We start from the raw sequence: 144,179 nt of genomic DNA, 5'->3' as shown, positions 1-144,179 counted from the left end.
AATTTTGCTGTTTTGTATTGCGACAGTAAGAAGGTATCGTGGAAACAGATCATTGCCAATTTTGTACTTGTTCTTATAATTCTTTCGGTTCCAGTGGTCGCGCTATATGATGGACGATGTATGACCTGCTCATAACCAGCATCAAATGGAAACCTATGGCAGTGGGCTTATTTCTTGCTGCTGTTGTATTTTCCACCAAGAGTACTACAGAAAAGAAATCCAAAGCAAACAATCACACCCAAGCGGCCTAGGATACATCGCGAATTGATCAAGTTCACCCCAAGCCCTCTTAATGTCTCAGTCTGTAATAGTGGATCAAAATGTCAGCGTGCGCGCTCTGCTGGGAGTTTGTCACGTCAGAGAATGCAGTCTCTCCTTCATGCAACGGAGTTAAAAGCACCTAGCATGCTTCTCCAGAGCAGCGTGGAGCTACGCTCGCAAGTACGCACACAGGCAGAAGTAGTGGTCGCAGAGTAGTGTATCCATCGCGCAATGAAGTTGACTTTGGCGGGCAGCAAAACAAAGGCATCGCCAACAAAGGAGTGAAAGAGACGACTGAACACAAAGGGTCTTGCGTCTTCCACTAATAAGATCAGCTTTAGAAAAAGTGTCCACCCTATTTTACTACGTTTTCAGGGGAACTCACCCTAAGTGGTTATACTTTACCTGCCAACGGAGGGTCGCTGGCAGGTAAAGTATTCGTGCATAGAGTTTTGGCTAGTTATTCGCGAATGAAGCTCCATGTTTCGTAGAGTAACTTCAAAACCTATGCATTTTCACCAACTCACTGAAATATTAATAAGAAATGCAGATTACCTTTTGATAAGGAAGTCGTCGAGTGCCCGACATGCGAAAATCTACGGCTCATCCGAGCATCGAAGATAAACCGCGAGAGTCCGGATGGTTGAGGGCGCGTACACCACCGATAACATCAGAGAAAGCGAGCCCCATAACTATCACCGTACGGGCAATTAAGCAGCCGTGTTTTCTAAAACTTGTCGTCATGACGCCAAATCACTGAGAGAATCGAGAGGCTGGTAGGATCAAGCGCAAGCGATGGCGCTCAGATTAGTTCGCTGCTGTGACAAGGGCCGTGCTCGCGGAAGCGTCTTCAATGTAACCATCCCGTATGCAGCGACTTGCCCATGGCGTGTTCCGTATATTTGGGTTTTATTTCCAGAAAATAGTTTAGGCTAGCTAAGTTTCTGCAATGATTGCTTAATCTGTTTGTAGCCCCAATAATTATTGAACAGCCTACAAGACGTGCGAAGAAAAAACGGCGGTCGCTTATTGTGTGTGGTTTCTGTTTCAAAAACTTCTTTTCACGGGTTAGAGCGTCAGTATGACGTATCGCTTTTCATTTTTAACATCGGCGCTGCAACTTCTGCTGATAAGCAACAGCAGTTCCAGCGCCAAAAAATCCCCATCACGCCAAAAAAAAAAAAAAACCCGAAGGGCGAAGGAAAGTGTCCTGGAGGCAAGGACCCCGCGAGCAGGTGTTGGGAGCGTGCACCTATAGAAAAAAAAAATGTGGTTAGGGAAGTCCGGGGAATCAAACCCGGGACCTTTAAGTCATGAAAGCAGCGATCCAACCACTGAGCCACCCTAAAGGCATCAGAAATACGGCATTAGCAGAAGCGCGGAACAATAACATGTCCAGCTAATTGTAAAGAAAAACAAAGTAGTTCCCGTGGTTGGAATTGAGCTTGGGTTCGTTGCATAATGAAACCGGCGTCTATCCGACCGGCCTATGATTGCACTCTAGGGAGCGCAGAATTTCCTTGGGGCCGTAGCGCGGGAGTTGGGATGCAAAAACCTGCGAACTAAACGATCCGGGACTGCCAGTCATGGAGAACTTTCAGTGGTATGTTCGGAAATAAATGCGATGTGCAACAGCTCGGTCTCTGACAAAGGGAGAAGGGCCGCCAGCTCGGCTGTTTCACCAGCCTTGCACCCGTAGTGCAAGCTGCACCAATTTTTTTTTTTGTATGGGGGCAAAAAAGGAAAACGCTTGTGTGTCCAGATTTTGGCGCGTGTTTTATAACACCCAGGGAACCGAAATCTGGAGTTCTACATACAGCGTGCTTGATGAACGATGTGTGGCTTTGGCGCATGAACACTGAAAATTGTATTTTGAAATTGTCTATGTGGCACGAGTTTAAAGCGATTAAGCTAGAACGGCATTTATAGGTCACTACGATAAAATAGGATACTATAGCATTGGAAGGAAATAGAAAAGGCAACTTGCGTAGCAATGATAAATGTACCTCAGTTGAATGCAAGTTAGAAGGCGGAGAGGCAAAAGTGGAAAGAAAAAAAATTAAAACCGTTCCACTCACTGTGAAAGCTGTCGAAAGTGCAGAGCAGTGATTCGCCATAACGGGACTTTGCGCCGTTATCCGCTCACTGCTACCGTCCAATGCATTTCGAATTTTCAGCCTTCGCAGTGCTCTGCGCCAGTGGGAGTTCTGTTCTTTTTGTGCTTGCTTTTCCTCCCGCACGTGACGGTGTTGCACTGCCACTTTTTTCGCTTATTACCGTAAAAACCAACCCAACGAGCGTTCCTAACTTAATGAAGGCGCCGGTTAATTACGTATATCTTGCCTCAAATGTACCTACAGTTTTCTTCGCTCTAAACAACTAGAAGATGCAGGACAAGCGCCAGCGGTTCACGAGTTTTGAACGCTTACGACTATATAAACCGCGCTTGGCTTTCGAAGCCTCCTGGTTACGCCACGACGACAGCGGCTACGACTGAACGCCGTGTGGTTCTACTTGGGTCCAGCGAGCGAGCTACGACGACAACACGAGCCCCTGAAGTGCTCCGCACTTAAAATTGATGGCGTATCTGCTCACGTAACTGCAAGTCTCGTAGAGAGACTATAGACATCTGCCACCTCTGCCACGTAAATGCATCTGTTCTCTGTCCACCCAGGTATCGTGCCCTTAACCTCTCTCTAGATTTTCCTACGATAAACAATGCGGAGGTTTGCTAAAGTCAATTAAATTTTCCCGCGTTCCACTGCTCGACCCATCTACTGTAACCTTTTTCTGTCGAATCTGAAACGCTGCCCCAATGTCCAAGCTCGGGGGAGCTTTTCTTATATTTTTGGCTCAAAATACTGTTTGCAATGGAACGCATATTTTTTTTTTACTATCGCAAATATCAAGCACAAATGCATTTTTAAATAAAAGATCAGCCCGTTTACCAGTTTACTCATTCATGGGTATTCCTCGTGGCTTTCGGAGAAATTATTTGACAGACGTCGCTTTATTCTAGCAGTACGGGATATTGTTAATGACCAAACATATACACTTTTGCAGAATCAAGCTATTTCTAAACAGAAATAATCCTAGAAAAAGCAACTGGCTTAAAGAAGTAAGGAGTACAAAGAGGTAAACAATAGTGGCAGATACCAGGGACCGACAAACATATCAGCGAACTGTACAGGCAGGTACGCGGGAAGTGAGAGGTAAAGAAAAATTGAAATATATTGTTTAAAAGTGCTGCCGGCGGACTCTTTCTTTGTGGCCTCTTCCTCCATGATTGTGGAATAAGCGGAATACACACTCTGTCGCTGACTGCAGCCTTGCCGATAATAATAACGCCTTTATTTTCCATCTAAAATGATTTCCGAAGGAAGAGAAAAAAATATAATTTGGTTAGCTTGACGGTCCTCCCTCCTCCCCGAATTATACAAAAAATGTACAAAAGGCACACAGCACAGCGCAAGGTGCGAGAAAAGTGAAGCAAAGATTATTTGCGCTGCGTTTACAGGCGTTCGTAACTAAAAAAAGGAAAACCGACCTTGACATTCAAAAACACCTTTTATAACAATGGAACACATAGCGGAGTAGTAGAACGGGGAAGAACAAATCAACAAAAAAATAAGACGCATTCAGTAAATACTTCTCAATTTTACACTGCAACGCATGGTTGACATTGGAACAGTACAAAGGCAAAAGAAGACAACGACAAAAACGCAACTCGACATTAACAAAAAGCTTCTTACGCGGCAACGCAATGTGGGCGCTAGACTAGCGCACACCTCAGAAAAATACACACGAAATTTGCGGCATTCGAAAAATAACGCAGTGAAAATCCAACGCGACGACGTCGGTTCGGTCCCAAGTACAAATAGCTACGCTTGACTTACATTTCCCTCCTTCGCTGTGTCTTTTGCGTGTCTGCTCTTTCTAATTTCTCACGACAAGTTCCTTCTTCTCTGCCTTTTAGCTTTCCGTTCTCTACTCTTGAATAAAGGTGCGAAAATAAATCTGTCTTACTTTCGCAGAATTCGCCTTTTATCTCCGAGTCTGTTTTGTCTCACAATCCTTATGTTCTATTTCTAGCAATCCAGTTCTTCCCCGCGCTTTTATTTCTTTCGATACACTTGTGTTTTTGCGTGTGTTTTTGGCTGCATGCCATCGGTACAGTTGTTTTGCCTATTCCATGGTTCGGCCTGTGTGCCCAGCATTCTTTTAAATTTTGTTAGCACAGCAAAACAATCAAAATGGAGAAAGGGGTAGAAGAGTAGAGAACTGCACATTCCTAACATACGTTTGTGCACGTGCCGTTTCAATTTAGATTTTTTACCCTGTTCCAAAAACCTCGATGCCAGCCCGTTCTTTAAAATCGGGAACCAAAGCGGGAGGCCGTACTCGTATCGGCCGCCGCTTTTATGGGAAAGCCGTCCCATCTTGCTCCTGCCTGAGACTGAGTTTTTTGGGTTTTTTAAATTCCAATTTCATGAATGCATACCATTATTGTATTCGTTTTCTTTTCTTTTGTCTGTGACATTTCGTCTTCATGGCTTGCATGATAACAAAAACGTGAATCGTCAGATCTTTAGCTTTAAATACAGCACAGAGCCCACCGCGCTCCTTTATCCGGTGTGTCTTTGTTGGCTTTTACTCGTCACTCAAAAAGAGGCGTTGGTTCTCTCCCGTCGTTTTATTTTATGTTGCTGCCACGCGCAACTGTGAGCGTTGTGCGTCATTGCAGTATTCTCGTTTTAGTTTTCCCTTAGTTTTCTCCGGCGTTCTTTTATAGTGACTTCTTTGTTTAGGAGTAGAAGGTCGAGTCACGAATGTAACGTGACGTTATCGATTTGAAATTCTTTGCTTCCGTTCACAGCTTCCTTCGTTTCTCCAGGAGACGAAGCGACGGCGTTTCTATTTTCCCGAAGGAATGTCTAATCACTCGCATCAACCTTTTTCGTTTATCTTTTTATTTTCGAGAAAGGGCAGAACGCAAGCGAACGTGTGTATCTCTTGTTTGCGACAGGGAAGCAGGCAAAGTACTCGATTGCGTGAGCACTTTTCTTAAATGATGAACAAAAAAAGCCCGTCCTTTCTTAACTTTCTTCATCTCTCTATGTAAGCATTCAATGTGCCCTTAATTTATAACATTAAGGATTTTCCTGGTACATTTACTGGCTTTCAAGGTTTGCCCTTTGTTGGTGGTAAAGCCTGTTCACCAGTTGGTAGCGTGCGAAAGGCATTGTAAGCTTGTACTTCGCAAGACTTTGTTACGTTTTTGCGTCCGACTTTTTTTCTTTTTTTTTTTTTTTTGAGGAGGGGTATGGTACGCATGCCGATGCTATACTCTAGATGGCTGTGTTATAAAACCTCACATACAAACCAGACGGTTAACAAGAAGCGCATATATTTCACGACACACCACTTGGGTTTTTGAAATGGTTTAATTCGCTTTGACGAACACTTGGCCACCTCCATTGGCACTTTTTTTTTCTGATAAGTGGCTGGCGCAGTTGTTTCGCTTTAGGGTTTATTTTTTGCTTGGTTCCGGAATTGTCGCCCGTTAGTTTAACAAGGGGCGAGGTCATTTAACTACGATAGCCTAGGGGAGCTTGTGGCCAATCGCCTGCATCTTACCCACCCTCGTTGAGTATCATGCAAGGCGGTTACGAATGGTAGATGGTGCGCAGTGTCCCCTGGAATGATGAGTGGATACAGAGAACCATCCGCATTTCTTGGAATCTTTATCGTCGAACTTCGCTCCACTTTTCCTGTACACTCAACCCCTTAAATTGGTCCGCTCATGAGAACTTAAATAGAGCGCAACCAACGAATACTGGCCCTCCCAAACGTAGCTATATGCTCGCCCCAGGATAAGCTCGCCTTGCAGAAGAGGTGCAGTTTAAAGCGCTCCTAACCTCTTTTCTCGTTTTATGTTTGACATTTACGTAAGGCTTTTCATGTGCACAAGCTTCCAGGTGATCTTCTGAAGGTGATTCAATTAATGAGACAACTTTAAAGCTCCTCGCATAGCTTATCGTAACTGGCGAAGTCCATCATCGCATGGTCCTACGTTAGCAGCTGTCGTTGCGATTTTCAGACATTTGCGGTGAGCTTCTGTGGCTTTCTCAGCATCGGCGCTTTTCTAAGACGCAAGGAACTCTAATTCTCTATTCTTTCTCAGTATAACACAAACGATGCGCACATCTTGTGGAGGAGCGATGTGAAGCGGATATATCCAGTTCTCCTCGAGACTCTTCGAAGCACCCATAGCCTAGCGTGCGAGTACCGATTTCCCAGGGGTCGCCTGACTTTGCCCTCACTGTGACGCAAATATTTCAGCAAGCCAGTATTGAGGAGTAGCGACAAGTGGCCGAACGACACGCCCGCGGCTGAAGCGCTTTCTAAGACGCACTATCAGAATAGTTTTTATTGCAGAATTTTTGCTTTATTAGCAAATGACGGTGTGAACAAACTGCTGCAGAAAGTTATTTTTATGTAAAATAGACTCGCCGTTCGTTTATTTAGGACTTAGTTTAGCATAGAACAGTTTGGGTACTTTTTAATATTGAATATGGAGAGGTAAAAGCCATGTGACCCTCTTACATTCAACACAGTGCCTCCTTTTGACTACGTCCCTTCTCTGCATTACTTTCCCCCATTTTTCGCCGTAAAATTGGCTTCTTGTGTCAATTGAATGTTGTTTTATGAACAACAGCACACACACATGTAATTAGTATATTACCACTCTTTTCCGAGAGTTTAGATTTTTAGTTTGTTAGAAAGGCGGAGTTCTTTGTAGACATGCCCTGGTTTTATCCGTGTCCTACACAATTCCCCTGGCAAAATACAAAAGTGAGACGACCTATTTAGATGTCGTTCGGGAGCAATAAGTGTCGCCTGCACTAAACGTCAAAGTGGCGACCCGTTTCTTGCCCTCCTTTCTTCTGCAGTGACAGAGTACCTAACCTAACCTAACCTAACCTAACCAAGCCAAACCCAACCTAACCTAACCTAACCTAACCTAACCAAGCCAAACCCAACCTAACCTAACCTAATCCAACTAACCTAACGTAACCTAACCTAAACTATCTAATGAAAGCAAAAAAGCTGCAAGCAGGTCTTCTTATTGAAAAAAATGGATAAGATCCAGTGCATGAAACAAACGTGTCAATCATGATATTTGTGGGTTCTTTTCCCATTTTTACCTTTTTGCACTTGAAGGATCACAAACTAGGCAATAGCCTGAATAATATTCCTACCTTTCTTTTACCTTTTTCTTCTTTCCTTCTTTCTTTGAGGTTGAGCGGAAGCGCCGTGTAATGCAATAGAACAGTTTTGCAAAATTGACCCTTCAGATACTCTCCCTATCAGGATTTTTATCTTCTAATTTTTTTATATCTTTGTGGCTTCGCTTTCGGTTTGGGTCGTGTATTCTAGTTACAATTTGCTCGCCGCCTCGTAAATCACCCCAGGCTACATGGTTTCCTTCGACCGCCTTGAAGTATGCTTCTTCTTTCGGTGGTGTGTAATGCAGGCAAAGCACGCTTTAAAGGCGAATTTTATTTTCATTTGAGGGAGGAGGAGGAGGAATGCCTTTAATGAATGAAGAGAAGTCAGCCTGGAAGCGAGCTTGGCTTGCTACTCCACATGAACATACGATGTGCGAAAGTGAATGGAAACGAAGACACAAAAACTCATACAGACACTACAAAAGCAAATAAGCACACAAACTGACAAATGCAGGATCACGCACACGGCGCACAAACAGAAGTGAAGTTAAGGCACACATTCACAGAGTTTCGTTCAGGCCGGAGTCACGGAGAAAATACACCAAAGCCCGTGTACTCCGTGTTGCCGCGGCAGTTGAGTGTCAAGGACCAATGGCGTCACAAAGCTTCAATGGTGCATCAGCACGCAGTCCGAAAGTTGTCTTCCAGGTTAGCCGCGGGGTGTCATAACGGGGACACACACACAGCACATGTTCTATGTCCTCACGGACACTGCATACTTGACAGTGAGGGGAGGCAACTCGGCGCGTCTTGTGCAAGTAGTGGCTGGTAAAAGCGACGTTGAGGCGAATGCGGTGAATGACTGCTTCGTCGCGCTTTCCCAGGCCACACGGCATTCGAAAAGTGCAGGCGGGATCGATTCTGTATAGTGGCTGATATTTTTTTGTCCCGTCCGTCCATATGGAGAGTTGTGACTGCCGCGCCACGGAGTACGCAAGTGTCGCGTCGTCACGTCTAGAGAAAGGAATTGGGATGATGACACTAGATTGGGTGTGGGCCGCGCAAGCTGTTTCGTCGGCCACCACATTCCATTGTTTACGCATCGCAAGAAGCCACAACCAATGTGGGAATATCTATCCGTCCAGCAACAGAGGCAATGCGGCTCGTTTACACGAATTTACACTCTACCAGTTCCCAGCATTGTAGCGGTTTCAAGGATAACAACTGCATGTCGCTCATGATTGCGTTAAGGTCTGTTGTTCCGGCTCTGCAGGGTCAGCTTAGGATTCTGCTAATTTGCACTGGATGTTTTTATTTTTATTTATTTATTGATACTGTAACCCTCACTTGAGGGTCATTACAGGGAGGAGTACAAACAAGAAAACAGTACACAATGGCAAACCATACATTAGGTTTCATGTTGCCGGTAGAACAATTCCAGCGCACACTCAAACGCTTTGACATTGGAACTAGCAACAGCATACTCTGAAAGTCTATTCCACACTTCCATGGTATAAGGGAAAAAAGAATTTTTAAACCCGTTGTGAGGAGGCGCTGCTCACCGGACAGATGTCGGCAGGTGGAAGCGAAGAAGACGAGGTGTGTGGAGGCGGAAGAAGGGGGCGAGGGAGAAGGTGGAGGAGGAGGAAGACGGTGGTGGCACGGAGAAGCAGGAAGAACGAGGTTCGGGGAGCGACCTGCCGGACGCTAACGTTCGGGGAACCTCCGCTCCGAGCCGCGTCTTTCTCCTGGAGACTCTCTGCTGGGTGTGAATGCCGAGGAGATCTCCGCGCCGAGCTACACCACGTCTCTTCGAGCCACCGAGTAGCAGCGTCAGAAACGCTCTGGAATCCTTCAAGCAAGCAGCTCTTTCATCGACCAGCAGCAGCGCTACCGACTAGGGCCTCGCGTCAGCACACCGCTCAAGCATACTGACCAGCGCACCGAGCCAAGTGCACCTACCCAGCTCACAGACGTCAACGACTTACACACGTGAGCGCGAACTATTTTGGGGCGCGAACGTTGTTGCACAGGACATTAACTCTCGTGACTTGATTATGTTAATGCTCATTTATCTATTTTTCCAGTTATTTGTCCCGTAAATACACGTTGTCCTTGTCCGCAGCCAACAGCCTCGTCCTTCTCCGCCTGATCAGATTAACACCTCCTTATCGTAAAAACAACCTGCATCACACCCGTCTAGACGAGCCCAAAAAGGCCTTATTGGGTTACTATGGTTCAACCGAGCTCCCCGTTTGGGTGCGAGTTGTATGTATGAGTCTTTATTTATTTTCACTTCGCCTTTTATAATTTGAAACAGGAGTTTCAACCTTTGCTTTTCGCGGCGCACTTGCAGGATTTAATAGCGAACAGAGACGTATACATCCATCTTCTGATTCATCCTTCTGGATCCCAACTGAGCGTTTTTAACTGGGTTATTTAGAGTCATTTTATAGTAGTACATGATAGTGGCATGGTACAGCTTGAACACGGGGGGTGCAGATGGCGAGAAGGCTGCTGGCCGGACATAAATGACCAATGAATCTAAATACAATATATTGACTAATACTTAGCTGTTTTCTATGCCGCCGACTAGTTATAAAACCGGCCGCTAAATCTTCTGTAGGGTGTCCAGAAATCGCAAAAGCAAGTGGCAGCGCCTGCATGGAGTGCGTCCAGGGTCCGCAGGTTGGTGCTAGTGGCACTAAACTGTCAGAGTTTCGTGGCTGTGAGCGAGGTGTCATTGTTAAAGTTTGCAATACACGGAGAAGAAGGCCGCAAATAGCCTTGCTGTGGGATGTAGTCTGCGCCATCAATGGTGGCATTAGCACCGACATTCATAAATGAGCCGTTAGGCGAAAAAAAAAATTTCCCTAGCGGCCACTCTGCATATTGCTAGATAAACCTCTATGTCGTTCTGCGCTTGCACTCTTAGGCTTGGTAACACTGAAACTGAACTTAGGCATAACGCCTACAGTCAGAATGTTCATATATTACTTCTACGCGTTACATGCGGTACTATTGAATACTAGACGAGCAATGCACATGCGAATTATCATCCAGCAAAAACAGACGAAATCTTACAGAACGAACATTCACAGTGTCAGAGAGGCCGCACTCAGTGACCGTCGTGTTGTACTATTACGGCTGTACATTTGCAGAGAACACTTCAGAAGGCCCAAATTTTCGCATTTGAAGATGAAAGGTACGCAGCGCTCAATGTGACTTGCATTTGTGGCCGAAAAAAAGAATCGTTGGTTCATAGAGGCTTAGTGTAACAAATATCGAACACAAGCCACACGTCACGGCGAATATAATTTTTTCTGCTCTGATTTTTTATTCGGAGTTGCGTTCGTTGGGCCAACGACTACCCACCAGATACATAAGGACTCATCCATTTACAGCTTCTCTTTTGTCGGAACATTTGTTGGAACATCGGAACAAAACCTAGGCAGGACCAAGCAGTTCTCACCCAAGACGCCAAGCGCATGGGCGAGGACCCAGAATTTGCCGCCAGAAAAGCCGACTGCGAGGGACAAGCCCGCGGAGACAACGAGAAACATATCATACCCTCTCGCATCAGCATCAGCATGTGTAGCGGTTTAAAACCGCTGCGCTGGACATCCCCTTTCGCCTGGCGGGATGGCGTGCATTTTTTTGCCGTTCATTCCTTTTTGAGTTCAAGCTACATTTTGTAGTCGAATTGTACAAATGTATGTCCACCACGATGCAATGATTGTTCAGAGTGTCGTTGCTGAGAAAGGTGTCACCCGAGTAATCACTTCAAGAGGCGCGGGGCCGGGGGTTTGGTGCATTGATCATGACGTACTTCCCGTCTACGTTCTTGTTGGGGTGGGTTACGACAGACTCTCGAACTCCCAGTGAATCCGTCCAGCAGTAAACACACCGACCAACCACCTAGCAGTGGTTGCTGTAACTTTCCTGGTTACAGGGCAAGACTGGGCAACCTCCAGGTATTCGTATTGGAAGACTCATTGGAAGAAGCAGCCCGTCGCAGGCATTCTTTCCGTGCCCTATTGCGGAGAATATCCATTGCGTTTCAGGCACGTCGCTCTTTCGCAACTCATGAAGCTGGTACCTGTTTTTAAAGTGACTGGCAGCTCCATCACTCACATAAGTCACCTTGGAGTACAGTGGGTCATTGTCGTCTACCCACAGCCTGATTTTTTCTAAAGCCAAGCAGGCATGCGCAGAGTCATGGCAGACGTCATCGCTTGCAACCACAAAACTATGACAAAAGAGACTGAGTAAAACGCTAAATATATACAAAAAGAATAATAAAATCAGAATACCCAAAAGGAATAATAAAAAGTGATGAAATGAAGATTAAAATGCGAGCGTAGTCAAATAGTGGGGAGGCAGCGCAAGGCACTCTCCCAGTGTGACAGAACTGAAAACTTGTAACCGTTCGAACGCATGCAGCCCCTTTCCTTCCAGGCCCTCTTTCGCTCTTTCTGTCAGCCAAGTCCCCGCCGCCGCATACGGTTGAAAAAGACCAAAATATACTCGACTCAAACAAAAAAATGAAGATCCCACATGTGTCGTCCCGGACCCCACCGGGCTCAAGGGCGTTTGCCTTCCTGTTTGGTCGCTAATTCGGTAATTGAACCAGTGTGTCCGGAGAAAGACCGAAGAGGGGCGCGCTACCTGGAGACGTTACCCGCGCCGGGGTCGTGTGTGGCCGATGTCCGTTTTTAATACTTGCCATGTGTGCTGCCGACCGGACGGGCTTCCGTTGAACCTTTGATTTCAGGCGAACGAAAGTTACGTCCACGCGAGTTAAAAAACAAGACTGCGTGCACCTTGTCAAATAGCTGATAAATGAACCAAATATAGCGCATCACGGCAGCAGTGCGCACAAAAAAAGAGCGTTGATAATGTAAGACAAAGAGTGACCGCGGTTGGGGAAATCTAGAGGAAGCTATAAAAATAGACCCGAAGACCTTCAAATTGCGCGTTTCACCACCATACATTGCAGCGGTTTCGCTACCGCACGACTGTATCCGCGCTGTGCTTAGAATGACGCACTATATTTCTAGGGCTCACACAAGTACGTTTAGAGGAAAATATCTGTGGAAAGCTTCATAAAACTCGAAGAAGCGTTTTTTTTTAAATGCGCGTGAATCTGGAGTTCCTCCATTTTTTCTCCGAAGAGTACTCGTTTAGCGGTGCGCAAATTGTTTATTTTCGTCCAAAATTCACATAAAAATTTCAGTTTTGCTTCTGAATTCTCTGTAATACTATCAATAAGTAATCGTTTGCCTTTCGTACAAAAAATTATCAAATGTCTGCACATTCACTGGAAGTTGCTCTCACTGTTTCGTGTCTCAGGATCTTGTGAAGACCTGGACGACCAGGCTTTTTTCTCACGCTGTAGGCGCGTCAGGAACAAAATGATGCAACATGTTTTTAATGATCATTGAAGTACATTCACAGGTTAACATCTCGGGAGAATTTCAGCAAAATCGAAGAAGTGTTTTTTTTAATAGGCCTCTGAACTCGGAGTGTTTTAGTTTTTTCTTCACACTTGTGCGCCATTTACTTTTTAACTGTAATGTGCACAGACACGATATTTACGGCCCGTATTTGTGCTTGCCAGGAGCAGCCCTCACTAACATTTGAACGCTCTAGCTCCATTACTTACGATAATACTGGCCCACAAAGTACACAACAAAATGCACTCTAAGCAAGATTTGGAAATTTATTACAAAAAATATATGTTTTTCTAGCCAACGATATTTTGGGCGCGAAATGTACACCAGGCGTAGATTAAGCATACAAATTACCATTCCCGCCTGATTAGTATATTTGTTGCTAGACGTCGCTAAATTTGGCCGCGACGCATGGGCAGGTAGCTGCCGGGGTCCACGCGGGTGGGTTCCAAATTATTTTTCAGTCGACCAAAATTTTTTCCGCCGAAAATATTTGTGAATCCGCACATTACATACATGCGGGAATGAGGTAAAAAAAATTTCAAGCGAATTGAAGAGGTCGACCAGCCATGCTTTGTTCGATCTTATCTGAAATGACCCAGGGAGTTCAATCAGGAGGATACCAGGCTAACAATACCAGGGTACGCTCCTGGAACGGCACGCAGTTTCCTCGGATCCTGGGCAGAGTCTTACGACGCCTGAGGCAGCAAGACACGAGTTCCAGGCTACGATCTTGGGGTGAGGCCCCGCGGCAAGGAACCGTTGACGGTTTCAGACTACGAAAAGAGAACCAGCTGGGCTTCCGGGCTGGGAAGCTCGGGCTTCGTATCGACAGCTGCGGAACTACTCGGCCGCATCGGTACTACTAGGACCACCATTAAACCATCTACGACTGAAAATGTGAGAAACCACTATTTATAACACCAATTTTCCGTAAAATTTAACTATAAGCACCGTTTAGCCCCGCATATTGTTGATTGTCCCGTATTTTCGTGTAAAATATCTTCCGTGATGAATAAAATAAACGTTTTTCTGTACGAATACAATCCGCTGGGTTGAATGACGTGACTCTTAGAAGTAAATTTGACCCCATTAAAAACTTTGAACTTCACGTCGTCGAAGCTACAAGCGAGCCGTTAAAACGTCTATTAGTTTACCACAATGGTAACCTGTTCGCACAGCAACTACTTGTCGGCCAGATAGGTTTTCGTGTGCTCATTTACTGCACGGTCGAAGCTATTTTTTCTAGATTTTGCGCTAGCCGTCAATGTAGAATTCGGCTTAATTATTTTACCGATTAATGGCATCGCTATCGTGCCTAGGTCACTAGTGAAAAATTACCCCGTGCATGTCTCGTAAAAAAATTGCCCGCGTATCCGTTCCTTTCGTTGCAAATATCGACGAAAGACGATAGTCGAATGGCGCCCTTGCCAAGTAAATGCCTCCGTTCTGTTTCCCGCTCACCTCTCATGTTGTTCCTCTCCCGTCTCGTTCCTCCCATGATAACACGCTAGAGGTTTTCTCAAGCCATTTTAAATTTACCGCGTTCCACTGCTCCAAGTCGGGTGCCTCCATGCAAGCGCTGCCGTACGGCAGAGACGTGCGTGAATCGAGGCACCCTACTACAACGTTTACAGAACTACATTGCCCTACTCCACGAGCGTTCCAACCAGAACGTGAAACCTATCCAGGGGAACCTTTCGTTGCTGTTGCCGTTTGATTTTGTTAAATGACGCTATGAAGGGTGGGCAACGGCACGCGACGGTTTTCTGCAGTTGATATAGCATTTTATTTGCTATCGCCAAAACTAAGCACGCGTGAATGTTTTAATAACGCAACATTGCAAATATCACTTATGTATTGATTTTCTGCATTATATTTGCATAATGTCTTGTTCTTGTCCAAGGATGTTGACAAGTATGAACATTCACACCGGACTCAGACGTTTAGATTTGGCAGTGAGTATTCTGTTTCACTTTGGCCGGGTGGCTGAATAGAGTTACAGACAGACAGACAGACAGACAGACAGACAGACCAAATTTTCTGCGTTTAAGTAGCCCAAGACAGACCATCGTCTTTAAATGTCGATCGCCTTCGCGAAGGCTGCAGTAGGTGCCAGTAGTTTCGTGTCAGCGCTCAGCCAGAAAGCTCAGAGCCGATGATTGCCACGATGCCGGAAAGGTCATTACTTGGTGCACCAACTGTGGTGAAGCAATATTACCAACTCAAAATATTCCTTGTTGAGCCAAGGATTCAGGGACTTCATAAGGAAAGCCTTGAAACACGCCCATATTTGTCACTATAGGTAAATTCACTTCATCAACCTGGTTACACCTTGACCTTCAATGAGTTAGTTCTCAGTTTAGGTGTGCTGCAGCTAACAAGGAACGAAGCCAACCGCAAAACGCTAAATGTCGCACGTCGTCACGATGGGAGTACCCCTTGCCAAGTGATGGAACTTGGTTCAGTCACCGCAAAAAAGCCGTCGTGACAAACCATTATAGAACGTGTGGCGGGAGTGCAGCATTCTTTACTTTTTTCTTTCTCTCAGGAGAAGGGGAAATTCATTCTGTCTTCGATTGCGTTTACGGTCTTCCGTGGCGTGTGCTGTCGGTGTTAGCGAAGACAAATGGATAAGCGGGAGGCGGAAACGATCAGAAACACGGCACTCGAGCCCGGCTAGAATTAATAAAGGCTCCAAGGCAGCCATTCAGCAGGGCATTTTGTAGCGTAAGCTACACTTGCCGCGGTTGAGCAGTTTCGCGTGTGCCGTGAAGGGCCGTTCTGCGGAAGCGCGAGGGACATTGGATTGGATTGAATTGAATTGGATTGGATTGGATTGGATTGGATTGGATTGGATTGGATTAGATTGGCTTGGCTTGGCTTGGCTTGGCTTGGCTTGGCTTGGCTTGGCTTGGCTTGGCTTGGATTAAAGTGAATTGTGTTGGATTGTGTTGCGTCATAGCCGCGGCAGACGCACTGGCGCCGGCGCGTGCCCAGGTGTGCGCCTCAATTGCGCAGTAGCCAAGTCTGACGCTGCACCGGAGCCGCTTGATAGCCGTTTCGCGTGGCTCGTGAAGAACCGTGCTGAGAATGCGCGAGGAGCAGTGACTGGACTGGATTAGACTGGACTGGATTAGACTGAATTGGACTGGACTGGAATAGACTGGATTGGACTGGATTGCTGAACCTTAGCTCACGCTACTTATATCCTGGCATAGCAGAGCTAAGCCACTACTAATTTTTTTTGTTAGTTCTTTATTTTTTCAGTCGAACGAGCGCATCAACTCTCTCGTAAATTGCTTCTCATGCCAAAACAGGCGGAGCGGAATTGAAACAGGAATCAGAGGGTTTCCCGCATGCAGAACAAACCGACAAACGCCAATAATTATTTAGCCTTAGCCAAGCAAAAAAAGTGCAGGTTTGGTAATTTTAGGGAAAAGTGGCTGTGGTGGTGTTTTAAAACCAATTTTAAGGACTTTTAGAAGTAAGTTTTCTAAATGTACTCAATTTCACTTTCAATTTCAGTTTAGTTGCATTTAACCTGCTACAGCAGTAGTCTCTCTCAAAACAAAACATTGTGAAAATCCGCAGCTGCTCTGGTGCTATGGATAACGCGGCTTTTTCGAAGCATCAGCTGTAAGCGCTGGTAAAAAAAGAGCCCATAAGGGTTCAAGAAGCACAATAAATAAGTCAGGTTTTTGATCGCAAAAGTTAGCAGAGTGTTTCAAGTAACGCGGTCGCATAGTGATTGTCGTCTGGCATTTCATTTGTGGCCTACCTTATTGAGAGATTAGAAAGAAACAAAGATAATAAAAAATGAAGCGAATATATTATTAGGGACACACAAATAGATATATATGAACTCAAAAAATACCTGAGCTTTCGCGGCTTGAAAAGGTTGTATACGGAAAGCCGGCAGAGGTAGGGAAATGAAAAAGGCAACGTGTCCCAAATAGACCACGTTATGATGACGGAGGCCCTGTTGACGTGCCGCGTAAAAGTGGCACGCTGAACAACAAAAAGGAGTTGGCCAACTCCGGAGGGGCCTAGCACGGAAGCGACAGCTGACATAGCCGCGTCGAGGAGGGAACAAATGAGCTGAGGAAAGGAGTAGTCACCGGCGAAGCCAAACAACAGGCAGCAAAGGCCAGATATATGACGACGGAAAAAAAAAACCCCGGGGGAAAAATCGCCAAATGGCAAAGCAAACCACGGGAACGTTTGCCGAGAAGTACGATAGGTGAACGTAAAACAAATGTTACTGCTAATACGGCCGCCTTCGCTGCTTCTTCGCTATTGCGAAAGAAACATGAACCCAGAGAGTGTAGAGTGGCAGGTGCCATCTGGATTGGCAGCGTTGTGAGAACAATGCGGCTTCGTCTCATTCTGCTCACGGCCGACGTTCTACTCTTTTCGCTCCTATTTCGTTTCGGCGCTTCCTCCATGGTAATAGCCCCCGTCTTTTTTTTTTTCTTTTCTTACGGATGTATTTTGCTGTCTTGGCGTCGGGGCGTCTTCGAAAATGAAGCAGCGGAATTGTTCGCTGGTTTTCCCGGTTGAGCGTTTTCTCCTTTACTACACGGTGAAGTCTGCTGTCCCAGTTAGGGAACAGATAATTTCCAGCGTGTAAAGCCTGCCCCAGATCTTCCGCCAGTGGCACCACCGTTGCCAGTTTCAGAGGTCATGTGGAGGGAATTGTTGATAAGTAAGAGACACCCTAGTTCCAGGTTCTGCGCGAGCTCAGAATGTCTCGATGGCGGCGGCCGCTGACATTTTTTTGCGACAGGGCGTGCGACTAGCCGAAGTGAAAGCTTTAAACAAGTTTTTGTTTGACGTAGCATCGCTTGTTTATTTTTGTTTCTTGTGACGCATATACGGCGAACCCTCGCAAGTTTTAGGCGTCGCACCTTTGAACCGGTTTACAGTTCTTCGGGGGTAGGGGAGGGGGGGGGGGGCTATACGGCTGCAAATAATTCACCGTAGCTTAAACAAGCCTGGTTCCAGACAGACAGACAGACAGACAGACAGACAGACAGACAGACAGACAGACAAAGAACGATAGAAAGACGGAAAGAGGAAAGAAAGGAAGAAAGAAAGAAAGAAGGAAAGAAAGAAAGAAAGAAAGAAAGAAAGGAAGAAAGAAAGAAAGAAAGAAAGAAAGAAAGAAAGAAAGAAAGAAAGAAAGAAAGAAAAGTAAAAACAACGCTGAGGTTTAGTTGTTCGGAAATGTCTTTGTGTATGCGTTTAAAATAGGGCTATGCTGTCAAGGCAACATAATCTCGGCTTGCAAGGGAATGTTATTTCAGCTTGAAGATTTGGTTCCCTTCCTTCAAATATACAAATAAAGATATTCAAATCGGTCATCGTTGTGAAAAGCCTCTGGGGACGCTGAGCAATCTTCAAAACCAAATAGTAGTAAACAAGCTAATCAGACGCAGTATCTCGAACTGTATGGCAGCAGGGGAACCAACGTCCTTGGAATGTATTTTTTTTAGGATATATAGACTTCCATCAGAAAGTAATCTATCTGCGTAGAATTCTTATCGCCCTGTATTTAGCGATGCTGCATACTTACCTTTGCTTCGGTGCCGGCCCAACAATAATGCGCTTTCTTAATTATTTTCTCAAACCTTGATTGCCCGAAATACAGAAAGAGCGAACTACAACCAAAGTTTAGGAAGCATTTACTATTGCGGACTTTTCGCCATCATTCAGTACTGAGCGGCCCGCCACAGTGCACTGCAGGCAAAAGAAAAAGAACACGGGACGGATTCATTTCGAGAACGTAGTGTTCTGTCTGGACGGTGTCTGCACCGTGGACTTTCTCCACCCGGTGTTATTTGATCATACCACTGCCTTTCTTCTCTGCGTGCAGCCATATTTGCATTCTGCGATGGCTCCGCAGCTCCCATTCTTTTCTAGAAGCTCGCCACCAAAACTATCCGGTTTCTTCAATACTAGGTATGGCGGTTTGCGTGCAGCGATGCTTCAAACAAAAACTGGCAACGCGATGCAAGCTTTTGGCGAAAAACGACGCGCGAAGGTTCACCAACCAAGAGCCGTGTAGTTGCTGCTGTTTCTTGGCTAAAGCTACGCTGAGGGATGTTTGGTTCCATGCACGCTTTCTGTGACACAGCGCGACAAGAATCAGTTCCGATAACCCTGAATCATCCCCTACCATATGACAACAACCACTCGTCAACCTGTCTAGCGGCAAAAGCGTATTAACATGTTTACGCAAAATGTAGTGGTCTTCGGTTGCTTGGTGAGAGTTGCGACCGAGACGTACACCAAAGTAAACCAACTGAGAATTTTTTTTCTTTTTTTACTTCCCTTTTTTATCTTGAAAGTGTTGTATGCCGTGATACAACAAGTTCGCGCCTCGACAGGGCAGCGTATAGCAGCGTAGCGGTGTTTATCCTTCCGCCGCTTTTGCTGCAGGTGTGATGGCCCCGCGTACGGTTCCTTCACCGTGACCCCATGTAAGAAGGCTTGCATTAAGGCAAAAAGGCAACCGCGCCGACTAGCAAATGTCGCACTCCATACTGCTTTGGTGCTAAGAGAGACACGCAAGCGGGAAGCGGAATGCGTTAGCGCGTTCACGGTCCAGGCTACGAACTCCGCCTCTCACGTTCCACAAGTTTACCTCGTCGCAATGCAATCGTCTGCCGTACACGTCCCGAATCAAGACCCAAGTGGTGGCGCCTTTGCCGAAGCAACCCGCCAGCATTACGTAGCTCGCCAAGTACACCCACAAGACAGCCGCCGACCAGCCAATCATGCTCCTGTCGCTGTAGATTTCGCTACACATTTAGCTTTCGTGTTTTACCAATTCCTATAACAAAGAAATAAACCACAATTGTTTTTTCTGCACTGCTTTATACAAATTTTCACAAAGCACCACCAGAGAGCAGTGCATCTGTTTGACTTGTCTCCTCACTGAATTAATTTGTCAGTAATAAGCAAAGACAGCTCTAACCAGTGCTGATCAGATGTGGATGGGCACTAATCCCAGCTGCTGGTATCGACCAGCAGCTGAATAGGGAATTTGCCGAACGCCCCCCCCCCCTCTCGCCCTGCAAAAATAACCATTCTTCAGTAACAATAACACACGAGAATTCGCCGAAGCTGGGGTTATTGGAATTGTTTTTTTTTCTATCTCGTTATTTGCTTGGTTTACGCTTCTTGAGGGGGCCCGAGCTTGCAGATTTGGCGGCGAGTAGTGCTCCCATCACTGCCACTGAGTATTATCGCATCGGTTGCGCCCAACGCACGTGATGCTCCGTTCTTCTATGTATTGAAACAAATTGGAACTCAGGGACATGCGCGTAGCGTTCCGTCCTGCACTGCAGAGTGCTCAAATATTTCTCCCTGTGACGTCCTTCAGCGACGCACCTGCACTCTTTCGATTCGGCGAAGCTCTGTCAACACCAAGAGGATGACAAATGTTTAGAAATTACGTCACGCTTAGCGTCAATGAATTAACAGCAAAACATTAGTTATTCCGTCTATGAGCTTTTACGTAATACCATCGAGAAGCAGTCATGTACTTTTTGAAAGTTGATTATATTCTTGCAGCCGCACGACGCGCGTTCTGGCAAAGCATACCGGGTAAAGTAAAATACCGCTCAAATTAACTTCTCATCCGTGTTCAGCAAACACAAGGCATGGCTGACACAAAAGGTCTGTTCCGTAGAGTCGCTCATCATCATCATCAGACTATCGATGTCCAGTGAATCCACGAAGAAATCGCCGCAGGTCGGCTTCGCCACAAGGCTCGACAACAACGATTAAGCGTTGGCGAAAGGTGTGCATATGCGTTGTTGTCGCAGCGCGGACTCTATTTTTTACTCTAATCGCGTCGTTAATCTCGTCATTAGTCAAATTTGTAGGTTCTGTCGCACTCATTTGTCCTTGTGGAGAGCGCTGGTGAAGCCCACCTGCGGCGATTTCAGTAAAGCACACCTGCGGCGAGTGCACGACCAGGGTGTCTCCCATTCCCTTCCTTTTATTCCTATCCTGCGTTGTGCGAATGAACGTTTTTGCCACCAAATTTTCTGATCTCATCCCTCCATCGAGTTTAATCTTCCTTTCCTACCTAAAGTCCCGTCTCTCGTACTGGCTATGTTACCACGGCGGACTGGCAATGTTAATTTCATCGGGAATCATTCCCAGCCAAGTCCTCTTCTTCCTCTAGTTTCAGCTATAACGTCTTTTACCAGAGTTTGATCACTTCGTATGTTAGTGGGCAAGCAATAGGAGGATCAGCGACTAGAAATCACCTCGCAGACTGTGAAACCTAGCGCTGTGTTGCATGTCCAGAGAGGAACATTGGCCCGCAGATGTTCAAGTTTTCGTATGCAGGACTAAAACCCGAATCTGATGTTTTTCTTGCTGAAGGGAACATGCAAAATCCATTTCTACACGGCTAACGAAGCTAATGAATAAAATAAGAATCACTTTGAGCTGTGCGAATAGTACCAACCGAGCCATGCTTGTGCGCGTAGAATAAATCTGCATCAGATCGTTCCAGGTATTTTCTTTTTGGTTTGCTGTACGTGATGTTTGTGTAATGTGCAAAAATAAACTCAATGCAATCGATCCAACAAAACGGTAATGCTTTCAGGGACACATTAGTCTTCGGGGCTAATCCGAACACTGCACAACTTCAGCTGCCAACACAAGGAGGCATGCTCGCTCGCGTAAATTTTATAGTCAGGTAAAACTAACCCAAGAGAAAAAGGTTGCACAGGAGTGAAATTCGACAAACAGCTTTCATATATCCGGGACTCGATTTAGAACTGGGTCAAGCGCTGATTTGTAGCCTAATCACTAAAAGCTCCGCCACGTGCCGCTTCCACCGTGGCATTCCCAGGGAACTTCTGCAAAGGGAGCTTAGTCACGCCTTACTTCGCCAGTTTAATTTGCCCCGTATTTGGGTACAGGTAGCCCATTTCTCTCTCTCCCATCTTTCCTCTTTGTGTGCACCTGTGTCCTCTCCTCCCGCCCTCGCCTCTAATCCCACCAGATCCTGGGCTCTAATCCCGGCTCAGACCTGTAGCGATTGCCAGCAGTTCCCGCTGCAAAACACTTCGAATGCTGGCAGATTCGCTTCGGTGTAGTCCCCTGGCTGCTGTATTTGTTTACTCAGGCGTACTGTCGCAGTGAACTAGAAAGTTCGCCTTATACTGGGCCGCCTTTTCCCCCCGATAGCAACGCAGGTAGCGCGTGGTCAGCAGTGAACGTGTAATTCTCGATCCCGTTGATCGCACCTTATAAAGGCGAGTACCCCCACATTCTTTGCCGAGTACCCCCACAACCAGGAGCGTGTAACGCCATACATTTCCACGAAAATGAAGAGTTCGCGAAAGTTCCAAATGTAATCGTTAGAATAACGTAAATGGAGGTAATTGGTTAAACGGTATTTTGAAAAATCTAAAAAATAACAAAACTATAAAAAATTACGAAAAATCTCAAAATGTATACCGCATGGCGTTTCCACAATAATGCAGATTTCGCGAATGTTCCACCTGTAATCGCTTTGTAGCGTAAATGAAGATAATTGGACGAAACGAAATTTTGAAAAACTAAAAAAATAAGAAAAAAATTACTCCCACCTCCCCTCGCGGGAACCCCTGTGTAGATGCGACGCATTGGGGGTTACGTTGTTGTTTCCGTTAGGTTGATTCTCCCATCGCGTGAAACGTGCTGTGAACCCCCTGCCGCGGCTATGACGCAACGTGGCGCGGCTATGACGCAACACAATCCAACACAATCCACTTTAATCCAATACAATTCAATCCAAATCCAATCCAATCCAATCCAATCCAATCCAAAACCAATCCAATCCAATCCGAGCCAAGCCAAGCCAAGCCAATCGAATCCAATCCAATGCCCCTCGCGAGACAGTGTTCGCTATCGGAGAGGAGAAGGGGTGAGCGGCGGAGGGCGCAGCATACGCGGCGAGGAGAATGGGGGAGGGGTGTGGACGGACAACGACAACGCCGTATGGAGGGACAAGGCGAGTGAATGCGATGCCGTCGCATCTAAAATATAAAATAATTAAGGGAAATGGCGAACCGTGTAACGCCCTGCATTTCCACAACAATGCAGATTTCGCAAAAAGTTCCACATGTAATCGTTGTAATAACGTAAATGGGGATAAGTGGTCGAACAAACTTTTGAAAAACTAAAAAATAAGAAAAATGTTTAAAAATGACGGAAAATGGCAAAACGTATTTCCACAATATTGAAGATTTTGCGAACGTTTCACCTGTTATCGTTATAATAGCGGAATTGGATATAATAGGTCGGATCGGATTTACAAAAAACTAAAATTTGGCTGGAAAAGACTCACACTCAGGGCAGGCGACATAAGAATGCTACGCATTAGTAGATAATTATCAGAATTTTTGTATAATATTTTTGGAAGCGAGCGTAAAGGGGTAACCCAACCACACCAATGCACTTAACTGCGTCAACCTACACATCACCTGCGCGCGGAATCCAAGTATGGGGAATGCTGGAGTTGCAATGCCTGCCGCAGCCAGATAACGTCGCGACACTAGGCGTTACACACCCCCAAGAGCTTGGAGACGTCGTGAGAGAGTACAGACAGCTCTCAATTAGCTGTAATACCACGTAGGCTTTTATTTCCTAGAAGCCATTATTTACCGTTATTTTGATTTGGCAGCACCACCATCCATTTATAGTTCATTTTGATGGGGTGCGGTTCTAACGCCTGGGGTATTACTCAGGCACTTACGTAAGCGCCTATTGCCGGCATCTGCGTTTACGTCATAATTCACCCACATTTCATTTAGCCATTAAGATTGCACAAATGAGGAGTCGCTTCATAAATTTTGTTTTATGTACACATTAAAACCTCTTCACCATAACTCACTACAGCCTTTGTGAGTAGCGGCTCCTGAGTCGAATGTCCGGGAGTCGTCTTTCAAATGCAGGTAATGTAAAAAGATGACGTCATTTTTTAGCAGTTTTTAGTATCATCATGTTAGATGTAAAAGGTTAACTTAGGTTTTTTTTATTTTTAGAGCATTCTCCAACCCTAACAAAAAAAAAATGTTGGAACGTTTACATGCGACGCAACACCTGGCCAGTGACGTATGCCACATTAGAGGGTTATGGATTAGTTTAAATACCCTTTGCATCTTCAGCGTTCAGTAAAATCTCAACACACAGGTGTTTTCCTTTCCTTGCCGCTATATTAATTACAGCCACACAGGAAACAAAGCTCATCTGCCACGTCGTGCTCAGTAGCGCCTTAGCCACTCAGCTACAAAGGTGGGTGCATTTATTCGCATTCCAGAAGAATGTTATCCCAGTAGCGATTTCCTGAAGTTGTCGTACATTTTCAACGAAAAAGTCGTTAATGAACTCGCGCCAGCAGAAATGCATGTTTGCACCACGCTGTTTAACAAATTTGTTAGGTTTTCGCCTCCTAATAAACACTTAATTTTAGTCCACAGGAACGCTGAGATGCATACCATGTTAGCCGCTAGTTTCACCTGCGCCGAATTCGATTAATTCCCCAGAAATCTGGCTCCATATTTCATAGTGATCAAGTTGATTCACTTAGAACACCACCCCAAGGTGGTAAAATTCTATTTTTGCTGGTGTGTTATAGTATTAACATTGTGTACTGCTGTCCCGCAGGTGGTCCAGATAGTATTGAAGTTACAGTTGTTTTGATGGTGTGCTTCATTCGTAATGTGCGTATGGTGATGGGCCTTGATCAGCAACCGCACGTGTTTTTGTAGCTGCTACTATATTTCCAATTGTGAAGAGTTAACGAGCGAATGAACAGACCACGAAAATTCAATACAGGAGCTTTCATTATACATACAAAAATAGTCGATGCTTTGTTATTATGATCCAAGCTTCCAAAACACAAGTACCTGGGTTAGATCCGCAACGTACAAGCTGACAAAAACGCTTGCTTTTGATATCTCGGTCTAGAACTTAAAGGTGGGCCGAAATAGAAGCCGCTAGCACGATGTATGGAAGACCATAACCTGCTGTACGAATGGCGTCGCTCCGTGTTTCATAGCTTCTTGATATACTCGGACATGTGGGTCACACTTCCTTCCTGGATACTGCTCCGTGAAACTGCAACGACGGGCAAACCGTCGTTCATTTACAAGCCAGGCAGTTGACGCTCGCAGCCCTCTGTCACAGCGGAACGACAAAAGAGGGCTGCAAACGGCGGAAATCCTTCCAGTTCGAATGGCATTTGAAATTTTGAAGGCCAAACGTCGTTTCAGACGTTCGTGTAGCACAGGCAGTATATTGCATCTTTTATATAGGTCTCCAGTACTACATGCTATGAGCATAAAGCAACCACATCGCTGTGAGCCAACTTGATCGCACACACCAAACACGCACGCACGTACGCAAGCATGTACGCACGCACACGCACAGACAAACAGGTACGCGCCTTCGCACGGACACACAATTACTTCGCGCACAAATTTATGATGCAGAATATAAACTCATCGACGTGGGTTTTCCCAATTTATTGGTCATTGATGTCTTTATGAAAATAGTGTCGACCAATTCCTCCCTTTTTAATAGTAGTGCATACAACACACTTCTAGCTTGGTCACAAAATACTTTCTGTTGACAGCGGACCCGCACCATGGAGAAATAAGCGAGACAGGAGGGGAACCTTCGCTTCCTGGGGCGGCCAGATAACGAAAAATAGATCGGCACAGGTTAAGCTGGCGGCCTCTGTTGCGCTAGAAAAAATAAATGCACGGTGAGCGCGATCGGAATTCAGCTGCGGTCGCCAAAACATTGCGTGTACAGCACTAGGTGCCATAATCACATATTTCGCTGTCGCTGCTGCGGAGATTCGTAGAATACATTTGTTTTCGTCATGACATTATCTGCGATAGCTTAGTTTTCTCTCTATTTCTTTCTCCTTCTGGTCCCTTCACTCTCTCTCATATATAACCTTTAACTCCCCCTGTCCCCCTTCCCTTGCCTGGGTTGTATACAGGTGAAATCCCAGATGTCTTCAATAATATCCCCAGTCCACCTTTTTTCCCCTTATTCACCTCGAATTACATACCTACGTGTGGAATGGTATGGTCGCTGATCAGCGTCATCTGCAGGGGGAGTTCCGCCTTCTGTTTAGACGTTAGCTCCGTGACCCGAACTGAAACCGAGCGGGATTTTTTGGCGGCTTTTTGTACCATCCAATGCGTTTGATGGAAACGATTTCATATACGTACCTTTATTTCTTTGGAACATCTCGATGGTAGCGCCCTTATACACGGACACTATGAAAGGAGACGAGATACCACACCGCTGTGGTTTTTCGTCTGCTTTCTTAGTGCCCGTGTTTAAGTGCGCTACCATCAGGATGTTCCGAACGCAATACCAACTAGCCCAGTTGTGCCTGCCTTTATTTCTTCTAGTTGACGGTTTTCCAACTTGTGGTTACGCCATAAAGGAGACAACATGTGGGCTGAAAACGTTTGGCCCATGAACTTGTGGGCTTCGTTTACATCTGATGTAATGGTCTAGTAATTAGAAGAAAAAAACTTGCAGCCCAATATCCAGTATAACGGCACTGCGCCACAGACGGCTGCAGGCCGCCTCCCTTCCACCACCGAGCACGCAGGACGTAGTCCCTAAGTTTCAGCAGGGCAACGACCGCATGTCCTCAAACGTTGCATCGTTCTTCAACTATAAGAATGTTATTCACCGCCGACCGAGATTACAGAAGGGCCGATTTACGCTGTGGTCAGGGAACCTGCGCATGTAATTATTACCTCTACTTTTTCTTGTTGAAGTGCATTCCAGTTAGGGCAGTCTGAGTCGTCTTCTACAAAACAGCCGGCCGTTTTCGTGCCCGCGTTTCAAAATAGCAATTAAGAGAAGTGGGTAGTTAGGACGAGCAGCGCAATTTTACCGTGTTTGTACAGGCGAATGTGTCCACTATAAAACTCCGCGTGTCGGAGAAAATTCTGGGGCTGGCACGCAACCAGCCAGAGAACGTACGTGCGCAGAGCGCGCTGTGCTTCAACATAATTCAGTATGAACACGCAATCCACTATTTGCACGATTCGGTATTCATGCGAGTATTCACACGCTAAACAAAGATTTGACTACGTGAACCTGCCTGAAAACTTTTCGCGTTCTTGTTCCATAATAATTGAGTGGATGAAATAGCCACGTCAATACACCACCGCAAAAATTTAAAAATTTAGTCGCACATGCATACCACACCCTAAGTTGCCAAAAAAAAATAGTAGAAGGAAAAATAATTGTGATAATGTCTGCGCTATATCAACTAGCCTTGAAATAAGTTGTCAATTTTTGGACCTGACAGAATTAGGACATGAGGACACAGAGGTGTGCTGAAAAATGGCTCCGTATCGGTAGACTTAACATTTGGAATTTCATAGCGAATGGCGCAGTTTCTTGTCATTAGCATGCCGCGAACACAGGTAACCTGTGCTGCAAAATGGGAACTTCCGGCCTGCCCGGGATATTAACTACAGACTACTCAGGCTGGGATAGGTTGGGGAGGTGGAGAGAAAAAGACGGAAGCTGAAAAAGTACCTAATACGAAAAAGTACCCGACCAGGTATTACGGCTTCAAATGTAGCCTATCAGAGTCGAAATCAATTCGTACATGCGCGAAAATATAATTTTCTGGACTTGGCTAGTTCTGTTAACACAACACAACACCTTCAGTTAATGCCCTATAACACCGGATAGCCATCCATGGTTAGTACGTGTAGCAAGATATGACTACGTATATCGGTACGAACGCACAAGTACCTGAACGTCAAATGAATAATTTAAGAGTTTCGAGCACCTAAAATTACTAGGTTGATTTCAGTAATTTTTTTAAGCCCCTGAAGACGTTAGGTTGACCTCGGTGTGCCAAAATGGCAGGACGTCTGTTCGCTTGTCAGCGTTTTTCAGCGACCTTGTTCCCAGCACACTGTAGGAATGTTGCAACAAAAAAGGACTGGACAGCTGTATTCAAGCACCTATTTTGGTAAATTATTTTTCAAACCTGGTCAAGTTGCAATCGCTCACTCTGCATCCAGAGTACCGCGCCAGGATTTTTTACAACAACTTCGAAAAACTGCAAGTACAACATAACAGCAGGGTTTATGAACACTGCAAAGAGACGAGGAGTCCTTCGCAGTTTTGAAGACGATAGTCTCTCTTGGACTACTTCAACCCAGAAATTTTGGCCTGTCTGTCTGTCTGTCGGTCTGTCTGTCTGTGTCTGTCTGTCTGTGACTCTATTCAGCCACCAGGCCAAAGAGAAACAACGCCTTCGCAATAGTCTTACATAGTCACAGCTAAATCTACCCGTCCAAGTCCTGTGTAATGTTCATACTTTTCAACATTGTTGAAGAAGAACAAGATATTACGCAAATATAAGACAACAAATTAATACAGAAGTAATATTTGCACTGTTCCTTCAGAAAAAATCATACACGCTTGATTTTTGCGAAATTAAATACTTCATCAACTGGAGAAAAAATATTCACTCCGTCGTCGCCTGCTGTCGCCCGCACCACTATAGCTTCTGGCGCCATTTTAAGAAATCAACCGGCAACAGTTACGAAAGGTTCCACTAGATAGGTTCCACGTTCTGCTTGGAACGCACGTGGAGTAGGGAAACGTGGTTCTATCAACGTTGAAGTAGGGCACTTCGATTCACGCCCGTCTCCGCCGTACGGCAGCGTTGGCATCGAGACACCCGGCTTGGAGCAGTAGAACGCGGTAAATTTAAAATGATTTAAGCAAACCTTCGGCGTCTTTATCTTGGTAGGAACTCGAAGCGAGAGGAACGACATGAGAGGTGAGCGGGAAAGCGAAGGGAGGCATTCACTTGGCAAAAGTCGATAAAGACTATCGTCTTTTGTCGTCATTTGCAACGAAAGGAGCAGATACGCGGCCAATTCTCACATCGTGGTGCTTCACCATCGACATTTTCGCTGCTTCTCTGGAGCCCACTTCTGAAGTCGACCGACGTGTCCTCTGCGTGCATATGCAACCCATTTGCCGCGAGCGATTGTACTGGTGACGTAGTAGGAGCATAGCGGGGCCCTATACTGCTGCCGTGCTTCTTGCGCCGTACGTGGGACTGACAGACAGAAGCGGAATTTCACACCCAGTTTTCTTTCCATGGTAGGCGCTTCCTTTCAACCATATGTCACAATGTTTCCCGTTTTGAGTAGTTCTCGCCATCTTCCGACTGCTAAACCCAAAGGACGGTAAATAGAAATAAACGAGAGGGATGGGCTAGTAAGAATAAAAAAAGGAAAGCAGAAATCAGGAGCATGCTGGCTGTTACAAACTACCTGTATATGGATTAAGTTGTTGCGTCATCTCCCTTCGTATGAAGTCACATCAAACAGCTACGATCTTTCGGCAGAGTTATATTTGTTCCTCGACGTCACGCGAGATGGGCATGCCGGAGGCGCCCGGGATTCTTTTTTGGTGACGACATTCCGGTATCTTTGAATGTATTCTTTTTACAGCGAGAATAAAACGAATCCTACAAGGGTGTGTTACAGGTGAAAAAAAGGGGAGCAGTTTCACACTGTGCATAATAATGACCGATAAAACAAACGAGGAGAAGTGGGGGAATGCATCTCCTTGTTTTCTTTTATTTATTTCTATTTTCAGATCTTACAAATCATAAATAGAACGCAAATGACGGTGCGCAGTATTTACTTGATATAACATCACAATGGCGTGACAAGAAAGCCAAATATATTGAATATTAAAGGGGTAAGTATCAGGAAAGAATGAAAAAAATAGTTTACACCAATAAAGTACGCTGTTGCGTATAAATGATGCATGTCAGCTTGCAGAAAAAAAAAACACTCGCTGTAATTGAGTCTGCTGACGTGCTTTGACTGTGAAAATAGTTTGGCAAAAGGACTTGGGGAATCGGCCGTGAATCTGTGACGTCATGTGCCATCTTACGTGGCCAACCCCGCGGAGGGGGTATGTGGGAATTGGCGGCGGAATTAAGGTGCATAAACCGTGAGCTTAAGACAGCAGCAGTCATCGTCAGTGGCCTGTCCTATCGAGGGGCACGTTGTTAATCCGAAGAAAACTTGGAACAGAACGAAGTGTTTGGAGCGTATGAAACCTTAAGACGTTAACAGAAATTTTCCGACGATCAAAGGCTTTTGTGGCAGGGTTTCTCAACTAACCGGAAAATCCGAAAATAAAATTGAGCCGTTTGTATCTCAGAAGGAAGAATTGTAACCCGGCGTGGCGTTTAAAAGCCATGGGCGTTTTTCAATGCGTAAGTGTTCTTCGGATGGGTAGGTTGGCAGGATTTTTTGTTTCTGCGAGCGAAAAGGGCCCCCTCGCACATAACCACGCATATAACTTACACTTGTGAAAGAATGACCTGGAAATATTAAGGGCTTCGCACACCATGCCAGGAATGCCGTCCTCCGCTGGTATTAGTATGGCCCCCGAAAAGCTGCAGGCAATGCACATTCTAGTTGTATTGTTGTTAAGCTATGGTAAGACCAAATGGTCAGGAATAATTGAGGGCTCCAGGCACCATGGTATCAATCGGTATATATGGGGAGGCAACGTTCAAATTGGATTTCTATAAAGCAACGCGCCTACGAGGAGCTACGAAGGGAACAGAGACGACAGTGCGTTCGGTGGAGACGGGCGGCAAACGCTGACGAGGGTCCTGGCCCAGAATGCGGAATTTGAACAAGACGACACATGATACATGTCGGAACTAAACTTTTCAATTAAGAGCGATGTGGGAACCAGACGGAATATTACTTCGGTCCCAACCGCTGCTTGGTAGAGTTGAGGAGGGTGAAGTTGGAGAGGGTGGTGACACCTGGGGGTGTTGTGTGTAACTTCCTCTGTAACAAGCGGAGACCAGTGCGGAATTCTTACTTTTGTCCATTTCATGTCCATTTCAAAGCGTTCGTTTAAAGCGAGCCCTGATTGGCTGAAAGCAGAGGATAGAATATAACGCAGCACATCCATTGATCCGTGGCCTCGCAAGGGAAACTACGTCACGACTGAAACGGCCGCGAAATGGACATTTTCAAAACGGACATAACTCAGAATTCCACCCCAGGAGTGGCAAAGGTGAATTGTGAGACTAACGACTCCGATCTGCGTCGGAAGGCGATGTACTCCTTTTTATACATCGCGTTCAACACTGCAAGCGAGTAATAAAGTGTACGAGGCATAAAGTGCATCACCTCGAATATAGAAAATATTATTGTTCTGGTATTAAACCAAATCAGACCCATCTACGTTTACCTTTTACTATACAAGGAAACAAGCAAGGCCAAATAAAAGCGCTCATGTTAACATTGGAGGTGGAACGAACGCACAGTGGCTGCCGAACTCCATTTTGATATTATCACAAACGAAATCTAAGGTTTGACGAAACTTTGTCTGGTCGGGTAAAAGACTCATAGTTGAAGAAACTCGTGATTGAAGAAACTCATAGTTGAAGAAACTTCCTAGCTAGCTCTGCATCGAATAACCTGCGAATCCATACAACACGTACCGGCATCGCTCATTAGTCACAAAAAAGCTGGCTCAGCCTCTAGGGGAGAGAGAGAGAGGCAGGATGGGAATTCTGGGCAGAAGTTCTTTTCTTGCGTGTTTTTTGCGCACGGATTCAATGCTAAGAATTTTGGACGAGTGTGCTGAAAAATTTCGTTTTTTTGAACGATGGGCGCTCTTTCCGCAATAATTTGCCTTCGTTCCCGATGCAAGCCAAAAAAATAGATCGAAAAGGAAGGTGGTGGTGTTCTTATTTTTTCATAATGATGATGCCCAGAGCGAGGTACCAATAAGCCGGCCAGGGGGTTCACGTAGTCTTTTTTTGTTTTGCTGTTCTTGTTCTCTTCCCATTTCTGCCATTTCACGAACATCGGCGCACTTACTTGTTTATATTTATTGCCTTCTAGGTAATTAGCCTTGCTGTTTTTTTTTGTATTCACTTAGGCTTATCGACATATTTTTTACTTTGACCATTTATGTACCAAATCTTTACCTGGACTGATTCCTAGTCAAAGAGGGTTGGAACTGCGAAAGTCGTCACATGGTGAAGGCTAAGGTTGCGCGTAAGCATTAAATTAGATGCCGTAGGGCGAAAACTTCCGGTGAAATAGCGAAAAACCTTATTAAAAATACTGCAGGATTACAACGGATGAACGAATGAAGAAAAATACTGTGAAAGCAGCTGACATTACCTTGTTGTCAGTTTAGATTTTTCGCTCATGCGAACAATTTTTAACCTTCAAAAAAAAAAAAAAAAGAAATCATGCACCCCTCCGTCAGTTACGAGGATGGTTGAACGCGAAGGTTTTTTGTGAGTGATTCCTTGGTTGTCGTCTCAACTGGGACTTTGACTCTTCGCCTTTTGATTTTGCACGAAGAAAGTTTCGTGTTCTACTATCGTGGTCGTTAGACGGAGCGGGTGCATAATTTTTCTGCCTAATTTTGCACATCTATCACAGCTCTCCAAATGTAAATTGCTTTAGCCTTGTCGGAATAGCGCTATCGAATGTACGTCGGCTTCATAACACGAGAAACCCAGGTTAGAATGCGTCCACTGCAAGCGTTTTTTTTTCTTCTTTCACTTAAGCCGCGATCATCATCGTCGTCAGGGAAAGTTGGCTTTTCTACGGCGCGTTTTTGACGCGACAGACGCCATATAGAAAGCTTCGCTTTAAAAAGAAAAGATTGCCCGAAAAGACAACTCGTGCACGTCTTCTTTTATAATCTGAACAAATATAAACAAAGACCTTTTTTCTTCTTATCTCACTAAACTGTTAAGGGTTTAACGCGCCGAGGCCACACTGGTCCACGAGAAGCTCTGTAGTGGAGGCTTCCGAATTGATTTCGACCACTCGGGGATCTTTGACATGCGCCGCAACATCAACGCAGCGGCGTTTTTGCTCTTCACCTTAATCTGTAAAACCACCGCCGCGGTCGGGAATAGATCCTGCATCCTTGGCTCAGCAGCACAATGTTCTTTGCTAGCTAGGGGGAACAATTTTAGGGCTGAAGCACCTTAGGGCCGAGGCTTGTCCGTCCGGCGTCCGGCGTCCGTGCTCACGGCACAACACAGTGTAAATCGAAACATCTGTGAACAAAAGGTTCACGAAAGGTTAACGAGAACAACATAAAAGGTTCGCAAAAGGTTATAGAGAGAGAGACAGAGAGGGAGAGGGAGAGAGAGACGCACAGCACCGTGTAAATCGAAACATCTGTGAACACAGGTTCACAAAAGGTTAACAAGAATAAGACAAAGGTTCACTAAAAATTAGAGAGAGGTAGAGTACTCCTGTAGAGCCGTGCTGCGCGTGCGCGAGGAGCATTGGATTGGATTGGATTTGATTTTAATAGATTGAATTGTATTGGATTAAAGTGAATTGTATTGGATTGGACTGGACTGGGAATCTTTTTAGCAGCAGTAAGCACTCTCAGTCTCTCACGGGTTATTTACGGTAAGAACGATCCCCAGTGCTCGCCCACTCGTCATGATTCTCTTCTTGGAGATGCGTGAATTTTTTTATACAATTCTGCAGACGGGTAGTATTTTATGTTGTGCCGACTTCCAAGCATTTCGCGTCAAATTGATTCATTGATTGATTGATTGATCGAGCGATTGATTGATTGATTGAAGTATTCTTCGTTTAAAAATGGAGACAGCAGATAATGCCTATCTAGTTACAGGGTTCCACTAGCCATCAACACCAGGGGGGTGTCTGTTAAACTGGCTGGTGGCTGGTGGCTATCACACCAGCCATTTATGGGAGGCAGGGTCATCACTGCCCATGGTGGGCTCCAGCAGCTCCATTGACGCGTTTGGGACTGGATCCATAGCTGTGTACAAGCATGTCCCACCCCGTTTCCCTCGTGGGTGGACGTCAAAACACTGTGGAAGCGCTATTTTGAACAGCCCACCACCGATGGTCATTCCGACATTCGTCCAGGTGACAGTTTCTACCGCAGACAGGCCAATAATTGGGGGCTCTTCGATTTACGGTCTCGGAGTCCCAGTGGACTCTCGGAGAAGCAGTCGGGCATTCGATTTTTCCATGTAACCCTATAGCTTCGGGGAATCCTCGGACTACCCATGGGCTATCCGCGGTGTGACCGAGGCTGTAAAGGGAAGAGCCCCGTTAGGTTCCGCCGGCTTGCCTTGACTTATGCGGCGAATAGAGAGCACAGCGCCAATGGAGGCTGTTTAAAACCCTTCGAAGCATCCAAAGTTTCCCTGGATTGGCTACGAAAGGATTTAGGCCCACAACCGCGGTGCATATTCCACGACCGCTTTCACTACACACGCAAGTTACAATTTCTGTTGTAATTCTCGCGCAGTTTGTCAGCTACTTTCTCGCACGTGGAACTTAGTCTTCGCTAAAAGTAGCATGCAGTTAATCGGTGACACCTGTAGATGCTGCTAGTTGCCTCAGTTGGGGATTGCTTCCGATGACATGTTGGCGCTTCCACAGCCACGCGGTCGAAGTGACGTCGTGAAGTCCTGCCATACGTCGAAGACGTTGAACCACGGCGCGATGTTTTTATGAATGCGGGGAGAAGTCCCGATAATGTCCACTTGCTGTGTGAGGATTCCTGAACTGTTACGCTGGCGTGATATATTAAAGAAAACGTATGCTGCAGGCCCGCCTACCGTTCATGCTTAGTCGTAATTGAACGAAGTGGAGTGTATAATAACCTCAACATCTAAAATTGCAGTCAGTATATCTTTAATAGTCTCACTTTAAGTAATACGGGCGTGGACTCAATTGTTTTGAATAAACTTTCGGGCGAGTTTCACCATGCTGTGAAAGCACTACCCCGAGTGAACTCTCAGGCAGCTAAGTTGGAAGTACGGCTCAAGATGTGACGAAAGATCAAGGCCATCGCAATCATCGTACGCATCGAATCACTCTCGGTGGTCGTTGCTAGCAAAGGCGCTCCATATAAACCCGTACTGAAAAAAAGAGAGCTATTCATGGTTGTAGCCATTCTGTTTCAGCGGACGAAGCGCAAGACGGGTAAGTGCCTGCAGCAGACTCGAGGCGTGCTATGGATCTTCTGCAGACTACTTTCCCGAGTAGCGGGCGAAATAGTAAGGCTCCTTTTGGTGCGCACCGTCATTGCAAGGCCCCCAAGGCAGATTTTGGGACGCTGTCTGGACAGGGTAGTATACGGCCTTCCCGCACAAGCCTTTCTCGGGATGAAAGTAATTGGAACCGCTGCCGTGCCAGGCTCAGTAAGGTCATTGTTCGCGTAAGGCCTATTTTGAAGAGCATGTCCTTTTGTTTCTTCCATCTTGGGAAGTAGCTGGTATTTCTGAACTCACTAAGCTTTGACTTTCGTGTTATGTTTAGCTACTTTTTCTAGGTTCATTTAAACTCTGAAGGTCCTGGCAAAACCGTGCGTGCCGCTTCTCTACGCTATCCTGATCGACGTTCTACCTAGGTTCCGCGGCGAACAAGAGCGACTAAAAAACACATAAGAAAGGGCTGCTTGCAAAATTCTCGGAGGTCAAAAACCGCGTGTCTTGATGGCTGCGCCGTAAACAAGACTCCGGGGCCTAGACGTTGCTTATAATCCCGTTTTTCTGTTCCCGTTCGGTGGGGCGAGCTTTGAAAGCTTTGTGTTCATATATTAGCCAGAAAATGTAACCCTAATGAAGCAGAAAACGTTCCTTTTTTTTGTCCATCTCACCATTAAAAAAATAAATCCTGGATTCTACATTTATATTCCTTGTAAACTGGGTTAGTTTTTTTTTTTGGGGGGGGGGGGGGGGGGTGGATATTTATTTTTTAAGGCGGAGACCTTAGGTGCCCCGTTTTGCGGAAAACCGTTGTTCTTTTCAGGTCAGGAAAATGGTTGCCTGTGTAAATAGTATAGAAAAACATTCAGGGGAGCTTGCACTGACGCGCAAGACTTGAATGGCGAAGGTGTTGTAGGTGACCATTCCCGGACACATAGTTAAGTTTCAGTATCATTGTTTATTTGCATAGTTGCGGTGCAAGTAATTGTCGTCCTATGCGTTGAATAGGCCATCGTCTTCGCCGCAGTGAGTGCTGGATGCTAAGTCACCCTCGGCATTGTATACTTCCACCAGCTCTTTGTCATCCACACGAGGCAGCGGTGGCGGAATCTGCCAATGCGGCGGCTAGCTTGACCTCTCCTAAGAGGGGTGTATTTTCCATTTGAGCATTCGGTATTGATCTTTCTTTTACACGAGCGGTAGTGTGACAGCTCTGGAGCTTTTCTTTTTTTTTTTCTAAGGGCACTGCGTGCGCCGTGGACTGGGCTTCCGCCGCGAGGCACGCGCTCAGAAGCGCTGGGTATTTGCTCACTTTTCGGGGTTTTGGGCAGTTTTTTTTTTGCTAGAGCCACTGCGCGCGGCGGAAACGCTCAGCGGCCGCCACGGGGCAGGCGCTCACGAGCGTTCGCATTTTCTTGGTATTTTTTCCTACAACGGCAAACTTACCGCTTGAACAAAGGTCCGCTGCTAAAAACCTCATGTGTATCCGATGTAATTTGAACCAGGGCGTCCACAGGAGCAGTCCCGTGCTCTACCACGGCGCTATGCGCACACTTCCGCTTTATCACGTAATAATCACACATATTTTCTGTTCTTACAAGGAGCACTCTAGAAACAGTCTATAATATCGCTCACAGTTAAAAAAATCGGACACCTCCAAAGTTTGACATAAAACTCTGGAACGCACACACACGCACCAAGAGGGTAGATCCACTGTTGGGACTCACTTTGGGCAGTATGCACGTTAAGTCCACATGCGCATTTTTTAGCGGAAAAGGGATTTAGTTGAACGAGCAGGGTCCACATGGCCATAACTCGCATGGCACTTCCAGGCAATGTCCACGTTTGCCAGCCGCGAACAATTGTAGTTCTTTACGTTGTTTTTGTTCTTTCCTTGTGGCATATGGGATACGGCCCGTTTGTCACATGGCGTTTCGTCATAGGCCGGTTGGTATAATAGGCCGGTTCGTAACAGGGGAACCTTCGTCATAGGCCCGTTCGACTAATGGGGAAGTTCGTCATATGTGCGAAAAAGTAAAAGTCGGCGTGTTTAGTTTTTTTTAAGCGCTTATGGGAATCAGCAAAGAGATAAGACCATTAACGACTCAAAAGGGAGAGGCGAGGCAGGCAAGTAGCCCAATAAAAAAAAACCTCTTGGAAGAGGAGTCAGGAAGAACTTGCGCCCCGCTCTTCATTGATGTGGCCGCTTTGGTTCTGCTTGAGCCCCACACGAGGACGGAAGATATAGTGCGAGACTTTTTACATTACATGCTACTGAGAAAGGATTGGGAGAATCACGTGGGTTCGGCCTACATGTTTCTTTTATTTCCCCTTTCTGGCGGCTGTACATTCGGGACATTTCAGCCGAGAATGCCAGTCAGAGTGGACAGGTTCTAACTGCTATATAGATACAAAGTTAACGTCCCTATGAGGCAGGGACGAAGCACAATAACGAAAACGCCCGCTACAATGAAAGGGGGCCAGGAAGAACCCGCGACCCCCTTTTCATTGTAGCGGACGACTTGTGCGCCCAAACTAGGCATAGGTTATCACGAACAACAGGGACCAAAACGCCTTGTTCCCGACCACGTACGGCGGAACGTACGGGTAGAACCCTTACCGAGGAACATGCACCCGGACTTCAACGAAGGCAGAAGACTCGCTAGGGCCAAAACACCAACGGACCTGCACGCGAAAGACCCCGGCGCGAGATACGTGGACGCAGCCGAATATGCCGGCAGCAATGGCTTCGCGATTGCCGTGGTCGACTTGCAACTTGCAACTTGCGGGGCAACTTGCGGGCGTCCGCCAGCACGTCAAGCAAGCAAGTCGAGGAAGCGGAAGAAATAGCCATCGCCCTGGCCATCGTAGACCAAGAATGCCACACGATCCTCAGCGATTCCAGACAGGCGGTGAGGAACTACGCGAAAGGAAGTATTGCCCCAACGGCGGCAGGCATTCTGATCCGACAGGCAGTCCGCGACAAGAGGATTTGAATCAAGTGGTTCCCGGCGCCCGCAGGCGCAGCGTTGGAGAAGAATGCCAACCACAACGAACCGGCACACGCCTGAGCGCGAGGACTAACCGACCGCACCCAGGGCAACGGCCGCCCGCGTAGGTTCAGCGGCAAAGACAGAATGACCAGCTACAACGAATTGACCAAGGCCTTTCGGCTGGCCCGCAGACGTTTCCCGCCGCCCTGCAAAGGGCTGAGCAGGTCACAGGCCGGGCTGTTCAGTCAGTTACAAACGAGGACGCTTCCGAGCCCGGCGCTACTGCACAGTGTGTACCCGGAATCACACGCCGACGACAAGTGCAGAGCGTACCGCAGGGAGACGACCACATTCGAGCACATGCTATGAGACTGCTCCAAACATCCGAGCAAAGCTAACTCAGGACGTATACCGTCGCAGCTTGAGGAAGCGGAGTGACCACCAAGAAATGCAACTCCCGGCCGTCCTGCAGGTCATCGCGGCGCTGGCTAGGCAGGGACCTAGCGAACCGGCAACGGCGAGCGAGGATCCTCGCAGAGCACCCGCCAAGACGACGACGTAGGCCACAACCGAAGCGCGCGTGCGTGCTTTACTGCAGGCCCAATAAACGTTTCTCCAATCCAATGCAACAATCCAAGGAAGAACTTGAAGAGTATGTTTACATTTCGGAAACCGAGGAGCGATCACGCAGATCGTCAGCGGAAGAGACAGGGCAGTTGTGAGACTTCCAAATGAGTATATTTCTCCGTGAATGGGTATTGTAATGAATGGTAATAATTAGTCAGAACCAGTAATGGCAACAAAGAGACGTGCTTTAATAAAGAACTCTGCATCCCTCCGCAACATCCGGAACTATGGAGCAACGAATAAGATAAATTAAGATAAGAATAGATTTATTAAGATAAGATAAGATAAGATAATTAAGATAAGACAAGATTTATTTCGCTCATAAATGTGCAGCAATATAGTCGCAGGAAAGCCTAAACCCTCAGTAGACTTGTGTGGCGACGCGGTGTAGCAGCGATAGTTTCACAGACTGATTCGTACATCGTCAGCATCATCATCATCGTCATCGACAACAACAACAGCAGCTACAGCCTACTCCGCCCAACTGCGCACAACGTACAACGATTGCGTGCAACGTGCAGTTATAGCACGTCAGAAAAAATACAAAACAAGAACACCGGAAGAAGGTTTACATTAAATACAAATACAAAACGCAGAAAAAACAACAAACCAAAAACGAATGCGCAACAAAATGAAATATTACTGAGCACTTCAGCTCAGCCGTCCTCAAAGGAAGTGTGGCCGCTCTCAGCTCACCTGGCTACGTGCTAATTTATCAAAAGCAGATCTAGATGCTCGTTGCAATATGCTCGGACATACAATGATCCTATGGCTCTCCCGTAATGCGCTTGGATTCCTGGCATCGCATAACGATACACATGTCGCGGAGATAAATAATACGTGTTACAAACCTGGTAACACGAAACCGACAGAGACATGAAATTTTTATCACTTGAAATATGTCGTACCTCTGCATAATGTCTCAAACCTAATTGTTGCACAAAAACGTGAAACAATACTTTGAGATATCACCCCTTGCTAGCTGTTGACACCACCAGCCAGAAAAAAAAACATTTCTAAGCGAGTGTCTACTCCAACCGCTTATGCCAACAAAGCTGTTAGTCGGAATGTTTTATTCATGAAGGTCTCAGTTGCTATCTACTTTGTATCAGTTATTAGACGGGAAGTGACAGCGCTAAGCCCCAGTACAGCTCTGGCAGTCTAAATGATTAATACTTGCGTAATTGAAAGGATATAGAGCAAGAGCCCTTTCGGACTAAATCAGTGTTTGGACAAGGCTTTACGCAACGGTTTCCGAGGGTATGTGGGTCGCCATCGGGGAAAATCATTTGAGCTGCGAGCCCGCAATTCTGCAGAGCAAACATTCTCTCGCTCTACGCGACGGGAAACGCGATAACTCCGGCGTTAGCGTCCCCGTGCCATCAGCCACCTCCGCTGTATTACGTGGCTTAGTCGCCAACGGGGCGACCCAAATGATTACATCCGTTGGTTCTAACAGCGAGCTAGAATACGGAAGCGTTCTCCCTTGCAGCCAACGTTCAGCCATATATTAGGAGTGTATGCGCAAATATTTGTACGTTGCCCTTGGCTCGCGAGGAAAGCTATTTAGATAACGGGGCTGCTGGTTCATTGCCGAACCTCTCGGGGAAATAAGATGGATTTCTTTCTTTCCGTATATGGCCCCTGGGGAGTGCAGCTACCTCTCATTTTGTTTACCGCTCGAGGTTGCTACGCGCAGACTTCTGCCTGCCATTCAGCTTATCACTCGTGCGACCTATGCTTGGCTTCCGCAGTGCATGTCGTCGGGTCCCGAACCCTGGCTTAGTATCCACCGCACATATCCGTGCCTTCGGGCTGCTCGATGGCTTCTCTATGTGGCCGAGAGGCTTCAAGACAGTATGTAGCATAGCTCTGACTATATTAATTCAACCGGCGCAGATCACTAGATATGGTCACGAATCCCACCTATCACTCTACGTATTCTGTCCCGGGGCGCTTACGCTGTTAGAGTAGTGCACTATACCAATTTAGCTATTTTTTTGCGACGCCTAATGTTGGCGCTTGTTCTCTACATCTGGTCTGTCTAGAAGACACAGGTAAGCTGAATTCATTTGAAAGAGCATAAACAAATAGGGTCGTTTTTATTGTTTTCTTCAAACTCTATCATTTCTTTCAATATTCTTTGTCTAATTTTTATACAGCCAGTACTCTTTGGCTCCAGAATTCCCATAAGGGACGATTGCTATGTAAGTCAAGCACAGAGGTTTTAATTAAATAGCACACGGTCTATCACTTTGCATGATGCTGAGCTGAACTGTCACGAATTTGTTGTAGATGGTTCATCAGCCTGCAGTGCGCTCTCCCCCTAGGCTCTTTCCTTATAACTAATTCGCTCAGTCGCCGACGGCTACTTACGACCATTTTCTTTTATTAAAAAAAGGTGAATACAAAAGTGCTTCTAGTGGTTGTTTTCTGTTATTATATACCTTTATATTTTGGTTCAAGGCGCACGTAATCGGTTTACTGAGATGACGCAGAAAGAATGGCAGATCTATAGCCCATTAACTGTGGCCGCTGTATCTTTTACTGAATTACTGGGGAGGTATTAAATGACCTAAATGCAAATAGCAGCATGTGCCAGTTTTCGTTGCTCTTATTATCTCACTCGACAACCTATCTGTTATGCGTCCGCAAATTGTCACTGCGGTTTACCAGAAAACAGGCTACCAACACCCCAACTGCAAGAATTCACATTTACGTAACTCGAACGATTAGTTCGGAGAAATAGCGGCCCCAGCGTTGACATATAAATGACGTTCGTCAAAGAAAACTTAAACGGTAGGCGGTAGTAAAGTCTCCAAAACAGTTTGCTGAATGCACAATTATGAAAAATCCGCTCGTTTTGTCGAATGCCGAGTTACCATATAATATATAACCCTAAAATACCTTGTAATAGTTACCTTATATTTTAATAGCCTTATAATAAATATTTAAATAAGGGTTTAAATTGTTGCAGCGATTTTCTGGTGTTTGTTTGTTTTGTTTGAATTGCAATTCGGTTGGTTTAATCAAATCAATTTTTGTTTTCATGTCGGCACCGCCCTAGCTTCCTAGACCCGTGGTGACTGCGGTGCCGCTGTGTAAGGCTGTGGTGGCGTGCAAGTGTTCGCACGGCGCTTGTTGAACTCACATGTCCTTTTTCAGCCGCCATCATCCTGTTAAAAGTAAGCGGAGGAGAAACAAAGAACTGACAACGTAGACAAGACACGACGCTAATAAAGTCTACTTTGTGAGCCCTTTGTTCGTCCTGCCTTTCTCCATGATTGACGAGGATTTAAATTTTCCAAAGGATTTAAACTTCCCCTTCATCCTTTCCCCTTCGCGTCTTTTTCTTCTTTTAACCTTTCTGTGTCTGGCGCCTTGGCCAATCGCTCCAGAAATAACGTGTTTTCTCACAATCATGAACTTCATTTACCCTTCGCGTCTTCGCCCTTCGCAAAGCTTCGTAAACGTCCCGGCTATCTTATGTTTGAGCCTCCATATAGGCGTAGCAAGGGTGGTTGGTCAAGGCGCTCAGTCCTCACGAGCGCCTCATACAGGCACGAATACTTTGTGGGATTGATGAAAGCACGCATATAGCCTGCCAGGGATCTGACAGAGGACAATAAATTTCGCCGTGCGAGATATATGGGCGAAAATAGAAGCAAGTGCTGGAGTTTTCCTGGTACGAACCTATCGATCAATGCCGGAGTGCTGCTCTGAAAAGGTGTTCGTAAAGATTTATGCAGGCAGTCCATTGCTTCGGCTCTACCGTTGGCAGTGTTCGATGGCTTGTGATGCAGGATCAAACTGTAAAAAAAAGCCCCGTTCAACACATGGAGAATATTATTGCCAGGCACGTATTCAGTCGGGTATCGGCCTTTTCGAGATAGATGGAGAAGAGTGAACAAAAAGAAGCGAAGATTATCAAGTGCACGAACATGTTCGCTCTGTGTGGGCATATAGGGTGTTGGAGATTTTAATTTAAAAAAATTGGTCTTAGGAGGAAAAATTGCTTTTCCTGCGCGAAGTGATCAGGGGCCGTGGAGGGCGTAATAAAGAGAGTTCTAATTGCTATTTTTGGCAACAACAAGTAGTACTTGTTAAATGCTTTTTATGTATAACAGGTAGGCTGTGATTGTAATGTGGAAATAGTAGTGAATCATCAGTCAACCCGACATCCACCGTAAGATTTGCTAAAAAAAAAAACGGCAAGAGGGCGTTTATTGCATACATAACCAGGGTTCAACATCGTAAGTTCAGACAGCACACATCCCGCATACGAACACAAACCACACAAACACAGAAAGGCGCAAACACATATACAAATAACCTACATACACAGCCTCTCAAGACAGTTCTATCACTTCAGCGTTTGTTTATATAGTCATCATGGTGGTGCGGCACTGAGAACCGCTGAACCCTACTGCTCTTTGCAAAATTGCGAAAATAGCGAACAAGTATATTCTAAACATTACATTGATTAGTTTTACTACTGTAACAGTGCACACTTATGTAAATTACGAACGGTGAAATATTGGCTGCTATAGCAGCTATGTAAAAAAAAAAGGGGGGGGGTTGTATTTAATGGCTGCCCAGCATTTTTTGTTGGTAATCACATAGTGCGTCTTCGGGTTGGAAACTTATCATCACTCTTCATTCTGGAAAGTGTTTGACAAATATTTTGTTTCGGATAGGTCGTGGTCCACACAAATCTAGTATAGGAAGAAAAAAATTGTTCCTGCGTTGTGTGCGAACTAAACTTTTAAAGAAGGGCGATGACCCCGCGCCGGCGCCGGTGCCCGCGGAGGCCGCAGACGCGGCCGCGGAGACGCCAGCGCCATCTCTCGCCCCCGCCGCGGATTCTCCCACGGCGAAGTGCGAGGAGGTGGCGCCGCTCGTCGGCACCCCAGCAAAGAAAGAACTGAAACTAAAGCGTTGCAAACTGTTCGTATGGCGACGCAGTGAAACATCCCCCTCGCGAGGGGCACGATCAAATGCAGAGCATTTCCGGGGGCGCACGACGTTAAGTAGTTTGCGTTACGTTAATGTTGTTGCACTTGTGGCAACTGCTGACGAGAGAGCGCTCGTCAGCAGTAATTTGAATGAGTCAACGATATAAGGCGCGTTCGTAGCGTCCCATTCTGTGTCGGCTTTGTGGCGCAGTGGGTAGAGCACCATGTACATTGCGTTCCGCCCGCAGGGTCGAGGGATCGAAACCAGGTGCCGGATAGTATTTTCTTTTATATAGTGTAGGGGGAGGGGTGCGGACAACGACGGTGCGGACTACGACGGGACAATGCGGGTGACATCGTGAGTTACTGAAATGCTCTGCATTTATTATAATTGCCCGCAGGCCTATGAGCTGAGAACTCTAGTCCTCCGGACGCGCGCACCCGGAGCTCGTAAGCTACAGAGCTCCGCAAAGCCATGCCCCCCTGTTGACTTCACCCGGAGCCGTACACGTCACAAGTACGCCGCGCTACAGTCTGTTCGAGGCAAGATAAAGCCACAATCGGACAAAGGCGGAGCCGCGCACGAACGCCGGCCTCAGCTATATTCTGGCTGCGATAAAGCGCGGCACACATGTGACGGGAAAGGCTCTCAGTGACGTCAACACGGGGGCATGGCTTTGCGGCGCTTTGCTATCGCCGAGCTCCAGATGCGCGTGTAAGGAGGACTGGAGTACTTAGCCAATACGTCTGCTGGCAATTACATTTTCGCAAATCGAACGCTCGATATCTGGTTGACTGATGATCCACTACAATTTACACATTACAGTCACGGCCTAATTTCTACAATTAAGAAAGGAACAAGTACTAGTTAATTTGAATTTTTAATCTCAATAACAAATGGAACTCATTTTATTGCGCCACCGCCGCCCCTGATCACTTCGCGAGAAAAAAAGCAATTTTACCTTCGAAAACCTAGTTTTCAAAATTACTTCGTCATTCCTGAGACACCCTGTACACCTTATAGGTGCAATAAACCACGTCTTCGCTGCCGCAGTGGTCCTGATGTTACAAGACATCATGAAAAAAAGCTGAAATATTCTCATTCGAGGAGCTTTGAGATATTTGGAGACTAATTTGTTATGTCAGAAGAGGTGGCGGAATATTCCCCGTGAACGAAGAAACTGCTGAGCTGCCGGAAGACAGCGATTATGTAGAAGGTTACTCAGCCACAATAAAAAACTAAAGGTTTGCAGTTCATAAATAACCCAGACACAGGCACCCGGTGGAGAAAAAAAAATGTGTGACAGGAACCATAATGCGAGTAGGCAGATGCATTTGATCGTGTCCCACACAACCAACTGTTGCATACTTATGTACCCTCGCTATTCTTTCTTACTTAGTACGCTGATTCTAACACTTCATAACTGACCGCATGCAACTGATTTCGGAAATAAAAAAATGCTCACCACTCTCAAGCGTCCATCCGGGGTCCCCCCAGGGTTCATGCCTCTTACCTCTGCTGTTTTTAATTTACATAAAATATTCATCTGCTAATATTAAAACAAAATTAGGATTATTTCCCAGTGACTGTGTCATATATCACCCTACTCAAAGCTCCACCTATGACAGCGCCATGCAGCATAACCTCAACACCATTTCTTCACGGTGCAATAAAGCGGAGATGCCTCTTAGCCTTGCTAAATATAAAGTCATGTCATATTCCCCCAAACGCAACGTAATCGAGCATTCTGTAGCATTACACCAATCACTGTTGCTAGGAGTAGCATGTACAAATACCTCAGTGTGTATCTCACGCCACCTCTAACATAACTTTTTGCATATCGATTCTCCAGTGCTGACGCTTCACGCACACTTGGTATCCTGAGCGTAAATCTTACGTCCTCATCTTCCGACTTTAAAAAGCTATCATACCTAGTATTTGTTCGTCTACAGCTGTAATACGCATCATCTATTTGGAACCTCTCGCAATAATATCTTTCGAACGATATGGAATCTATTCGACATTACGCAACCCGTTTTCTCATACCACAGTACACGAATGAAATAAGTGACGCTTCCCTACATCAATCCTTTAGACTTCTCAAGCTTGCATCTCGCCGCATTATCTCTCGCCTGTGCCTTCTTCACACTTTCTACTACCTTACTGAAACAAGACACGCTTTCTTGAAACTACCGCCACGAATGTCATCCCGCTTGAATCACAGTGAGCCGTTTGCCAGAATCAAATGCCGTACGCCGCCAATGAACACTTCCTTCTTTCCTCATGCAATAACCATTTCGAATGCACTGCCGGATGACATCGCCTCTTGTAATAATAGAAAAACATTTCGTGCAAATTTAAACCACCAAAGTACATCGCTACCAGTGTTTCTCTGATGCGATTCCCCATTTAAAAATGTGTAATGCTGTTTGATCCTACGAGTTGTTTTATCTGTGTAATCTTGTAGATTGTTTTCTCTCTCTACCTTATTCTTGTTTGTGTTTATACGCTGTCTACTTTGACCAAGAGCGCCCCCTCCCTTATGTAATGCCCTCGGGCATTTAAGCTGGCGATAAATAAAATGTAATATTGCTGGGAAATCTATAGCTTCACAGCAAAGCTCATTTTCTCATCGTTAACGCGCGGTGGTAATAAGGATTGGGTTTAAACCTTTAACATACTCTGAATATTATAATTCCGGCCCAGTGTAGATGTTGTAACTGGGAATCATGCAAACAAAAAGTGTGCTGTTTTTGTCTGCTAGCGAAAAGTACACACAAACAGCCCTCCGTAAAAAAATGAAACTACTTACATTGCAGGGTTTTTTCAATAAAAAAATGTGGTTGATCCCTCTTTCATAGAAATCGCCTAACACGAAAGTGAAAGGGACCTTCACAAGAGCAGTTGAATGTTAAAAGAATTGCCTTATTGTGTGAAGGGTTCGCGAGCCTGACCCCGCCAGACGAAGTGACACCGACATACAAGAAACAAAAATACAGGGGAGGGTGCCTCAATTCGCGCGCGTCCCCCTTACACGAAGGCGCCGGCATCGACGCGCCAACTGTCGGCGCTCATTAGCGTCATGATGCGCTACTTCGCTTCGCCTCTTCTAGACGTCGCTTACATCTGAATGCGTCATAGGGAAGGACATAAGGCGAGTTCGTAGCATGTGCTCACGTCACGGTTCGTAGCGCAGTGGGAAGAGCGCCACGTACCTCCCTGTGCGGCATGAGAGAGTCGTGAGATCGAAACCAGGCGCCAACGCGTCAATGACACTTTTTCTGGCGATGTCACTTCTGTGATGGATATCGAGATCACCAAAATCTTTGTGTAGCCGCACATGAAACACTTTCGTGTTAAAAAGACAAATATGTTGCATTATTACCTCACAATTAAGTACACTTATTCCGCCTTGCGCAATTTATAACACTAAAAATAGTTCCACGCCCGGGCATTCCCGTCCAAGGAACCGGCGAGCCGGACACCTCAGTTATCCCCACCTGACTTACTCCCACCCCTCGACACCAATGTCAATGCCCTTCAATCTCACTACACGCACACACGAAGAACATACCCTCCTCCTCATCAAACGCTCACCAACTACGAATCTTTCACATACCGCCGACTACAAACTGGCACATTATTCAAACACGCCATCCTACACCACATCGCCCCCACCATCTACCCGTCCCACTTCCAGCACTGCAATACCGCTCTCACCACTTACCATCTAGTATTCTCCTACCCACAATCACCTAACCCCCTCCTTTTCCTCTCCCTGGAGCAGTGGGAGACTGAGCTGACCAGCCCGGACCCAGCCCGCCAGCAGGCCCTGGTCTCCCGGGCTCTCCAGTAAGCGCAGTCACGAGGCCTTCTGGACTAAGGAGGCTTCCCAAACCCCTTCCCCTTCCCATGTTCCACCACAACCGCTTAAAATATAAAAAAGTATGCGAAAAGAAATAGGGGTGGACGAGAAAAAATACTTCATCGCAAGTTGAAGACGACGTCGGAGTGTTCTACGATAAAATGATTTTTTTTTGCTCATTTACATAAAAGTATTCAACCATACTTCAGCCGTTTTAAAAGACAGCTCTTTTTCATTCGGCGTTAGTTCAAGGGGGTACAGTTTATTTGTTTCATGACCTGCTTGTTGCACGAACAATGGAAAAGCCGAATGTTCGGGGCGAGTTATCTGCTCGTGCAAACCACGTTGTGCGCAATATGGTGGCAAGACATAGTAACAGCTGGTCAAGGTAAGATAAGACTGTTGTGTTCTTAGTTCAGAACCATTCTTTGTTAAGACGTCAAAGCGAACATTTTAAGGCCTTGTATTTGAACAAAATGCATAACTGGCGAAGTAAAAGCAATTCTGTTACAATTACAATTCTGTTGGTGTGCATCACTGCGAAAAAAAAAATGGTGCTCCTCTCACTAGCGGTGCAAGGCTTGAGAAATAGCAGGGCTGGCGGCCCTTATCCCTTCTTCGGTTAACTGGCTGTTGCGCCTCACGTGGATTTCCAAAGTTGCCTCTGAACGCTATGCGTGACTGGTAGGCCGGATCGTTTTGTCCGCAGCCTTTCACATCTTTCCCAAAATGCACCGCGCGCTAGCACGCGCTGGAACCCGCGGTAACCGGCTTCACGATATCGGCGTCTGTAGCGCGAGCTCGGTGTTTGTGCTCCTCACTTCAGGCACGGGTACATGTGAACTGGCGAGAAAAAGAGCGCACGAGAGACTACGCCACGAGCGCTTGACGCAGTGTTCTCGAAGTTCAAGCTGGCTGACTCCGGGTGCTCCTCCCGAGGCGCACGCTGACGTGCGACCAGTATTCTTTAGGTACTTTTTGCGAACTCCCCACGCGACGGCAAGCCTGGACAACGCCGGACACTCCTCACGATGCGTGCGCTCACATGCGCTCGGTTGGGATGGGTTTTCCGGTAACGCTCCACGGCATAACATCTTAACAGCTCCGGAGGTAAAACGAAGAGACGTAATGAAACGAAATGAAAATTGTGCCAATTTGACTACCGATAGTCAAATATGGCGAGTGTCTTCTTTTGCAAAAAACTAAAAACAAAATCAAATAAGCGAAACAAAAGAGCTACAGAACTTTCCATAAATTGTCTACTAATAGATGAACGTTCTTTCGCTGCTTCTCCTTTTCACGAAACCCCCATTTTTTTCCGTGACACTGATGTAGCACGTTAACCCACACAGCGCGTTTTACTGCGAAGCATTATACCTCTACCATCCAAGCAACTTTTTGTGGCGATGTCAGGAGAAAACTATCATCATTAAGAAGGAGACACATACCCAACCAGGGGGACTGGCTATACTGGTAAAGATTACGGTTCTGTAAGCTAGTCCGAGTGCAAAAGGATCCAACAGCATAAAAATCTCGTAGTGACGTAACCAAGCTTTCATATACAAAAAGGGAGACCAGTATATCATAGGCCTACCACCCAAACAAATTTTTCTGGCGACGTCAGCAGAAAACCAGCATCATTGAGAAGGTGTCAACATACTTCCTGACAGTAGGCACATACCTACCCAGGCAGACTGGCTATACCGGTAAAGATTACGGTTCTGTAAGCTACTCCGGGTGCAAAAGTACCCAACCCCACAGAACTCACGTAGTGACGTCACCACGCTTACTCACTGGCAAGAGGGACACACTTACTCAGAGGGACTGGTACACAGGTAAATATTACGGTTGCGTAAGTTACTCTGGGTGCATATGTAGCCAGCAGCAGAGAAATCACGTAGTGACGTCACCACGCTTTCATATATAAAAAGGGGGACCGGTATAGCACCTCCTCCCATTCATTCCAGGCTACCTTGGGTAGACAACGGGAAGAAAAGACGCGAGAAGAACACCCAGAAGGAGAAGAGGGCCATAAAGCAGTCGTGAATGTCGTTACGCAGTAATATAAAGTTTGGTTAAGTAGATGTCACATGTCTCTGTTTTCAACCTTTGTAGAGCCACGTGTGAGAAGTCAGGTGACGTCGCATGGGTAATCGTTGTGGGTGTCGTCTACAGCTTCGCAGTCCAACAATCTTCACAGCATAGATTGGAGCCACAATTTTTTCTTTGTTGCGGCAATGTTATTTGTTGTTTGCGTGAGGGGTATGAATTAGGTGAACGTTTATGATTTCGCGAGTTGAATTTCGGTTTACTTTCTTTTATCTTCTTCGATTAGTTTTTAGTTGATCGTATGAGGGGCCCAGATTATCTACACCGAATAAATACCACAACTCGAATGCGCTACAGCTGTGTAACATGCGATTGAGGCAACCATGAAAAGAACCTACTGAAGCCTTAAGCTCTATCGCTCCAACGCGCGATTTCTCACGGCATCTTCAACTAAAAAAGCTGTGCAGCTTCAAGCATTGAAACAACTGTCACCGAGTGCTGTCCATGGCACCCCTAGCGCAAAGGCCAGTAAGTTGATTGATTGATTGATTGTGGGGTTTAACGCGCCAACGCAACGCAGGCGATGAGGCGCGCCGTAGTGGAGGGCTCCGGATTAATTTTGACCACCTGGGGATCTTTATCGTGCGCCGAAATCTCGTACACACGGGCGTTTTTGCTTTTCGCCTCCATCAGAAAAGCGGCCGCCGCGGCCGGGAATCGAACCCGCGACCTCGTGCTCAGCAAAAGGCCAGTAAGTGATTTCTTCGCGAATGTGAGGGCATCGCACTGCCGCAAGATGCAAATAATGCAAGCATGGTAAGTTTGCCATGAGAGACCACTTTGAAGCAGATGGGGTCTGTAGAAATGCCGCCAGCATACTCGAAACTGTGCCATGCACTTTCTTACATCCATGGAAAATAAAATAAATGTACATGCTGCTGTACTATTTGTGAAGATGAAAGCCGAAACAACACAAGCCAAAAACAGAAGCATGAAGGGAACAGCAGACGGACGATAACTGTCAAAGGGAAGTAAGAGAACTGCAACAGTCCGCTTTTTTGTGGTGCCCATAGATTTGAGGAGGTGGAGGAAAGGCCTTTTGAAGGAAGGCGAGCGTGAAGCCCAATGATCCAGTCGCATTCCAACTGGTCGGCGCGCCCTAGCGCTACGAGCGACGGCAGCGCTTTGCCATTGCAGTAAACTCCATTTAGAAAAGACGGCGAAGTCGACAGCGACGTTTCATTGACTTGCTCGCTGTTGCATTCCAGGGATATCTAGAACGCCGTCACGCTGCGGAGATAAGTTTAGTTTGCATTCGTGAGCTCATCGTTGCACGTTCTCTGCTGCTTGCTGCAGTACGCAGTGTTTTTTGGTATCGCAGTCTTGAATCAGCTATAGGGCTAACTGATATACAGCGTGTTTCATCAATATGCCAGCTCACTGTTTGCTACGAGGAATTTTCGTAATGGTGCCACAGTTTCAGGCGTATGATGTAGACGGAGCGCCGACTTGCCCCACCTCCACATTTCATGGCCCTATTTCCGAAGGCGAGTAAAGAGAACCACAAATGGGGCACACAAGAAACGGAGCTGCACACCAAAAATTTTGAAAATCCACACCAACACACGCACACAAATTTGTTTCCCCGACCGTCAGTAAGACGAATGACTTGCTTTACGTAGCGTATTACTCACAGTGGCATGACTGCATTATTTTATTCTAAGCTTGAAAATAGGCATTTTCACTTTATTCCCCCGAATTCGAAAACGTGAATATTCAGAGTAGTGTTTTCTTGTTAAAATATCAGGCGCAGTCACTATATAAAATAGGCGTTGTTTGGTAGCACTTCCTTCAACAAAAAACGGAGAGTAAGCGGACTGTAATCGTTGCGGTACAAAACAGCATATGCAATGCACATAACGTGTCTTCACTGCACGTTGCCCATCTTGGGCATCGAACGTAGATCAAGGTCTTCGCATGCGTTGGGATGGTAAGGCAACTCTCTTTATCGTTCCTTTGCAAATTCCCTCACCCACTCACTCGCTCGCTTACTCACTCACTCACTTGCTCGCTCACTCACTCACTCACTCACTCACTCACTCACTCACTCACTCACTCACTCACTCACTCACTCACTCACTCACTCACTCACTCACTCACTCACTCACTCACTCACTCACTCACTCACTCACTCACTCACTCACTCACTCACTCACTCACTCACTCACTCACTCACTCACTCACTCACTCACTCACTCACTCACTCACTCACTCGCTCACTCGCTCACACTTAACACTCTGCAGAGCTTAGTCATTCTGTTATATATAAATTTTTAGCTATCCTTTTCCACCCGGCGCACCTTATTGCCTTCATTTTTTATCTCCTTCCTGTGTCTACCGCGGTCACACACATCAATGTAAACTGCTACGAAGGCGGAGTAAACGAAGGATCTACGTCGATCAGTCCGCCCTAGGCGCGCTTCGTGTCTTTCGCTGTTGGGCCAGGACGTAAAAACGCACCTAAAAGCTGTCCAACGTTTTTTTCCTTACGCAGACATATGGGATACGTTTGTCTGTGTTACCTATATCTCTCTGCGGATGTTGTCAGCTTTATGCTCGTAAATAGCTGCAAAGAACCGGGTTTGACTGCCAATTGCACATTTTTTTTCTGACAGGTGGTATTTTAGCGTCCCCAGAAGCGTGGCGCACATCGATGCGCACATTTTCCAGCCTTGAATTACCGGTCTTCTTGTCATTTCCTCTGCTTCATGACAGTAAAAATTTTTCTAAGCCATGAGAGAGAAGCTCTTCCCAAAATGGACGTCCGTTTGAGTTAGTATATGTTTCATGTATAAAGGCACGTGCCGCAAATAGCCGGAACCATTTGTGAGAGGAGATGGCGTTCGGCAAGTCAGCTTCAAAATTGCACCCCAACCGGAGATGAAGTATTGAGCTTCGCTAGAATTGGTGCGAGATGTGCGTGCGAGATAGCTTATTACAACTCGCGCAGTTCATCACTTTTATTTGTTGTTGTGCCTTTGCTGATATAGGAGAAAGAAGTTGAAGGTTATGTTTTCTTTTTTTCGCTGACGTGAAGTGATAAAGCACAATCACTGCCCTACGTTATGTATGTTGACGCTCAACCTCATCGGGGTGGCTTCCTATATAGCTAAAGCTGATACATGCCTTTCGCAAAAGCGGTGATGGTTATCGGGCCATCTGTAGCGCCGATGGCGAAACGTGGCCGTGCCAGCGCTTCGGCGTGCAAAAGCCTCGTGGCTTCCTCTCCTGCCCCCATCCTGCTTTGGCGGGAGTTTGCGGCGTAGGTAAAACTGACCGCTGCCGTGTTAGTGGATTTGAATGCAGACAAAGTTTTCGCTGGCAAGGTGTAAACTTGTCAGTGTAAACAAGGTGTAAGCAGTGACAAATTTGGAGATTTGTTTAGTTGCGTATAAAAGGAAACGCCCCGGACATAGGACGAAAAAAGAAAACTCCGTGTTTAGCGCTTGTACTGTAAAAAAAGCGCTTTATAAATAGCTTGCACAAGAGAATGTCGTTGGGCCTTAAAATGGTTCCATTGAAAATCACAATGCCGAAAGCTAATTTCGGGATGGGGATTTTCGACAGGAAATATTCGCGCAGTACCTGCCGTAACATTTTGTAACAAAAGTTTGGATTTACAGTAGTGCAGTGTCCCATAATAAGCAATTCAGGACCCACCGTTTTTGTAGTAACGATGGTTTAATTGTAATTTGGCTGCTTAGCAAGCATTCGTGGCTAGCCTTTCCTGCATGCTCATGCCTTGCATAGGGGGACGAGGTTTGGGCCTGTTGGTGACACATAATGAGATAAAACGCGCTACCAAGACGAGGACGAAGAGAGAATACACAAGCACAAGCGCGAACTTTCAACAGAATGTATTTCGGAAAGAACCCCTTTTATACACTTGCTCTCTCCACAAGGAAGTATCGCGCATGCGCACGTTTACACATCTCGTAAAAAACAAATTTCTTTTTCGGACAATGATACAAAAGGCGGGCTTACGCAGTTTGCTTTTAAGCGATCTATCATATCTGCTTCTATGATTTCACGAGTTATTTTTTCTCTGTTTTTCCTGATTACAACACATTTTTGAAAATCCGCTTCACACCCCCCTTCCCACTCGCATGTGCTGCAGTGGTGCGCCAGCCATCCGCTACTCCCATTCCTCACATTAGCGCAGTGTTCACGAAGCCTATCGTTCAAGCAGCGCCCCGTCTGCCATATGTACCGTTTTCCACATGAAAGGGGTATTTCATAGACAACATTTCCCACGCATTTGACATATTTTGTATCGTGCTTTTTGGCACATTGGAGGGGGGGGGGGGGTTCTAAAAGGATTGCTGGCTTTACACAGTTTGGTCAATTTGTCCGGCGCTAAAAACACAACTTTGATATTGGCTCACCCGCCAATTTTCTTTAGATTGTGGGAGACACCGTGCAAATACGGTATAACGGCAAATTTTGGGCGGCTGTTTGTTGCTGTGATTGGTTCCTCCCGCGTTGCTTTCTTGTGGTGAGAGCAAGTGTATAAAAGGGGTTCTTTCCGAAATACATTCTGTTGAAAGTTCGCGCTTGTGCTTGTGTATTCTCTCTTCGTCCTCGTCTTGGTAGCGCGTTTTATCTCATCACCTTGCATAGGGATCAAGGTAATAATCTACGCCTTTATTTCACTTCTGACAGAAGTGGTCGATGGTATCCAATATTGCTGAAAATTTTGATAGCCGTAGCCCGTATTTTTGTCTCCATTCTGTGTCAAGGGGACAATCATCGTCACGTTGTTTATGCCTTTGTACGTACGCTATCACGGCAAGCTTATAATCGCTACGGACGTCGTCCTGAACCTCACTGATACAGTAGTATCTTTCACGCACACACCAAAAAATAAATTGTGTACAGAAGACTGTGTACTGTTTCTAGAACCCCAACCATATTAGTGTATAAGCGGCTATGCAATAAGTTAGGTTTGTTTATGCTCAAAGTACGAATTAATGAATTTTTTTAAAGTTTCCGCTGAGAGATACGCAGCGAGTGATGTGTCGGGGTCAAAGGAGTGCTGAAAGCACTTAGATTACTGACAGTTACCGGAATGATACATAATAATTTTTAAAGACGATAGCTTTTCTTGGGCTACTTCAACCCAGATATTTTGGTCTGTCGGTTTGTCTGTCTGTCTGTCTGATTGTCTGTGACTCGATTCAGCCACTCGGCCAAAGCAAAGTCTAAGCCCGGTTTATATGTTCATACTTGTCAACTTTGTGGAACAAGAACAAAACATAGCACGAATATGAGACAGGAAATTAGTACACAAATGATATTTACAGTGTTCCTTTACTATAAAATTCATGGATGCTTCGTTTTTCGACAGCAAATGATATTCTACATCTACTGGAGAACACCGCCGCCTGCTGTTGCCCGCGCCATTTCCAGGCGGCATAGAAAAATTCGCTCCGTATACCTGCTCCTTTCGTTGCATATGTCGTCAAAAGACGATAGTCTTTGTAGACATTTGCCAAGGAAATGCCCCCTTTGGCTTTCCCGCTCACCTCTCATGCTGTTCCTGTACCGTCGCGCTCATCCCAAGGTAAACACACTAAAAGTTTGCTCAAGGCGGTTTGAATTTACCGCGTTCCACTGCTACAGGCCGGTTTCCTCGATGCCAGCGCTGCAGTACGGCGGTGACGCGTGTGAATCGAGGCGGCCGACTTCAAGGTTTATAGAACCGCGTGGCCGTGCTCCACGTGCGTTCCAAGGAGAACGTGGAACCGACCTAGTGGAACAACCGATTTAGCCCTGGCCATTATCCCCTTGTGGGTGCGTGCTAAAATCTTTGAGAACATCATCATCATCATCTTTCGTTGCTGTTTTCGCGTGATTTTTCATAAGCCGCCTGGAAGTGGCGCGGGATATTTACAGTGTTCCTTTATTAGAAAATTTCATCCATGGTTGGTTATTCGATAGCAAATGATATTCTACATCTACTGCAGAAAACCGCCGCCTGCTGTTGCCCGCGCCATTTCCAGGCGGCATATGAAAAATTGGCCGCGTATCGTGCTCCTTTCGTTGCAAATGTCGTCAAAAGACGCGCGTCACCACCGTACTGCAGCGCTGGCATCGAGGAACCCGGCCTGTAGCAGAGGAACGCGGTAAATTCAAATCGCCTTGAGCAAACCTTTAGTGTGTTTACATTGGGATGAGCGCGACGGTACAGGAACAGCATGAGATATGAGCGGGAAAGCCAAAGGGGGCATTTCCTTGGCAAATGTTTACAGACTCTCGTCTTTTGACGACATTTGCAACGAATGGAGCAGATACGCGGCCAACTTTTTAATGAAATGAGCACTCATTTTAATGAATATTTTGTTGTTTACAAATATTTAAATGGTCACAGAACTATCGAATAACAAGATAATCACTATAAATACTACTTAACGGTTCCCCCTTCTGCCCCCACCCCCACCCCAAATGATGAGAAAGTCCTTACACACGCTTTCACATTGAACACAGGCAAGAATGCTCACCTATAAAATACTACTACCAGAAAATGACAACTTTTCGGTCAGCGAAGGGCGGGCAAAGCGAAGAAAAAAGGAGGGTTAGCAGGGAAAAAGGAGAAAAAAGGAGGGAAAAAAAGGAGGGTTAGCAGGAACTTTCGCTCTACACAGAGCAGTTTGCAACCTGACGACTGAAAGACAACTAGTTGCGAGTTAGTTCTTACTTAAATATTGGTTCTAAATGAAGGACATTCAAGCGAAATATCCTCCTTGTGGTTTATTACGACTGCAGCCGAAGTAACGTGTGCACGCAGAGAGTATGTTTTCAGAATTCAGAGCCGCAGATTTTATTTTTTACTATGCAAATCTTAGGTCCGTTGATAGTGACTAGAAAAGCAGCAATAAAGAGCGAATGTAAAACGTGCCGTAAAAAATTAGCAATGGCTTAGATCGGCTATGCCAGGATATACGTGGCGTGAGCTAAGGTTCAGCTGGTTATTCTTAGGTTTCCTGGTTGTCTAGGATTCGCTGATTATCATGCTTACTGCTGCTAAAACCATTTTCAGTCCAATCCAACCCCAATCGAATCCAGTCCAATCAAATCCAGTCCAGTCCAATCCAGTCCAATCCAGTCCAGTCCAGTCCAGCCCAGTCCAGTCCAGTCCAGTCCAGTCCAGTCCAGTCCAGTCCTGTCCAGTCCAGTCCGGTCCAGTGCAGTCCAGTCCAGTCCAGTCCAGTCCAGTCCAGTCCAGTCCAGTCCAGTCCAGTCAATGCTCCTCGTGGATGCACAGCGCGGCTGTCCAGGAGCCACCCGAAACGGCTATCAAGCGGCTCCGGCGCAGCGTCAGACTTGGCTACTGCTCAATGGAGGCGCACAGCTGGGCACGTGCCGGGGCCAGTGCGTCTGCCGCGGCAATGATGTAACTCCTCTGGAATGCGCAGACCGGCGAATGTGCAGACCTAATTCTCTACACACCCGTACTCCAATTAGATTGTATTTGTCCAATGCTATTTATTTCAATCCAATTAAATGCAACGCTATGCAATGCAGCGCAATGAAGGGCTGTGCTCGGATCACGGCCCTTTAAGGTCCACGCGAAACTGCTCAACCTCGGCCAGTGTAGCTTACACTACAAAATCGGTACCATTACACTCGGTGCTGGTGGAGCAGAGCAGCGGAGCTGCATAGAATCGCAACTGGCATAACCTGGTTGATGCAGTGCGTAGCGTCACTAGCCAAAAAGGCAGACATTGACTATTTCCAGTCTTATATGTAGTTAATTGCTTTGTTTGCACTTAAACCCGGCTGTGGCGCCATCTACAGACGGTACACAGGTTATAAGCGAAGAGAGTGCGGCGCAGCTGTGCAGCAGAAACAGCGCCTTACCTCCGTCCGTCTGTGGGTGGCTCGTAATGTACACCTGTAAAAGTAGGCGGACATGAAGAAGGAGAACGACCTCCAGCAGTGCGCCAGAAGAGTATCAGACTTGGGGCCTCGATGAGGAAGGGAAAATAGAATGAGGAATAGCCTTCTGGTTAGGCACCGAATATACGCATTGTCAGTTGCCCGAAGCTGGGATGCCCTGGTCATATCATTATTCCGTTCCTGGCTTAGTCGGGCCACTGCAGTTCTGGCTTTCGAGTGTTCCTGTCTTGACGCGTTAATGGTGGAATGAGCATGACCGCGGCCATGATGGATGGATGTTCCCCTGGCGCCACTGCAAAAGGATATGCACCCTTTTTGCCTATTACTAGCGTTCTTACACCATTTGAGAAAACGAAAAAAGAGACCCTTTGCAAGGGTGTAATTAATAATAAAAACCTTTCAGAAGGGTGTGTTCTCGTGTGTTTGCAGGGGGGTAAGGTTGTAATAAACAAAAAAGCACCCGAAAGGCTGTTTTTTTTCTATGTTTGCTAGGGTGTAATGGTGTTAGTTATTTACAGTGATTTACAGTGGCCGACCGTTTTTTCAAACTCAGAAAATTCGGACTTGTTGGATATTTCGAACTTTCGTGAGGTACTGCCAGTTGTCCCATAGGAGTAATGGCTCACGGATTTTTCGGACTATTTTTCGTTCCTTTGTTGGTAAGAAAAATCGGTCGGCTACTTTACATCCTTAAGGATGTAAATCATTCCACAGAGTGGAATAACCAATGGGTATTCCACTCTGTGGAATACCACTCGACACATCTGTCGAGGAACTGCAGGACGTGAAAAGCACCAGAAGAAATAAAGCGTATTAGCTGTTCTGCCGCCAGGCGTTGCGCTAAGACGTCCGGTGTGCCCCACGAGACATGAAGGGCCGGTATGTGACCTTTGCGGCTGTCGTCTGCGCCGACTTCGTTTTTGCAGGACTCGCCAAGACGACCTCACATCGGTCCACCTCGGAGGGTGGGGCGCTAAAAGGTAGAGAGGGGTTGTATAATTGATAAATGTAAGTAAAAGTAAGCTGGATATGAGAGACACGGATGGTATTCGAAGACGTGAAGCCATCAATGAAGAAATCTATCCTGATTTAAAAAAGCAAATAAGCATTGGGCTGTGGTTACCCAATCCAAGTGAAAGTTGCAGGATGATAATGGTCTTATGGCGCATTTTGTTCGTTACCTATTAAGTCGTGTTCTGTCGCAACATAAGTTACGATGGACGGCTGAGTGTGGTTGGATAGTGATTTAGAAGCAGCATCGCAAAAGAGTCATGAAGAGAACATACCGCTTTCTAGACAACATCCAAGCTCGCTCAATACCTTGAAATAAAGCAAATGTGTTTAGGTCTTCTGGTATGATTCGCAACACTAAAGCAATAAGAATTCATGATAACAGTTACACTATAACTTAGATTAGTGACCAGAACTTTGCCAATTGTTCATGGTACAACTCAATACAAATTGTACATGATGAATTTGACAACCGCTTGTTACAACTCAATAAAAATTGCACATTATGAACCCCAAATTAGTTAAATCGATCACAGAGAGCATGGGCCGTATCACCGATGTTACTCTTTGTAGACTGCGGTAAGCCATGCCAATTGTACATATTTGTACTTTTTGAAAGGTACAGAACATCCACGTTGCCTGAAATGTGGAGGGTTGTTATCTGTTGTTCATGCACTAGTTCAATGCAATGTACTTGAACCACTAAGAAAACACCACCTTCCAGAATCGAAACACGCATGATACCTCGACATTAATTGCTATTTTTATATGACGAGCCAATTATTTCTGTTTACCATGTTTTGTCGTGCCTGTGAGAAGTAGATTTTTAAAGATATGTCTCATATTGCCCAATAGCCCAGTCAACATCTCACGCTTGAGCTCTGAAGGGTCTGGCCTTGCTACCGCAAGGGCGGGGGCGTGGGGAACTTGTAGAAAATTTGTCACTGTTGCATTTGTTTGTACATGGCTCCCTGCAGCAATTTTAAAACGTTGTTCTTTTTATAGACAAAATTACTTATCTACTACTTTATTTTCTGTAATTTACATTTCCACTAAAACATTCCTCGCCATGGTACTGGCGCTCGTTTGTCTTGATGAATTTCGGCCAAAAAAACCTATCATCATGGTACAACTCAAATACTTTACGTTAGTGGTTTTAACAAAAATTCTTCAAGCTGTGCTTATTTTTTGTTTGCACACCATTATTTAAAACACCAGAATGTTTGCAACGTAAATAACTTGGGAAGCAAATATTTGCCCCTGATCATTGCAATAAATATGTCAAGATAAGTCACTAGGCTCCCGCGTCCTCACCAACCAGCTGTCTGTCATAAATGGCACTGAACCTTCCCTCACTTGCACGTATACCCAACCAGTTTTCAATACTTCGGCAGCGCTTTCAACACGGCTACCCTGCGGGGGGCTTCATTCCGCAAAGTTGTTTGGTATGGATTGACAGTTCCTGTCACGCCACTTTTGTGAAATCTTCTATTCGAAAAAGCTGGATCCAGTCGCGCGTTGCGCAAGGCTGTGATTGGTTTCGTTCGGAGTTTAGTCGATTTCCCAACTGAAGCCATTGTTGCATCAGCAGTGCTTGGGATGTTCCCTTAACTTAGCCAACATTGCAAAACCACCCGTTCTAACTTACCTTGCAAAACCAAACCACCTGAAAAGGTAAGGGGAAGATTTCCCCTTTACCCCGACAACCTTTATCCCGCGCTTGACCTGTACATTGCGTGGAGAAATCACAGCACACCGCTTTTTATTTGCTTAAGTCAGCGGGTTTTTTTTTTTTTTTTCGTCGCAGCTTTTCGCAGTCGTCTACTATCTGTGTCTGCCATTTGTTTCTACTTCCTCCTGGTCATCCGCTATACGCCCCCGTTTCGCCCAGGCGGATTTTCGCGCTCCTCCAGGTGAGATGGCGCCCATGCGTGGGCTAAAGGCCGGCCAACGCAAACCCGTCTTGCTGAGCCCTGTAAAAGAAAGAAATCGACACAGACAGCTCCTGCGAAAGGCCACCCACCGTATACGTCTCTAGGGGGACACTTCCGTCGTCTCCGCTCCACACCGTCTTGCTTCGTCTGCTGCTTATTCGGCGCACTATTCCCTCGACAGACTTGTGGTCAGCCACACGCGGGAGCCCGTGGCTTGTCTTGCCCTTCAAGGATTGCGAAAATGGTCGCGGCACAGGAGAGGCGAGGGAACACAGTGGCGGGACTTGCGCCTGCTTCGAGGTTCTGACGTGAGGCCGAGCACCTTCTTTTCTGCCTCTACTCGTTTTGGTGCTGTTGGCGCGTTCGTCGCCGATGTGGATACACGGTCGAGACGAGCAGTTGTAGTGAAGCAAGAAGGAGCGCTTTCCTCTTGGTGTGGGTAACGGTTGTTTTCAATGCGGCGCGTTTCAGTGCGTCTGCGCTGGGTTAACTTACTTTAGTGCGTGGCGGTAAGGACCACGTGGCGCAAACGGCTGCCATTGTTGATGCCGCTCAACCCAATGAGCTTACCACCCTGCGTACACGTTTCAATGCCTAGCATTCTTTGCCGAGTTCCCCCAAAGCCGGGACCGTGTAACGCCCTGCATTTCCACAGAAATGCACATTTGGCGGAATTTACACCTTGAATCGTTATAATAGCGTAAATGGAGAGGATTGGTCGCACAGAATTCTGAAAAACGAAGAATAAAGAGCGTAAAAAATCAGTTTATCGAAAATGAGCCGAAAAAACCCAAAATATACATATCATCCACCCTAGCCAAGAATCGAAGAATAAACAAAAATGTCCGCGAACGAACAGTAAAAATACAAAATAAAAATGACCAAAATGCGAAATACCGGGTAATGCTCTGCATTTCCACAAAAATGCAGATATGGCGGACGGTCCACCTATAACTGTTGTAAAAGCGAAAATGGAGAGGACAAGTCGAAGAGAATTATGAAAAAGAAAGTAAGATAAATAAAATCAATAATATTTTAACAAAATGATTTGACAAATCACAATATGCATGCTACTCAAAAATCGAAAAATAAACGAAAAAAGAAACAAATGGCAGCATCTCCACTGAGTGGATGATGACCAGGGTGCGGAGTACGGGGGCTTTTAATGACATCAAAGTTGCGCCCCGAGTGACATCCGGAGAGATATTGGGAGGTCCTAACGTACTCGCACCGTTATAGGCGAGGGAGTAAGCCGTTTGTCCCTCGGGTGTTAAGTCTCCGTCGTAGACCAGCGGATTCTACTTCCGGTCACGCTCGCGTACGGACGCGGAATCATGAGCTCCGTCGGAGCGGCGTTTCGGCCAAGTCTGGCCGCGGTAACAGGAGCGATAACGAAGCCCAAGAATACGCCCCCTCTGCCAACCGGGTCTGTTGTTTTGAACACTGTCTTTTTGCATGGCAACGTAAGGGCGCGGCCTTACCGCATGAAAGACTTCCGTGACGCGTTAATGCATGACGGTATGCTTGCCGACGTAGCTGCTCTCAGCACATACCAAATGAATCATATCTGGGCAGTTACGTTTAAGAGTGATGACGGGAAGAAGAAATAGCTTTTGAAGAAAGAAGTCACCGTCAAGGGCCACAAGTGCTTGGTAATTGACCCGTGCTACCAAGACGTCCACGTCAACTTCACTGGGTCCTGCACAATGCTCCGGACGACCTGATAAAGGAAGCGTTCGCACTAGAGTTCCTGTATATCGCGTAGCGCAAGAGTTTCGCGTCTGATTGCCACATGCCGCGGGTTCCAGTTCGACAGGAAAGCCCGCTTTCAGTGCTGCGCACAAGACCCCGTATTCAGTGAGTTCAGCTCAACTCGGCATCGGCGGTTGTGGAAACGGCGGCAGCGGCGGCCGATCATCTGATAAGCGGCGCAATATCGTGCGCCAGTTTTTGCCCGGCCGATCCTTGCCACTCCTCCTCGCCGCTGCCTCTGGCGCGGCGGCCCGGCGGCAGCTTTTTCACGCAAGAAGGGTGGATTTCCCGCACGACCTGGAACTTAATATGGCGGATGGGCGCTCAACTCTGCTCCCCTAGGGGAGCTATATACAGGAACTCTAGTTCGCACCATACGGCAGTGTTGTTGAAGTGACGAAGGAAAAGTGGCGCGTTAATGGCTGCACGAACTTCAGCACTATGGCCCGCACCGTAGTGCTTCGCCTCAAAGGGGGCGTGGCTCGGGACGATTTTCCGCATCAGCTGCGTGTCGGGGGTGAGCTAGCTCTCGTCGCTGTGCCAGGAAGGCCTCATCTATGCCTTCGCTGTCACCAAACTGGGCACATTCGGAGGGAGTGCCGAGTTTCCAAGTGCAACGTCTGCCGCCGCTTTGGACATGACGGCGCCAACTTCGTGAAAACGTATGCGGCGGCCACAGGACCCGGTACGAATGAAGAGCGAACTGAGCTCATAATAGACGAGGTGGAAGCGGAGGAGGTCGTCGGAAGCCCGTCTCTCGAGCGTACCTCGACCCCATGCGACGTGTCAGCAGGAAAAGGAGACGTCGCCAAAGGTACTGCCCCTGAGGCGACGACGGACAAGGAAGAACCTGGAGCCACACAGGCGCCGGAGGTGCTGCCTCAAGACACCCCACTTCCAAGTGCAGACGACGGCTACCCTAGCGACGGCTCCATGGATGCCGAGGACGCCGTCACGCGTGTGAAAGGTGGTGCGGTGAACGATCTTGCGTCTGAGCGTCCACGGGAACAATGCGCTGTGGATGGTGATGTGACGAACCGAGAGGAGAACTCGTCAACGGGACCGGCAGTAAGGAGAAAACGCCTCGACCCAAAGCCGAACATTCACGTCGGCGAGAAGAGGCCCCCAAAGACACCGTCGTGAAAAATTTGTGTGTGTCTGTACTTCTTGCCACAGTGACTCACGCCAACACTGACGCATCCATGTATCCGTGAAATCACCGAGGTAAGCGGCATGCGGTTTGATTTTTTTCTCAAATGGCTGTACGCCTAGATACTGCAATTAATGTTGCCACAGTTAATGTGCGAGGATTGGCAACGAGAAGTAAGCAATGTCAACTTAGCAGGCTCTTTGCGGACAGGGAGTTAGATATAATTGCAGCGCAGGAAACCAACGTGCAAAGCCAGGAAGTAACAGGCCGCATGGTGCAGACTTTCACAGCACATTTCAATGTGTGCGTTTCGCATGCTGTGGGGACATCGGCGGGGTGCGCTCTTTTCGTTAGTCGATCACTGGGCATTGTTGAGCAGACGGTCGTAGCGGATCCCTGTGGCCGCTTTGTGATTTTTCTTTTTCCAACACTGAATGGAGAGTGATATGCATTTATGCACCTAACCGACAAAGTGAAAGGGAAGTGTTTTTTCAAAGCTTTGGTAAACACCTTGATTGCGGAAGGGCTATAATTTTGCTTGGTGACTTCAACTGTGTGTGCATACAAGAAGGCAGAACAACAAAAGAGCGCATTAGAGATAGGGGTACTGAGTGTTTGATGGATATAATTGAACGAAATTCTCTTGAAGACGTGGCTCTTTTCACGCCCAAAGGCCCAGTGTGGTTTACCCACTATCAAGGGAGTAGCCACGTTAGACTCGACCGCGTGTATATTTCAAGCGAACTAGTCCCTCTGTGTGCCAATTACAAGGTCGAGGCTTTGGCCACGGCCGCTCGATGGAAACTAGGTCTCCATCGAGCGGCCGTGCTTTGGCTTACAGCGACCATTGCTTAGTGGCCTGCAGCCTTGGAACAAAGAAAAACGTACCGAAATGGAACTGGAAGTTGTGGAAATTGAAGAGTCGTATTCTTACAGATGAACCTTTCACAACCAAAGTTAAAAAACGTTTTACTAATATGTGCACTGATATACGAATGGGCTGGGGGGCCAGATGGGAACTTTTTAAAGAACAAGTCAAGATTACCGCAATAGAAAGGAGCACGATTCTAAATAAACAACGAAGAAAGAATGTAAAAGACCTACGCCAACAGGTAAGCACCCTTCTGCTAGAAGAAAGCATAAACACCGGGGAATTCAAACAAGAGATAAGTGATACGAAAAACAGGCTAGAAGCAATCGATACAGAACGCTACAGGGGAGCCATCGTCAGAGCACGCGCAGATAAAATGTGGATGGGAGAAATGCCCACAAAGCGTGCGCTACCAGACGAAAAGCGCTATGCGCAGAAGAACATAATAAAGGAAATAACGTACCGTAATATCGTTACAGCCAACAAGGAAATTATTGAGCGCGCATTCGTAGAGTACTACACAGAACTGCTCGGCACGCATATTCCAGAGGGTGAAGGTTTCGCTAAGGAATTTTTACCGCTCATGCCCGAGTTAGATAAAGATGTATGTGACATAATCGAAGCACCAATTAGTGTGGGGGAACTGGAAAGAGCAATTGACGTGCTGAGCGTTGGCAAGTCACCTGGTCCACATGGCTTAGGCGCAGAATTTTACAAGGCATTTAAAACAGAGGCGGCAGTGTTTTTATGTGAAGTGCTTGTGGAGGCGTACGAAATACGTGTGCTTCCGCAAACGTTTAAGGAGACCTACATAGTCTTGATACCAAAGTGCGATTAAAGAATAAAGCTACTGTCCGTAACGTCTTATAGGCCAATTAGTCTAACTAACGTCGGCTATAAAATTTACATGAAGGTCCTAGCACGAAGGTTGCAAACCGTAATTCAGTGTCTGGTAAGTCCACATCAAACTTGTGGTATTAAGCACCGCACCATAAGCATTAATGTTCATGTAGCCAGAAGTATTTTGGAGTTCTGTGATGCTTTCTCGGGTCGTGTGGCAATGGTGAAACTGGATCTGGAGAAAGCTTTTGACCGAGTATCGCACGATTTAGCATCTTAAAATACGTGAATCTCGGATCCGTTATTTTGGAGGGTACAAAAATGGCCTATGCCGGTTGTAAAGCGAGCGTCATTGTTAACAAAAACGTAACTGAGGCGATAAACATAGGATGCTCGGTCAGGCAAGGCTGCCCATTATCCCCACTACTTTTTGCTGTATGTATTGAAACTTTCTGCCTAAGAATAATGAAGGAGGAGGAAATACGAGGATTCCAATTGCAGACTGCTGAAGTAAAACTGCTCGCTTACGCAGATGATATTGCTGTTTTTTGTGGGGATCAGGAGAGCGTAAGTGAAACAGTTAAGGTGGTGAAGTCCTTCTGCGAAAAATCAGGAGCGGTAGTTAATTGGGAAAAATGTTCCGGGTTTTGGCATGGAAACTGGAACTCAACGCCCCCTTTTTTCGAGAACATACAATGGGCAGCTTTGCCGACAAAGTATCTCGGTGTGCCGCTGGAACATTACCGTGATACTGGCCAGCACTGGAGTGACGAGACAGAAAAGCTGAAAGAAAAAACAAGAAACTGGCAAAGGCGCAACTTTTCGATGTTTGCCCGTTCCACGATCTGCAACCTTTTTTTGTTAACCAAAGTATGGTACATGGTACAAGTGTTATGCATGACTCGTGTAAATGTCCAAAAAGTCCACAGGGTTTTTGCTATATTCATCTGGTCGTCCAGTTGGGAAAGAACGAGTCGTACTAATCTTTTCAGATCAGTAAGGAAAGAAGGACTTGGTCTCTGCATTTATTTTTACGAAAAGTTGTCGCAAGATTTTATTTTTTGGGAGACCAAAAGGATTTATTCTTGCGCACGGTTATTCAAGACCGGTTGAAAAATGTCCTACGTGAGTTTGTTGTGTCCTCTAGCAGTCATTTTGGTAATGGGGTAAGGGGATACCTACGAGAAGTAGCCCTGTCAGTTGAGTTTCTGAAAGTGCGGTTCTCACTTGAATACCTGTCTAGCGTTCCAAGAAAGTGCCTGTACAAGGGCCTTGTCGATGTTTGTTTGCCAGTACTTCTGTATAGGTCGTTATACGGAAAGGGCACCGGATCTGATGTTCTCAGGAGGGCTAAAAGAATGCCCGTAAAACCAAGTATGAAATCTTTTTTTTTCTTTAAACTTCACAGCAAGACGCTACCTGTAAATGTATGGTTAGCAGAGAGGTTTCTTCGTGCCATGGACAACAAACTGTAGTCTGTGTAAAAAGCCGGAAACGGTCAATCATGTGTTTATTGAATGCTGGGACCCGGTGTTCCACTGGGACATCCTTCAGCGCACGTTGAAGAAGGAGCTACCCATAACCCCACACGGTATTCGGTTCCTGCCCCTGGAAAGTGACGGTGGTGTATCGTATGACTTAATCATGGTGCTCAGCCTGCACAGCATATGGAGGACGAGAATGGCCGTGCGAAATGCGGACATCAACGCCCGGCCTGTCAGGGAAAACTTCATTGAAAGTGTGCAGTACATAAGGGAGGTGCTCCGTGTAGAGGATGAACCGCCAGAGTGGTTGCCTGTCCTGGATGATCTAGTGTGGCTTAGGAAGTTTTAAAACCTCTCTGTGAGCCAAGGCTGGCTGACAGGTTTTAACATTATGTATTTCTGTTTCTGTTCTGTACAAATGTGTAAGCAGGCAATAAAAAAAATCCGTCGTAGACCAGTGGTTAAAACAACTGCCACTAACTCTGTCTGGTCTACCAGACACAGGCTCAAATCCTGCCGGTGCATGTGATTTTATGCGATTGTAAATGCTACGCGCACAGACGCGGACGGACATTGCGAGGTCCTAAGGTGCTCCGCACCTAATAAAGCAGCTTCATTCAAAGTGAAAGTGGCCGGAAGTGCAGAGCAGCGGTTCGCCAGAGGGGCTGTGGCGCCATTCTCTTCTCTTTGCAACCACAGCTCACGCTCGTACCCTCTCAGTCTCACTTCTCTCTTGATGAAATGAACAGAGGGTTGTTCAATGCAATTCAATTTTGTCGCATTCTCAAGTGCTCGCGCGCCCCCACCTGAGACAGCTCGCATTTTTTTTTTCGCCTAGGCGGCGGCAGACACTCCTCCGGAAGTGTGAGGGGAAAGGCAGTATGCCGAGCTCGCGCCAGACTCGTGTGTGAAAACCGCCCTCGGCGTCTAGAGGCGCCAGAGAAACAACACACAAAACCAGGCATCCGTGAAAGCAAGCGTCTTGTTCTTTCAGGTTCACAAAAAGCACAAAAGCAAAGCACCCGCTGTCCGCTGCACGTTCATCGGGCCTTCGGGTCCTTCGTCATCGTGTTCGTTGCGTGGCTCCTCCGAACCACGTGACATTTGCGCGGGAGGTTGAAGCACGATTTAGAACAACATGCCCGGCGGCGCCGACGCGCTGCGAGGTAGCGGCAGAGTAGCGCGCGCCGCCGTGCGCTCGCTCATCGCGCGATCCGCTGTGCACAAATTTCTAGTTAGGGAGTATCGCAATCGTCAGCCATTTTAGGCATGTTTCATTTCTGTGTACATGGGACCTCCTGACTGTCCTTTTACTTAGCCGTACAAAGCTTCGGTTTAATAAAATACTTGAAGATATTACCGCTAATATGGAAACTGAACAAACTAGAGGTCAAAACAGGGTCCGTAGAAGTTTCGATAAAGTAAATAAGCACCACTTAAATGGAATCTAGTGTAACTTTGCGAGCGTTTCACGGACCTCACGCAAGCACAGTCAAACCAAGAACTCCTAAGCATAAAAAAAAAATTCCCCCGCATTTCCCCGAGGGGGAGAATGTGAAAGTGCGAATGCACGGTTGTCGGCCCGCTTGCGGCGCTGGCGCTCGGCCCCCGCAGCCCACCGCCTCGCCGCCTTCTCTTCCATCTCTTCCATCGGGTTTGTAGTATCACGTGTACACCACGCAGTTATCAAGCCGCTATAACGCCGCTGAGTCGCCAACGCACGCCGCTGACGACGTAGTTTGAATGCGTTAAAGATATAAGGCGCGTTACTCACACTGATATCAGCGTGGCGTCCGTGGCTTAGTCGGTGGAGCGTCGCGCTGCGGCCGCAAAGTCCTCGGATCGAAACCTAGCGTCGGATGCTGTTTCTTTTTTAAATATAGAGGAGCACTGCGGACGCCGCCGCCGCCGACGCCGCCGCCGCCGCCGGCGGTGGATGGTTTGGGGTCGCTTATAAAGTGCATTCGCACTTAAAAAAATTGGGCCATTCCACTCAATGTGAAAGCTGTTCGAAGTGCAGAGCAGTGATTCGCCATAATGGGCTGGACCGCCGTTATCCGTTCACTTCTGCCATCCAATACATTTGGAATTTACCGCTTTCGCACTGCTCCAGCGCCGCCGGCCTGAAACTGCGCCAGCAGGAGTTCTGTTATTTATGTGCTTGCTTTAATTTCGTATGGTGGAGCTGGTTTCCGTCATTTCGAACGCGCAATTTTTTTCTTGCACGGCTGGGGCCTTTCTACGCCATTTCAAACGCGCCATTTTTTCTTGCGTGGCCGCTTTTTTTCGCTTAAAAAACCAACCCAACGAGCATTCCTAACTAAATGAATACGGAGGCTGCCGGTTACATACACAGATTTTGCCTGAGGAGGAGGAGGAAAAACTTTATTGTGAGCCTGGTGATGTGGGAGTGGCTCCTCAGTCCAGGAGACCATGGGACGACCTTGCTGTCTCAGCCCTGGACACCAGAAGTTGCTGTGTATCCAAGCCAGCGCTGGTCGTCAGGTTATCCCACAGCTCAGGGAGGGGAAAGGAAGTGTGTAAAGGTGGGAGGGCTGGGTTGTGTGCGCACCCCAAGATCATGTGTATGAGGGTACATGGGTAAGGGCAGAATTTACATGTGGCAGGGTATTGGGTGGGGTACATCCAATGTAGCCAAGTTGGGTGAGGAAAGGTGTTTGTTCGAAGCCTCCGGAGTATTACTTCTTCTGTTTTAGTAAGATGCAGGGGGGGGAGGGGGAAAATGTTGTCTTGATGTGCGGTAATGTTGGGTGATGTCTTGAAATGTGAGCAGGGGAAAGAGACGGTGTTTCCTCAGAGGCCTGGGAGGAGAGTTCGCAGGCTTGTCTATGGGCAAAATTATTGCCCGTTAGTGAGGAGTGTCCCGGGGTCCACACAATGTCGATCTTCCTGTTGGGGGCGTGTTGAGCCAGCAGGTTCCAAGTACTTGAGGCCACGTAACCTGATAAAAAGCTGCGACAGACGGCTTGACAGTCTGTAATTAGAACCGTTGCGGGTGTTTGAGTGATGGCGAGGGCCACAGCGAATTCTTCCGCGGCCCAGATAGATGGGGTCATGATTGAGGCGCAGGTGATGATCTTGTCCTTAGTGGTTGCTATGGCTATGTGATGGGACGGATTGGAGTAAGGGCTGGTATCTGTGTACAAAACATTAGGATTGCTTCCGTAGATTTGTTCTTGGGCTTGGCTACGGGCGTGTCGACGACCGGAGTGCAAAGTGGGATGCATATTTTTGGGAAGAGGGCGGACACGAATGGATTGACGCCAATTATGGGGAAGAGGTTTTCTGTCCGTGGTCTGCGGAGTTGACATTTTGAGGTCCTGTAAAAGTGCCAGTCCTGTTGGTGTTTGAGTTAGGCGGAGACGTTGACTGGAAAGATGCCCTTCGATGAGTTCCGAGACAGAGTTGTGAATTCCTAATTGGAGCAGTTTAGTTGTCGCGGTGGACATAGGAAGATTAAGAGCTTTCTTTATAGCTTTGCAAATGAGGCGATCAATGGCTTCCGTGTCAGTTTTGCTGAGAGTTAGGTAGGGGGCGATGTAGATGACCCGTGGTATGAGGAAGGCGCGGATAAGGCGGGGAAGGTCTTCCTCCTTCATGCCGCGATGTCGATTGGAGATTCGGCGAAGCATGTGGGTAACTTGAGTAAATACTGTGGTGAGCTTGAATAATGTCTGATCATTCCGTGTATTGGCCTGGATTGTAACACCAAGTATCTTGAGTGAAGGTCTGGGATGTATAAGCTGACCATCGAGGGTAATTTGAACTGATTCTTTATTGAATGCAGGGGGGCTTTTCCGTACAATGATGAGGTCAGATTTTTGAGGGGAACACCGAAGGCCAATTGATGAAACATATTGTTTTAAGTGTCAGTGGCTTTTTGAAGGGTATCTTGAATTTCACCTAAAGAACCCGTGTCAGTCCAAATGGTAATGTCATCCGCATACAATGCGTGATGAACACGGGGAATGGCTTTAAGCTGACGAGGGAGGTCTAGGAGAGCGATATTAAAAAGCAAAGGTGAAAGAACAGAACCTTGAGGAGTGCCTCGATCTCCTAGGGTGATTGGGTCAGATTTCACATCGCCTGTTTTTAGGATCGCCTGTCTTTGCGTGAGAAAATCGGCAATGTAGGAGTACGTACGCAAGCCGCAGCCTGTTTCGTTGAGACGGAAGAGGATTGCAGAATGAGAGACGTTATCGAAGGCTCCCTTTAAGTCCAATGCAAGAATTGCACGAGGTGAATTTCGGGAGGCTGGTATGAGAATTTCTTCTTTTATCCGAAGAAGGATGTCTTGCGTGCACAGATGTTTTCTGAAGCCGTACATTGTACTTGGGATGAGATCCTTAGTTTCTAGGTAGGGTTGTAGACGTCGGAGTAACATGCGCTCCACCAATTTACCCACACAAGATGTTAAAGAAATAGGACGAAGGTTGTCCAGGTGGGGGGACTTGTTAGGCTTCGGGATAAAGCGGATCTCTGCTGTTTTCCATTGGGGGGGAAGTTTTCCAGATTTCCAATGGGCGTTAATATGCTGCAGAAGTTGTTCCATTGAGGTGTCATCCAAGTTGGCTAAGAGACGATAGGTCCCATGATCCGGGCCCGGGGTGCTGTTTTTGTTGCATTCGGAAAGAGATGTGCGGAGTTCGTAAAGTTGAAAATCTCGATCAAGGTCCGGATTTGGCTGGCCTGTGTAGGGAGGGGGAGTGAAATTTCTGGCTTTGTGGAGATATTTATTTTCTAAGGCACGCATGAGGGCTTCAGAAGAGCTGGAGAGTTTGGGTCAATGCTCGATGAGAAGCGTTCCTATTGGTTTGGGGGTCGATGAGATGCCGGAGCAGGTGCCAAGTTCTTTTGGTTGTCAGGGTACCTTGGAGGCTGTCACACAGCTGTAGCCAATTTTCTTTTGAAAGGTGGTTGGCGTACTCTGTTGCCTGTTGATTTAGAAGTGCGATTCGGAGACGTAGTTTGCGGTGGTGCCGCTGTCGCTTCCAGCGCTTGGTGAAATGAACCTTCAGTGTTCTTTGCGCTAAACCACGGGGAGATGACAAGCGTCAGCAGTTCACAAGGTTCGAATGGTTGACTATCTAAACCACGCGTTTATCGAAGCCTCAGCGTGACCCCCTGATGAAGGTCCAAGAGGCTCTACTTGGGTGCGTTATCTCGCTGCGCCACCTGATTCTGGCAGCCGCATCGACCGTTAGCAAGCTACGACGACATGGCGAGCCCATAAAGGGCTCTGCACTTAAAACGTAGATCTGAAATAGCCGCTACGAAAGTGAACGTCGTAGAACGGAAGCAACAGGCTAGCAGCCTAAAGAACACTGCTAACAAAAGGGTACCTTTCCTTCTTACATTGTTTTGGTTTGTTTATGCATGTGGTATTAAGGTTCGCGAAGTGGCCAACCCACAGAAGACGTATTCTTCTCTCGGATGCAAGGAACGGTATCTACTGAAGTCTGAACTTTTTCGAGGCTATTGATTTTGAAAGCTTAGCGAGGCATGCTAAATCAGAAACAAATCCACTTGACCGGCCGCACACCAGAATCTGCAGCGTCGTTTTAAAGCGAAGCCTTCTATATCTCACTGATGCAGTATATCGCGTCGTAAACGCAGTGCAGGAAAGCCAATTCTCTCTGGCGGTGATGATGATCGCCAGATGATTCCGAGGCGGTCGAAACAGTTTTGGAGAGGGGTGCATGGACGAGCAAAATTAGAAAACTCATGCGCCCCTCCGTCTAATGACGACGATGGCACAAGGCGAATTTCTTCGTGCGAAAGGAAATGGCGAAAGGTGAAAGTCAAAGCAGCTGCGATCAAAAGTTCAAACTGCGTGCGGGTCAAAGTCGAACCTCATCTAGTCAAAATCCAAACCGTCTGCGAGCAAAGGACCAAGCTCGAGACGACAACCAAGAAATCCCTCGCGAGAACGCTTAGCGTTCAGTCATTGTCACCGTTAGGCGGAGGGGTGCAGTATTTTTATTAAGGCCGAGCCGCAAACTGTCGAATATAAAGGATTACCCGCGGAAATAGACTGTGTATTTCCAACTTGAGCGTTATTTTGTCTGCCCTTTGCTTGTATTATTGCTGCCAGTACAGCTATCTTTTTGTGATATGTATTTATTGTGGTTTGAACACGTTTTTATTTTAGAGTATCGCTTTCTTCGAAGAACCGATTTCCAATCCTCGAGCGCATATTGCTACTTTACAAATCTCTTTCGTGTAGCTTCACGTACAAATGCTTGAACAGCTTACTTTCGGAACGGCAGACGGGTTTTTTTTTTCGTAAAATAAAACGTGCCTTGACGTCAGAAAGTAAAACCACTCAGAGCATTGCACCCGCAACAGTTCCGAACCTACCACTGTGGATATTACGAAGCGAGTCCATTATGGAAATCCCCGTTCCCCTTTTCGTCATTCACACCAGCGGCGCTGGAGAAAGCTCGGGCCAATCCTGTAAATATACTGCTCTAGGGGCGATACGGTTGCAGAAATGCAGATAAAGTGAACTGTTTGGAGAAGTTGGATGAGGGAGAAGGTTTGTAGGAGGGTAAAAAAAATGGTTGAAAGTGATACTGCATCCTGGCACACTTTGAGAGTTTATGTCGTTCAACCGTTCTTTATATTGGGCTGCTTATGAGCCAAGTTGATCACAACACTGCGTAAACATACAGGAATAACTTGATACTGTAAGGCGGACAAGTTCTCAGATCTAGCCCCGCTTGCCTTACCACAACTGCGAGTTTACTATTACTTTCTTCTATTGCTCCTCCGTGTGCGCTCCTTCTTATGTGAACTTTCTCGAAACATTTTTTTCATTCTAGTTACCGTTACACACTCTACTGAGCAGTTGCAGTGCTTACCTAAATTCCCCTTTTTATGCTTACAAAACGCCAGATCGCGTGCATGTGTCGGAGTTGCCATACGCCTCCTATTTCTCAACGCTGATTCAGCGGGGCTTCGATCGTTCCACATTTTTTTTCATCCAGTTGCTTTCGTACCACGAGTTTAAACATTTACATTCTTGCTTTGTGCTGGGCAGCGACTCTTCATGGCGCACAGACGGATCTAGCATTCTGCACGGCTAGTAAAAGTTTCCAAACAAAGTGATTCAAGGATATTTGCATCGATTACCCCGTTCAGCCTGCGCGCAACAGCACAAGCCGCCCCCTTGAGTTATGCACGCTGTCGGGGGCCTCGCGCGTATCGACTGCTCTACACACATGCTCTAATGCAGATATACTCTACGAGGCTGCAAGATCAGCGTAACGCGGGGCAACATCTGAAGGAGTAGTAGTTGTAGTGCGTTTCGCAACAACGGTTCAGCTTACACTCTCTGGCTGCACAAACGACAAAACGCAGATCAGATATACGAGCTTGCATCTTGGTGCTTTCTGTGAGTTAGCCTCTTTTCAACTACAAAGTAAAGCCCGATACTTCCATTTTGCTTTCATTTCGAGGCGTGTTAGTTCTAAGGGATCTGTTTATGCTCAATATTTTATTTCAGTTCTCCCATAACCAGTTTAGGCTGAAGAAATATTGGTTTGTTTGTGTGCGCTCTCTCAGTCCATACATACGTATATATTTAGTTTCGACACGCTCTCTGCGCTCGAAAACTGCGAACCTTATGCCCGGGAAAATCTTTCGTAGAGGGCTATCCACTGGCAGCTAAAGAAAACTGTTTCATTTGTGTGTGTAAATAATTCTCAAAGAACTGGCAGAAGGTAAGCACAGCGTGAGCGATACTGCCCCTTGCTGCTAAGCATATGTTGATCTCCTCTTTTCCAGCTTCTCGAATGTTTAGTGTGAGCATGGCGAATAAACCCGGAATTAGTTTTCCCTCTGCGGGCTGAGACAGACTGCATAGGGTAACTTGGTAGCTCGAATGGTGGAAAAAAAGTAGTTCCAGAACAATTAAGGTTGCACCAACCTACAGAGGGGGGTAATTTTTTTTTGAAATTTTCACTGGGCAAACAATTCAGAACGCTGACAAAAAAATCACAACACTTTGTTCTAAAGGATATTTTGAGGCCCTGGCTACATAAGTGTAATAAGATGATTACGAAAAAAAAGGACAGACTAAATTGTGACAAAAAAAATGCGGATTTTAGCCCTAGGGGTGCTGCATACTGATATCTGGGTCATTTCCGGCTACTTGCGTTGAAAACAAATAAAAACCAGCTTGAATCTTTTGACCACGACTCGAGAGCACATAGTGGTGTACATGAAAGTTCACAGTGTGGGCGAATGAACTTATGTGTTCGGTTTGTGCGCGGAGCTGCTCTGTGTTATCCTCCTTGTTCCGGAGATCCCTAGCTTTTTTCAGCCGATCCCACCAGTTTCAAGTTATTCTATATTCTTAAACATATATGAATGGGGGGAAACAGTTGTTATTACTAACATACACACATGTATTTATTGGTTCCGGGAAATTCTCTGGAAACAAGTCCTCCTGGGTAAGTCAGATTGCCGGGTGTGTCCTTGGGAAATCCGAATTATGCTGGCCAACAGGATTCGTAATCTGTTCAGGAAGAGGCGCCAGTTGCTGCTGTGTCTCCTCTTCATGAACACAAAATGCACAACCTGACCGAAGGTTGGAGAAGTTTGACCTCGCATCAGGACTGTCATTCGATCAAATAAACGTTCTTCGCGTGTGTTGTTTTAGCTTCCGCGGCTGTGGTGCGATATGCGATATGGGACGCGATTTTACTTATCGTACGATGCCGTATGCTGGCACAAATGACAACCATTTTTTTTTTCTCACAGGCACCTCCTTCTCCTTCTAGCGTAGTCTACCCGGCTGAAAATCACTTAGTCCTACTTCTGAATCCAGGCATAGGGTGCTTCTATTCCTGCGAATTATGACTGCGTGTCACGTCTGTTAGTCGACGACCAACGTGATGATTCTGTATGTGGGGTTTGTCATTGAAAAACGTATAGAAACATATTATGTGTTAGCACATGAAAGAATGTCAGTACTTGTTGCAGTAAACAAAGCCCGGAGAGAGCGTTAATACTACCCTTGACCCTTCTCGATAACTTTGGGGAACGGTTACGTAACATGCGCTGTGTGGCGCCTAACAATCCATTATCCTCGTTTTGTTACTGCTAGCAAGTGCTATCAGTGCACTACATTTGTTATTAAGAGTATCTTTTCCAAATGCTAGCCCTGCAAATTCACATAATTCGCGCTCGCCTAATTCTGCGTTAGTCTCTCATCAGTGTCGGGTACTGCGCTTTTACCTGATTCATTGATAACTCGAAATCATTGAAGAAACTATCGATAGCCTAACCATTGTAGCTTGAGCTTGGTGCATAGTGTGCTACAATTCGTAAATAATACGTTCTGTGTATCTTGCAAACAACGGCTGCGTTCCTGTCACTAAAGCTAAAAAATTTCCGCACACTCCCTGCTACCTCTTTGTGGAACAGGCTTCCTGTTTTGACGGGGTCCTTCCTTAATGGCACAGGATATATGCGCGATGTTAAACTCCTTAAGAGCCTCGCCTGTTTTTACAACTTCACCTAATCTTGTGCTATCCAACTTAAGTGTGAGAGCTTTTCTTTGAGCCTACCCAGTGATCGGCCCTCTCTAGAAACAGGTGTAATGCTGACATCGTAGCGCTAAGCTCGCTCAGGTGAGGGACGGTGTCGAGGCGCCATTAGCAAACCAAAAGAACCACTGAGGAAAAATTGTTCTCAAGTTTGAAAGTACGAAGGGCTAGGCGCTAGAAGCTTCTAGCTTCAGAAATGGTTGACTATACTGTAGTCTGGGGATCGCAGCTATGCGGCACGCATCGGCGAGTAAACAGGAGGCAATGCGCCTAAAGCCGCCGTATTTCTAAGAGGAAGGTAGCTAAGTGGGCGCGATGAGCTGGAGAAGAGGAACGCTCGTTGCTTGCACCTTCTATGGCGTATGCGTTACTAGGGAGAGTAACAATGAAATTCAATCACAAGGCGTAACACATTCATGGCTACGCCAAACCGTATCAGCGCGTACAGGAGTGTACGTTTGCACGTCCCAACTTTCGCGAACTCGATGTACACTCCGTTCCACGGGCACCGGCGGAGGTCAAAGACAGTTGATGACCTTATTTTTGCTACTAGTATAGTTTCTCAATAACCTCGCTCCTTAACTGTAATGTACATGTTTTTTAGGAGGACGGTTTATTTCCACATTATGTATGTCATTCCTCAAATAAAACTTAATCGTACGTCCATACGTCAATACTCATATAAGTGTACTGTTAAACCTCTTGCATTGAAACAAATAAAAATATAACGGTTCTTTCAGGGCAGGTCATGTGAGCCGCCGAGAGCATTTGAGCGTACGTGCACTGAAACTCACAGCAGCCGCGCGGCAAAAAAATGAAGTTAAAAAAGAAGAAAATGAGGGGAGCCTCGGAGAAGAAAAAGGCGAAGGAGAGGGTACTTGAGTAGAGTCTGTTGCAGTCTGGAAACGAGATTATTGCAACACTGAATGATGAAGGTTTTTTTTTTTTTTTTTGCTACACTGATGCAACACAGACCGACCCAGATTTGCTTTCGGCGCTCTGAACAGTGACGCTTTTATAAGCCGCGGGCGTTCGGGAAAGTAGATCTGGCCGGTAGAATACTATCTAGATAAAGAAGCCTATCCTCTTTTTCACAGGTAAGAACATCTAAATGATGGGCCCAATCATGAGTTTCTTTGACAGTAAATTAGACCTGACAGATTGCTGCAATTAAAAAAAGCAAAAAGTGTCAGTCAGGTGTTGCAAAAATTATGAGCGCTTTTAGGTGAAACGCTGCCGTGATGAAAATTTAGTGAATTTATCGTGCTCCAAAGTAGGGGCTGTACACTAAAACCCTGGGATATTTCTTTTTTCGAAAGAACTGGTGATTACATTACATGGCTTCTTATACGTGGGCCACATGAGGAAGGGTTGAGTTGAGATAGATTTTTCTTCAATATAATAGCCACATGCACAAGCGTGGGGCTCCAGTCGGGAAGCTGTCAGGGTGAGTTCGTTTCTGCTTGGCGGTATCTCCATTCAGCTGACGTATCAGCAGCCTGGCGTTAGTGAACGCAGGTCATCCTTCGGTTAGTTAGGAGGCGGTTACGGTGGTGACTATGCCCGGCGACACGCTGAAGTACGAAGATTGTTTTCTTTTGAGCCGGCCGTAAATCAACTTCCATTACAAAATCCTCCTTTTGAGGCATTTACTAGTGCTGCTGAATAAACTCATAAGACATGCAGCTGGTTTTGGGGTTACTTCCGCCACGGGGGGTACGAAGGATAGCTAGATGTTGCGGTTAACGGTACTGGTGACGTACGTCCGGGCATACGTTATTCGCTGGGAACAGGTGTAAATCACACTCTGCGAGAAAGAGAGCGGGCGTGTTTCAGTGTGAGCCCCTTACAGTTTGGGACATTGCGCTTTACCTCTAGTACGATAGCGGCGGACCAGTTTGGGGATCAAGAGCAACGCTTATAATCCAAAATCGAGACTGCCCATACTTCCTCGGAGTTTGCGTAGTAGATTCGGGCGCTGAGAATACAGATGCTTAAGACTCCATGCAGAGCGACCTGAGCTGCCACTCAATAATTCGTTTCATTGAAAATAACCGCTCTAAAGTGCTTGTAGCCGCAACAGAGTATACAAATAAGCAAGCAAATATATGCAATCCCCCCAAAAAATTTAAAGGCGTCACATTTCTTGGCGGTATGGGGCTTGCATAGTGATGAGTGGGGTTGCACATGCCGCCAATACAAGGCACATGCGTGTACTTTCGTATCCAGCTTTAATAACATATTCAGTGCGCACTAGGTTGCACAAAGGCATGCCCAGTGGTGCCATCACAGACATGCTAGCAAAAAAATCAGAGAAGTTTGCGCACATAGTTAAGTTTCACTATAATAGATTATTTGCATAGCTGCGGCGCTATTAATCGTCGTGATATGCATCGAAGAGGTCGTCGTCTTCTTCGCGCCGAGTGTTGAATGCAAAGTCATCCTCAGCTTTTACACTTCGACCAGCTCACCTGGCGCAGCTTGAACAAAGTCGCGTAAGGCATGAACCATAGCGAATATGCAGGATTTTATAATACGTGAGTGCTGAAGGACACATCACCGTGCATTTGTGCGAGCTATAAATTGTTTATTTGCACGTTCCGTTGTTGCTTTGCACTGTGCTAGTAGTAGTCATCGTCATATGCATCGATATCGTCGTGATCCGCAGGCCAAGCATTAGGTGTGTGGTAGCGCTTGACGACACCGCTGGAGTTTTTGTTTGTTTGTTGCCAAAGCCACTGCGTAAGCCGGGGAGTCGGCGGTCACCGCGAGGCACGCGCTCACGAGCGCGCGCATTTTGTTGCTCATCGAAGATTTTGCCAATTTTTTTTGTAAAGCAAGAGCGCGTACCGGGAATGCTCGGCGTTCTCCCCGAGCGCTGCGTATTTCCTTGGTATTTCTTTTTCTGTACAACAGAACCTACGGGTTGTTCCACAGCTCCGCAGTTAAAAGCAGCATCAAGGGCTCCTGGACTATGCGGTGAATTACTATTTGCAGTTGGCTGCGACCTCTTTTATTTGTGCGAGATCGTGTGTCCTTTGAAACGTGTATGCAAACCTGCCTGCGAATGCTGGCGTTCCCCGCACGTGGTGTAGGTGCTGTAGGCTAACAACTAATGCCTTAGTAAACTTCCTTTGGGCAAAGAACTGTAGCTGACCATCATGCGCCATGCGGACGAATGCTTCATTCACCGGTGTTGATATTCAGCGCTGTTGTATCACGCAAGCACGCCCCGCATAGTAAAAATGAACGAAAAGCAGTGCTGCTTTTGGCTAAAGCAATGTACCTTAATTAACTGTGCAAAAAGGCGTGAGGCGCCCCCGTTCGGAGATGCGTGAATGATGGATGAAGTTAGGGCGTGGCCTTCCTTCCCATATTTTACTTTTGAGCGATAATTTATGACTTGAATTGGAGATGAAGCCGACGGGGTGATTTTAGGAACGCGCTGGCTACGCGTCTTTTGGTATTGCGGTACCAGCGTGTTTAGAAGCGTATACGTCGCGCGCAAGTCAATAGGTGGTTTTTTATGCACGTGTTTGCTTTCGTTTGCACGGGTTGTAATCCTGTGTAGGGCGCTGCTTTCGCTTAGCACTGCTTGCCAGAGTGGCCGAAAATTCTTCTAGATATTAGGAGCTGGTACGTCATGTCGTTGATGCAACGTAGCGGTTGCTGATTAGAAAAAAACCTCCGTGAACACGATACCGTCTTCGCGCCGAATGTCAGTGATGGGGCAAGTTGATCATACAAGTTTGAATTATGTTATAGTATGGCCATGTAGCTGTCCGAGACTTGAACGAGACATTCGCAAAAAGCAGGTGTAAGGGCAAGAGTTGCTGCAGTGTTTTCACGATAGCTGTAAATTCCACGTTCTCTATCCAGGTGAACGTTTCTGCAAATAGTTGAATGTGGTGCATCCTAAAGAGATTCACACTTCCATCCTCCCCTTCTAAAGAAAAAAGTATTCTAACACAAGATAGCATAGGATAACGAAGAAAGTCTCAATTTAATTCGGCGTGGTACATCTTATTTTATACCAAAATCTTCCTAAACAAAAATCTCGCTTATAAGCGTGTTTGCTTACAACGACCGGCTCTGTGATATTCTGTAGCATTCAACGCCCTTTTGGAATTGCTTGTATGGGTGCATTTAGAAATTAAAGAAAATAGGCGAGATTTATTTACGGTAGCTTGAGGAATGGACACTGATGTATTTCAATCGCGCTAAACTATTAACCGTGAGGCGTAGTTTTCCTCATTCAACATAATTTCAACACAATTGGATGGGTGTACTCGGCGCATGCTGGTAGGCCCAAACAGCTACACGGCGTGACAGGGTTACTGGCGGGCTATACCGGGTATACCCCACCGGGTTTGAATATACCGGGTAGAAGTACTGGTGCGGTATACCTTTTGGGGTATACGAAAGCGGCAGGCGCTGTTCATGCGGACGGTGTTCAACAGCCACTTTTTATATATTTTTTGGGTGTTATCATGTATCTATTCGGCGCATTTTTTAACTTTTAACTTGGAACTGGGGTGAGGTGCCTATGGTTTATTCTTGCTAAAACAAAGTCAGCGTGTATTTTTTTTTGTTTGAGGAACGCTAACATCGATTACTTGAGTTTTTAATCAATGTTCCTCAGGGTTTCCTTTGAAAAAGCAATATAAAATATGAACTGTATCTCTGGCAGTTGTATTTCAAAAAGTTGTTCGTCTATATATGCCACTTGTGTTTACAAGCTATTGTCACTGCAGTTTATTTTTCCACGGTGCGGTACATTCAACCCCAAAGGCACAAAGAGTAACATAAAGAGGAGGAGGAGGAGGAACAAACTTTATTAACAGTGAAGTCGAGCGGGATCGTGGTCGGGGTCCTCATTCCAGGACTCCGTTGGTGCGGCCTGCCGTCTTCGCCCTTTCAGCGAGCCAAAGCTGCTTACACAGGTCTGAGCTGGCAAGCTCACTCTCCCACTGCTCGTGAGTTGCATCAGGGATTGGATCAAGGTCTGGGTTTGACTGGCAGGCCCAAACCATATGGTATAGCGTAGCTTGGCTGCCGCAGTATTTGCACAGGGGGTAGTATAACGTGGGGTGGATGGTGTGTAGCCGCGTGGGGTGTGGAAATGTGTTGGTTTGAAGCCGTCGAAGGGTGACTTGTTGTTCTTTTGTTAGCTGGTCGGCCGGCGGCGGGAAGGTGCGTCGTGTGAGCATGTAGTGTTGGGTGATGTCGCTGTATGTGATGAGTGAGTGACGGGTCCTCTCATCGTCCTCTTGCGGTGCCCGGCGAGCAAGTTCTCGGGCGTAAGCGTGCGCCGCTTGATTACCGCAAAGAGACGAGTGAGCAGGTGTCCAGATAATCTTGACTGTTCTCTTGGGGGGGTTCTGGGTTATAATTCGTGCGGCTACCTTAGAAATTCTTCCAGCCGTGTACGTTCGACACGCCGCTTGTGAGTCCGTAATGATGGTCGTGGCTTGGGTCTGCGTTATGGCTAGTGCAAGTGCCACTTCTTCTGCTTCGAGGATGCTGGACTTACGAAGGGTGACACTTGTAATGAGAGAAGTGGGGGTGGCGACGACCGCTGTTTTAGTGTTTGCACGCGCGTAGTCCGCTGCGTCGGTGAAGACTGTCGTACTCGAGTCGCCGTATTGTCTTTCGAGGGCCAGCGCCCTGGCCGTTCTTCTGCCTTCGTGATGCTGGGGGCTCATGTTTCTTGGAAGTGGGGGAACGTATAGCTTGGGTCTTATATCCCAGGGTATGTCTATCGCAGTATCTGCTTCCGTTGGCGACATGAGCCCCACGTTCGAGAGTACTTGGCGTCCTGTGGGCGTAGTACTTAGTCGCGCTTTTTGGGCATTCAGGTGCGCTTCCGCAAGTTCGTCTAGGGTGTTATGTACTCCCAGAGCCATCAGGCGAGCGGTAGAAGTGCTGGTAGGAAGTGCGAGGGCTTGTTTGTAGGCCTTGCGTATGATGGTGTCAATCTTCCGGCGTTCTGTTGCCAGGAGGGTGGCGTAGGGAACGACGTACGTTATTCTCGATATTATGAAGGCTTGGACCAGACGCAGCATGTCCTGTTCCTTCATGCCATGATTTTGGTTGGCAATGCGGCGAAGCATCCTGACAATTTGGGTGGTGGACGAGTCCAGTTTTTTTATTAGTTGGGTGTTTTTGCAATCTGCCTGATATGTCATGCCGAGTATTTTGATGGTTGGGGTGGGATGGATTTTGGTCCCATCCATTGTGATATAGATGTCCGTGGTTGTATCTCGGCGGCGTTTTTGCACCATGACAAGTTCCGATTTCTCAGGCGCACAGGTGAGACCACACCCTTTGGCGTAGGCATTCACCACGTCTGCAGCCTGTTGGAGGCGGTCCTGCATGGCTCCTGCGGACCCTTTGCTTATCCAGATAGTGATATCATCGGCGTAAATGCCGTGCTTAATGTCCGGGATTTTGTTCAACTCTTTTGGCAGGTTTATCAGGGCTATATTGAAAAGTATTGGAGACAAGACAGCGCCTTGCGGCGTACCCCTACTTCCGCATATCAAGGGGTCGGATCGCAGGTCGCCCACCTTGATGACAGCTTGCCGGCCCGTAAGAAAGTCGCGGACGTATCCGTACATTTTTTCGCCGCAGCCGAGGTAGCTGAGGTTCGTTAGGATGGCGGCATGAGCAACGTTGTCGAAGGCCCCCTTGAGGTCTAACGTGAGGATGGCCTTGGGCGTGGTCTTACTGGCCGATTCGAAGATGTCGGTTTTCAGTTGCAGCAGGATGTCTTGTGTTGAAAGGTGAGGACGAAACCCGAACATCGTATGTGGCATTTGTTCAGTTCTTTCTAAATATCTTTGTAGCCTGTCTAGAACAACGTGCTCCATAACCTTCCCGACGCAGGAGGTGAGGGAGATCGGGCGGAGGTTGTCGACGCATGGCGTCTTGCCCGGTTTTGGTAGAAATCTCACCTCTGCCTCCTTCCATGCAGTCGGGAGGATGCTGGCAGTCCAGCACTCATTCATGTAGGAGGTTAGAGCACCGATGGAAGCGTCGTCTAGGTTTGCCAGAGCCTTGTTCGTTATTTTGTCCATACCCGGTGAGGTGTTCCGCCGGATCTTAGCCAGGGCCGCCCGCACCTCAGCCGTTGTTATTGGCTGATCAAGAGTGGAGTTCGGAGATCCAGTGTATGGCGGAGCAGGATCCTTGGGGGTGGCTGGGAAATATTTATCCTTCAGGGTACACATGAGGTCTTTTTCAGAGCCTGGGTATTGATGTATGATAGTCCGCATCGTCTTTTTATTTTCTCCCCTGCTCTTGGTGGGATCTATAAGGCATCTAAGAATGTTCCAGGTCTTGGAAGTGGTGAGTCTTCCGTTGAAGCTCTCACACATGTTTAGCCAATTTTGGCGGCTGAGGTCCGCCGCGTACTGGGCCGCTTCCTTGTTTAGTTTGGCGATTCTTAAGCGAAGCTTCCTGTTATGCCTTTGCTTTCTCCATCTCCGGAGTAGGCTGCGCCGGGCTTCCCAGAGATGAAGCAAGTGATTGTCTACCGCCGGTGTTTGATTAGACATTTGAATTTTCTTTGTATGGTTCGTAATGTCGTTGCATAATTCTTCGGTCCATGCGCGTATGTCTTCTATCGTGTTCGTCTGTGCCTGATTTCTCTTTTTCCTTATCGCATCCCAGTCTGTTAATTTCGCTTCTCCTATTTTTCTTCTGTAGTACGGCCCATACACTTTGGTCTCGATGATCATATGATCGCTGCCCAAATTTTCTTCATGGCTCCTCAAACTGACATTGGAGAGGTTTGCTGTTAACGTGAGATCCGGGCAGGTATCTCTCGTTGTGCTTGTGCCGATCCTAGTAGGCGTGAATGGGTCATTAATAAGGGTGAGATTCTCTTCGTGTAGGATATCTGAAAGTTCTCTGCCTCGTTTGGTTTGATAAGTGTAGCCCCAGGCTGGGTGCGCGGCGTTAAAGTCCCCTACAATGACAAAGGGGCTAGAGCCCACAAGACTCTTCGCCCGCCGAATAATATCCGCCAGCCCCGAGGCCTTGCTTTTCGGCCGGCAATAGATGTTCAGAATGAAAATGCTTCGAGATTTTTTAATGTTTTGTGGAACCAGTTCTGTTAGGATATTATGATGAGTACTTGTTGCCAGATGGTGTTGAATCGCCGTAATGTAAAACGACGCGAATGAACCAACGCCAGCAAACCTGCTGGGATTCGCTAAGTTATCAGCTTCGTATACAAAACGGCAGAGAATGTACATTTTTATGGGAAGTATACAAACGCACTATCCATACTGCGCAGCATAAATGAATCACAGGCACTTTGGAGTGCTCGAGTTGAAATAGTGTTGGCCGTTGCGGTAAAACTACACTAACGTAAAAAGTTGGCCTATTTCGGTAGATTAGAGTGTCTTGAATGCGACTTTGAATGGACTTTGGATGCGGAATTCTTCGCGCAGAAAACTACAAAAACGTAAAAGCAGATATCGGGCCCCTCCATACACTTTTCCGAACTAGGATTGGTGACATAACGTATTTCGAATCGGGAATTGACTGAGCTTACCCAAGCATCGTTATGAAACCCTGAGCCGGATGGATGTAAATTGAAAATAAATCTATTAGGGAACTTTTGCTGACAATTAGCTTTTTATATTACGCAGACATCAGGTAGAAAGCGACAGTTACGAAGCGGTCGAATTTGCTTCAGTTTTGATTTTCTTGAACTGTTTCATTTTGCGTACAAGCGGTGTTCGTGTGGGGGAATGCGGGAGCCGACCGTAACTCGAAATCACTAGTGCATAGACATGCGACAGCTGGCGTCAATACCAGGGTTTATTATCTCTTTGGGGGAAACGGAAAAGCAAAATCCCAGCATAAAAATTTTCTCGTCAGAAAATAACACACCGTTGGGCGTCGAACGAAAGTTGCAAGAGCCACAAAACATATGAGGTTTCAATTACAAGAAAAGTGTGTCGGCCTTTAGCGTCCATATAATTGATAGATGGGTTAATACTAGCGCGTAAACGGGTTCCTAAGGACTCACAAGGTTCACATTCGAAACTTGACACCATAAAAGCTCGCCTTTAAGCTTAAGAGTAGTCTAATTCAATTGACCCTATAGATTGTACCCATGCTGCACTTGAGCCCTATTTTTATTTTGCCGCTGTTTTCGCCTTGCGCGCAGCTGGTAACCGATTGTTTCCTGCTTAGCTTTCTTTCCCACCAATGCGCTTCCCCTTTCTTTCTTTCTTTCTTTCTTTCTTTCTTTCTTTCTTTCTTTCTTTCTTTCTTTCTTTCTTTCTTTCTTTCTTTCTTTCTCTGTTGTTTTCTTTCCATCTCTACCTTTTTCATGTTTTCTTTTTTTCCAAAGCCATAAAGATGGAATGGGCAGAGTTTTAGTTTTGTCATGAGATGGCAGGCAACCACTAAGTAATTGCTCTCCTCGGGTATCCGCCTACGCCCTGGCTATTTTTGCAGCCCACTTAGCCGTGGACGTGATAATTGCTTCACGCACTCTGGCACGCCACCACTGCACCCATAATTTCCCGCGCGAGCTTTCAGTTAATTGAGAGCGGAAACTGGTGGTTATAAACGCTGTCAAGAGTTATTTCCTCATGAGTTATGCTCGCGTGCCCCTCTGTCTCTATTTTCTAACTTTAGCGAACTAATTTCTGCTTTCCCTTCACAAAGGCACGAGCTTCCGCTCGGCACATGCACAGGTAAAACGTGCCACGCTGCGACGAGCCCTTCGTGGCCTTTCCGTATATAGTTCATATTTTTACGTCATTCGTGGCATAAGCGGGCCTTTTTTCACTTCTATTGCTTCTATTTGCGCCTACAAAAAAATGCTTGTGCTTGATGGCGCTCTGAAGAAACCGTGAAAAGGTTTTCCTGTTCTGAAAGAGTTGCTGAAACAGATGATGCTGAAGATGAGGCATCTTTCCAGCAGTTTTAATGAAATTAAAAGAGATGTATTTAAATAAATATTTGATGTTATCTGAATCCCTATGGGAGGAGGGAGGAGTAAGCAATAAATACTCGCGTGACTACGGGAAAGAAGAGCAGGATAATTTGCACTAATATACCGTTCCGGGGCCCCCGTTTCCGTACTGACTGCGTAATTACTCCCGAATCTGTTTATGCCGTCTTGGTCCCACCCTGGCCTGCGTCATTATTAACACTTTCACGACACTGCACCCTCGCGGTAGTTCTCGCGAGAATAGAGATTGGTCCGTGATGAGAAAGCTTGTGCGTCTCAACGGATGGGCTGTGCGGGAGCTCGCTCCTCAAGACTGCATGGGATGCTGCATTGAACGTCAATTTTATTCCCACCGCTGATCTCTACCAAAGGATGACAATTCCAAAAAAAAAGGAAAAGAAGTCACTGGGGAAAAGGGGGTCTAGCCTTGCCTTTTCATACCGTTAATACACCATAGTGAGGTGAAATATCGATATTAGGTGAAATTAGCCTGGCAGAGATTTCACGAGATACGATATTCCACGATGCCATATAGTGCGGTAGATAACCGTAGTTCTCTGTCTCACTGTGTACTCCATGACTAGTCTAGTCTTGACACCCCGGGGTGCACATCGGGCATTGTTTACGCCATGGCTGCTGGCGGCCATGTGCAAATGGCATAACCAAGTCTGAACAGCCGCAAAGGTGTCCTGGATGCCGGAAAAGCCATTTCTAGAAAGAGCAGTATACGCTCTGTCACTCTCCCCCCTTAACCAAGCCTCCTATACTAGCAACACCGCGGCCCCTAAGGCATTGTTTCTGGGTGCTCTAAAAATGTTTTGACATTGACTGCTATAACACTTGTGTTGCCATTTCTGCCCACATTGCACTGTAAGACGTTCCCTTCATTCACGTCTGCCAAGCAATGTAATGTCCCGCTGTTTTTATTAATGCCTTCAGCCAAGGTTGTTTACAGATTGACTGCGTCCAATTCCGCTGATGCGGTGATAAACACCTGGCAGTCTAGTCCAAGGTAACTGAAGTAGCAATATGTTCAGGTTTCCTCGTGGCAAAAGGGACTAAGAGAGAAAAAACTTAGAGAATATAACTAAATAGGAACCATCGGAATAACACAATTATACATGATTGTTGCGAGTGGTTGCAAACAGCCATATGTGCGTTTGTAGATTCTCGCATCCTCACAAGTCGAGACATATCAGCTACCACGAGGTCTTTCCGGACTTGCTAATATCCAAACTGCTTCCAATAGACGTCCCTAGAATACTGCCTATAGCACTACTTCCACAATCATGCCACCCTCCAGATAATACCTTTCTCTTACTTCAGTATTGATTCCACCCAAGGGGCCACAGGATCGCTCTGGCACCCCTTGCCATGCATATCCTCCCCCGAGCCCTCATGTGAACAAGATGTGAAAATACATGTTGGCTGAGGCATGTTTGCTGATAAGCGCTTTGTGATTGCATAAACTTGGCGTGCAAACTAATAAACCTTTCTCTCTTTTTCGCGTCCAGTCCACATACAGCAAAAAATGGGTGCGATACGCTAACAGCGCGGTGTTAGCTTTCAAAGTTCACTGCAGGAGCGTAAGACTAAGGTAAGCACAAGGAGTGAATAGATAATGTAGCGTCAAAATACTTGTTACAATTTTTCTATTTGTTACCTACTCGACTATTCCTAATTTCAGATAAAGCTGTTTTCAAAGATAGCGACAGAACGATTGATTTCGAGCTGGGATTATTTTTCTTCCTCTTGCACTGGCGATGAATGCAATTTGCGAAAAAACTAATCACTAATGTGGCGCTGTACACATGCCAGTGACCCTCTTTGGCTAAACGTTCGCAGAACATCAAAAGAAGTCCAAGGGGCAAACCCTCAAGGAGGACTAAAATTTTCCCTGAGTGGCTTTTATGGCATCAGCAATTTTGTATACAAATACTGTTGTCTTGTGTGATTACCGGGATGTCGTTTTTTGTGAAAACGTTCACAGAAGTGTTCTTTAAAACCTCGCATTTCAAAGAATTAGTTTTCTAGTCTGTGTGCAGCATAATATACATAGGAGTACCGTGACTTTCAACTTATATTTTAGGAACTAAAGTTCTGGTCCAGCCATGGAGTCGTCTACGGCGGCACCGGTACGATCGCTGGAACGTTCGTCGCAATACATCTATATATGTCACTCTTCGGAAAAACCTTCATTGGCTCTAGAAAATTCTGCTTTTGGCCACCACAGGGCGGACTGAGGCTGTGACGAGTTAAGCCATGTTCAGATTTTCATTAGGGATCATTTAGCGTGTAGCACTCTATTTGATGACAAGCAGTAAGAAGTAAGCGCATCACGAACAACTTCAGTTAAAGCTTAGTACGTATCAGTGTACAAATTTATGAGAAAAAAAAGGGGGATCGGCAGCTACCCCAATTCTTAATCAGAAACCAGTGAGCGCTCAAGAAAGTAATCCCTTTAACCTGTCCTGGGAAAATTGCTAAAGGAAGGGGCCAAAAACCTTCAAGCATCACTATTCTCTCGTTCCTGGCGTACGGCCGCATCCTGGTTCCCGCCTACGCGGCAGTTCTTTATTCTCCGAGGCTACTTCTTCGTCGGCCTTGCATCCTGGTTGTGGTTTCCAATGTCAGGAATAAACGGGTGGGTAACTGCCTTAAGTTGGGGTGGCCCCGTAATCGAGTTAGGCGACCGTGACCGGGCAGGCGGTTTGAACACGCGCTTGCCGTGGTCTCCTGGAAATCAATTCAGGAGCCCGGCCTCTACCTCGGACGAGCGTGGCGTGGTTCAGTTTTCTTAAAGGGGTAAATGCAAAAAAGGGAGACTATGCTCACGGCTAGAATCTGTATAAATGGCATGCTAGCGAGAACGGCCGCTGTCGTTCGTGATAAGATTCCTTCCCTTGGCGATTCTTCTGCACACATCTATGATAGGGCCGCTAGGCCCGTTACTTTGACGGATGGCTTCTAAATATAGTGCTTCGTCACTGGATGGGAGAGCTTGGTACAACGTTAAGTGGGAGGCACAGTTCAAGTGGATCGCACCTAATGGCTTAATATATAAATTTCAACCTCAGCCCTAACTGCAATTTTTGAATCTGAGATCAAATAATTCTGCAACGTCACACCGTAGTCGACACTCGATCGTTACTATTATTTTACCTGTATTTCACTAGGATACTTTATTTGGCGCCAAGAACAGTATTGCCTGTACCGCTTCAAGATTCGCGTGTTGATAAACATTGGATTGGATTTTATTTAGACGCTTTTTAGGACGTCGTTTTATGACACCTGCACCGAACAGAAGTCCGGCTAGAATATCGCACCAGACCTAATGACTCGCCTCATCGTACATTGCCAGCGCATGTATTTCAACACCCGAGAAACCACGGGACAAAAGGGAGAAAAGACTAACTAATAATAAAACAGCCCTTCGTACAGGGCAACCGCTCGGGGGCAGTCATGATGAAGAAGCAAAAGCCTGAGTCACGTCTCGTCTGCGCCGCGAGGCGCCTGCGGCGTCTACTGCAACGACGTGCTCGTCTCTGGGTGCCGGGAGGCGCCGTACCAGTCGGTCAGGCTGCGCCGACGTTAAGCCTAGCCGCACTGCGGATTCTCAGCTTCCGCGCCTCGGGTCTAGGCAACGAGGCTCGCGGGCACCGGGCTGTAGTCGGGCTCCTCAGGAACGGATTCAGGGGCACGACGAAGGACCCTCGCCTGCTCGGAGGTCCCGGAACACGGCACAAACCACCGCAACGACCAAGCTTCATCCACACCTTGGTCGTTGTTGTTGTTGTTGTTGTTGTTGTTGTTGTTGTTCCACGTGATATGGCGCAAACCCACGCGGGGGATTGGCCAGGAATCGGGCATGAAGGGGGCTAATGCGCCCGCTCATACTTTAAAAATAGGTACCTATCCATTTGCATCCAATAACAGCGCGTGATTAGAAGAAAGCATCGGTTAAAAATTGAAAGTTGCGGTTGAATTTGAGAAAAAGTACCCGTAATATTCAAAGCTAACATGGCACTCCTGGTCTCGGATACATTTGCATGAATGGCTGCAGCCACCCCTCTGTGACAATATCCCAGTGATATGGCCCCTAGGGACAGTAGTACGGGCATGGAGACAGGAAGTCCATTTATTTGTAATAGCCTGACAAGGTGACGTTGTCTGATCATGGAAAAACCACGGAAATGTAATAAGAAGGGCTCCAGTGTCTCATGTTCACCGAAAATGGAAGATAGAGTGGAGGAGGCGATACCATACCTGTGCGTATAGAAGTTCAGCTGGGGAGCCCTATATCTGATATTGGTTAATGTGACCTCGCATTGACGAGATTCAGCGCACGCCCTCGTTATTCCTCTCCTTCCTCGTTGTCGTCCACGTCCGTCATTCCCGCTTTCCCGCGCTTTTTCCGTCCAGCTGGCTGATGCAGCTGCCTGACCAGACGAGGCGTTGGCCATTGGGTTGTCCAGACGCCCCACACGTGTTTCCACAATACTTTACCAGAACACTCAAGGCTGTACCTTAGAAAGCCAAAACATTTCGAAATTCTGGTGGTTTTACGCGCCGAACCTACACCAGAGCTATTAAAAGCGATGTAGTAGAGGGCTCCGTGCTAATTTGGACCAGTTCCAGTTATTTAACCTACGCTGAAATCTCGACACATGGATTTTTTCGTTTCGCACTACTGGCTGAAAAACCGCGAGCGGGCCACAGATTGAATCCGCGTACTTGTGCTCCATGGCCCAACGCCTTAGCCATTCAGCCCCGGTGGTGGTGCCTTAGAAACTCAGCGCTTCGAATTTGTACTGTAAAAACGATCAGAGCATTTTACTGAATATTTATTTATCTTATTTACAAGATACCTACATCGCCACGAGGGCATTAGTCTATGGGGAACATGCAACGTGTACTGAACAGGGGAGAAAAATACATTCATACATACATTTGCACTTTTTCCAAGAGCAGTAATTTATGTTGGTTAAAAATACTGACACCACATTCGTCATAAACAGGAGAAAAGGAGATCATTGTTTTCTATGCTAACAAATTCCTCTAGCAACAAATTGCAGTCATGTATTGTAAATGGAACAATACAATTAAAAAAATGTTTGTTCTCTTGGAATACTCTAACACTTTTGGGAAATGATCATGGCGCAGTGATATGTAGTTTGGCTCGAAGAGATACTGTTTTGTTTCGATACCGGCGTTATTGTAGTCAATAGAGCGGGAAATTTTTAACCTTATTGTTTACTTCTGGACTGTAGCGGTTCCAAGCTCAGGGTAGCTTTAATCGCCGAGATGCTAGCAAAATTGTCATAACTGTTAGTAACAAAACGCGCTGCCTGGTTTTGCACCTTTTCTAATCTTTCTATGACATACTCTTAGTGTGGGGTCCCACAGTACACACGCATAATCGAGTATAGATCGGGCATGCCTAAAATACCGTGTTTCTTTCACTTCTCTAGGTGCACCATTAGAATTTTTACGGATAAAATATAACATTGTAGTGGCTTTCACAATTATGTACTCTACATGTTCAATCCATTTGAGTGACAGAGTTAACTATACGCCCAGGTATTTGTATTCTGTGCTATAAATGACATTTGGCGTGAAGTGAGTTGGCAAAAGCATAGTGTTCAAGTGCAACCAGAGAGTTGCGAGTAATTTGCGCGAACTAACCAAAATTTTCCAAATTGAAACTACCACTGTAGAGCCCCCCGAATTCGCTCTGACCACTCCTGCTGTATAAATAAAACAAGACGTTGCACCCGCAATTAGTTCTCCATTATGTTTTCATTCTAAATACACCAAGCCGTGAGAGAATATCCCGCACTAGACATCGAGAGTTGCGTGAGAGCACTTTCTTATCTATGTCAACACGGCGTGACAGTAATTCCGAAGAAAAGAAATGCATATTTCGCATACCGTAAGGATACTATCGGCGTTTTTTGCAAATTTGTTAGGCACCGGTCACGCCAAGAAGTGAGCGTTTGGAAATAGAAGATACAGACTGAAAATATCCTTGTAAAGGCAAGCACTGGAAACAACAAGTAGGAAGCGTGGAATTGTGCCGCAGGGAAGCTGAAGAAGTAATTGAGCTTCGTTTATTTCGCTTTTGCTTTCAAATGTAATTCACCTCCATTCTGACGTCTGTAGGCGTATAGCCGGATGGTAATATAGGCGGACGGTAATACGATAAAATGACATCCGCGGTCTTGAGACCGCCGATGTGATGTCTTCTCTCCGGGAGAGTTTAGCCTATCGGCAAAACTCTTCGGGAGAGAAGAAATGGAATTTTAACGGCCGTTGTTTCACCGAACATTAATCTTGGTTTAAACCAGCACCCCCCCCCCCCACCCCCCACCCGCCCCCCTTAACCTTGGGCAGAAAGCGGTTTCGGCGGCCGTCTGTTTCAGATCCTCTTTTTCCCTCGTCAGTCACAATCATTTTCTCCTAGCCTTTGTCTTTTCCATTTCGCAGTCGATTGTTTCGAAGCTCTTATGGCACGCACATGACCTGGCTTACATTTATTCTTCTTGCACGGTTCCCTTTCTTCAGTTCAACGTTCCGACTTTCAGACCATGATTCCTTCGAATATTTCCAGCTATTGCCGATATTTGTCGTTTTTCGTTCCTTCGCCTCTCTGTGGTCTCCATGAATGGAATATGACCAGCGATATCCGGCTGATTTTAATAGCAGAGCTGTTTAAGCTCGAGGTTGTTCCGTCTGCGTACGCCTAAAAAATACCAGAAAGAAATACCGAGGGAACGTGCACGCCCGTCTCGTGAGGAGAGCTCGGCGTCGTCTGCAGGCTTGCGCGTTGGCTTGCGCCACGTGAGGAGCTCGCAAAAAATACCAAGAAAAAATTGGGCCCATCTCCCCGCAAGGGTGAACCGAGTAAATGCGTCGCATAGGGGCTGGGTGTATTGCGTTAACGTTTAGTGTTTGGGGAGTTTGTGGTAGTGAATGCGTTGTATCAGCAGCTTCTTGACGTAGTTGGAATGAGTCAAGGATATAAGGCGCGTTCGTAGCCTCCCATTCTGTGTCGGCTTTGTGGCGCAGTGGGTAGAGCACCATGTACATTGCGTTCCGCCCGCAGGGTCGAGGGATCGAAACCAGGCGCCGGATAGTATTTTTTTATATGGTGTAGGGGGAGGGGTGCGGACTACGACTACGGACGTGAACGAGGGTGACATCGTGAGTTACTGAAATGCTCTGCATTTAGAATACCCAGACCACGAGAGCGCGCGCCTCGTGACGAGCGCTCGGCATCGTCCAAGTCGACCTTCAAAAACACTCCGCCCAGCGTTCGTGGCGCGATCTTTCGCATGAATTTCTTCGCACCAGTTCACGTGCGGCGAACTATAGTAGCCCAGGCGCACGCCGAGTTCGTGAATCCGGTTGCCGCGGGTTCTAGAACGCGCTAAGGTGGTCCACATTGGGACAGATGGGAAAGCCTGCGGACGAAACGATACGGGTCTGCCAGTCATGGAGAACTTTAACCGGCAAATTCGGAAATACATGTGAGGTGCAACAGCCGGGTCTCCCACGAAGAGAAAAGGGCCGCCAGCTCTGCTGTTTCACCTGCCATGCACCACTTGTGCAAGCTGAGCCATTTTTCTTTTCTTTAAGCGGAGAGAACGAAGAGAGGAAGCGACAAAAATCTACTGCCGGCTCGGCCTCCAAGATTGGTCTGAAACAAAAAAAAAGAAGCGGGATGGTAAGCCAAGACAGAACCAAGGTTGAAATTTCTCTGCATTCCGGGTGAGGAAGCAAAGATGACCGCTGTGATCTGTAGCAATCGGCCTCCGTCGCCCTGCACGTGGAAGCCGAAGCTGATTTAGTCAGCACTTTCGAATCGTTTCTGCACAAATGACGAGCACCCCTCTTTTTATTAGCAAACCATTTGCCTTTAAATTGTTTAGTTGCTTTCCTCTCCATTTCGGGTCCGGTTGTATGCTCTAGTGTTGAAAGAAGGTTTACAGTTCGTGGGTGTGAACGATTTGTATTTTGTATAACACTAGATTTTTATAACTATAACGCCGTATAATTTCTCCATAGACCTCTAGTAAAATTTTTATGATATCATCCAGCGTAATCAATAGCCATTGAAGTAAGCGCCAATGAAGTTTTCAGTAGTTCTTCCCGCACTGTGAAGATAAGTTGGAGGACGATGGGAGCTACGGTAATGTTCAATAAATGCTTTACAGCACTTTGCTATAGTGAAGAGCTAACAATTACTTTCTTAGGCCTCGTATTTGCGATTATAGTTGCTATAATTTGCTGTATAAGAACTGTCGATTTCAATAATGATCGGTGCGGTAATGAAATGAATCGCCCTTCCGATGTACATAAAATTTAGCTGGTTCGGGATGTATGCGGGCTTGGGCGTGAAACGCTCATGAGCTGAAAGGAACGCAACACGGGCTCCCTTAAGTATGGCTTATTGCTTTTATTTATATATATATATATATATTTCATCATGGACAGTTTCTACCACCATGCTTCTGCACCCGAGGCTGTTTTTACACGTGTAAAGTGCGAACCCACTAAGCAGAGTCGAAGCTATTTACAATCATTGCCCCCCTCTAACGAACCCAGTTTACGCTAGGTAGCAATTGTATAGAACATCGGGTTCATCGTTCCTGGTTAAACTTCCCAAGAACGCTCAACAGGGCTGCCTTTACCTGCGTCATTTTATTCATAACAGCAAATATTAGGTTCCTTCGCATGCGCTTAAACTAAGGGGGGACCCACCTAAAGCCGTCACAGTCGCCAGTCGCGGTTTTGGCTCCGAATTCAGGCGTGTGCACACTTGCTTCTTCCGTTAATTACAAATGCGTTTAAGTCGTCGTCGTCATCATCATCATCATCATCATCATCACCACCAGCCTATCTACGCCCACTGCAGGGCAAAGGCCTCTCCCATTATTCTCCAATTACCTCGGTCCTGTGCCAATTGTGACCAATTTATCCCCGCAAACTTCTTGATCTCATCTGCCCATCTAACTTTCTGCCGCCCCCTGCAGCGCTTGCCTTCTCTAGGAATCCACTCTGTTACCCTTAATGACCAGCGGTTAGCTTGCCTTCGCATTACATGCCCTGCCCACGTCCATTTCTTCTTCTTAATTTCTACTAATATGTCTTTAACACCAGTTTGCTCCCTGACCCACTCCGTTCTCTTCTTGTCCCCTAATGTTACACCTATCATTTTCCGCTCCATTGCCCGCTGAGTCGTTCTCAATTTAAGTTGAACCCTCTTAGTGAGCCTCCAAGTTTCTGCCCCGTAGGTGAGTACTGGTAAGATGCAGCTGTCATACACTTTCTTCTTCAGCGACAATAGTAGGCTGCTATTCATTATCTGAGAATGTCTGCCATATGCACTCTACCCCATTCTGATCCTTCTAATTACCTCTGCCTCGTGGTTGGGATCTGGGGTAACAACTTGGCTTAAGTAGATATATTCGCTTACCACTTCCACTGCCTCGCCACCTATCTCAAACTGCTGTGCTGTCCCGAGGTTTAAGTATAAAGGCTTAAATAGGGTCTATTTACGTGGGTTTAGGCAATGACTTGGAGCAAAACCGTAACTTTCATGTGACCAGAGAAGGCGAAGGAGCCAGGTTTACAAAAAGAGAGCGTGAAGGCAGCTTAATAGAGCGCGCAGCAGCTGTAGAAGTGCCGAAGTACGGTTTCAGCAGCGTACCACAAGAAGTGGTTGTCCTGCCAAAGTTTATTGTTAGGCCGTTTGAACAAAATTTTTCGTGCAGGATCATTTCATTATTGGGCTGCACTTATAAATCCACGATGTGAAAATTCCTGGAATTCCCTAGTCATCAGTGCGTGCCCAGTCGTCGCCAGCTCACGTTCTAATGCTGCGAATTTATCCCTGCCTGTGACGTGCATTTAGAGTCCATACTGACCTTAGACAGTGGGGATTCAGCGCTAAGGAAGCATTCATTTTATTTTTTAGGGCGCAGAACTTTGGCGCCCTGTACAGTGGTTTGGCGTCGGCGTCGTCGATATCCGAGTGAGCGAGCGAGCGAACGAGACACCGAAGGCAGAAAGAAAACAGAGAGGAACTTCTAGCGACAGTGTGAAGGGGAGGATGGCACGCGTTGCAATTGCCTCATTGCTCTCACTGTCTCCCCCTCACACTTTCGCCACCGGTCCTCCGTCCGTGGCTCATCCGAACCGTGTGGCATTTGCGCGGTAGGTTCAAACACGATTTGCGACATACTCGGTGGCGGCGAAGCGCTGAGAGACAACGGCGGAGTAGCGCGTGGCGCTGTGCGTTTGCTGGCCACGCGATTACTTCCTGAGACGTAGCAGATACGTGCCGTGACCGGGAAGATGGCAGGCAGTTCGCACTGCGCACACATTTCGCTTTAAGGAGTACAGTAATCGTCTCTGCTTTTTTGATTTTTTGAAAACAGCCTTATTTGCGCGAGGGTATTATATAAGCGATCAAGGTATATTTCGCATTCGACCAAATTGAAGCATGTAATGTCATACAATGAACATTCTTTCGCTTTACAGGGTATTAATTTCATCATTTGTAGTGTTTGTGATTAATTATTGATTACACATCAGGTACAAGAAACCGTTGCAAGAGTCATGAAAAAGAATGCTTTAAGTGCAGGTTTCTCCGTGGGTTCGATTCCCGGCCGCGGCGGCACTTTGTCTGATGGAGGCGAAAAGCGAAAACGCCCGGGTGTACCAGATTTCGGCGCACGTTAAAGATCCCCAGGTGATCAAAATTAACCCCGAGGCCTCCACTACGGCGCGCCTCATCGCCTGCGTTGCGTCGGCGCGTTAAACCCTTCAATCAATCAATCAATCAATCAATCAATCAATCAATCAATCAATCAATCAATCAATCAATCAATCAATCAATCAATCAATCAATCAATCAATCAATCAATCAATCAATCAATCAATCAATCAATCAATCAATCAATCAATCACCTTTCTCCAAATCAAAATGTCAAAAAATTACACCTACCTGCAATGTTATTGCCGTTATTCGCTGCGTATCCACATTATGACGATTGCTTCATTTTTCGGACGAGCCCAAGTCAAGTTGAGTTGTTCGCTCCTACGATGTCTTTACGGAAGTAGAAAAAAGTAGGATGTCTTAATCAGTGTTTCGTACTAAAAGCAATGCTTACTGTGTGAGAAAACGAAAAGAGAAAATTATTCAATCCGCCGTACAAATAGATGAAGCGTCCTAAAAAAATTGCCATGTATTCGCTTGCTTCGCCTCGAAGATTGTTGAACGGCGGCAGCATTTTCGTAGTCCCTGTCACGTGACGCTCCCCATCCTCCCTCTTCCTCCTTCCCTACCGTTATGATGAGAAGAGGAAGTAACGGGCAGTGGCGCAGCCGGCCAAACCGGACTCTGCAGACGATGAACCGGAGACCGCCGCGTAGCAGTGGAATTGTATTCTAGACAGACAGACAGACAGACAGACAGACAGACAGACAGACAGACAGACAGACAGACAGACAGACAGACAGACAGACAGACAGACAGACAGACAGACAGACAGACAGACAGACAGACAGACAGACAGACAGACAGACAGACAGACAGACAGACAGACAGACAGACAGACAGACAGACAGACAGACAGACAGACAGACAGACAGACAGACAGACAGACAGACAGACAGACAGACAGACAGACAGACAGACAGACAGACAGACAGACAGACAGACAGACAGACAGACAGACAGACAGACAGACAGACAGACAGACAGACAGACAGACAGACAGACAGACAGACAGACAGACAGACAGACAGACAGACAGACAGACAGACAGACAGACAGACAGACAGACAGACAGACAGACAGACAGACAGACAGACAGACAGACAGACAGACAGACAGACAGACAGACAGACAGACAGACAGACAGACAGACAGATGTTCTCATTCACCTAGGTGAAGAAAAAGTATTGTCCTGAAAAAAATAGAGGAGTGCGCTACCCGAAAAGGAGTATTTGGCGCATTTGTCACTCAATGTCTTTTTCCGTAATCAGGATTCCGCGTGCTCTCTGTCGTTGAAAGGCGTTTTGCCAACTGCCTGCCCCGCAGCGGCGTCAGCTACCGCGGTTGCCAGGGTGGCGTGACGAGATTAGTTACGCTTTCGCTGGCAGCCCTTAGGGGAAACGCGTTGATCGCCCGCGCTCAGAATAAAACAAGAACAAACAAAAAACGAAAGAGGTTTCGCAAATGGCTGCACTCGGCTGTCTAAGAGAAGAGGGCTGAAGCGAGATGAACGGAGGACGGTCCTCGAAGCGAACGAAAACTGCAAGTGCTTTTACGTGATTCGGTAAATGGGCCACAAAACGATTCCGGAAAGGGGCCGACATTAAGGCGTCGGAACAGACGGGAAAAAAGACGACAAATACTTGAATATGTTTGAGGACGCGTGCTACAGTGGTGAAAGGTAGGCAACTTTAGCTCCAAAATATTGTTGCCATTAGCTTTTAGTACTTGCGACATTGCAGCCGTTAGTTTAGTTTGGTTCAGATAGTTAGGGATGCAGTTAAGTTTAGTTCGTAGGTATACATGGTGTGTTTTGTAAGTACTTAATATAATGCCGTAGCGTGTTCTGAAGATCTTTTATACAGCTCTTTAACGTGTTTTCTTTTGCAGGACATTTAAGTCTGGACTAAAGCACACTTTAGGAGGCGTCACCTGTATAGCGTTTTATAGGGATACATCGGATCCTAAAGCAGTTTTTATTATAACGCCCTGTAGCCTTCCCACATTGCTATTGGACTGCCAATATGGCTACCTACAAGTTGTTTTCCCAGCAATGCATATGTGCGCAATAACGAAGGCTTCTTTTAACAGACTCAGCGTATTGCAGAGCGGCTTAAGCCTTTGTTGGAATATTCCCACTTTGAAGTTTCGGCCATTCTTTTTCTTCTAAGAGCTGGGGCTAGATGATCAGGGAAGTTTAGATTAGAATAAACACAAGGAAAACGTATTAGCCTCGGAAATAGTTTTGCGGCACCGCGGAGACAGTTTTTTTAGCATTTGAAGTGGTACCGGATGATACTGCGCAGACACCGCACTTACAGTAGTCGTGCTGAAAAAGTGGATATATCAAGTTTGTCTACACCCAGTTGATGAACGTCTGCGTGAGAATTTTCTCTATGGTTGTAGAGGCAGGGGGGGGGGGGTGGAGTTTGATGAAGAATATAAGCAGTCAAGTTAAATACAATGGGATATGACTGTCAGTTAGCGGTGCAAGTTTGTGTGAGGTCACGTTTCTGCATATTGTTTTTTGGTACAGAGAGAAAATACTAAGCGGGTACTTTACGTTCAGATCTCACCATGCACTAGATGACACCTCGGAACAAAAGTAATCTTTAATCTCAATTTTTTTTGAAAAAATAATTAAAATCTCTTCGGTGGCTTACATAAACTAATTGCCGCAAAGTTCCGGATGCTTTGTAGTGTGACGGAGAAGTTTAATTCCTCTTAACATACCAAGAAGTTTCCGCATCTCTTATACATTACAAAACTGTCCAGACAGGAACATGTTCGTCGCAGTTTGTCCGTAGGTCATGCGTAGGTCCTCGGCCTAAGTTTTAAAACGACATTCAACTTTGATAGAAGTTCTTCTTTGTATCCCTATTTCGTAGCTAACTCTCCCCCAATGTTCAGCTTCCAAAAATCTACACGGCGAGATTTTCTATCCGTGCGCTATTTTTCTCTTGGAATCGCATCAGCCTAAAACACGGGATTTACTAAATGCCTGCCTCTGGAACTCTGAAGCGACTGGTAGGCCCATGTCTCACGGTGACGTGGCACTGTCGTGATTTGGAGTCACGACTAATGCACGGTTGAAATGTTCGAAAATAGAACTAAAATATGGAAACACTGCGTAAAGGGCAAAGCCGCACTGTACTGAGAGGGAACGAAGTAAGCACTAGGGCTTGAAAACGCAAATTAAGTTATACCATTCTAGGACTCCGAAAGCAGCGTCCTGACGGTTGCACGAAATCCACACGCCGAGTCGGCTGTCGCTTCGCTGTAGGCGCACGGATATACTTTGGAGAGTAGCGAGCATCGAAGGCGACGGCGCGCTTTCTGCTTAACTCAAATCTGGTGCTCTCGGGTTTGGTTGTTCGGTAAAAAAATAAACGAAAAGAAGCGCCTTAAAAATGAAACGAAGACAGCAGTGTTCGTCTGGCCTGACACTTGTCAGATTTCGCGCTATGCCCTCACGCTTTGAGCGTCTGTTCTGAAGCAGTCAGCAAACAAGGGATCGGTGGGATTCGATATTTTGAAGTCGTCGCGTGCTACGCGCACGTAAGAGAGCGAAGAAGACGTGTGCTGCAGATCACACGTATCCCTGCCTTTTATGGAAGACAAAGAAATCTATACTTATAAAGGAAGGGACCAACCCACTCACCCACCCACTTACCCACCTACCCACCCACCTACTCACTCACACACTCACTCATCCTCGCCCTGGCAAAACTGTAATACCTAGCGAATTTAAGTTTCGGGAGGATATTTGCGTCGTAGCGTAGGTCCTCACTACGGCGGCATTTTTAAGGCAAAGCTTTCTACCTCTAGCCGCCAAAGGTTCTTTCGTGGCGTGCGGAACAAAAAACTCCCAACGCGGCTGCGGAGGGAAGGGCGGTTTTCACTGACGGAGCACAGTCTAGATGGCGCGGGGAATTTACCCAGCGTTCCCCGCGCACTCACGCTGGTGGATGCATCGGCGCGACCCAGTTTTGTCGTCTGCATTACCGACGGTTGTTTTGGGCCTGTTAGGCGCAGCTTCGTTCCCATTGCGCTTCCTTTGCCCGGCTTGATTAAATTGTTCGACAGCCCCTCCTGGGTAACCCGAACGCGACGGAATTAAGTGGTCGTACGGCAAAGATACGATAAGATTGGTTTGCAGGGCACAGAAACAAAATGTAGAGACTACATACAGACATCTCGCCGAGAAACAGACACTACCTTTTACGCACTGCTTGCCACGAATGGGACTCCTTTTTCTAAATTGATGAAAATTAGGTTATGTTTTAACATGTATTAAAAAATCCGAAACAAGCAACTGGTTCTAATAAATAGCCATTACAAGTATCCCCTCAGCTTTCTCGCAATTATCATACTTGCTAAACTAACTAGTTTAAATCGATATAAATGGGAATCACTAAGCTCACATGCCGAATTGTTTCGCTGTCTGGGGTTGTGTCGCGCGGTGGTGTAGCCCCGAGCTAGCACATCAGGATGGCTAGGTTCCGCTGTTTCACACTTCGAATGAGGCTCCTCTCCGTTTTCTTTCTGCCGACGCACGTCCGGGCTACAGCGGCGGCTTAAGCCGCTCTAGCCCGGCCGTGGCCGACGCCACTGCGTTCGGCACGCCGCCCCTCTGAATCCTAGGTGACGGCAGACCGAATCTCCAATTTCACTCTTCGTAGAGCCACGTGTGTGAATTCAAGTGACGTCGCACGGGCAATTGTTGCGGGTCTCGTTTACTGCTTTGCTTTCCAACCAACTTCGCAGCGCGTTTGGAGTTTTTTTTTTTTTTTTTGGAAATTGTAGTCCTAACCGAGGAAAAGGGGAAGTTGTATTTTGTAATTCGTGATTATCACGCTTGCGCGTTCACATATCGAGGTGCTATTGGCTGATATGAGTAGCCCTCAAGAATATCCAAAAAGTAGTTTAGGGTTTCGCTTTAACCAACACTACAGAGGCGATTCAGCATTTCGGAACAAAATGAGTGTTCTTAAAATTTTTTCAATAAATGATCCACTGAGTGATTTACCCAATTGGTTTTTGCTTATGAATCTTACTCATACAAATCACGAAATAAATTTTAAAGGCTTCGTCCTCCGACGCCGTTAAAAGTGCGAAACGGGTTTTTTTAAATTCACCAATGAAGGGCTGAAAAGGCTTAACACTTTATGTGGACGTCAAGAAAAAAACCCGTAGGCTGTGTAAACTTCAAATTTCAAAAGCACGCTTCGATTACGGTGCAGGAGCTCGAAATTGCTTAATTTTTCAAAAGTTACACACCTTAGACAGTGAAAAGCGCTAAAAAATGGCTCCACAAATTTTTGCTTTTATCGCAGGCTCGTTGAGATATCGAACAAATTTTTGTCGATATAGATAACCAACACAAATGTGTAAAACGTGCTTTGCAAGATTTTTTCTTAACTTCCAAGTAATTTGGAGGATCAGGTTTTTTGGTAAATTACCAGTTTTGACAGATTCCACAATATCTGTTCAGCCCCTTGATATATGAAATTCGTTTTTGCATATATATGATGCCCATAAAGTCATACAAAATCTAATTTGTGGATTTTGTCGCATGAAGCGTGTAAGCAAGCAAGCGGGATTGTTTAGCTTACACATCCCTTGTAGTGGAGTTAAGTTGAATTTTTCCGGGTAACAAAGCAGTCGCCATCTGTTGGGAATTTCTGTATACACACACCTCCCGTGCGAGCCCATGTTATTTATTATAAAACAAAACTGTGACTTTCGCATGAGTAAGTAGTTCTTCGAGGACAACATCTTGGTACCATTCGTGTCGGTGTCATTCGAATGAAGCACGGATTCCAACCGCTTTGTATAACCCCTCGCCTCCGGGAGGAGCCCATGCATTGAAAACAGGCAGGAGTTCCTAACTGTGTACGACTCCAGGGTGAAGTTCCTAATTATGAAAAGTAAGCGATAACAACTCTTATACCTGTCCTTGTAATTACTATAGTGGCCCACCCGAGAATCGCCGGGTGCTACCGCTAGCAAATAATAGAGGAAGCTCGTTCCCGCAACTATTTCATATCCCCGTTTATTCTTTCTCATTGTAAGTTTTGTGCAGAATCCTATTATCGTCACCATCGCAGCTTTTGCTTGCTTGAACATTTGATACTGCAGATTCTTTAGATGAGTTCACCCCGACAAAGCCGGTGGCATCCCAATCATCTATAAATAATGCTACACAGCTTGTCACTTGCATCGTTTCTTTGAATATTTTGTGCTTGTGCCTGAAGGCAGGACCACTGGCAGGACCAGACGAAAGTGGCTTTACGAAATGCATGCGTGAAGGCAGTTTTTAGAAGAATGCTGGAGTTTTCTGCCCTAATTCTGAGAAATCGTTTCATAGGTACCTGCCTTTCGGCTGAGGTTACGGGGCTTACTGCGGTGTTGCAAACTTTTGGTGAGGCTCTTCGTAGAACCTGTTTGGAGATATCCTTAGGTGTGCCAGACGACTAGCTATTGCGTAAAAAAACAGTTGTGCCTGATTTCATCAGCTCGATCACCCCCCCCCCCCCTTCTCTCTCTCTCTCTCTCTCTCTCTCTCTCTCTCTCTCCTCCCGTACTCTTCCATTCCTTTCTGGCGCAGCCATAGCGGCACTGTTCTCAGCCTTTGGGCTGCGAGGTACCCTTAATTGCCTGTTAACCCGATCATCCCCGCAGGCGGCGACGCCGTTTTGATAACCGTGCGACATCACGGAGACTAGGACAACCGGATGTACATTCATTCTGAACCCGCGTGATCGACTCTAAGGCAATGCACGGCACTTCCCAGGGTATGGCCTAGATACGCGCAAATTCCACTTTTATATGTACTCCAAGCCACCATAGCTTGATGTCGGCAGTGTAATCCAAGAGCGACGCCCAACTGTGCAGCTGCCGGTCGACTACAACAGGCAGCGAACGCAGCAACCTGAATCTCACGGTCATCGGCGAGTACTATGCTGCTACCGTGCCGCTTATGACAGAGCGGTTGTAAGTGGCTGCTTTTCTGTCCCTATGGCACTCGGGGTGCAGCAAGATACAAGCGTGAGCTTTGGATATTTGAAAACTCGATAACCCCACAACGGAAAATTATGACTGGAAATAGCGGATCCTGCTCGTTTTGTAGGCTGTAGACCCTACTATGTTGCTTGGAGGAGGAGGCTGAGGTTGTATCTCGAGCATTGTTGCAGCTTTTCTTTTTCGGTGCAATTTAACATATGCCTCCTTCGATAGTTTTAGGCGTGATCCTTGTTTGAGCTGATGGCTTCTCCCACTTATTTTTTTTCTAAGCCCTCTTTTACCCTATGCACAAAACATTGGCAGTAAACTGACGTTTTACTTTTTCAAATATTTAAATTAGCTAGAATGATTGTTCTCTAAAGGCGGCGCAAAATATTGAAAAAACAATAGCGCCCCGGTTGTTGAACGCATGCAGGAAATCTCAAATATATGTTGTCACAACTAAAGGCACCTCGACGTGTACACCCATTTCCAACAGTTAGAAAGGAGTGGACGACTGCACAACTAAAATGTAAGTACACTGAAACATACCATGACCGGTTCCGCTCAACTGTCACGCAGTGACGGCGCGCTTTCTTTTTGGGGTGTGTGCAACACTGCGAAACAGGTCTTTTTTTTCGATAAAGGGGGCTTTGAGAGGGCGTTTGTTGCTGTCATGACGGGGCAGTAAGCGCTGCAGTGCCAAAATAATGCATATCAGAAAAAAAAAAACGAGGAAGATCAACGTGGTTCCTCTCTGCAACTGCGCGAGCATTATGCAAAATCACTGAATTTATATTCCTTTCGGCTCCCGGCACACCCCTTATTGAAGTTGACGCTCCCTACGGGTTTATGTGGCCCTGTGGACCTTCGCACAAATGGAAAGCCGCACCTTCACCAGATTACATCGTCGATTTGGAGGGCTTGAATCAGTGTCAGCTTGACTCAATGCCTTTACATGAAGCTTCTGACGAAACTAGGAATGGCAGTGAGGCTGCGAAGAAGGCGAGGACATCTCCGCAACTGTTCTGTTCTCTGGTTCTTTTATGTATTGCTACCTTCTGCAACGCTACAGACGCGACAAATTTGTCGAAGGTTTTACCTGGAACCATCGCACTTTAACGGCACCAAACAGCTCCAGAAGAATTAAATAGCAAGTAGATAAATTATTTAACTGCACAGAGTGAAAGCATTAGCGAGTTAAGCTGCCTAGCTTTCCGACCGGCATCCTCGGTGTGACAATTGCCACATAATTTTTACTGATGGATTAGTGTGTGAAATGTGTTGAACTAAAACTTCTAAACATCGTTCGTTAACCGCTTAGTTGCAAGGTTGCAAAAAGGATCAGTTCGCGATGGGCGCAGTAGCTGGAGCGTAAATACTGTTACAGGGATGGTAAAGGGTCAAACAAAGCAGGTATTACACGCAAGAGGGCTGAAAGAAAGTTTTTCAGCGAGACACCAATCAGGATGCCGCCGCGGGAATTCTTAGACCATCGACATCTTTCGTGGGCTGTGTAGGGCTTGAAAAAACAAAACGCTCTCACGAGGGAAAATTTTAGTGGTGCTTCAGAAAAATAAATACCACAAGAATTTAGAATGAAACGGGACATATTGGTGTACTCCGCAGAGCCAGTAAAACGTCACGGTCTCTTTTATACGTCACTCTTGGTGAGATGCAGCGTGCCTTGAAAAATGGCCCAAAAATTGTTGCGATGTAAAAAATAACCCTCTGTTTCTAAAAAAGTAAACCAGGACATTACCAATGAAATACTGACATAGGCGAAAGGCGGCCGTATATTTTAACTCTTGATTACATGCTCGGTGTGGTTCCAACATCACTGAAACAGTGGGCGAGCCTCGCGATTAGTAAAAATGGTAACGTGCCACTATGGTTCGCGCCATCATCGTATTCGGGTCGCTTAGCATTTGCCTTCTGTCAGTCGTGCGGGAGTTGACTTCGGAGTTCGGCTGACTCGAACTGAACTTTTGCTTTGGACTTTGGAAATTTGTATTTAGAACTTCAGGAGCGTGGACTTGGGGATGGGTAGGGGCGGCGCTCAGCTTTCTCGTGAGGGATTAGTTTTTGGTCGCCTGAGTTTGCATTTTGACTCGCAGGGAGTTTGCACTTTTAACATCGGAGCTTCAACTTTGACTGTCAGGCGGTTTGCGCTTTCGTCATTGACGCTTCAACTTTGGTTCCAGCGGCCTTGACTTTGGCGCTTCGCCATTTAATTTTTGCACTAAAAAAAGCCGTGTGTTTCAACCATCATCGTTGTTAGAAAAAGGGGATTTGTACCTTGTTTATACAAGAAAGACACTTTGCGGAACCCCGCAAATCTTTTTTTTTCTTTGGTGAAGCTTTTTTGAAATCTGTTTCAGCTCCCAGAACTGTTCCGCTCGAAAGACAAGTTGTGCCATTACAGTGGGTATGAACAGGTAGTATGAACGAGTCAAATGCGTTCCCCAACCACGACATCAGGTGCAGTGTGAATGCCTTTCTAATTGTTTGGCACAAAAAAATTCGTGGGCATATTTGAGACCAAACATGCTACATGCATATTCGTAGGAAGCAATGCTCTTTGCGTGTTTGGTCCATATTCTGGGAGCATTCGTGGGCCAACTTTATTTCTGTCCGAAGTCTCTACGTATTCGTTGCTACTCCGGATTATACAACTGTGGGAACATGTTTGTCGCTACAACAGAAAAATTCTGCGTTCCTTTCTCTGCGTGAGGAAATTAGTCAGAACACCGATTGGGGGCTAGTAGAACTAAATTGTCCTAGTCGGTTAAGACAATACTACGAGTGATAGAACGAAAAGCGTGTTTAGCAGGGAAAGGAATCGACGGTTTGTTTTTCAATTTGTTTTAGCAACAACGCAAGCGCAGAGCGTACGCGTATGTCGAGTGACAGAGAGTTAAATGGGCGCAACTTCGTCACGTATGAGCGGAGCAGCCTGTAAACAAAACGTTTCCGCCCAGCGAGGCATATCTCACAACCTGTGGTAAAATGAAAAATTAAACTGCTTCAAGAGGCACGTTTACTACATGCAAAACTTTTCTCTTGTTTTGCTTATTTTCGTGAGCAAAAAAAGCGAAAGAGAATGCTTAACCGCGAGGTCTGCGCCGAAGATAAGTAGTTGATACCCTTCTTTAGCGCTACCCAGGCTCAAGGGAAACAAATAAATCCAAATGCCACTGGCGATTGCAGGATGTTCCTGCAAGATCAGATGGAGGGAAGGCTGGGGGGCGTATACGAAACCTTCTGTTTCGTTCCTCGAAATCAGCGCTAGCCCCGCAGCTAATGTGCCCTCTTTCGTTCTCTGACTGTGGCGGAAATTGGCTCTGGAAGACAACGCTCAGCCCTCATAGGGTGCCAGCCTCCGCCATCCGAGCGACACGATCAAGGGTGGGTGGGACTCTACCGGCGTCAACAGCTTAACGCGATATCCGCGGCCTCTTCCCTCCAACACGACTTTCCATCTCCTGCGGCTCAGAACAGCCTCTACGGAAGAACGGGTCCCGAATAGTGGGAAGGACTACGCACGACGGCGAAATGGATGGGAATGGGTTGCCAATAAATAGCGTTTCCGTGAGTGGATTATTGGGTGTTGTCAGCGGGTGTTGGATGAACGGGGTAAGCGTGCAGCGCCGGGGCGTCAGCACGGACCATACATTTAGCTTTTCATCTGCCCGTAATAGCTCATTTTGTCACTCTTTGTTCCCCATTCTCTTAACAGTAAGCCACGCCACCAGTGAGCTCGTGCGAAGCTTCTTGGGGGAACTGGATCTAGCGGATCGCCCGGCTGTTTCAGCCCTTCCGCCCCTAATGAGCAGCTTTGGCCTTTCTCGCGCAAGCCAAGTGACGTCGCTCCCAGAATCCTTATGTACCTGTGTCGTTTGCTTGCTTGTTGATGCCATGACTAATTCTACCCAGAGGCTATGTTCTCCTGTCCACACTTGCAATGCTGCTTTTTTTTGGCGCTGTTAGTGCTCGGGAAGCTGCCGGCTTTCGTACCTTGCAAACAGCTGAATTTCCCAGGCGAAATTAGCCGCAGAGAAATTCAGCTTGTGCACTACTGCTTCTTGTTCTGCACTGCTCGTTACGACGATAAGCTCGGAGCCATAGCATGATTTGCACATTTCTGTTTGACCTTCTTTCGATAAGAACCTTGGTTGCGGTACCTGGTGATACGAACCAAAGAAGAATGCTATACTTCGTTCTGGTGTAGTGTACATTTTTCAACGGAAAGTGAGAATCTTATATTCAACGCATTTTTTTATGTGCCTTCTCATACTTCCATGCTTCAGAAGATGCGGCGAACAGCCCACTATTTACATCTGCTGAAAAAACTATAAATATAGAAATATTTTACTGAAGGTCTTCGGGTTGTTTTCTTCTCTGTTTTGCGCTTGTTTTAGATGAACGAAATATTTTATCAGATGTCTGAAAGAGCTAATATTATGCGCAACTCTAAGAATTGATTTTAGTTAGGCTATTCTTTGCTATTCAAGGTAGACATTTGTTATTGTTAATATAATTGTAAATCCTATCGACTGGAATAGTGAACACGGTCAAAATACCGATAAAACTCTTTTGCAGGCCCCCAGCTGCAAAGCCATGAAAATTGTGTTTTAAGAACCTACAGATAGGTGCAAAAATGAACAATCAAGGAACATATATTGTTGTGAACCCGTGTGTATAAAGTAACCTGCAAAATATTCCGCCAATTTGCGCGCGGCAGTGTATGTCAAAGGGAATTGCAATCTGTATCTTTCGTGCACGTATTCGAAACTGGTGTCGTTCATGCAGATATTTAAATGGCTTCCTTTTACTGTCGACCATTTTCTTGCTTTGTGTTTACATGCACGATGGGAAATAAATTCTACAGGCAGGATTCAACATCCCAGGCCACCTGCGCTGCCTCGGATGCGCGCGCATCGACGAGGCATGATTGCCCACATCCTGGCCTGGCCTCTTGCTCTCGGCCTCTGGAGTGACAAATGCAAAAATGTCGGCCTTCACAGATGCGAAGGATTACCGTTGGCATTAAAATTGAGTAATGCATCGGTTATTAAACGTATAAATTGCCGCGGGAGATAATTGGACAATTGCACAAGGTGCTATGGCCCACCATCGAGAACGACGAGAACGACGAACCGTCGCTTTCTCCAAAATATGAGGAGAAAGGGGCGAGCGGCGGAGACCCTTCCCGATGCTGTCATTAATCGACCCCGCAGACGATGATGATAGTGGGGCACGAGTGAAAGATATCTACGTATTTTACAACACCCTCCCCCGCGCAAGAAATGAATGGGTATGGTTCGTGGCCAAGAAATTCTTCAGTCCATGGAGATATAATTTCAGGTTCTAGTGAGCCAAAAGAGTTCTACACATGTCGGCTTCCGCATTCAGCGATGGTAACAATGCCTTGGCTTTCGCGAACTGCGAACCAAGCTACTGCAGCCACTACATGGTCTTTTGAGGAGAGTAGTTTAACTTTCTTTGCTTGGCCGGGTCGAAGGTATTTCTTTGTTTCCACAAGTGATCATTTTCCCCTGTAGCGGCCGGATGCACATGGGCCCTATTTGAGTTGCGGTTCTGCCCAAGCGCACGGTTCGGTTTTTGTGCTCGGTGCTTTGAGTAGGGGTTCACTGTGCGTCTTGTCGTAAGAAGGTGAAGGTGCTTCCTGCGTTTTCACAAAGTCAGCTGGCGACGGTGATTTTTTAAAACTGTGGCAAATGATGAGCACAACCAGCTCTGAGGTCCTCTGTCATTTAACGATTTTTTTTTGCAATTCCCTCTTCCTTTCGCATGTGCTGCATTCCCAGCGCCTTTCGTTCGAACATTGGAGGGTAAAGCACGTCGGGACATAACAGATGTATCCTTTTGTTTCCGACAAAGTGAAAAGCGGCTCTATAATTGGTCAGCTGAAGCGCTGTTTCCCCTTTACAGGAATACTTCTGAAGTATCTTTTGAGTGAGGTCATCAATGCCAAAATCATTCAAGGTTTTCTTTGTTTGCGATTGTCCAGTACTGATACAAATCAATGCTTTTCGCTTCAAAGATGTAGCGGTAGCCGTCTCTTCCTCGCGTTCAGTTTCTTCGGGAGAATTCACAGGACTGTTGGCTTTTATTGGGGTAATATCTTGAAAATCCAGTTTCCTTGTACGTCGGCATTCATCGTTTCCAGCTCCATGAGTGTGATTTGCATTTGAGGTTTTGTTATTTTCCGAATACCTGGTCTGATTCTCCCGCGTTCCTTATGTTCTGCCCGAATTCGGTCTTTGATAAACGCCATTAGGTTTTCTCGAGCTTTCTTCGTTCAACTATTTTAAGCACAAGCTTGGATTCTGCCACACAAACTAGGTCGTCAAAGTTGAATGCATTTTCAAACTCGGCCTTCAGATTATGAATGTCTACAGAATCTTCCACTTCTCGGTTAATCTTGTGTAGTTCGTCATGCGGCTCTGTCGACTTAGTAGCCAGCTCATTCAACTCACTTATTGAGGGTCGTGTCAATGGGAAGAGCTCTCCAACTTGGCCGATGATTGTCGTGATTTGTAGTCGGACGATGCGCCGCCTTTAGAGAATGGCCTCCATGGTCCGGTACAGAGTCGATTGTAAGAGCAAGCGACCACGCTCAGAGCGCAGAAGTGGGCGTCGTCTTAGCGTCGGTATTGTCTACTCACGAACATCTCGCGCTGTGTCGGGAATATATCTCTTACGGCTGGGTTCATTAAGTCTTCTTCTTTTTAGACTGCCCCGCTGTTCCCCGAATCGGCTCCTTCCATGTGCGGCTTCATTCTCGATACCATCCGGTGAGTAAGTGCTCGAAAAGAAGCAAACTCCCCTCATTGTGGCTCACCTCTGGAGGTCCCCCCTCCCGGGTTTACCCGCCGCGGTGGCTCAGTGGCTAAGGCGTTGCGCTGCTGAGCACGAGGTCGCGGGTTACATTCCCGGCCGCGGCGGCCGCTTTTCTGATGGAGGCGAAAAGCAAAAACGCCCGTGTGTGCGAGATTTCGGCGCACGTTAAAGATAACCAGGTGGTCGAAATTAATCCAGAGCCCTCCACTACGGCGCGCCTCATCGCCTGCGTTGCGTCGGCGCGTTAAACCCTACAATCAATCAAATCAATCAATCTCCCGGGTTTTCGCACCTAAATATGTGGAGAAAGGGACGAGCCGTGGAGACCCCTCCTGATGCTCCCTTTAATCAAACCCGCTTCCGATGATGATAGGGGGGCACGAAGGATATTTACTTATTTCACAACAGGGGTGGTGGGGTGCAGCCCGCGAGAGCTCGATCATCACTGCCTTGCGCATATTGTAAATAGATCGCCCATCATCCTGAACTATCCTTCGTCTCATTGTCTCGGCCGCCACGTAATATTTTTGGTGGAGTATGCGGGCTCATCCGCCTCCTGTTTCCAGCTTCTGAACGTCTGGGCGAGGGCGAAGCGGAAGCTGGTACGTGGCCCGCGCTGGGCAGCCCCAGCCCGCAGCCAACAGAACTCGACCACGTCCGCCGCCCCTTGTCCCTAGCCGTGACCACTCCGTCAAGAGCAGCAGTGACCAGCCGAGACGAGATGTGACCAACAGAAGATGCCGTGACCACAGGCCTGTCATCCGACGTGGGACCGAACTGCCGCAGACGTTTTGTCACTGTCTTGACGTCTCTGTCACGGGAACAGACTCAACGACTTCATCATTATCGATTGCGGCAAGTGATTCTTCACTGTATATTTTATATCAGATTGCTCATCCACATCGCAGTCCAAATCTTGTTTTGGAATCGACCGGTATGGTCGCTCTCGACCGGGGGTTAGGTGAAAGAACGTAATTGCAAAATTCTCCAAGGCGCTATGGCTCACCACAGACAACGACGAGGACGACGAAGGGGTGGCGGGGTGCAGCCTGCGCGAGCTCGATCACGGCTGCCGTGGACATATTGTAAATAGATCGCCCACCATCCTGAACCATCGTTCGTGTCATTTTCTGTGCCGCCATGTAAAATTTTAATATACGGTAGACGGATACCTATGCATACCTATTCACGTAAGTCAGCGTAAATGCATGTGTCCCTTGTGCGCTTCCTCTTGGAGTACGAGGTCATCCCGATGGACTAGGTACTTCTCTCGCTTCAATTGTTTGCTGATTTTTTCTTGAACTGCGAACCTCTTCATCCACCTTTCCACCTCTCCGTCCAGTCTCATCGGCGCCGTGGCCCACAGAGTTTGTCCTTTCATGCGTTGTCTTTTTTTCGCATAAACATTGGACCAATAGCCGGCGCCCGTTGCCACTGAGCGTTTGTTCTTCCGTCAACACTTCGGACCTCACGGGCAAGGCATTGTTTGAAGTAGCGTTTCTTGTTTGGGGAGGGAAGAAGTGAAGGAGGCAGGGTATGTTTGCGCCTGCTTCGCCTTGATCCTCGAAGTACGGCAAGAGCAAAGAATGGGTCACGGCGTCTCGAAGATTGCTTTTCCATTGCACTTCGCTGAAGTCCTGATCTGATGCAAAGAAAATTGTCCACTCGAAGGCGTGGGGCCTTGCTGTGCCTGCGGACACGACAAGAAATAAATGAGGGAATAGACACTCCCTTCAAAACACATATCCGGCTTCGCTTGATCCAGCCACTTTTTATGCCTTTGCTGTTCCTGGCCCGTCGATGCATATTCATCGTGAAACTTTGTGCGGAACTAATGGGGACAAAAAGAGATGCACATAGGCAGGCGCTGGTGACAACTGATTTTGTTTAATTAAAAACACAGGCTTTAACCCTTCCGCCCCTGGCGTCTTATATTTAGGACATCATCCAAAAAGCTTCTCGCGATTTGATAACAAAACCAAAACACCCAGTCTTCTGGGAAATAGTTCTTCAGGGATGCATGTATCGATAGATATCACAATCGTTCGTTTTGTGCTACAGCTGAACGTATATAAAGACGAAGGCATTTCTGTGCAGACCAAAATGACGTCCGGGTGACCCTAAAGACCGAAGTCCTAGGTTGATGACATGGCTATAAATATTAAAATACTTGCCCTACCAGACACTTTTTGAATGCGGACTCACTGCTTTCCAAAACTTGGAAAAACAAGTAAAATGTTTTTCAGTTGTAAATCTAAATTTTAATTTCCTAATCACTTAATTAGGTGTCATGCTTGTATATCGCTATGTTTTCGATAGAAAAAAAATCAGGGCTTAGAGGGTAATGCCTTACAGCACTGTGCACCACATAACAAGAAACCAATTATGATGCATACACCGTCACGTGATAATGCTCCGGTATTCTCTCTAAATTTCTCTATTTAACAAGGCTAAGTATGGCTGACTTACGCAAGCGAAAGTGACTGTAAACGTAGTACACCGCAGAGCACATTAAGTAAGGGAGCGGGAGAGCGCAGTCACGCCAGAAAGGAAACAAACAACGATATCCACCGTCGCCATCAACTCTGAGGATACACGGTGGTGGGAACGAGTAGCCGCTCAACGTGCGGGAGACAAATCGAAGCCGTTTAAAGGCGTTAGGTGGCAGCGGATCGCGAAGAAAGCCGTCTTAGCTGCCGGAGGACGAAGTCCTTAGAAAACACGGTGCACAAGCACAGCGTCTCAGTCGTTCAATTGGAAATGAGCGCTTTCAAACCCCTGAATAAGAGCTTAAAGGTGTACCCGGAATGCCAACGGACCATGCGCTAACTAGTTACGATAACGTTACCACTAGTGTCACTGAATAAATTAGTGACAGTGGTTACCTCCATGTTCATAGTCGGTGGCTTCAGTGTGGATGGGTCGGGACAGAAAAGCAGTGTTTTGCGCTTGTTTAGTGGAACATTTCACTTGCCATGCAACACCGGTATGGCCAAACCGATGACCCAGTGGCGTGGGTGAGTTACTTTGAAATTACACTCAAACCTCGTTATAGCGAGGTTGAGAGAGAGAGAGAAATAATTATTTATTGGAGAGTTTAGCTCCAACCCAAACAGGAGCTGGCTACTCCAGGCATTGGAGTATACAAAAGGTACAATACTTGCCCCAAGGAACCACAAGGGGTTAGATTAAGTACATTGAGACAGCAGCGGTCCTTACAGCAGTGGAATGAAGTTAAAAAAAAAAAGAGAACTATACACATCTATATACAGACGACATCCACGACGCGACGCAGATAGTTTCACCAATATACATAACATCCTTGTGTGTTTCCACACCCATTTCAGAGCGTTTCAGAGGAAAGTGCACTTATTTAAGTGTTCACACATCTTCGTCATTTGAAAAAAATCCCTTAAGGCAAGGAAGGCTTTCGTTTGGTTGCGTACATTGTCCCACGGACCCAACAGTTTCGGCAAGGATAGGGGTGTCCGAGATAGCAGGTTAAGCTTATCACTTAGTTTTTTCCGATCGGTCGCATATAGAGGGCACTCAAGCAGGACATGATGTACATCTTCAGTTTGGTGTCCACAAGCACAGCAGGTGTCATCAGCGAATTGAATACGGTAAAGAAATTTCTTGGTGTAGGCCACGTCAAGGCGAAGGCGATGTATTAACGTGTCGACGGAACGACCCAGGTGAGACGCACACGGGTATGTAAGGTACGGGTCCACTTGGTATAACAGCGATGAACGATATTTATCGGTCAACCTGGTTTCCAAAGTAATGTGTGTCCTTAGTTTTTTCAAATAATTTTTAACATCACCTCTGGTAAAAGGCACGGCGCTACACGTGGAATTTGAATGAGCGGTTGCTGCTAATCGGTCAGCTCGTGCATTTCCTCTTATTCCAATGTGCCCGGGAATCCACTGAAATGTTATTTTCTGAGTTTTTCCTATTTCAGTTGCAATCACATCACAGATGTGTCTTGCCAAGATATTGTGATGACTGTAAGCCGCAATTGGATTTAGGGCTTGAAGAGCCGCTTTTGAATCCGTGAGAACTGCCCATTTAGTCGGTGAAGTCATTGTAGCGATAAATTTGACTGCAAGATATATTGCGTAAAGCTCTGAAGCCGTCGACGATGTAGGGTGCGAGAGCTTGACCCCCTGATCGATGTGAAGACTCGGTATTGTGAAAGCTGACGATGACGAGGTGGTTGTCGACGATCCATCGGTATATATATGCACATAATCAGCATAACGGTCATGCATGTAATTGAGCGTCATCTGCCGTGCTGCCACTGTAGATATACATTGTTTTTTGGGCATCCCGGGGATATCAGCTTTGGTGTCAATGCAGGGAACAGTCCATGGAGGCGACCCAGTGCTGTGTTGGCATTGAGATACAGCGGGCAGGGCCATGACATCACCAAAGATGGCCTGATGAATCTTTGACGCTGAACGCTGTTGAAGATGGGAAACCAAAGGGTGCGAGTCATGCTGCGTAGTCAGGCGCAGGTAATGGCGGCGCACCTCCTGCACGCGCAAAGCATTTACGGGTGGCTCTCTTGCTTCCGCGAGAACCATGGTTCCCGACGTTGGCCTGGGCACTCCGAGGCAGAGACGGAGGCCTCTGGTAACCAATGCTTGCAGTCGCTGCTCTTGACGATTTGACAGGCCATGCAGAACAGGTATAGAATAGGCAACGGCCTGACGGACAAGTGCAGCATGCAGTCGAAGCATAGCATCGGACGAACAACCCCATCGGGTGCCTGTCAGGTAACGCAAAACGTGGACTACACGTGATGCCCTTTCCTGCAGATAATCCATATGTCGGCACCATGTGAGTGATGTGTCAATGTATATCCCAAGAAACTTGTGACATTTTTCTCGAGGTATTTCCTGACCACCCATGGTGAGCCGTAATCCACGCAACTTCTTTCGCGTGAAAGCAAGCACGCCGGATTTCGTTGCAGAGACATCCATTCCTCGCGCACGTAGAAACTTCTCAATGAAGAGGAGCGGCAATTATTTCTTTGTACCCATTATTTCGTCATATCAATTATAACAGTTAACGGCAATTTATGGTCAGTTTCGTGCACAACTATAAGCATAGAAAAAACGAAAACACTTTCGGGCCCACTGTGCAATACGCGATCATGCACGCGATGGAATTGGAATAGAAGACAAATATTTTGCGGACTGAATGTGCCCACTGCCCATTTTATTTCCCGCTAGACATAGGTGGAAGGAGGTCCGTGGTGCTGCTTTGTTTCTGACATCGCCAGCGAAAGACTTAATTTTCTGCGGTGGGCACCGCGTAGATGCCGTTTTCAGTGCTGCCATGGACGCAGAAGATACAATGTAGAAGGTCATCCGCATCGAGAGACTACGAGAACGTTGGCGCGTCGAACGCCTGTGCACGGTAGACCACGGAGTCTTCATCGTCGCTTGCGACGGTTTGTCTAGTGACATCTGCGACAATAGCATCATAGGTCGGGTCTTCCTTAATGGACGAGTCGGCATGGGCTTCTAGCGAGCCATCCTCGTCTTGAGCGAGGAGGCATCCTGAGCAAACAGCAAGGCTCGCTCGGCTGCGCGTGGCCGCAAGGTCGACGCGAGAATTTTAAAACGGCCACGCCGAACGAGTGCTCAACTCCGCAGAATATTTCACGCACCATGGTCAGGATTCTGGGGGGTGGGGAGACTAAGCTAGTTCGTTATATCCATTGACAAATCAATTTCATTTCGTTAAAACAAGGTTTCAAATGCATGGCTCTCTACGGAGATTTCAAGATAATTTTATTTACTTTGTTATACCGATTATTTTGTTATTCCAGTTACGTTATAACGAGGTTTGAGTGTACCTAGAAAAGTGTCGGCAGTTGCTAGAATGTCTATAAGTGTATATTATAGCAACAAAAAGACATCATCACCTTCCTTACACAACGTGACAGTGCCTTTCAGCTCCGCTGGTCGTTGTCATTCGCAGGGAGGAATGGCGTAGAATGTTTTTTTGGCAATGGCTTTATTTCTTCTGTTTATAATACTCTAACTTACACAAAACTAATGTTTTACCTGAATAATCCTCCATTTATCTCTTTTTTACTCGTTTTTTCGGGTATCGACGTAAATGCTTCCGAATCGTGAGTGTTTTCTTTGCGAGCAAGGTTGTGCTCTGCACTTCACGGATTTCTGTGGCAACCACTCTGGTTTATCATTTTAATATTTCAGACATCTACGTGCAGCCGACGAACTTCTAGCAGGGCATGTTTAGTTTGAAAAATATTCTGTGCCCATTTGAGTGAACCACGATCAAAAAGTGTCCGTCTAAAAATATGAAGGGAAAAATGCTGGTGTTTTACTGCCGACTCCTGGCCTTTCTTGTGGCTTAGTGCTCATTAGCCTCGGGAGGGCAGAGCGCTTTCAGATAGGTGGCGAGGCAGTAGAAGTGGTGAGCGGATATATATACTTTGGCCAAGCAGTGACGCCGGATCAAAACCATGAGGCAGAGATAATTAGAAGGATAAGAATGGGGTGGAGTGCACTCGTAGGCATTCTCAGATAATGAATGGCGGCTTACCATTGTCCCTGAAGAAGAAAGTGTATGACAGCTGCATCTTACTGGTACTCACCTGCGGGGCAGAAAATCGGAGGCTCACTAAAAGGGTTCAACTTAATTTGAGGACGACTCAGGGAGCAATGGAACAGGAAGATGACAGGTGTGTCATTAAGGGACAAGAAGGGAGTGGAGTGGGTCAGGTAACAAACGCGTGTTAAGGATATAATATTAGAAATTTAGAAGTAGAAATGGACGTGGGCAGGGCATGTGATGCGAAGGCAAGATAACCGTTGGTCATTAAGGGTGACAGAGTGGAACCCTAGAGAAAGCAAGCGTCGCAAGGGGGCGGCAGAACGTTAGATGGGCAGATGAGATCAAGAAGTTTGAGGGTTTAAATAGGTGGAAGTTAGCAAAGAACCTACATAATTGGAGATACATGGGAGAGCCCTATGCCCTGCAGTGGGCGTAGATAGGATGATGATGATGACGTTGGCGGCCGCTACTGTGTTTGGATGAGGAGACGGCAATGGGGTCGAAACCGAGCGAGCGGCGACCGAAAGAAAACGGGAAACGAAATTGGCGAAACCGTGAGGGGGAGTGCAGTATGCTTAGCCCGATCGAGAAGCTCGTCGGAGCGTCTGACGAAAATGTGAGGGGGAGGGCGGCATGCACTGATATGTCGCCCTCTCTCTCACTGCCGCGCCCTTACACTTTCACCATTCTTCGCCACCCAGGAGCGCCCTCCCCTTCACCTTTTCGCCAGACGCTCCACCTCTGTTTGTGGCTCATGGGAGCCATGTGACATTTGCGCGGGAGGTTCATACACGATTTTCAACAACACGCTGGCCGGCAGCGGCGACGCGCTGCGAGATAACGGCAAAATAGCGAGCGCCGCCGTGCTTCCGCTGATCCTGCAATCACTTGTGATACGCACCAGATATACGCTGTCACTGAGAAGACTGCAGTTCGAGCTGCGCAGAAATTTCGCATTATAGACTATAGTAATCGTCATGCCGTTACCTGGATTTTATTGGCCCTTTAGAAAAGTATCTCTCAAACTGGTCAGCGAACGAATCATTGTTTGAGTTTGTACTTATTTGCAGCAGCGAGCAAATATAGAGCTTCGTGTTGCTGATTCCACCTCTCAAGCGAAATGTTGTTATGTTCATTCTACGTATTGAATAATGTGATAAGCAGCGGCGTGTCTTTGTATTCTGTTCTTTCTTTCCTCAAAAATTCCCGATTGTTTGTTTAGCATTTTATTTTTACGTGCCTTTGTTATTGTTGATTATTGGGCGCATAACAGGTGCCTCGTACGTTCTATTAGTAGAGAGAAGAATGATATACAAAAGGCTGGTTCCGGAGAGGGGCATGGGCGTTCGGAAATTTTAAATTGCGCTATAATTTTTCTGCGGCTGGGTGATGTAAAAAATAAATTGTTAGTTGTGGCGGCCAGAAATACGAATATCTGTGACATAAAAACAGTATATATTGTAGTAAAATAAAGCTATCTCAGACAATGTAAACCTTACAAGCCAACATTTTCTGGAAAATATTTCTGTCGCATCCGTCTTTGCACCTGCACTGCTTTATCTTTGTTTTGCGTTAAGGGAACGCAAGCACAGTGCATATATAGATAACGATGCCCGTGTAAAATATTACCGGTAATATATCAAAATAGAGAAAGATATCATGAATTTTTATCGGTCAAGAATAATTCGTGTATCTTAGATTACCTGAATTATAAAAAAGTTTATTACGGCAAATAGTGTAAATTCCTTCGTCAAGAACAATTTCGTGGTTGTGGCCTAGTTTCAGCGTGTTCTTAGTATAAGCCACGAGCGTTAATTAATTTGACCAGATAGCCGTAGGAGTCTGTTAAGCCAAGCCCAAGGGGATGCACCACATTGTCAGGGAGGAGGAGAGAAGGGGTATTGGGATATACGGTTAAAAATAAAACCAATATCTCCCAGGTGGACAGCGCATTGATCTGAACTGGGGTATATTAATTATTTAGATGAGACGCTCAGGCTTTATGGTGGTTTATGAAAGGGAGTAAATACTCAGCTGACAATAAAGTAGATACAGGTATAGAAGAATTTCTTTTATTATATTTTTCTGAGACGGACCTCTTATAAACGTCTACCCAGGCGCCTAACTTTCACGGAGCTATTTTTGCAGTAAGTGTCAGTTAAGGATGTAATTCTCGCTGCAAGCTACGCTCCTCGTTTCTGAGGTTATTAACTTGTATTCATGTTCCCCGAAACTGTCGTGGGTTGGTCCTAGGTGGGCTGTTCGTTTTCTGTGCTTTGCGTTAATTAGAAGAGGAACGGAAATGGTCTCTTTATTTTTCCAGGAATTCGTGAAAGTGTCCACTGTAGCGCCTCTCTTTACCCAGCGGTGCTTCTTTTACTAGGCGTGTTTTTAGAAGCTTCAATTCCAGGCAATTTAAAAACGACTGCTATTTCTTCGACTGCCGTGACTTATTCATTATGTCGGGAGTGGGTTGCCTTAAATTGAGAGGGGGAACTGTGGGACGCTGCAATTAAGGCCCAGGCAGGCCCGACGCACGTCTGACAGCGAAGCGGACTGACAGCGCGATCGCAGAAGAGAACTGCTACAGCTTAGCCGAACCTTTTGCTTTAGTGAGAGCAGGCATTCACTCCCATTCTTATAAATAAATTTATAACTTCGGTTGCATATCAGACGGAAAGCCGTAGCACCAATAAAAGAAGGAACGTTGAAAAGTGTAGAAGGATGCGACACTGCGGCCCGATTTTCTATGAAACCGAACGATACAAGTTTAAAGGGGCCATGAAGACAAAATACAAGTTGGGTTTATTACAAAGACTGCTTAGTCCCGATAACAATGATACCAATATCATTGCAATCTTCGAACAAATAACGGAGATATTAAAGAAAACGTGTGAAGCAGTCGCGACCCCCTAGCCAATTTCCCGCAACTTTTCTATGACGTCACGGAACCTTGTTTGTGCGATTGGCGGCCGCCTAACTGACCTGTCGCGACGACACATGACTGGACGTCTGTAATGGGGCCTCTAGTTCCATTTGACCGCATCACTTGAATGCTAAAGGGCAGTTAACGCACTGAAAATTATGTTTTATTGTTGGCCCGTATGACGTCATTCTTGCTCATAACACGTCACTGTGGCGCAAAATTTGAAAGTTTTTAAATACTTTTTGCTTTTTTTTTCGTTAAAAAACATCTTTTGTGGCTGTAATGGAGCTGAGTGAGATACTGAATCCTAGTTCTTTCAAATTAAACGAAGTTGTATTTTCTCTTCATGGATCCTTTAAAAGCTGGGGTGCTATTCCAGGAGGCCCGAGATTGTGCCGAACTCTGGAGGCAATGCCTCAAGCTACGTCCACGTAACATGTTGATAACATTTAAATTTCTTGTTTTAAATTTCTTGTAAAAAGCCACGAGGCACGCACTCCCGTGCCCTCGGTATTTGTTTTAGTGATAAAGCCACTGCGCGAACACCGTGCCAAGCGCCTCGCGCCGGAGACGCCGGGTGGTCACCGCGAGGCACTCGCTCACGTGCACTCGGGGTTTTCTGTCTACGCCAGGCGGGTTTGCGTCGGCTTAAACAGCTCTTCTGTTTAAATGTGTGACGTGAATGGGAAATGAATAGTGATAATTATGTCAGGGCACAGTCAAATCTACAGTTGTGCTATTACAGCCAATAAAAAAGACGTAAAGAAATGGTAAGATGAAACGTTCGGCAGCTTAACAGTAATGCCTTCGCATTAACTGCATCAATATGGTTACTTGGGTGTCTTCGTGATTTCTTTTTCAATTCTTTGTGGCAGATTTTGAGGGTATCAATCATTTACATTAGCCATATTACAACTTTGGATATGTTAACTTGATTCCTCAAACAGTTATTTTGGAACTATGACGTCAAGTTTTTTCTGCGGGGTACTGACTTAACAATGTTTGCGCAGTAATCGTCCTCAAAATGACTACGAAATGGGTCATACATATTTGATCGAGGTTTTCCACAGTAAATGTTTGCCATTTCCAAGAAAATAATAAAAACTTTATTCGAATGAAACGCGGTGACGAGCAGAAAATTGTAAAGTTTCAAAAGCACCCTTCATAAAAGTCTACAAAAGCAACATATTTCCTTAAACTGAAGCTCACGTGTCAAATTTGTCCCCTTCGCGGGTATAGCACTATCACCGGGGTAAACCGGGTCCATAAAGACTGCAGCCATTGTTCAACCCTTTCTTAAGTTTTAAGATTAAAAAGAGCTCCGCTCCTTAACCTTTTTACATCAGCTTGAATTTCTTGTGTTTTTTGATAACCTGACAACAAAGGCAGCCCAGCACAAAGGAAGGAAACAACAGCGCGAACTAATAAGCTCTAGCTTAGGAGGGAAAACGAACCAGCAGGAGAAAATAAAGAGCAAAGCGACCTTGTCGGAAGGCAGCCTTGGGAAGGCGATAAAAGATTATCGAATTAGCGCTGGTGGTAAGGCCTTACGCGCAAGGGCCAGACACCAAGACTCGGTTCGCTATACGTTGACAGATAGGAAGGAGTGACAACAAGGGGGCGAGGAAAGTATGAACATGGTAAAGATAATGCAACAAAACAGCACCGACAGTTTAGGGCGAAATCCCTTGCTTATGTCAGCAAAATCAACCCTTGTTATCCGGGGTCGTTACTTTTGCCGTTGCGCACTTGGGTTTTTTTATTCTCCAGCAAATCCGTCTTTTATGGGCTACTGTTTGTTCTTCAGGTGTTGTGTTCATTTCCCTACTAGAAAAGTTAACTGCAACGCCTACATAAATGTTGATCTTCCTGAAAACAGAGGCTCGCACGTGCCCCAGGGAAATTTTCTACGCAAACAAACAACAACTCACTTGTTATGTTTATTCTGGTTTAACTTAGGATGACAAAGGACCTATTGTGTTGCGCAGCGTGCTTTCAGACCTGCGTTATTTACTGTCATGCTCGTCGCTGCTGCAGAAACAAGGCCGCCTTTTCAGGGATGCCACGTTTTGGCATTTGTATTCGTAAATATTCCTTTACTGCGTGCCATGATTTTATTTTGGCGTATGCGGGTATGTGTGTGTTCGAAAGTTTGGTGCGTGTGCTTGTGTTCAGGCACGTGTGTGCGATCTGGTGAGCGTGCGCGGTAAGCAGTTCAGTTCTCCTGTTCGTATGCGTGTGCCGGTGCGCGCACACATGCGTGCACACGCACACGCACACGCACATGCACACCCACATGCACGCATGGTCTCAGGAGAACCTAACTGCTTAATGCGCACGAGAATTTAACTCTTTTGGAGAACTGAATTGCTGCAACACTTTCAGGACTTCGTGGTGCCCGAAAGCATTGCAGCGGCGAGGCCCGCTCTTAGGAGAAGTAGTTTGGACTACCTATTATTGAAACCCCCCGCAAGTTTATGGTGATGTTTAGGCAGTGTATCCGCAATCGTTGAACGCCTTGGAGGCACCTGTTTTTTTCGCCACCCCAACTCCTCTCTGCCCATTTGGCCGAAGCCTCCTCCATTACGAAATTCATTTCCGCCTCTTTTTAAAGCACACATAGTTCGATACTAACATTTCTCTTTGTCCAGGAACGTGCAATATTGTAAGCTACTCTTCAAAGCCACCCTTATCTTATTAGGTATCCGATTATGCTGTTAGCATAGCAGCTCGTTTCTCCCCGTTGAATGTTCCCGGTGTCGTTTTTGCTGTACAAAAAAGACAAACTCCTCCTAGTAGAAGTGCAATAAGTTTCAAGCGAGGAAAATGTGTGTCGTCTGCCGATTTTGTATCATTTGTTTTGCATATTGCTTTAGCTGGACGAAAATAATGTTGCTTTCTACATTATTAGTGCCCTTGCCCAGTAGCAAGGTACAACAGGTCCGAGACGCGCAGTCCCCGATCACACATTACATCGGGGGAAATACGTGGAGTTCACCTGTAGAGAAGGTGCAAGTAGGGCATCACCCACCTGTCTTGTCTATGGCACCGACGCTTATTCTACGCCATGTCTCGTTTTTCGTTATTATCACACCTCAATTTATTTTTCTCTTCGATAGTTTCTCCTTAGTGTATATATCTCGGTTCTCACACGCCAATGTGCACGTGGGTGCAGGAACAGGCACACACTCACGCGCACGGAGGAACAGGTAGATGCACTCGCATGCAAGCGCAGGCACGCAGGCACGAGCGCATGCAAACACAAACAAGATATAAAATAACGACGGGTGAACTTCACATATCCGTAAAGGATTGAGGCCATGCAAGAAAGTTATCTAAGAATTAAATTGTGCGCGGTAATTCCACCTTAAATGCGGTCGTAACAGCTACAGCGGACACAATTGACTAAAAGTACGGCGCCTGGTTATGTCATCGTCATTTTCCTATTGAATAAACCATGTTATAAAAACACACACCCCACGCACGCCGCGGGGAGAATGTAACATACGATAACGATGTTAGCAAAAAAAAAAAAGGTAGCGTCAACATCCCCCTCGCGAGGGGCACGATCAAATGCAGAGCAGTTCTGGGGGCGCACGACGTTAAGTAGTTTGCGTTACGTTAATGTTGTTGCACTTGTGGCAACTGCTGACGAAAGAGCGCTCGTCAGCAGTAATTTGAATGAGTCAAGGATATAAGGCGCGTCCGTAGGCTCCCAATCTGTGTCGGCTTTGTGGCGCAGTGGGTTAAGCACCATGTACGTTGCGTTCCGCCCGCAGGGTCGAGGGATCGAAACCTGGCGCCGGATGGTACTTTTTTTTATATATAGTAGGGAGGGGTGCGGTGCGGACTGCGGACGCCAACGCGGGTGAAATCGTGAGTTACTGAAATGCTCTGCATTTAAAATATTTCGGAAGAGAAATCCCGTTCACCGGTAACAGGGGAGAAACAACGCCGCCAATTGTATGAGCGCCGTGTGTGCCTTAGCGGGACACAGAGCATGAAATATGCGGATCGGAGCTTTCCCGAGAATAAAATTGAGACAGGCCGCGCATTCAAAATTGAACGAAACTGCCTGAGACGTGCCGAAGACAACGCCGAAGGGGTGACTCGAGAAACCAAACTATGTGCACAGGCGCGATCCACGGCAAAGCCCGCTTTCTCATTGGGTATTCCGCTCGACCACCCTGCCCTCCTTTTTCTGTGTGAGGGCCTCGGGCGCGCTATCGCAGGCACGTGCGCGCCTTTGCTGTCAGCTCGCGTATGCGTCGCTGAGAACGGATGAAAACTATGCAAGCCTGGGAGGTTGCGGGATTCGGGATTCGAACAGGAGAAACGCTCTTATATTCCGCGCATATTCCCCTCCTCTTTCTTTTCCCCGTTTGTGTTTGCTGTGAGACCTCCACCGACGTTAGATGAGAGTACGTGGTTGGTATTTTCGAGTCTCACGGCTATGATGGCGTGTGACCTATCGCCCGTTCCTGTTTTCGTGATGGCACTGGGTCGAGGGGCGATACCGCGGAAGAACGCGTGAGGGTCTTTCGTGGGTGCGGTAGGGATTTCTCCTGTATGTTTGCCATTTACGCTCGAGGTATTGGCGTTCTGGGTGATTTTGACGCCTGGTGAAAGCAAAAAAAAAAAAAAGCCACGTTCCCGATACACTTAAAGAAAATGCTGCTTTTATTGTTCTTTCAGTGCCTTAGCTTGGGACTCAGATGTCTGCTGCGCGGAATAAGAAGCAAAAAGTACGGCAGCAGCTCGTTTTTTTTATTTTTTTAACCGTAATATTTGATCTATCATCTATTTTCAACGCACGTGCGGATGGGGAAGACCAGATAGCGCAGTGTCCATGTTTTATCTTAAGCTAGAAGGAATATAGCCGTGCTGTTACGAGGGCCAGTCAGCTGTCACTCCCTCTTTAAAGACGATTGCCGCTCTTGGGCTACCTAAACCTCAAAAATTATTCTGTCGGTCTGTCTAACTGGGGTAGTGGCGGTTTCATTTGTTTCGAAGGCGAAAGCAGTAAGTGCAGCATTCTGCGAAAAACCGCTGCTGTTATTGCTCTTGTTCGGTAAAAAAAAAAATGGCTGCAACTGTAGAGAGTTAGAAATAAAACGTGGAGTCTGCTAGCATTTGAACCCAGACATCCAAAGAAGAAGCCCGGCATGGTACCACTGGGTTATCTCCGTTTTTTTATTGCCAGACTTCGACATTGTCATAAAAAAAAGACACACATACAAAACAAGACAACACGACATAACGGGATGCCATCATACCATCACCCGGATCTCCAGGTGCGCGTTGTCGTTAAAATTGTTTCAGTGCAGTAGTTTCCAAGCAGTGACAGAGTCTTGGAGTTTCATGCCTTGAACATAAATCAGCACACTCTCACGGAGTAGCGCTGATGTGGATGCTCGGCCACAACTGTGCTATCGCGCACATTGTCAGCGGTAGAGCAAAAGTAGTTGTCGTTTTTGCTCCTTTTTTATTCGTGGTGCATACTCTTTTGGGGGATTCACCAAGAATCGCCAGTTTTAATTCTCATGGCCCCGCTTAGTAAGCCTACAAACATATTTACAAATTGGAAACGTAAACGTTGTAGTATACTTCGTGCTACGTGACACTTGAAGTAAACTTTCGGAAACATTAGTCATGTTGCCACAATGTTGTTGGCAAAGGCCTTTCAATGACAATTTGTGCATTTCTTTTTTTCTGCAGTCTGTGCCTGCCCGCTGCCTTCTTTTGCTCCCGCTACCGAAGAGAGGCCAATGAAGCTCAGAGGAGACTTTCTTTCTAGCGCACACTGCTGGCAAAAGTGGAAACAAAGTAAATTAAAACTGTAAAAATAAAGCAGTTGAGAAGTAGTTATATAACATCTCTTTGTTATCATTCATTTAGTTATTATGAATCGTTACGAAAACCTTTTCGTTGAGCAAAGCTGTCACCCAGGAGTGCAGTGGCGTATAAATACTTTAGGGGCAAGCTGTGAGTTCCCATAGTCAGCACAAAAAGAGACCAGCAACTGAGGAAATCTTTCTTTATATACATTCAATTATTCATCCAGTATAACAGCGAAATGTCTAATTTAGGAGAGCAAGAATACTTATGTGGTATTCTTGCTTGTGGTAACCTTCATGCCCTTTCCTCGGACCTAAGATTTCCTCATGTCAGCTGGCTAACTGTAGCTTCTCCGAGCTTCGCATGTTTCCAGCTTGAAGGTAAGTGTTAATAAGATTGTGATGGTGTATTTTAGTTCGTGCAGCTTGCTTCACACTCTTCATTGCATCGTCAAGATCATCAAAAAAATTAGCGAGATGTTACGCCGTCCCCAGCCGGTTGTCAGTCATAATATAAAAAAAAAATATTCCGCATTCAACTTTTATGGTCGCCTTGGCATCCAAATATTTTGCAGAGTTTGACTGCGTCTTTTTGAAACATTTATATTACTAGAAATGACGCCGAGGTGGGTTTGGGGAAAGTCTACGTGTTTCAGTCGCTTTTGAATGGGGTATAAAATTCAGCGTCCTGCGTCATTCACTTTGAATTGAGCTTTTCAGTTTGGACGCGGAGTCTTTTCCTGAAGGTGGTGATGATGGAAGTGCATAATATGCTCATCACTCTCGCTCCTCGGGAAATTTGTATCGTCGAGGCGCAATTCAGCGTTCTAGTGAAACACGGCAGTACGTTTCGTCGGCTCCTACTCTAGTCGACCCAATCCTGCAGCCGTTGAGTTTTTTTTTTTTGTGAGACAAAGAAACCACATATTTCGTTGATTACTTCTGAACCCGGAATGATCATGAAGATAGGGGCCATTGCGGTGACTTGCTTTGCCAAGCCTGGAAAAACTTCTGCAAACATTGCTCAATTTCGACTTCAATGAATTCTCGAGCAAGGGGAAGCAAGGACGGGCTTGGAATTGCTGGGCTCGTACCACCTCAAGAAATTCCACTTCGCGGTGGTGGAACGAGCGCGCGTGTAGAAGTAGGAAGCCATCTGGGCTTCTTTCATTACCATAACGGACTGTTGCCAGTTTAAATATTCAACGCTGAGAGCGAAAAAACGCCCCGGACAATCCCGACAACAAACACTTGATTGCAGGTCGTCAAGAGCAATCTTAGCGCTACATGTTTCATTTTTACATTTCTGGGTCGCTAGCTACGGATTACATTTTTTGGTCGCTAGCTACGGCTCGTCCAAAAAGATGAAATGTTCTGGTAGCTTTTCCCTGGCGACGTCATTTCTATTTATGTTCTTTTTTCTTCTTCCCCTTTAACTAAGGATTTCATACGCCATGCCAATTCTAAGATAAATCTCTAATCGTACAAAATAATTTTACTGCAGAACTGTATTCTCAGCACACTTGTAAACATGAGCAACGTATGAGTGCGCAGTGCTTTCTCATAAATCAGAAGAAGATAATGACAAGCTCAACAATTTAGTGACTATAAACTCCAAGGCTGCGTAGGCGTAGGCTTGCGGGCGTAGGCTTGCAACTTTACCACCACTCCAATTGAGTGCAGAGTTTAGACCAGCCCCAGCCATTACAAACAAGCTGTTTGAATTTTCGTAGAAACTACATTTGGGCATCTGCAAATGTAGGAATGCTCTGATTCACAAGTAATGCTTGGGTCACAATGTACGAGGTGGTCACCCACCCGTGGATGACGTGACACAATGATGCCCTAGGGTACGTCCGTGATTTTTACTGCAAAGCAGCATATGTGTAACCCCCCCCCTTCAGTTTTCATTCCGGTGTCATCGATTTACGCGGCGCCTCTCCGGGGCTACTCCTCACCACCGCTGACACCTCTTTTGCAACTATTTTCCCCCTCGCCTCCACCGTTGCCTCTTTTTCAAGTTGCGCAGTCGGCAGATAATAGGGGTAGTGCGGTTATCAGATGGTTGCGAAAAATAAAGCGAAGCACGGATGGGTATAAAAAATTCCACTCATGACTACTACAGTCCCTAATAGGAACTTTGTGCGCACCGCGAGCTGCAGTCTTCTCGGTCACGGCGCATTTCTTCTGCGTGTTAGGACGTGTTCGCGTGATCAGCGAACGCACGGTGGCGTGCGCTACTCTGCTGCTACCTAGCAGTGTGCCGCCGCCGCCGCAGGCCACCATGCTGCAAATCGTGTTTGAACCTCCCGTGCAAATTTCACGCGGTTCGGATTAGCCCAGCACAAGGAAGCAGCGAGCATGTTGTTGCATATAGTGTTCTAACGTTCCGCGCGAACGTCACGTGTTGTTGATTAGAGGAGAATGGAACAGCGTCTAAGGAAAGTTTCAGGGGGAGGGAGCGCCTTGGTGGAGATGCATTAGACATGTGTGAGGGAAAGACAGTGAGAGAGATGACGTCGTAGCTCCACGTGTCGTGCTCTCCACCTCACCCTTCGCTAGACGCTCCTCTCCGTTTTCTTTCTTTTGTCGCTGCTGCGTTCGCTCACTCAGTTCCGCGGGCATAAACAGATGCCGCTCCCGCGAAGCCCAGGTAACGGTTCCAAAGGGATGTCCCCTAAAACGACCGAAATCCTCCGTCACCGTTTCCACTCAAATTCACTTCGCCAAGTAGCTTCAAATCCCTGTCGGTAGAAGGGAAACTTTCCTAGTTGGAGCGCCGGATTGAGCCTTTATTTTTCTGCTTCGAAGGCCTTCCGAGCGACATTTTCGCCGGTGTCTTTCACGCCTAAGTATGCGCCATCACCGGTTGCCGCTTTATGCCTGCATGGTTTGCGGGTATAAAAACGGCGCCGTGCACCCACAGCTAGGCTTCATGCTTCTACCGATGAAATGACAATTGTGCTGGTATTTTGATGTCGAAATTACATGGCTCAATGCGGTTATTCGGCTGTCCTCTTCAATCGAGTGGTTCGGGAGTGGGTTGATGTGTTACACGGACATCTTACAAACACTGTAAGATGAATATGAGGGGGAAGATAAACGAACAACCAAATGTTTGTAAGCGAAAATAGAGCTCAAAGGCTTCGAGGTTTGAATTCGTTATGGGACAGATGCATGCCGGTCGTTCGGAGGAAGAAGAGCAAGAAGAGCAGCAAACGCGAATGGGTGCAAAAACAACGGAAAGCTGTTGGCACCGCCGTTACCTTCTCAAGTTCTGCTCGTGGAGTAGCGGCGATTCCCTCTCGGATGAACAGTAAATTGCCCAATTGGGACGCCGGCATGAGCCAATATCACTTCTTCAGAGGGCTTTCAGGGGATATTTTCGATGGAATCTATTCCTTCTAAGCACGCGCACATGACCGGTTGCCGGTTTATGCGTGCGCAGGTTTGTAGTGGAGAATAGTGGGATGGTCGATGGGAGGCGTGCACGCGCAGCTGTAGGTTTCATGACCGTTCTGATGGATGGCATCGCCGTTGTGCTTGAGCGAGATATAAATGCGTCCGTTAAACGGCCCATTCGGACCTGTCCGGAGTCCTTAGTGGTAGAGCGGGTTGGGTTTGTGTGTTAAGCTATGTTCAGATCACCGACGCAAAACCCGTATTGTGAACTATGGACGTCAAAAATTCCATCTCATAGCGTTCATTTGGCTGAGACGTGAAATGACGTCATTCTTTAAAGTTATTACGACAGTTGCGGCAGCAGTCTGTACCCGGCCTTATACAAACAGTAAGATGCTTACGCCGCGGGAGGGACCCATGTTTATCTGCAAAAACAAAGCCTGTATCTGTGAGAGGTTCCTTCAGCTAATTGGCTGGTATATATGCTCTATCGCAAATTACGATAAACGTGTTTTGTTTCGTGCACTCCATAGACTGCGTCCAGCTTTGCAGGTCATCCTTCTTCACAGAGTGGAAGGGCACTAATTGTTTAACCTCTGCCAAGTACCCAGTAATGCCCCCGTTGGCCCTGAGCCCCTGACACCCTACTGATCATGTTTGGCTCCTTTGGGTCACAGACAGACAGACAGACAGACAGACAGACAGACAGACAGACAGACAGACAGACAGACAGACAGACAGACAGACAGACAGACAGACAGACAGACAGACAGACAGACAGACAGACAGACAGACAGACAGACAGACAGACAGACAGACAGACAGACAGACAGACAGACAGACAGACAGACAGACAGACAGACAGACAGACAGACAGACAGACAGACAGACAGACAGACAGACAGACAGACAGACAGACAGACAGACAGACAGACAGACAGACAGACAGACAGACAGACAGACAGACAGACAGACAGACAGACAGACAGACAGACAGACAGACAGACAGACAGACAGACAGACAGACAGACAGACAGACAGACAGACAGACAGACAGACAGACAGACAGACAGACAGACAGACAGACAGACAGACTCGGGAAATTTTCGCATATACGTAGCGAAATAAAGAATATCCCCGTGAAAACTACACAGACAGCGTGAACAGGCGGATCGAAAACTTCCTGTATTGACAGCGGATCGGTTCTAGGGCTCAGGTTGACTACAGATTGTCCTGGCATCATGTAACACTCTCTCTGAAGCAGTTTTCTCCACCCCGAAAAAAAAAAACGATTCGCAGTAGAAAAAAATTAACTCCGTTCCACTCCATGTGAAAGCTCTCGGAAGTGCGGAGCAGTGATTCGCCATAATGGGCTGTACCGCCGTTATCCGCTTACTGCTACCACCCCATGCAATTCAAATTTCCCGCCTTCGCAGTGCTCGCACGCCCCCTGCCTGAAACTGCGCCAGCGGGAGTCCTGTTCTCTTTGTGCTTTTCTCCCCGCACGTGCCTGCGTTAAACTGCCACATTTTTCGTTTACTATCGTACAAACCAACCCAACGGGCGTCCTTAACTAAAGGAACGCGGGCGCTGCCGGTTAATTACGTATATTTTTCCTCAAATGTACCTATAGTTTTCTTTGCGCTAAACAACGGGAAGATGTATGACAAGCCCCAGCGTTTCACGAGTTTTCAAATGCTTGTGACTATATAAACCGCTTGGCTTTCGAAGCCTCTAGGGTACGCCGCGAACAACAGCGTTACCCCGGGACGCCGCCTTGGGTCTCTGCGTCGAGCGAGCGAGCTAGGACGACAAGGCGAGTGCCTAAAGTTTTCTGCACTTAACAATTCATCGAAAATGAACGTACCCTGCACCTAAAAAATCATCACAAATGAACATACCCTAGGGAAGTTATATTTTTACGCCGCGAACAACAGCGTTACCCCGGGACGCCGCCTTGGGTCTCTGGGTCGAGCGAGCGAGCTAGGACGACAAGGCGAGTGCCTAAAGTTCTCTGCACTAAACAATTCATCGAAAATGAACGTACCCTGCACTTAAAAAAATCATCACAAATGAACATACCCTAGGGAAGTTATATTTTGATATGACGGCTTATATTGCTCTTGAAAAACGTCTTCTCAGCAATGGATTTCTGTTTAGAGGTGAGGCCCCGTTTAACAAAATTGATGCAAGCTAAGTTTTTGTAAGCTGGCTTCCTCACATCACCAGCTGCGCAGTGAAGCATAGCCACGTATGGAGGGAGTATGATTACAGAAAACGGTTAAGCGGCTCTCACCTCTCGTATTATTGAAAGTATACGGAAGCAAATTACTGTGAGCTAGCCGCTAAGTCGACTTTACTACTATGCCGAGTTTCATTTACTTGTCATGAATAGTTAGCTGACAGGGAAGTTGTGAAGGGGAGTGTAGTACTTCGAGCCTCGAGCCCAGCCTATCCTTTGAAACTCCCACTCCCCTTCCCTGTACTGGGCTCGGTGAACTGGGTGAGGGTGAACTCCCCCATTGAGTTCAAAAATATCCCGAGTTCTTTTCTCCTCCCTCGTTTCTAAATAAACCACCACCACCACCACCAGGCCAGACACGTGTGTGAAAACCGCCCTCGGCGTCTAGTGGCCCCTGAGAAAGGAAACGCAAAACCGGGCAGCCATGCAAGAAAGCATCTCGTTCTCTCAAGTTCACAAAAAGCATAGAAGCCCAGCACGCGGTGGTGCGTGCTGGACGTTCATTGATCCATCCGGTCATCCGTCGTCGTCCTAGTTGTGTGGCTCATGCGAACTACGCGACATTTGCGCGGGAGGCTCAAACGCGATTTACAACAACATGCTCAGCGGCGCCGATGCGCTGCGAGGTAACGGCAGAGTAGCACGCGCCGACGTGCGATCGCTGACCCCGCGATAACTTCCTGAGACACAGCAGCTCTGAGTCTTGACCGAGAATGCTGCAGTTGGCGCAGCACACAAAATTTCTCCTTAGGGAGTATCGTAATCTTCAGGAATTTTTTCTTTCGTATCCTTGCCTCTTTTCCGGGTTCTTTACTTTTGTGTTCACTTTTCAGAGGATATGTACAATGTGAATAATTTTAATTTATTCAGGTTATTTATTAAACATTTACTTTTTTTTGCAGTTCTTGGTATTTAGAAATTCTCTTCGACCAATTTTTTCCCTGTACGCTATTATAACGATGAAATCTGTCACTTTGGGCCGTTATTCGTTTTTGCACAAATGCAGTGCTTTACATGGTCCCTACTGTGTCAATACTCAGCAAAGAATGCTACGCCTTAAAACGAATGTCTCTCTGTGGGGGAAGGAAGCAGCCCACATAGCAACCGCGAACTCCCCTTCCGGGAACTCCCGACTAGCCGGAAGACGTGGCTACCACGTTGCGCTCATTACCAGCCACCTACTCTACCATCTTATCCCATTACCGACACATCCACCGAGAATACCGTATTCCACACCCTACACCCACCACCGAAGTATCCCATATCTGGTGACGTATCCAAACTATATATATAGCACAACAGCGCTACCCTCTTCCACACCTCCCTAAGCTGTTTCGCGTACACGACTGCTTTCAATGCCACAACCACGCCACGACCCTTCACGTTGTATTCTTGTGACCACACCACCCCTCTCCCATCTAACAACTCCCACCAGCGAAAATGCGCGCTGGCAAAGCTAGACCTCCAGAACCAGCGGAGCCTGACTCAGCAGGCCACCCGGACAGCAAGCCTTGCAAAGGCACCGGACGCGGTGGCTCTAGATTTAGAACAGAATTACGTTTATTCCGCCGCCTAGTCCCCCTGTTGCTTTCAAAATCTTACAAATGACCATAGTCCGCCTTCACCGAAAGGAACTTTCACTGTTGTGCCTGCCGGTCTCTGTGGTCTCACAGCACTTCACTCCATGGAGGCCGTATAAATGTGTGCCTCCTCTCCAAGAGCTAGGAAGGTTCGCATTCATGCATCTTGTGGAGCCATGAGGGCTGCCTCCGCGAGCTTTGAATGTCACTCCAGGTCAAGAATTCGTGTTCCTCGCCCGCTTTTGGTGGCTTGTCTGCCGCTTCTTAGAAACGAATGCAGTGGAAACGGAAAGGGTCCACTGTCACTCGCAGGGTTATACTCGGGACGCTGGGTTGCCAGAATGTGGCTCTCTGCACGCTCATTGCGGTCGCGTCGAGTTACTTCGCCAAACGTCTCTAGCTCCGCCCCAAATGCACTGCCGCAATGAAGGAATTTACCCATTGCTCTTTCCCCTTTGTTTCTCTGCTATCAAGAATTATGACACACCCACTGAGTTGTTCAATTGTTTGTTTTTGTTTTATTTTACTCAGGCCATGTAAAAAAATTTATTACGAGCTTTTTTTTTTTTTGCTTTGGGCCAGAGCATAGAACCGTCTAGCCACCCTTTTTTTTTGTGATTTGTTCACAGAATGACGCCACAATTCCACTGCCCCTTAACAGCGGCACCGTCGCGATATGCCTTATCATAGACACCTTTAGGGGTGTCGCCACTACATTTATAAGGTCAAGCCATCTAGTACGCTCCCTTTTTTGTTCATTTTGAAGAACTACACTTACAAGCAGCGTCCCTCGGAATGCCGATCTAGTCACTGACAGTAATTTCCCAGTGAGCTTTTCGCGTTGTTTAGTTGTAACCACGATGCATAGTTTTCTCGTATGTTTTTTTTCCCCACTTGTGTAGGGCGAGCAGTTTTGGTGCCGCTGCTGTCTTCACAGTAGGAAGTAACTGAGAATCGGTCGGCGCGGTCGCCGTTTGCTCGACGCCACTACGCTTCCTCTCAGTAGCACTGTTGCCTCCGCACGCAGCCGCCATTCCCACTGCCGCAAGGGGGAGCCGATGTTGGGACATGCAAGGTAGCGGTGTTTACCTTTTAAACCGAAAGCTTCCTTAGTGGCACCGATTGCGTCTTTAAAAAGAAAACTGATGCATTTTCCCCTAGACCGGTCGATAAACCGAAGCGCTCTGGTAAGATCTCTGGACACAGGTAAGACCTCTGGATGCCAGCCAAATCAGGATAATTAGAAGCAATTTTGCGGGTTTGCGGTTGTACTCACAATGTTTGAAATTAGGAATTTGGCTATTTTGCTGCGGGAAAGTGGCTAACGAATGATCTCGGTAATTAGCATACAGGAATTTCTGCGTGACTCGGAGGTAAACGTAACGACTAGCCTCACTTGCGGCGGGTATGCGTCATCTCTTGACAACTCACAGCAACGTGACTGCTATTGAATTAGATAAAAAGAATTCACCCCCCCCCCCCCAACGCGTTCTTTTTTCAGAAAGTGCTGAAGGTTCAGATGACCACAAGTTGTCCAATTCTAGTCACCATTGTATCCTGAAGCAAACTCAATACCCAACGCTACGCATTACATGGCATATGTTTACTGCACGGTGAAACGTGCAGCTACATTTTCCAGAGTTCATTAGCTGTACCGAACTCCCGAGTTTTCCCCGATGACGTCGAGTCAGTGTAGCGACCACTCGTTCTCAGTTCGTCCGCCAAGGAAGTCACAGGGCCATTGAGACGTCAGATTACGATGCAGTAAAGAGGTGATTTGAAATCCTCTCCTTTTCACACTATTTCCTCAGCTGAGACGCCAATATTTCTCGTCAAACAGAATTCTAGTGAACGAGAAGATTCCCAATCCTTCGAATAGGACAGTAGTGTATATTGTCTTCAACGTCGCCTAGATCCGCTTCTAAAAATATACAGGACGCAATTGCACAGTTCTGACATTCTTGAAAAAAGTGTTTTCAACTTTCACGGCTACTTTGAACCAATAATAACGTAAGATTGCATAATTGCGCCACTTTTGCAGGGTGCTGCGGCAGCTCCACAAAATTGGGCACAAAGATTTCCAAAGGCCAAGACAAGGAAAAAAGAGTAAAGACATCCAGGTATCCACGGTGGGGCTCCGCTAGTAACAGGACGCGCGAAAGCGTACAGTCGAAAGCTTTCTCTTCCCCCTCCAGCGACTTTCGGTCCTCCCCTTCCTAATAAAAGAATTTATCATCATCATGACAGTAAACGTGGGATCGCGTGCCGCTCATCACATGCCGAGCGGTCTAGCGACGGGATGGCGAACTTTCGTAGTTCGTATATTTGGCGGATCCACTCTGTGCCTGACAGCGGTTGATCGCGCTGTTGTTTGCGGTGCTACCTAGGTCCGGTATCTGGAAACGACCCCACAAAATACATGTGTAGATGAGGGGCTTCTTATCACGCGCGGAAACCAGCGAACACATTCAAACAATTGCTTTTCGCTGCCCGATTGGGTGATAAAAAAAATTTAGTGCCTTTCCACTCTGTGAAGAAGAATGACCTGCAAGGCCGGACGCAGTCCATGGAGTGCACGAAGCAAAACACGTTTGTCGTAACTTGCGATAGAGCATTCTTCCTATCCAATCCAATTAGCTGAATGAACCTCTGGAGGACCCAACCTTTGTTCTTGCAGATACACATTGCACTGCCTGTGTCCCTACCGCGTCGTAAGCTTCTCAAGGCCCAGACACATGTCCGTCTTTGCAGCCGGTTTTCGGCGCCGGTAAACGTTCCGGAAACCGCTCCCCACCACAGTTTGGTGGAAATGGAGACACATGGTGCGCGGACGCCATTGACGCTCCGGGCCGCTTAGCTCCGCCCCGTTCCGTCGTGCGTGCATGCAGCCTTTGGCAGCCCTCACAAGGGTCGCATTGACGCTTGACGGAGCTCTCCTGGGTGCCCCGCGATGCTCGTGATTTCCTTTCGTAGGTGATTGTTGCTTTAAGTAATTGGGGTCAATTACATTCATTAATAGCTTAAATGGATATGATTGGCCAAGCGGAGTTCTGAAAAACATTTTAGTTTTTGTAGTACATTTTAGTACTACAAAAATAAAAAAATCACAACAGTGAACATACTAAAAATATGTCCTACATGTTCTCGAAAACGAAGACGTAACTTAAAAAGCCAACAAAAGAACGTTGAAATTACGGGAAAAAAAATTGAGGAGACGAGCCAGTCATGTAACGCCCTGCATTTCCACAAAAATGCATAACTGGCGGAAGTAACACATTTAATCGTTGTAATAGCGTAATGAAGTAAATGTTCAAACAGAATACCCCCCCATATACACAGCATAACCGTTTCACAAAAATGGGGACGAAATTTTAAAATCGCGCAAACGGACGAAACCAGCCCTACGCCTGTCATCTGCGGAAGTGAATGCGCTTAATCTATATAATAGTGCAGTTTAGATCATTGTCGAAAAGAAACAAAATAAAAAATCAAAATAAAATAACCCAACGTATTAGGCTACTCATAGCCAAATCTCTCTCTAAAAACTCAATGAATACTATAGCGTAGGAATGCTAGGCATTATTGACAATTATCTGGATTTCTACAAATGCTTTTCTCATTCAACGTGACAAGAATATGGTTTAGGTGGTTGTTCTTTTCCCATGAACTTTAATAACACCACCCAATCAACCACAATAAAGAAGCCTTCACTGACTACACGGAGAAAAAAAACACTGCAATGCTGACACTTCTCAGAGATGTTGCTCTTAATTTTACTTTATGCAGCGTGGTCTTTTGCAGTTCAAGGCAGGCGAAATCGACACGGAGTTGTTTTTTGATCCCATATATTTGCTTCTGCTCGTACCAGAGATATCGGCAGATCGTTTTCGGCGATGCGGGCCGCCCTTGAGCTGCTCATGGCTGTGGCGCAGGAGAAAGCCACCTCGCGAAGTCCACGAGCGGAGGACACACCGAATACAGGCTCCACTTTGAAACCCGAGCGAAACGTCATGAATGACGCTTCCGCGCCTCGTGCTGTTATTGGCTGCCGCCCCCTGCCAGTTAAGTGCCCACACGTTTGAGGCGTGGCAGCGGCGGAAAATATCTAGCAGGTTTGACGCATGCGGAGAGCCGGTTTTGGGTGCCAGGCGGAGGCCGTTCCCGCTACCGGAACGGGGAATCGCGTGCACAGACGCGTCTCTCTCCGCCCATGTGTCCCCCGCTTCACTGTGTGTGTAAGGCCGGATTGAGACTGTTGCCGCAACTGGCGTAATAACTTTGAAGCTTGACGTCATTTCACGTCTCAGCCAGCCGAACTGCATGACAGGCCATTTTTTACGTCAAGAGATAAAGATACGGCTTTTGCGACGGTAGTCTGAGCATAACCCAACACACAAACCCAATCCGCTCTACTACTAAGGTCCATTGGGCCTATTAACGCGTTTAAATCTCGCACCAGCACAATGGACATGCCATCCATCAGTACGGGCATGAGACCTATAGCTCCGCGTGCATGCCTCCCCTCCTCCCTCCCACAATTCTCCAGTACAAATCTGCGCACGCATAGTCCGACAACCGGTCATGTGCGCGTGCTTAGAAGTGACAGGCGCCGTCAAAAATATCCCCTGAAAGCCCTTTGAAGAAGTGATATTGGCTCACGCCAGCGTTCCAAGCGGGCAAGCTGCTGTTCATCCGGGAGGGATTTGCCGCTACTCGGCGAGCTGAACTTGAGGTGGTAACGGCGGCGCCAGCAGCTTTCCATTGTTTTTGCGCCTATTAGCGCTTGTGTTTGGGCCAACGCCTCAATCCTTGCTTTTCTTCCTCCAAACGAACGGCATACATCCGTACCATAACGATTAAAAACCTCAAAACCTTCGAGCTCTATTCTCACGTACAAACATGTGGCTGTCCGTTTTCCTTGCCCCTCGTATGCATCTTACTGTGTCTCTAAAGTGTCCGTGTAACAAATCAGCTCACACCCGAACCACTCGATTAGGGAGGACAGCCGACTAACCGCATTGAGCCATGTAACTACGACTTCTAAATCTCCCACCAACACAACCGGCATATCATCGGTAGCGGCATAAAGCCTAGCTGTGCGTGCACGCTCCCTTTTTCTACCCACAAACCATGCACGCATAAACTGGCAACCGGTGATGGCGCATACTTAGGCGTAAAAGACCCCCGCGATAATGTCGCTCGGAAGGCCTTCCAAGCTGAAAAAGAAATATCGGCTCAAGCCAGTGTTCCCGCTGGGGAAGTTTCTCCTCTCCCGGGAGGGATTCGCAACTACTTGGCGAAGTGAATTTGAACAGGAACGGTGATGGCGGGTTTCAGTCGTTTGAGGGGCCAGCCCTTTGGCGGCCTTTACCTGGGCCTCGCGGGAGTGGCGTCTGTTTATGTCCGCGTAAACGAGTGAGCGAACGCAACAGCGACGAAAGAAAGAAAACGGAGAGGAGAGCCTAGTGAAGGGTGAAGGGGAGTACCTAGACATGCGGGTATACGTCGTCATCTCTCTCACTGCCTTTCCCTCAAACATGTCTTATGCGTCGCCACCAAGGAGTGCCCTTCCCCTGACACTTTCCCCAGACACTGTTCCATTTTCCGCTAATCCAAACCACGCTACGTTAGCGCTGGAGGTCCAAACGCAATATGCAACAACATGCTCGCTGCCCCCTTGTGCTGGACTAATCCGAACCACGTAGTATTTGCGCGGGAGATTCAAACACGATTTGCAACGCGCTGGCCGGTGTTGGCGGTGCCCTGCGAGGTTACAGCAGTAAAGCGCACGCTGCCGTACGTTCGCTGATCACGCTAACACTTCCAGAGACGCAGCAGAAATGCGCCGTGACCGAGAAGACTGCAGTTAGCGCTGCGCACAAATTTCATCTTACGGAGTGTCGTAATCATAAGTGCATTTTTGACGCCCATTTCTGTTCATTTTTCGCAATCATCTGATAACCGCACTACCACGGTTTGCTGCCGACTGCGCAACTTGCCAAATGGGCATCGGTGGAGGCGAGGGGGAGAATAGTTGTCAAAGAGGTGTCAGCGGGGGTGAGGAGGAGCTCCGGAGTGGCGTCGAGTAAAACTATGACACCGGAATGAAACCTTGGGGGTGGGGGGTTAGACATATACTGCTTTGCAGTAAAATTTTTCCTCACGTCTTCATATTCCCAAATGGCGTGACGTAACAAATGCAGCAGGGAGCAGCGTGGTAAAGCTCTTCCAGGGAGTTCGCCCACTAAACGCACAAACTGTAACAGCGCACAAGCTTCGCACCAGGGCGCTCTGCATACACGGAGCAGCACGCGCTCCCGTGTTTACTGCCATAAAGCTTTTGACTGTACGCATGAGTGCTCATGAAAAGGAACGACATTGCCGTAACTCCACGATTCACGTCTCCCTCAGGCACACATGGAGCACCATTGTCTTCAAGAGACTACCAAGACGCCGTAAGAAAGGAACACCAATAGAAGGCGCCGAGGAAGCTCCCCGGGACGCTTCAGTTGTTTTCCCGTAGAAGAGTCGTAGGAGACATTCAGTACACGCATGACAGACGCTGCTGTCTCTGTTTCCATTCTATTGTCTTGTCGTGCAGCCGTAGGGTTACGAAATCTCACAAGAGAAGTTTCCGTAGCCACACAATGACCCGCTCAGTTCTGCATGAACCACTTTGCCTTCATGAGAACGGAGACATATCGTGCACATAGCTTGAAACAACTGTTCCTTATGAAACCGTACCTTCCCGCCGTCTAAATATTCACTCTTTCACCTCTTGTCGCCCACCGGTGGGACATATGGGAAATACGCATGACGGACAACGGAGAACTCGCATTGTTCCCTGTGTTTTTCCGTGACTTGTGGCATTTTATTTGCAACGTTCTTGAGCGCTTTGTTCCCTACACGATGTTTCCATGGTCACCATATCAAAAGCTAACCTCATCAATAGCTCACCTTGTCACTATGGCAACCTTATCAATGTCACAGAAAGCTCTAGTGGGCAGTATTAGCTCAAAGTCACGCTACTTTATTTTTAGCGATCAAGTAAATACCTTATACGGATAAGCGAAAAGTGTAGTGGTTTATTCTTTTCTAAGAATTGCGGCAGCGATTGGGAAAAAAAATGACAAAACATGTCATCAAAAGTTTTCCAGCTCCATATAAGAACACGAGGTTAAGGAAACCGCATAAAAATCTGTGACCTGATGAACGAGCTACTGCTTGCGAACATTCGCGAGTTACCAGGTGAACCTTCTTGGAAGGACAATGTCCATAGGCCAGTCCATGCCTTGCTTTAAAACTTGTAATTAGAAAAGTAGATTTTCCTGTACTGAACATACCTTTGACATTTTAGGCGAAGAAAGTAATTTTCGCTTTATGCTTTTCAAAGCAATAGTTGTTTAGTAACCAGTTGCTATTCCAATTTGTGACCTCTGTTTCGCCATCAGCATGGCAAGCACCAGAACCTTTTTGAATCTCTAGGAAAGTGCATGTCCTTACATTTCCTTTGAAGCTTGTTATCCTGCATTTAATCCCTACACGCCTCGCATCAAGATGTCAAGTAGGAATGGTGACGCAATAAAGACCTTAAAAAGTTCGCCAGATGCACCCTGAAACCACCAGGAGCACGTGAGCGCGCAACTGCGTATAAATTGGACACAACGCATTAAGCGCAAAGCGGACCCTTCTATTACTTGCTTTCTACCGACTCATCTGGGGAGTTAATAAGCTGAAGATGGCTGGCTGGTTGCACCACCCTTCCAGATCGGCATGTGTTTCGTCCACTGCCATTAACTGCAACAATTTTGTGAGAACGAAGGCCGAACACACAATTGTAAAACCAAATATTTCTTGGACCATTTACAGCCGACGTATAGTTCATGCCTTTTTGCTTTGTGTTTTCATTCGGAGATTTCTGAATATTTACGATTTCTCCTTTGGTAGTCCAACTTCGTTATTCTGGACATTTCCCACACGAAAAGTAACGATTGTGGGCCCATTTTCTTCACCACGCTCCTGATACCACTGAGGGAAGCGGAACGCGTTGCTTGAGTTGTCTACGGTGCGAATTGTTGCTGCGACAACACCCACTTGAAACAACATTCCTGGAATGAGACCACGTTCTATGAGTATTTTTGATTTCGTAACCAATTAAAAGTAGGATGGATGCTAAGAAGCTTGTAAGAATGTGAAGGCGAAAGACTAGTTGGACCTTCCGTTCACATTTGCGCTCACGTCTCTCACCACTTCACCAGCGTCCTGGAATGCACTCTTCAAAGCTTATTCCACTCGCACGCCATCGCCAGAAGTCTCCTGTCCGCCCTCGTAGGATTCTGCCCCTCGCAAGGCGGCTCGTATTGCTCGAGCGACAGCGGTGCCTCCCTCCACAGGGGTGTTCCATCGCCCTTTCTCAAAACCCTCCTCCAGCACTGCTTCCCTTTTTTCGGCGAGCGCTAGTACTTTTTTGAGATTTTGTGCACCTCAAACTAATTTTCTGTACCTCACGCGTTCCCTAACTGAGAGAGACCTGTAGGTTTCGCCTTAAAAAACGACTCTGCATGGTTGAGGCCAGACGAATGGGAGTTTGGTACTAGGGTACTCTGCAGTAAAGCCTGCAGGCTATTCAATTCCAATCTCGTCCTCCCCGTGGTAGCGTGTCGCTCAGTGCTGGTTGAGGCACGCATCATGGTTGGAATGTGGAGCGTGGAGCAATGGCAAAGAGTACGGTTGCTACACTGAAATTTTGTAGCTGGACCAACCACAGTGCAGAAGCTTTTTTTATGCCGGAGGAAAAAAAGGCACGTGTGCACTCATTAAATATATGTAATGACCTACAAGGAGCTTGCATCTATCGCGAGGGCACCACTGAAGTACTTCTAGTCATTCAAGGGTAGCATAAATATCGCAGTCACCAAAAGTCCCCGTTCCATTAACATGAATAATTTCATTTTAAAACGGTGATATTATGAACCCTGAATTAAAATCTTAACTCATTCCACGCAACTAAACTGTTTGCGCTGTGCAGTAGGTAACCTTATCTGAAAATGGCAGACTTATGTAACTTTACAGTTGTTACGCCAGCCTTTGACAGCTGCTACTATAGCATTGCATTTAGTGAATTGCTTTATTTCGCCTTCGGTAGGTTTATACAGCTGCATTGCTAATAATTATTTGTCCGCTCTCTGCACTTCAGTCTTATTTTACTCTTCTCTTAATTTGGCGTCTTCGTATTCCGCATACCACTAATTCCGAACCAAGAGTAAACCATTCAAACCATGACGAGCTTTTTAGATAGTTTGGCACAGCAATAGGTGGTTGGAATATTGTTCTTAGAAAAAGAACGCTAACTCTAGTGTCGGCCTCACGTAACATAAGTTTGCAGAAGAGGGGGAGGGTGGCCGAAACGGGCATGGTGGTAGTCCTACCACGTTATCTTGGAAACGGTTCGGTATTTTTATGAAAGAGGCTATAACAAAGTGCTATGTGAAAGAGGCTATAGGAAAGAGCTTTCCAAAAGGGGCTGCCCACCCGTGGAGACAGCCTGTTTTATATAGCTCTAGAACTGCTTGCAGAAATGGTCGTGAGGTTGATGAACCATGAGCGGAGGTCGGGTTCCCCTCTACACTAGCCGGGTTAATTACCTGGAGTGCGGCGTGCGTCCGAGCCACTCGGGGAGATGTTGTGAAAGGACCGTGGCGAGCACACAGACCCCGCGGATCTCATATTCAGGAGGGCGCATTGTTCCAGCAAATTGCGGCGCCTCATTACGAACTGGCACTCCGCGCTAGTGCCGGCGCTTTGCATAAGTGGGATTGCTGCATAGGGAGGGTAAATGTGTGAGCAGAAAAATATGATGTTAGAGGGAAAGCAATGTCGGCCCGCACATTCCGGTTGCTTGCAATGGCCGTGCAAGCGCACAGGCTTATTCACCCACTCCGCTGAAGATTTTAGACCGCATACACTTATGACAAAGACACCTGGCTTCGCGTCCGCAAGTCTACTAACACTCACTCACTCACTCACTCACTCACTCACTCACTCACTCACTCACTCACTCACTCACTCACTCACTCACTCACTCACTCACTCACTCACTCACTCACTCACTCACTCACTCACTCACTCACTCACTCACTCACTCACTCACTCACTCACTCACTCACTCACTCACTCACTCACTCACTCACTCACTCACTCACTCAACGGTGAGCCTTCAGACTGTCTACGCCAATTGCAGGGCAAAGAGCTCTCAAATGGATCTCCAATCCGCCTCTTTCATTGCGGTGTGCTGCCACCTAGCGTGCCTAGCGGAAGTTGAAGCTGTAGGGTTTGCCGGCGTTTCCTCCGGCTGCGTTCTCGTTGTATGCACGGCAATCCCACATTACGGCGAGGAGCAGCCGAAGTTTTTCTTCTGTGTTGGTGTTATAACGCCTTAAGATGACAGCCCCTGGTCATCACATAATACCAGACGGCTTCTTATCACTGAATGAGGGCTGGCAGAGAAATCTCGGACAGATCCGTGTGCCGTCCGAGTAGCAGAGCGAGCAGTACTTGGAGTCGTCTGGCATGAAGTGCGATCGCCAGCTCGACAAAGGCCGGCAGTTCGCAAAATGCCTTTAAGCGCTGGACACATGTACGATTGGTACACGCGATTCGCATGCGACTGATCGTTACGACTGTCGCCACGACTAGTCGTACGCGTGAATTTGAGACGGCCCGATGCGCGCATGAGATGCGTCGTCGGCGTCGCTCCGCCCACTGTTTTTGCTCCACGGTCAAGTACGATGATCGCTGAGCTGAATTTGTAGATTCTGCGCTTTTGCTCGCAAGAAATGGATAAAGCAAGCAATCGTGAAGCGTTTTCT

At 46.7% G+C, this 144,179-nt stretch overlaps 1 protein-coding gene across 1 annotated transcript; it reads left to right on the top strand.

Moving 5' to 3' along the window:
* Window positions 1–62,388: 62,388 nt before the first annotated feature.
* LOC144180419 (uncharacterized) lies at window positions 62,389–126,105 on the top strand. The gene is made up of 2 exons (XM_077708762.1): window positions 62,389–63,400; window positions 125,969–126,105. The coding sequence occupies exon 1, from the start codon at window positions 62,618–62,620 to the stop codon at window positions 63,317–63,319; it is 702 nt and encodes a 233-aa protein (XP_077564888.1). The 5' UTR covers window positions 62,389–62,617; the 3' UTR covers window positions 63,320–63,400; window positions 125,969–126,105.
* Window positions 126,106–144,179: the final 18,074 nt, after the last annotated feature.

Source organism: Haemaphysalis longicornis, unplaced genomic scaffold (genome assembly GCF_048455015.1).
Source record: "Haemaphysalis longicornis isolate Haplotype H1 unplaced genomic scaffold, Haemaphysalis longicornis Haplotype H1 scaffold_4, whole genome shotgun sequence".
NCBI lineage: Eukaryota > Metazoa > Arthropoda > Arachnida > Ixodida > Ixodidae > Haemaphysalis > Haemaphysalis longicornis.
The sequence above is the reverse complement of the archived record's forward strand: the minus strand, read 5'-3'. Positions and strand labels throughout refer to the sequence as shown.

Coding starts and splice junctions, on each gene's coding strand:
- LOC144180419 (XM_077708762.1), top strand. CDS start 62,618: ATGGCCCGCACCGTAGTGCTTCGCCTCAAAGGGGGCGTGGCTCGGGAC.